Raw genomic sequence first — 144,179 nt, 5'->3', positions numbered from 1 at the left:
CTGAGTTCAGATTCCCAGAAGTCATGCTCAAGCTGTACAGTGTTCTGCTTGGGCTTCATCTGGAGTACTGCACACAGTTCAGATTGATCCAATGTCAGAGAGCTTCTGAAGCCCTCAAGATAGAACAAAGGAGAGGAGGCAGCCTCTGAATGCGATACAGTGGGCAGCGTCTTTGGATAACAGAGCCCAAAGATTGCAACTACATTTGGTCACTCGATCCACGACTGTTTGTAGGACAATTAGTAATTGGCTGCCGCGTTTCATCCACAAAATACACAATTGACTCATTTTACAATATTTTCTGACGCACTGTGATATGTCTCAACGATATGATCAGGTGCTATGTCAAATGCAAGAATTATTATGAGTGAGGCCAAATGGATGCCTTCTTGTGCTGCAAACTTACTATGGTTTCTAGTTTTAAGAAAGATATACTATGAGGATGGAGGATGCTATTGAAAAATTGTGTCGTACTGCTATCATAATAACATATTTAATTAAAGATTTGTAGGAAGACCCATCTGTTGTGGATGCTATGAATTCTATATTAATCAGATTTTTAGCATTGAAAAGAAATATTTCAAAGAGGACCTTAGAAATATATAAGATGATAAAAGGAATAGAAAAAATAAACCACAATAATATTTTCAGATATACTGGGAAAGTAGAAACAAAGGTTACAGGTTCAGGGTTGTGAAGGGCAATTTAATCATAGATACTTTCTTTGTCTAGAGGATATCGACAGCTGGAACAGGATTTTTAAAAAATTCTTGCGTTTGATATAGCGCCAAAAATGTCTCATTAGAATTACACAGAGAGAAACAGGCCATTTCGTTCAACTACTTTAGATTTTACAAAGCTTTCTGTAAAGCGTGTATACATAGGCAGCCACCGTAGGCTTATTTGCACATAATAATGTCCCACAAAAACCCATGAAATGAATGATCAATTTTATCTAGAGGATTGTTAATAATAAAACAAAATTCTCCATGACCATTATTGGTATGGTTTAGTGGTTTCCTGAAAGCCGAGATGATTCAGATGAGCAAACAGATAATGTCATCCAAGTGAAGCAGGCAGATGCAAAGTTCCATATCACCCATGTATTTTAATGTAGAATTATCTGACCAGAAAGCATGTATTGTACTAATTGCACTAAGATGGCTTTTCATCTTGTAAATCTTGCACCATATTCATGTTAAATGAAGTTGCTTCATTTTTGCACATGTGCATATTCTCATCATAAGACATTCAATACTTTCATTTTTCACTTTGGATTGTCGGACATCCATTGCAGTCCATGTATAGTTTCAAGGCCCAACTGTTCTTCATTACCAATGACCTGCTCATCTATGTAGACAACTCCCCCGATATGTTGCAAGGCAGTGTTTGTGAAGGAAGGCAAGAAAAATAGAAACAGATGGTCAGAGTGAATTACAGGAATGTATGGAGTCCCTCATTGACTTTGGGATTGTGTATGTACTGGCCTGAATCCAATTTTGGACCACACACATGCCTATAATTCACCCTGAACATCCATTATTGTAAACAGTAAACATCATTGGAATTATAACTCATCTTAAAACATTCCCAAGACTTTATGTGAACTGATTTGAGAATAGTTTTAAGATTAATAATAATAATCATAAACCTTGCATTTGATATAGCGCCCTATCACATTTCGAGATGTCCCAAAGCACTTCATAGAAGATACAGTAAAGTGAAATGACTGTATATTTTGTGGGCGAAACACGGCAGCCAATTGCGCACAGCAGTGTCCCACAAACAGTCGTGGAATGAATTACCAAATTATTATATATGTTTTAAGGGATTATTACCCCCGGAAAAGCGATCCGTCAATCGACTAACAACTAGAATCATACTTACTGCTAGTTAAACAGAAGCATGGGGAGTAAGGAAACTTGCCTAAGGTTTCACCCGACCTAGGAATTGAACCAAGGTCCTTTCGCTTGCGAGGCGAGTACTGTAACCAATATGCTACAGGACTTCAGAAAAATTACTTATATTGGAAAATAATTTTATTTTTGTTTATTTCCTTTCCTCCATTTTCATTTCTCTTATTATTTTTAGCTTAACTTTTCTTCATTCACTTTATGGGAGGAATTATCTGGACTGGGCAATAGATGGTTCTAATCGGGATGGCTGGAATGTGAAATTCTTTGACACATACCACTGTTAGATAGATGCTTGAAAAGGAGGAATATTAAAGGAAATAATGAGAGAACCAGCAGGAGAGTGGGAGCAGATTAGGTTTCTCACATGAAAAAAAACAGCAGCATAGAATTTTAGGCCAAATGCCTTATTTCTGTGCTGTAACTTTCTATAATCGTATGGTCGCTATGACCTTCAAAGATCTCCACAGCCTTGCACCATCATATCTCTGCAATCTTATTCAACTCTTGTATGCCTGTTCTGGGCTGGATCTTTTTCCTGTCCCTCCCATTCTGCTACACCATCGTGTAGCCTTCAGCCACTTTGACCCCTGCTACTTGAATTTTCAAGCAGAGGTCCACTGCCGCAAAAACTATTAGGCTTTTTTTCTCCTCAAAAGTGAGGGATCTTAAAGCTGAAATTTAAATGCTTTGTATTTTGGGCACCCATTGTCAATATCAAGTATTCCCATGTTGGGTATAACCCAATAGTGTGGTTTAATTGCTACCTCTACTGCCACAGCATGGGATTTTCTATTCATAGAATCATAGAATCATATAATTATACCACACAGAAGGAGGCCATTCAGCCTATCGTGTCTGTGCCAGCTCTTTGAGAAGAGCTATCCAAATCAATCCCACTCTCTCACCATAGCCCTGCAAACTTGTCGTCCCCAAATAATTATCTGCTCTTTTAAAAGTTGTTATTGAATCAGCTTCCACAGCCTTTCAGGCAATGCATTCCAGATCTGAACAACTCGCTGTCTGAAAAAATTGCTCCTCACCTCCCTTCTATTTCTTTTAACAACTATTTTAAATCGGTGTCCTTGGGATACTGACCCACCCCCCAGTGGATTGTGGTGGGTCAATCCACCTGAGGGATCCCACATCCACTGGTGGCTTCCCACACCAAACATCATTGTGGTCTTTCTGAATGCCAGTTTTGTGCTGTGGGACCCACACCCACTGGAGGCTGGGTTAAGATTTCCGAAAGTCATTTTGCAAAGGGTCCTCATTGCCATCAGACAAAGGTGACTTTTTACTGGATTAGATTCAAACCCAGGTTCCAGGGTTATATAGTGAGCTAACGCAGGGCACAATCTACATTGCATTTGCCTAATTATTTATTTTCACCAAGAATATGCATCACATCCAGTTATTTAAACTACCTGATTTTATTCACGCATAATTTCTCTTTAAATTAGCATTAACATTTCGCCCACAAATATACGGTCAATTCACTTTACAGTCTATTCTGTGAAGCGCTTTGAGACCTCTAGAAGACGTGAAAAGCGCTATATCAAATGCAAGAGTTATTATTATTATTATTGTTCCATCTTCCTAAATAAGGACACATATATGCCAGTTGGATGGACCGTTTTCTATTTCACAAGCATTACTCTGTAATTTCAATAGCTATGTTCCCCACTATCCCCCTTGGTGGCATACTGCTGCTGTTACAAGGCACTGAACCAAAGCAACCCTGCCAAGAAGCATTGAGACTAATCATAACTGTGGCATGTACATGTAAGTGTTAGGAAGCTGTGGGAGTCAAACCCATGCCCATCTGGTTATAAAACTCGGACTGTTAATTCTAGGCAGTCAGGATACTCCACAAACCTACTATGTTAGTAGCTAACCTAGGTCTGACTGACTGGTTTAACTGACTGGTCATTAAATAGTTTTGTTCATTGTTCTGATAATTCTTCATTGATCTTAAGAACACATTAATGTTAGTGATCAATAATAATAATCCTTGCATTTGATATAGCGCCTTATCACGTCATTGAGAAATCTCAAAGTGCTTCCTAGAATATATTGTAAAGTGAATTGACTGTGCATTTTGTGGGCGAAACGCAGCTGCCAATTGCGTACAGCAATGTCCCACAAACAGTTGTAGATTGAGTGACTCATTTTTTTGGAGGGATTTTTACCCCCAGAAAGTGATATGCAAATCGACTAACAACCGAGTTTCTACTTACTGCTAGGTAAACAGAGGCATGTGGAATAAAGAAACTTGCCTAAGGTTTTGCCCTGTCTGGGAATTAGTCCCGGGTCCCCTCGCTTGCAGGCAAATGCTCTATTGAACATACTGAAACAAATGGAACATCTTTCTTATTTGAAATCAGAAAAAAATTTTGATACGATTATAAGATTTTAATTCCTAAATGCAATATAAGTAGATTTACAGATAGGTTTTTGTTGGAGTTTAAATACCAAAAGTAGGACTGTTTCAATTTAGTATTTTTTGTTAGCATCCTCAATCTGTAGCAACCATAATGCATAATTGCAGTATATTAGTTTCAAAGCCACAACATTTTTTTTAATATTTCACTGACATAAACTTGTAAGCTGTTGCTACAAACTTCAAACTTTTACTTTTAACATTAAATGTAATTCCTTTTTGTATTACAGCTTTACGTACTGCATTTACAGAAATTATTTCAAATAAAAACTACATTCACGCACACAAGACTTTTCCCAAAATTGATGCTTACTTTCTCTACCATCACCCATGGACAAATAGATTATTTGTATTTTGAAGTGCTCTGGGATGCTACCCTAGGGGCACTATATAAATGCGAGTTGTATTTGAAGTTGTTGTTTGTACATTTCTGTAAAATAGCTAATATTAACTTGTTGTACATTTAGATAGAGGAAGCTAAGAAATAATGGCATAATAAGATAAATAAGTTACTTTTACTCCTTTTTCTTGAGTTGTAGTTCACACAACATGCTGGCGTTTTTCCACCTTTCTGGAGAAATTTGTTAGCAGTGTAGATATTCCTTAACTAAGATTTTAGTGACAATAGAGGCAATATCCCAGTGTCTCATAACTCATACGCTGATTTACAGTTATGCAATAAATAGTAGCCAGGGCAGGTTTAATCCTGGTTTGCAAATTCTGATTATAGGTTCAGCATGACAGTAAATCTTTACAGTTGTGGACTAAATACATCAATTTAGTTCAATTATCTGTGTGCGTAGCTGTAATGCAGACTTAGAGCTCTCATTACATTTAATAGTTGTGCTGGAAATTCTGAGTATTTTAGTGCACTAGGTTATTAGTCACACTTGGATGAAGCCTTCATCTAGCCCTGCAGACCAAAGTCAATATAATGGAGAATTTAACAATATATATTTCTAAATTTGGAGACATCATGCACAATCACATCAGTGTAGCATTGCAGTGCAGACAACCAACTTTTGGTTGCATTACATTATATTAGTACATTTCTCATAATGAATACAAGTGCAACATTCACATGGAGGAAATAACTTTTCAGCAGATATTACCCGCATAAATACATCAACGAACACAAGACACAAACCAAATAGCATTCCATGTGACTGAACATTTCAGGAACTGCCAATGTTGAGAGTGGAGCAGAGTCCTGTACATATTTGTTAAAGCATTCGCCTCACAAGCGTGAAGACCCTGGTTCGATTTCCAGGCAGGGTGAAACATTAGCCAAGATTTCTTACTCCACAAGCCTCTGTTTAACCTAGCAGTAAGTAGGAACTCAGTTGTTAGACAACTGTCGGTCACTTTCCAGGGGTAATAATCCCTTCAAAAAAATAATTAGAATACTTTGGTTACTCAATTCAGGACTGATGTACGCAGGCTGCCGAGTTTAACCCACAAAATATACAGTCAATTCAAATGCATGGATTCTTATTATTATAAAGTTTCAGTAGGAGTGAGAATGGCAATATATTGATGAACCATTTGACATGTGAATTAGATTTGGAAGATAACCTGAAAAACGAAAACATTGGAGATGTAAGTAAGAAAATATATTTTTATTTTGGGAGCATAATATCAATGAGAATGAAATATTAACTTGTATTATGGATCTATACATGTAGAAGTGTAATTGGCTTCCTTACAATCTGATACGTTACCAAGGTGATCAGAAATAAAGGAATATATAATATTTCAAGATATATTAAAAATATGATAGATAAATATGTGCAATTTCTGTAGGGCTAGAGCAACTGTTCATTACCACAACAATATATGCTATAAAAATATTGAAAAAGAAAATAATATCAATGGATGGGGGATTTGGTTTAACTTTATTCGCATGCTGAAATCATGTGACTTCACTTTGTTGACAGATTTACAAAGTACTGATTGCTAAACTTTGGGAGGAATAAGCCCAAGAAGGATGCTCCCCGGAAGCTGGTCCTGTGAATAGGGGCCTAATTCAGCTGTAGGAAAACTGTACTGGCACCTAAATTCCTGCAAAAATACTTTCAGATGCTAACAATAAGGATGATTGCTGGTTTTGCACTAATGCAGCAAGCAAATTGGCTCTCAATCTGCTTTGTTAGTTGATGCCTAACCACCCATTGATGCACATCTGGGTGTTGCCAGTCTACACAAGGACATGGACATTCTCAATAGCCTGGCCACATAAATGCAGACTCCAGAGGGGATGTAGGAGGGTCAGTCTCTTGCGGCTGACATTTCCTGCAATCAGTAGTAAATATTCCACCTTGTTTTGTGTGCCCCCAAAGAAGGCTTTGTGAACGATCTAGCAACTGTTAGCCTAGTGCTTGATAGTGCAAGGTGGGCCTTCGTTCTCTTAGTGGCACATCTTCTGCAGCTATCATAGGTTCTCTTTTACCCAAGGATTTATAATAATCCTTGCAATTGATATAGCGCCTTTTCACGTCTTCGAGACATCTCAAAGCGCTTCAGAGAATATACTGTAAAGTGAATTGACTGTATATTTTGTGGGTAAAATGTGGCAATCAATTGCACACAGCAGTGTCCCACAAACAGTCGCGGTTTGAGTGACCAAATTTTTTTTTATATAATTTATTTTTGTTTTGAAAGGATTATTACCCCCGGAAAAGTGTTCTGCCAATTTAATACTGATAATAATCCCTCAAGAAAAAAACAATAATAATTTGGTCACTTCAATCCACGACTGTCTGTGGGACACTGCCACGCGCAATTGGCTGCCATGTTTCGCCCACAAAAAATGCAGTCAATTCACTTTACAGTCTATTCTGTGAAGCGTTTTGAGTCGTCTAGAAGATGTAAAAAGCGCTACATCAAATTCAAGGATTATTATATTATACTGGGTTCCTACTTACTGCTAGGTAAACAGAGGCATGTGGAGTAAGGAAACTTGCCTATCGTTTCTCTCTGTCCGGAAATCAAACCCAGGTCCTCTCGCTTGCGAGGCGAGTTCCCTAACCACTAAGCTACAGGACTCCTACAGGATTTGATGCTGTTCTGTAGCTGAACACTATCCAATATAGTTATTCAATGGGGTGGATGCTATTTAACTGAATGCAAATAACTCATCTGTGGAGACATGAAGAATATTTTCCATTAGTGGAAATGTAGAAGCAGTTCTGCAGATGTTGTGTGATATGGATGAGATAATTGCAGGTGAAGTGTATTGTAGCAGGACCTCACAGACGTTTTATTAAAAAACATGTTAACTTAGGCAAAGCAATTTCAAGCTATCCTTACTGAACAGAGTGATTGCATTTTAAAAAAAAGCTGTATATTGCATTTAACCAGAGTGTTGAGAACTTTTTGCTTGTGAAGTACTGTATATAGAACTACTCAACAGTCATATGCTCAAACCACATGCTCCGCACCTCATTATTTTGTGTTTATTTTGGTTACTTTTTCCTTTGCTGTATTTTTGAGGTCATTGAATTACTTGCTATAATATTTCGGAATGCATGGGATGACTGTTGATGTGCATCTAGCTTATTGTTGATGCACGTATTTGGTTTTGTGATTGGCAGTATCAATTTCATGCCAAAAAAACTTAATATTTCAGTAGTCATATAGGGGAAATTTTAGCATTCCTGGTAGGGCGGTTTTGTTAAAAGTGACTTAACCCTTGGAATGTTAATATGTTGTAGCTCCCACAAAATATAACGTTAATTCACTTTACGGTATATTCTGTGAAGTGCTTTGAGTCGTCTCTAACAATGTGATAAGACGTTATATCAAATGCAAGGGTTATTATTATTACTGTAATGGCATTTTTCAGCATCATAATGGCATGAGTTTATAACATTCACAACTGGTCCACCCGTAAACACCAGTCTTTCTGGAACAGGTAAGAGTCAAAGGGTTAATGCCCACAGTGAGGGTGTCACCATTTAATTTCAGGTGATATTAACTTTCCAGCTACCATTAACAGCATACGTGCTGGGATTTATTCCAAAAAAAATTGCCCTAGTTCCTTCTAGTCTCTGAGGACAATCACCTACAGCTGTTCTTGTACGTTTGCAGCATCTGGTGTAAATGAGGGATGCAGGGATCTTGTGGATGTGCTGGGAAATATGTGAGTGAGCCATAGTGCTCCCAAAATTGGTTAGATTAGATTACATCAGTTGCACTTGCCGGAAGTATGTGGAATTTGTGCGTGCTGTAATGCCAAACTTTTAATCCATTCTGGTTTCCAATTGTATTGTTCCCAAGGTGGTATGTATGCCTTGTGTTCAGCACTGTTGAAAAGATATTTTCTTATTCATGGCTGTATTCACAATAGAGGTTTCAGAGATGAATTTTAAGAAAGACCAAGGCATATTTATCACAAGTGTAACTGTACTCTACTGGGGTGATACTTGAAGTGGAAACATTTTCTGAACAGTAATTGTAACAGTAACTGCTTTCCTTACACCTGTTATCTGCCATTGTCAACACATTTCAATTGTTTAAATGTAATACTGGGTGGGACTAGATTACAAAATATCAAGATAATTAAAAGTTCACAATTTGCAAAGGTAAAGCATGAACGATGTGTAAAGATGCACAGGCATGGATATGATTTCACAGCTCACAAACATCTAGTTATATGCACAGTCTTACATTTTCACTGGAAACTTAGGGGAACAGGAAGAGGAGCTGCTCATCAAATCTGTTCCATCAGTTTATTAAATCGTAATAATAATCCTTACATTTGATACAGCGTCTTATCACGTCATTGCGACGTCTGAAAGCGCTTTAGAATATATTGTAAAGTGGACTGACTGTGGTATTTATGGGCAAAATAACAAAAAATCTTGGCGGATCTTGTAACCCCAATGCCCTAACCTTTCACCGTGTCACGAGACAGACAGCAATACTCCATATGACTGTTAAACCCATGTGGCTGGCTCAGATTGTCCCTTCTTTAACGAATAATGACCTTTCTATAGTTTCTCTTTCTCCTCCCCCACTTCACACACACACAAACTCAAACATTTGTGCTCCCCCACCCCACCTCCCCGGACTTTCAGGGGAAATCTACAGTAATCGATCAAATCTATCTTACATTATCACCTCTCTTTTTAGCAAACTAATTTCATTTAGATTCAGATTATTCTGGACCAAGCTATGAAGCAATACTCACACCTTCATCATTGCTATCATATGAACTTGCTAGGTGCCAATTAGGCTATTTTTAATAAAACCATTGTGTCTAGAGTTAAGAAGCAAGAAAATGTTGTTCCCCTATTTCTTTACCTTGAGGATACTTATGATCTCCTTCACTCCAGTAATTGCAGATACGTTAGAAGAAGATCTGGGTGAACTTTAAATGTATGCAGCTTGGTACTCATGTCGAAATGAGATCACCATATGTTAAAGATTTTTTTTCCAGTCTCCGTGTCGCACAGATGGAAGCGTTTTGTGGTGACGAATACATATGGGAAAGAGCTAGACTTCCCATGTTGGCCATCAGTGTCCTACTCATTAGAACCAACAAATGGTAGCTTTGTTTATGTTTTTTAAATAAGGAACAGGTCTTTCTAGAAATCAGGGCTACTTCATATGATTTATCTCTTTATCATGTAAATCACCTGCTGAAGGCTTCGTTCCAATCGACATATGAACTTGGATTAAAAGACTGCCATCAAGGGGATGCGATGATTGTTGAAGGCAGAAACGACCAAAATGATCATCAGCTAATAAAATATTACAGGTACATTAACTATTATTACAGTTATAACACCAGCATGCTTATAAGTGCAGTTACTATACCTGAGGTGGTAATTGTAAATAAAACATCTTTTAACAAAACAAAATATGTATGAACTATCATAACAATTCTGCTCACCAATGAAACAATATGTTCAGCGGTAAAATATTGAAGAAAAACAAATACATAATTGTATTGTTGTGAATAGTATTCTGCATTAAGATATTATGACTTTATTCTGTTTACAGATTTACCAAATCCTGGCAGCTGAACTTTGGAAAGAGTCCACACTAAGAGATCCAGATTGTAAGGGTCTTCCATTGTGGAAAGCTGAATATTGTCCCCAAGATGGCTTGTGAGAGCTCTGAATAGCAACATCCTGAATAGCAACATCCTGAAGTAATTGGAGGAGGGTTGCTCATTTCAAATCAATGTGGTGAGCAGGTTCACTCTGTCAATTGTGTCCTTCTCACTTACACAACGCTATTTAATGGCTTTAGGCCAGCGTGTTAACAAACTGCGCACTCACATGGACATAATTACTGCTCGATCAAACACATTCATAGTGTCTTCAGCAGCCTTTGTGAAAGTGAAGAGGAGCTAAAGCACAATCTATTTCTCGTGGCTGACATGACTCCTAGTTTGGATGATGGACCCAGAGATGGTCATTCGGAAAGGTCTCATTGCTCTTTTAGTTATTGATATTGCTTCTCACCAGAGGATTTAACATATGTCTGGTCACTGTTCCAGCCTTGGGGATGGATTCAATGGAACAGGATGCGGATAACCCATCTGTGTAGACATGAAGCTCATTGTTCCGTTAATGACTATGGAGTACAGATTCATTGGAAATATAGTAGTAGCTCAGCAGATACAATCTCCATTTTATTTTTCAAATAATAAAATAACAATAGGAATAACAGTACTTCTGTATTTCCACTATTCCAAGTATTATTTAAAGTTGTCAAAAGCACACACATCCCATTTGATGAAACTGTTCTACATTTTCATCAGTAATATGTAAGTAAACATGGGGTTGAAAATTACATATTACTCTATTAAACTAACCAAAAACTTATTAATACTGTGATTATACTGCAGTGAAGACTTGTTTCAATAGCATAGGAAAATCACAGTATGACATTTGATTATTACCAGAGTTACACATAGAGGAACAGTTATAATGGGCGCTAATTAATTTTGGATCAAAGTTGGCTTTGGCAAAACATATGCTTTATATAGAGAATTGGCTCACAATCTGATTTGTTACAACTTAGAATTTACAATACAGCTATTGAAGAAAGAACTATTTGGCTGATTTAAACAGTTGAAAATTACTATGCAACAAAAAGCCTGGATAGTCATTTGTTGAAATGAGTTATTAAACAAATCATTGCACCTTATTGGACCATGTAAGCTTAATAGTTTTAATAGACAGCATTATTTGAGTACATTGATGTATACCAGGAAGATGCAATCATTGTGAATGGTAACTGTTAAATATGTTTGAGCTTTACATATTCTATTTGAGAAGTAATGTGCTTTAATTAGGATCATAGTATGCTTGAACGTACAGCAGCCGATTATGAAAAAGAATATCTGCCTTACTCAAATCTTGCATAGTCTAACTTTGCTGCATCTTTAAGTATTTAAGTGTATCACATGTGTGGAAATTGTATTTCGACGGGTATAACATTACACAAAGCAATTTCATTTGAGATTCTTGGTCTGAAAAGCTAATTTTATTGAAATAACGTCTTACAATACTTTACAGGGATGTTCTGTGCAGTGCAGTGATTGCAGAATTTAAAAGTGAATGTGGCAGCCAATTTGGGCATAGCAATTTCCCACAGGAGATGAATGACTGATATTATTTTGATGATTGCTCTCTACGAAATTTGGAGAAACTTCTTTTTTCAAAAAGTCTTGTGGTATCTTTAACATCCACTTAACCAGGGAGACTGAGAGATTTATGATTTTAGCATTCATACATCAGCCTTATTCATGAGTTAGAAAATATTGCTGTTATGACATGCCTTATGTGAAGATCTTGTAACTACTACAGTCAAGAATTGTACACATCTGGTGTTCATTTGCTATTGGATTGTGCGTTTTATGAATTATTGGAAGATTATTCTTTTTCCTTCATAATAGTCCTGAACTCTAATTCAACCCCCTTTCATCATACACAGCTTTCTACGTTTTACCGTGATGTTTAGGGTAAATAGTTGATAAAATATGTTGTCTTACATGAAATGTGCTATATAAATGCAAGTTGTTATTATAAGAATGAGCATTTATTTGGGGTCCAAGAAGTAAGTCATAAAGGTACTTTCTCCTCATTGTAATTGGTATAGTTGAATGCATTAAGGATTATTGCTCAAGACAAGACATCTCCAACTAATGGTAATGGTTCTGAATACCTAAAGCTTCTATTTTTTTCATGTTGTAATATACGGTCTTAGTATAAAATATATATTTTCAAAGAATATAACTGAAATTTTTTATGATTCTAGATAACCTGTTATACTTGCTGCAAACCTACATGTACAATGAGCCAAAGTTTTGCAGCAATGGAATATTTTGTGTGACTAGTAACCAGTTATCACCTTAACAATATTTACAATGCAGCACTGAATGTATTATAGAAAATAATACTGATTTTTGCTAAATCTATTCTTTCAAAGCCACAGAATTTGGTGTTGGTGACCTTTCAAACTCTTTAGACATCATTGAGGGGGAGCTAAGTCATCGGGAACGAAAAAGAAGGCATGCAAAGAAAGATGACTACAACATTGAAGTTCTGTTGGCAGTAGATGATTCTGTTGTCCGATTCCATGGAAAAGAGCATGTGCAGAACTATGTTCTGACACTAATGAACATTGTAAGTGGTCATATACTATTTACTATATTTCATCCTTGCTTTACTAACATAATTGAATCTGTCACATACCTGTATTGTGCCTTATATTCTTTAGTTCAGTCATAATTCTAATGATTAATTGTATCCCAACATAAAGGGCTGTGATATATTATGACAGACGATACGTTTGTATTGTAAGTTTTCTTTTCCTGTATTTCGATTCTGACTTTAATTTGTTAAATGCATTTTATAGTATGTAATATTTCCACAGTAAATGTCTATCATGACTTGAGAAAAGTACATATGCTGATTGCTTATATCTCTGTACTTAAAACTTGCTTCGCATATATTCATTGCAGTGTATTCACAAAACTTTTATGATATAGTATTAAGTTAGTCTTTAGAATAATTTTTGAATTGATTATCCTCCATATATCATCGGGATGTCAGATAATCAAATGAAGACATATTAGAGATGAATTATCCCTAGAATAGATTTTCTTTATCTATTGGGTTTCTCATGCCCTTTATAAAGAACATCAGTTGAATTCATATCGGCTCTGGGTAATGGTACTGAGTACTGTGAGGTTTTTTTTTGGTCAGGCAAGTATCTGATATGTGCAGAAATCCATCATCATGCTTAGGAGTATCTAAACTGAGAGTACCACATATGATTACCACCTACAAATTGATATTTGACTGTGGCTGGAATGGAATGCACATTCTTTCTCTGAGCAATACACCTTCCTTACCTAATTCCCGAAAGGATTGGGCCGAGATTGGCAATAACAAAGGATTGGGGATCCCGAGAGTTTATGTTGGGATACAGGCTGGGGTGTAAACAGCAAAAATCACATAGCTTGCCATTGTGAGCATTTTCTGACAAGGTTCCCACTCTTTGTGCAACTAGAACCTATTGGACTTTGGCTTGCAGGGTTGACAGGAACTGAGTGGAAAATCCATGCCTCCAGTCTGCTCCTCCAGGTACTGCTGACAAGCCAGGTAGTCATCAGTTGTGCCTTGGAGAACTATGGACCTGCCTGGCTCAGGAATTGGACTACCTAGATTACCACAGAGGGTTGACTCGATTTTGACATTCCATTGTCAAGCCCGTCACCTTGGAACCAGACCAAACCTGAGGAGATCCCGCTTAACGCCCACAAAATTACTTGTCTACTTACTTATCAATGATTTACTGTTGCATTTTCATTTCTGGGTTTCTCCCTGTTGGTGTAGAAAGGAGAAGATACATTGGGCCATGATAATAAAGGTCTGTTAACATGAGAGGTATCCTTTGTAATGTCTCCTGGTAGATTGTTTGACGTACCCATGATATATGGATTATAACTTAATTTGATATGTCGATAATAATTTAGGAAAACTATATAATGAACATCATATTTTTTCCTTTGAAATATCATTGTATCACTCTGCTTTTTGGAGGGAGGGAAATTATATTTATGACTTTATAAGGCTGATTGGTTACAGTTTTCATGTGGTTAATGGGTCCAATGAAATGACAATTTTGAGAATGTATTTATTTACATGAAACCTGTTACATTACTTATAAGAGTTGGGTTAAACTATAAATTCTCTGTTTATGGCAAATAGTAGAAACTATTTGAAATAATATTTAATAATACTTGAAGAACTGTGGAGTAAAATCTCGACACTAGAGATTTCAATGTTAATAAAAATGCAGGCAGATTGTTTCAATTACCTAAAGATGATTAAATGCTTGAATTCAATGGCCTGGGTTACTTATCATTACTGTTATTTTTTTTCTTGAATTTCTCTTTTTACTTGCGAAGCTCTCTCTGTTTTTTTTAAATTTTACGTGCGTAACTGCTAGGAAGAAAATAATGAGTTTCCAAACCGTGTTCCTAATTTTGCAATTTAAATGCAAATTGCACTTGCATTGCAGGGGATAGGAAATGTTATCACAGTATTTAGAAGTAACCTATGAACCTAGAAATTATAGACTCAATAGTCTAGCATTCTATAGTTGTGAAACTACTTATACATTTTATTGACTTGAATTAGAATATATTTATAGAGCTCACGGTAAATTGTCAATTTGGATTTGTCACTAATACATCGTGTGCTAAAAGTCTTTGCAGAATAATTACACTGATGAAGTTCTACACATGAGGGTTGTGGAATTATTCAAGGTAAAGGTTACAGATTTACTGACAAACTACAGTGGAACCCGGTTTTAATAAGGTAGCTGAGGTTTATAAAATCCCAACCACTGTGAATATTGGTTTGCACACCCACAGTGATTGAGTATGCAGGCAGAGAGCCAGCTTGCTTCAAAACGGTCAACTTTCAGGTCGTCAGGCTGTCACTGATTGAAGTGATGTCAGTGATGATGACCTGATGACCCATAATGTCAGCCTGTTTTTTTAAGAACGTGCAAAGCCGCCAAATGTTTTGAATCAAGCTGGCTGTTTTTCTGCACACATTTTGAATTTTTTTGTACCTAAATGTTTGGTTGCACGCCTCACCCATGCGGTAAATGAACCCACTTTATAATGAAGCCTGGGGCTCTACTCCAGTTAGCTAAATTGAAAAGTCGTCTGTAGGATTCAGAAGGTGATGGTAATGGTATAGGCTCCATTAGGGAGGGGGTGTTGCAGTTATCTGCTTTAAATTATTAATAAGTGATATGGATGAACTTCGTTTGTAATGTTGTGAACTTTACACATGACACGTTTGCAGGGAGAGCGCGGGGGAGTGGGATTGATTTGGGTAGCTCTTTAAAAAGAGCCGTCACAGACATGATGAGCCGAATGGCCTCCTTCTATGCTATATAATTCTATGATTCTACGACACCAGGGTGTGTGACCAGGTGGTCAGTACAGGATAAGCAAGGTTAATAATATTCAAAAGAGTCTAGACCATTGAAGTAGGTGAGCTAAAGAATTTCAGAAATTTTACCTCAGGCGGGGCAAGTTTCCTTATTCCACACACCTCTATTTACCTAGGAGTAAGTAGGAACCTGGTTTTTAGTCAATTGGTGGATCAATTTCCGGGGGTAATAATCCCTAAAAAACACTTTTTTCGCTCAATCCATAACTGTTTGTGGGACACTTCTGTGCGCAATTGACTGCCACTTTTAACCCACAAAATATGCAGTCAATTCACTTTACAGTATAATCTGTGAAGCGCTTTGAGACATCTCATCAATATGATAAGGTGCTGTATCAAATGCAAGGATTATTATTATTATAAGGTTTACTCAGCATGAATAGGATTACAGATGAAATGTCATTTTAATAACTGAAGCTCTTTTGCCAAAGAAAATGTTGTCTCAAGGGGCTAGTTCTTAATAGAATGGAAGTGAAATAATACAGAAAAGGATACTGAAGAAATTGATCTTGGCAAGAATCTAATTTGATCTGAGTTTATCATGAGTGAACATTGTGTGACAAATTATACAAACTAGAAAACAGCGTGATCTGGTGACTTAAGTACAGATTTGCATTACAATACATGCTAATTGTGTAATGGTCTTTTTGTTGCTGGGTGGAACATATGTAGATGTAACAGCAGAAATCCACTGCCAAACAAGCACAATATACTGCAGTATAATAAAATCGTTCAGAGGTATATTTGAATCTTGCAGAAGCTAAACCAAAAATGTTTATGGCCTTCTCAATTCTGCTTTCATTAAGGTCCCACCAGTTCCTGACACCTTAATCAGATTAATGCAGAAATCCTTCAAGTCAGATTTTCTAGCAAACTGGTTTCAATCTGTAACAGTTACGATTTGGCACTAATGGTGGTCTGATTATATTTATACTAGGCTAATTACTACCTTGGCAGGCAAGAACTTCAACAGAGTCCTGATTAAGTCCTGGGAGAATAAAGCGTAGGAGAAATGAAATTTCAATTGGTTTGAAATAGTGCATAAATATTTTGTCATCTGAAAATTCCTATGTACAGTATACAAAGCTTTACTTAAATGTCACATTCTCTGTGCTATTACATAAGGTTAATTGTACTTCACCTTTTGGAAAGCCCACACTAAAGCTTGTGGATTGAGTGACCAAATAATTATTTTCAAATTATTTTTAAAAAAATATATTTTTGAAGGGATTATTACCCCCGGAAATGCAATCCGACAATCGACAAAACAACCGGGTTCCCACTTACTACTAGGTAAACAGAGGCATGTGTAAGGAAACTTGCCTAACACTTCACCCTACCTGGGAATCGAACCCAGGCCCTCTCACTTGCGAGGTGAGTGCTCAAATCAGTATGCTACAGAACTTCATTTGGTACAGAAAACCTTGTGTTTTTATAATGTCTTATTACATCAAAAAGTCACAAACACTTTGCAGGTTGTTAAGTGTGGTAATCATATTGGTAGAAAAATATGACAGATATTTGTCACTCTCAATTACTATATTGGAATGTCAGCGTTGACTATAAAGCTCATGTCCCAACACGGGGTTTGAAATCCACAACCTTCTGATAATGTGGCTGGAGTTCTACCAACTGAGGCAAACTGACATGCCAAGGAAAAACAGTGCAAGTTTTCATGGCTTTATTATTGCATGAAAGTTATATTTTGTGTAACAGTTACTGCAAAAAAAAGCTTTATTTACGCGTCTGAGACTTTATTTGTAATCTAATATGTTGTTGCGACATTGTGTTGCTGAAGGGAACTTACTTTAACCCTTATTCCTCATTGAATAATCTTTTCATGAATTAAAAGTAGGTGGCAGCTTTCTCACCTCTGAGTCAGAAGGTTTTGTGAACTTGGAACCTGAAACTCCAATGCAGTGCTGGGATGAGTTGCATTGTCAGTGATGCCGTCCTTCAGATGAGTCTGAGGTCCAATAATATGCTGTGTGCGTAATTGGCTGCCGCAATCACCCACAAAATATGCAGTCGTACCACCCATTACAGTATATCATAATAGATCATGTTATAAAAAGTCACCATACCAAATGCAAGGAATATTATTAGTATTATTAAATAGAATGTTAGAATGCGAGCAGTGTATTCCTGGATTTATTTAATTGTGAGAAATACTTCACTATATGGACACTCATGGGACTTGAATTAGTGACCTTCACTTATGTGAGTTAAAATTAGTAGTGTCGGCCGCGCTCCGTCCGCTTAGGAGACTGTATTCTATATAAATAAATGTGTTTTTATTAGAAACTAGTTAAGCGGGAGATTTACCACTTATTCTCTTATTTGGAGATTCAGAATTTTTTTTAAAAAAGGTATATTTATAAGGTTTTAGCTGAAATATACATTGGTAGCAACCAGTAGCCAACTTACTTGTAAGAGGTTTCAGGCTTGCATGAATGGTGCAGACTACCAGACAGGAAGTACAGTCTGGGAATATGCTTAGCGCATCACCACAAATATAAACAGCTGAGTGGTGCTGCATGCCAGGGATTGCAATCGTTCCTGCAAGCAGAAACATTTTAATGCCATCAGCATTGTTGACACACCTCCAGACCAGTCTTTACAAAGTGGGAGTCACTGTAGTAAAAAATGAATGTCAGTGCAACACATTTCCCGGAGGAGGCCTTGCTTCAGCATCAAAGCGAAGTTTCACATTGGAATATTTGTCTATTAAGTTGGAAGCTAAGTTAAAACTTTATGGGCTCTAGTTCCAGCTGATGTAACAGATTACTCTGAATTAAGGAACTAGATGAGTATTTGTGGACACCAATATGTCACTTTAGACTGTGTTTTCAACCTGACTAATGGTACAATTGACGTCTATATGTCTAATGTTGAGCCTTTGTGGTTATAGCACAACGATTACAGCTGTTTCCAGTTGCATTCCTGAGATCATTTGGATAGAGGCTTAGTTTGGTGCAGGCTTAGTACAGTGTATTAAGGGTGATTTGTGTTTGTCAGATTTTAAAAATTTATTGTATGAGGAGGCGAAGTTTTTATTTCAAAGTAGTTGCAGGTAAAGTGTAATGTCTTGAGCTGACTGGAGCTTAAACATTAAACGTGTGAGAAAACTTATATTTCCAATTTATTATGAATCCATTTGCAGGAGAGTGCCTTGAGTAGAAAGTGAAGAATTTAATCTGTACCTTGTTGACAAACAAGTTTGCTAATATTGACACAGAAAGATGAAGATGACTGTCTGGGGCATTAGTTGAGCCAGCCCGTGTGAAAAATGCCACAGCAACGCTTTTCAAGTTAAATCAGGCTTTTTGTAGGCATTGCCAACTCTCAAACACTTGTGCAAATAACACTTTATAGTAGCACTAGCAGTGCTAGCACCTGTGCCAAGCGCTGAAAATCAGGCTCCAGGGGGATATAACTAGGTTAGCTCAGGCAGTCCATTGTAGGGCTCTTAACCTTGAAATATTCTTTTCTATCCTTCCCTCCTCCTAATGGAAATTGTATGCATCAAGGGGAGATAAGTACAATTTTGATCTCTGATACCTTATATCCCCCCTCCTTACATCTGAAGTAGGCAACTGCTGTGATCGTTGACGGGCATAATGAGTGTTGACTATTCAAGAGTTATGCTATGTGTAATTACTGCCAGCAGACATTAAAGGAAAATATTTTAAGATTGCTGGAATGAATCTGGCAGTTGTGATACATGATCAGCAGTGTTCTTTCCAGACATGAAATATGTAATTGCTGGACAAGTGAAGTGAAGCAGCATCTTAGATAACGCTTTTGGCAGTCAAACTATGGTATTAATAGGATTATTCTTGTCACAGAAAATGAATCAGCTACTACCAGATAACAGGGATTATAGCAAAACAGTTTGACAAGGATGTAAGATACATTATGGAAGCTGATGTGGTTTATTATGCTGGCCTGTGAAAAATGAATAAGTACAAAGACATAAAGTAAGACATAGTTACGACCTTTGTTTTCATGATAATTCTAATTTTTTGGTAATGCCATTGTGATTTTTTTTAAAAATGGCACAAAATGTTATGTTCTTCACAACGTGGAATGGAGTTTGGTGCTCATTGTGAACAATGAGTGGTCCCAATACAATGGTCTATCCAAATATGCATGAGCCATTTCCCGGTAAACATCTCTACTTCACTGGTGTGATCTTATTTTTATTTTCACGCTAGCTATCCCTGAGTCAGATTGTCAGATTGTGCCAAGTTGTGCAATCTGCATTCTAAATCTGGTTTTAAAGTCCCCAAATTTATTTCAGCCTCGCAGGTTGATGTAAGGGCATGCTTCCCCCAATTTCTCTGGGCTGGATTAACCCTCCAATTGTAGAAATGCAAGGGTGATGGGATGCTCGTTTGCACCAAGTATTAGTGGCTGCAATCAATTTTAATGGCGCGTGATATTACATTACAAATCATATCAACCCCCCAAATCGTATTAACAATATTGTTAATCCTTTAACAATGTGTGGAGTCTTGTAGCGAATTGGTTAGAGCACTCGTCTCGCAAGCGAGAGGACCTGGGTTCAATTCCCAGGTAGAACGAAATCTTAGGCACAACATGGAATACCTTAGACAAGTTCCCTTACTCCTCACTCCTCTGTTTATCTTGCAGTAAGTAGGAACCCAGTTTTAGTCGATTGGCGGATTGCTTTCCTCCAAACGTAATAACTCCTTCAAAAAAAATTTGGTCTAAATAATAATCCCTTCTGTTATTTCCACATTTTAGGTTTCATGTTTCTTCCGCTGTTGCCAACATGTTTTGCTGCTCTAAGTTATATATTGTAGGCTAATTGGTTTAATACGTCATGTGTAGGATAATGAAAATCTAAAATACTCATTGTATATGGCATATTTGTGTTATAGAGTTCTGTTCAAGATTGTAGCATGTTAAAATCTGGATTGAATGGGATTTAATATAAGGTATTTTTCCCACTCAAATTTATTTTTTTCTCCTTATATGTTCATTTCGCCCCCAAAATATACAGCCAATTGACTCTACAGTATATTCTGTGAAGCACTTTGAGATGTCTCAAAGATATGATAAGGCACTACATCAAACGCAAGGATTATTATTATTATTTGTAATGCTGACTTGAATAAAATCATCTCTTATTTTGAATGTTCACAAAGCTACAGCAATGTAAAGCTTTTTCCATTTGTTTTCACCATCAAAGTTATCAGTCAACCATGACAGTGACCACAGGGTGCTATCAGGCTGGAGCCTTCGTCTTAATCACACTGGCACGGTTGAGCAGCTGCTTTGAATGTAAACAAATGCTGCAAGTTTAAATTACACTAATCTCATAATGGAATCGAACTGCAAGCTTTTTCTTAAGTTAAAGATATGTTGTGGGATGCTTTAGAATTAAATAATGATTTATAAGACCTATCCTGCTTAATTCAGTCCTAAATGTACCTTTTGTTTCTTATAATAATAATAATCAAATTGCATTTGATGTAGTGCATTATCACGTCATTGAGAAAATACTGTAAAGTGAATTGACTGTGTATTTTGTGAGTGAAATGGGGGAACCAATTGCACACAGCAGTATCCCACAATCAGTTGTAGATTGAGTATCCAAATTATTATTTTTTGTGGGAGGGATTATTACCCCCGAAAAGCGAACTGCCAATCAACTAACAACCGGGTTCCTGCTTATTGCTAGGTAAACAGAGGCATGCGGTGTAAGGAAACTTGCCTAAGGTTTTCCTCTTCCGGGGGTAATAATCCCTTAAAAAAATAATTTGGTGACTCAAACCACAACTGTTTTTGTGGGGACACTGCTGTGCGCAATTGGCTGCCACGTTTCGCCCACAAAATATACAGTCAATTCACTTTAAAGTATATTCTGTGAAGCACTTTGAGATATCTCAACGAGATGCTATATCAAATTATTATTATTATGATCCTTGGAGACACAACTTTAGGGGAAAGAATAAATTCAATAAAATGAATTAGGGCAGGATTGAGGGAAGCTCAAAACCAGGGCTTGTATCTGGGAACGAGGAAAAAATGTGAAAATGTAAAGGAATAATTAAGTTGTTCTGTTGATGAGATTTTATCACCTCTGGCTGCTGAAAATTATATCAGTAGTGCTTGCAGGTTATGGCTGTTCATCTTATTCTTGAGGGTCAGACAGATAAGAAACTACTGTTGAGTCTTAGAGAAGGGAGAGCCAGACAGGGGCAAGGACGGTAGATTTTAACTGAACCACTGCCTTTCTTGCAAGTTAGGGCCTTTGTGTGAAGTCATTGTCACTCATTGCTCACAACAGCTCAGAAAAATAGCCAACATGATAATGTCATGTATGTTGAGTTTGCCTGCTTATTAAGAACGCTTAGTTTAATGGGGGTACAGTAAAACTCATATTAAGTTGTATCAGTCGGGGCTTAATTTCTCACGATTCAATGCTGCCAGTAAGTGTGGTAGCGCAGTATGAGTTAGGAGCTGATTTGCTTTAGAAAATACAACCAGGGCAAAGAAGTTTCGAGTAGGAAGCTGAATGGTGTTCGGGTGCATGTACGACTTGGACGATTTATAAGGATAAGAGTTATGGGAGTTTTACTGTGTTTTGTTTCCACCTCACTGACACAGATTTTTATGGCCAGAGCTTGATTCTTGAATCCTTTAGCAATGTGTTTCTTCCATTCTGTAGTGGGCATTTATCCATTGAACTATTGGGAATGTTAAAGAGATAATTTTAGTTTGGAGTTATAAAAATAAATCGAGAACAACACATCCAAGCCAAGAATAACTGATCAAAGTGTTCATTTCCAATGTGTTTTTCTATTTCATTCCTATTCTGTAAATGTTTTAGTCCAAGCACAATGTTAATTAATTAATGCAATTGGCTGCCGCATTTCGCCCACAAAATACATAGTTATTTCACTTCATAATATATTCTGTGAAGGGCTTAGAGATGTCTTAACGACATGATGAGGTGCTATATCAGATGCAAGGATTCTTATAATAATAATTATTGTTATAATTTTCTCCTTCATGCTCTGGCACCTTCCTACCTCTTCAACCTGCTTACACCACACTCCACCACCCATTGATTCAACGCAATCATTAATAATAATGTTTCTGGACAAATTATTTGTAGATTTATTCAGACTTTATAATACTTAGAAAAAGAAATTAACTCAGTTCTTTACAAAACTTTGTGACATGGATGCCAGCCTTCTTAAACAGCACTGAATGTGCCACTATTTGAATGTATTAAGGACTACAAAAATCGTACAAACATTATTCATATTTGTCTTCAATTTTACATAATAATAATTATAATAATCCTAGTATTTGATATAGCGCCTTATTACATAGTTAAGATATATATATACAGTATATTATATACATTTATCTTCAATAAAAAAATGAAAACTACAATTAACCAAGTATTTCATGTGTGTATTAAATAACTAGTTTAAATAAAATGTTATTGTGAACTCATTGCCATATAGAAGACTGGCTATACTTTCCCTTTTCCAGGAGCAAACCCTGATCCCCTAAAGGGCCTCAGATTGGACCAGCGACTGTAGTGATGGCAAGCTTGCCTGCTGCCTGCCAAACACATTTCTCAGCACTGTGCTTTTCTACATTTCAAGTGGTGCAAATTTAGATTTTTCATTTCGTTATTACATTATGATTATGACCACAGAATGGCCATCATTCAAATCAGCCACCCTGAGAAAACTCACCAATCACATAGTAGAAATTCTTCAACGTCGATAACCTTGAAATGGAAAACAAAGTTATCTTTTCTCTCAGTGTATATATAATACAATTAAATAGGATACATTGCTGGAGATTCCTCAGCACTAGGAGATTGGTCCACAGCTGAGTACAGGACTGTGTGTGAATGGCATTTCTGAATGTTACCTTTGTTCTCTGCTGATGTCAGAGGCAGTATATTTATTTTTTCACAACCAGTCAGTTTATTGTTTTACATCAGCAGCCTCTCACATCTTTCTTCGGCTATTGAATCCTTTCCAGTGTCAACACATTCATTCTGTATGAAGCTGTTAAAGCACAAGAGGTGTTTTCACAGATTAAGGCAATATTTCTTTTGATTAAACAAGGTTATGCAGAACCTTGGTTGTGCATAGCTAAGGGAGATGGATTTCACCATTCAGTGTTTGAGGAAAGCAGGATTTGCCTTTTTAATCTACGACTGCTCAAAATGTTTGTTCAGCAATGGGCCAAAAGAAACTGCTTATATTTAAGCTTTGCCCTATGAGTTCTGTTGTTTGTAATTCAAGCCATTATAAAGCTCTCTTGTATACATTTATATTTAGAGAAGATAGAAGCAGCAAGCCTACATATATGGAGATTCGCCCATAAAATCTACAGTAAATTCACTTTATGGTAGATTCTATGAGATGTCTCGATGACATCATAAGGTGCTAAATGAAATGCAAGGATTATTATTATTACATACAGGTGCTTTGTTTTGTATCTTTTGAGAAAAGCTATGCTGGAGTGGTATTGTCTGATTTTGACTATTTAGGGAGTAACCACCCCTGGTAATTATATATCTTTACTTCAACAATTAGAGTAACATGTTGTGCTTTTCATGGTATTCTTTTGCCAATAGTAACTTAAGAATTCAAACAAAATTTTAACGAGTGCAAAATTGTCGACTTTATAAGTTACCATGTGCTAATACTAACATCATAATATTACAGAAGTTGCATCATTACTTAAGGGATCCAGGAAGCCAAGATTTACACAGGAGAAAGTCAACGCAATAATGAGGGGAGGGATTACTACCATCTTTGTGGTGACTGTGAATGCACCAAACCTTGGGGCATATAGATCAGCCTGAGAAGAAGGTCCTGAACATTTAATTGTGATCTCTTGCAACAAAAGAACCTGTAAGGACATCAAAATAGGTTCAGTAGTATGAAGAAGACTGCCAAGCAGATCATGTTTAACCATTAGGTTTACGGAGGCACTGGAGGAGGATTGCAGACCCTCATACTTCCGATGGCTGAAACGAAGCAGGTGCTGGGACCATTTTGCCTTGAAGTCTGAAGAGAATCGGTGCCTATGAGATTAGTAGCAGCAGCACTAATTCTGGTGAGTGTATGTATGAAATACGAACAAGTAATATTACTCAATGCATAGAGCATGTTCACAGATTGTTGTCATACGTAATGAATATGTGTTAAAAGGTATGTGTCACAGTTACAACTTTTATTTAAAGCTCATTCTAACATTTTCAAAAACTTAATCTCTTTGTAGATCAGCCAGGACGAGCAAAGATTTCAAGAGTAGCAACTTTAGCTGATGTCCCCTGAGGAATCACCAGTATCGACTACCACCATTGTCAATAGTATTGGAATTAAGAAAGGGAATATGCACCATCTTCCACCTCAAGAAAACCACTTGTCAGTATCTTCAGGAGAAAATTAGTACAGTAGTAAAATTCAAAAGGGATCTGCTCATAACTACAATATCTCAGGAGCATTACAACATACAATTTTGTTTCTGGGCACATGCTGTAGGGAAAGGTCCACTCAAGCACTTCCATGTTGAATTGAGGACAGAAGACTACCTCTGAGGTGATAGATCAGTCTTTCAGTGGCAGTATTGCTGTGTGTTTTGTTTTCTCCGTCAGTCATCCAACTAGTCTTTCCATCGGCCCATCCCTTCAAGTAAGTCAATTGGCGGATCATTTTCCGGAATTAACAATCCCTTCTCCCCACCCCCCAAAAAATATGTGGTCACTAAATCAAAAAATCAAAAATATGTGGTCACACAACCAAGCAAATGTGTACCCTCTGAGAATTACCAGAACCAAATGGCACTAAAGTACCAAATGTGATGGATTGCTTACAGCAGTATTTGTTGCATTGATTGACTTTTCAAACTAATTTAAAGATTATTTTCCCACATCAGATAAGGTTCCTAGTACAGACACTAATACTTCCATGATGTGTCTGTTAATTTCTTTGTATTGTGTTTAAGGGGACAAACCTTTTGAGGGTTTCTGATTATTTCTGTTACCACAACCAAGAGTAAGACACAACAATTGCGGAGGTCCAACTTTTATTACCAAGGCACTTCAGTTAAACACCAGTAAACAGATCAAATGCTCAATATTTTGCAGCGTCCTTTGGAAAATTACCTGAGACAACACTCTAGCAGTCCATACAATCAAACTTTCAGTAGCCTCGTGCCTTTATCACATATACCTTTTGCAGTGTTTTGGCATCGGGGAAGAAGAATTTTAGAGTGTATGAACTTGTAATCTCTTTCAAATAATCTATGCAGATCTGATTGATACAAAATGGAGTCATGTATTTTAGCCATTTTTTTCAATGTATTATAACTGGTTAAATTGTTATATTAATGCAGTCGTGTGGTAATTTATGCAATGGTTAGGTTAGGGTTCCTGCAAAAATAACCATTTTGTTATACATACATTTACAGTAAATTACTTTAATATCATTCTGTCTGTTATATTTAAAAGCAAACTAAGAAATGTTAGTTTTGAAAAGCTGGATTTACACAACATGTACAACGTATCTCTGTAGTTTCACACAATATTATGGATGTTTTTTATTCACCCAGTGATTGTACCTATGGGTGTGCTGGCTTCTGTAGCACCCACACACTCTCGGTTACAGTGGAGTCTTGGTCCCACTCTTTCATTATCATAATTATAATCTCTTTGTCCCTCGCACCTCCCTACTTCTCCGACCTGCTTAATCCCCACTCCACCACCGGCTGCCACAGCTCAGCTGGCTCCGGTCTCCTGTTTGTCCTTCATGCTCTTCCCTCCCCCATCGGTAGCCATGCCTTCAGCCACTACGCCCCAAAACTCTGGAACCCTCTTCCTCGATCCCTCCGCCTTGCCCCCTCCCTCCCCACCATCAAATCTTGCCTAAAGACCTTCCTTTTTTATTGTGCTCAAAGTCACCTCCCCACTCCCTCTCCCCTTGACTCAATCTCAGACTCCGCCACTGTGAAGCGCTCCGAGACGCTACACTGCATGAAGGACATTATATAAATGCAAGTTGTTGTTGTGCCTTCTGTCTGCTAAATGTAGCATTATTATTCAGTGATATGTATTACACTTATTACATTTGTTATTACACTTGTTATGCATCAACACAATTGGGTTTTCCTTTGGGAATCAGCAGTGAATGCTTTGAATATTGATTTATAAATGAACAGGATTGAAGCTTTTCCCCACTTTCCTTCTTAACGTTTGAGGGCAGATTTCTGATTTTCATTTGAACTTTAGTTTTTACAAATTAAAATTTGCGACGAACCTCAAGTCAAAAAATGCAAAAATATATTTTTGTTCCATTGGCAATTTCAGATCACTGACACTTAGATTTTCCCAGTAGTTACTCTGGATAAAACGGAAGTATTGGGCAAAGCTGAGACCTTCATTAGAAGAAATTAAACAAAAGTCTCAACAACGTAATAAGGCACTTTATCAAATCCAAGGATCATATTATTATTATAGAAAAGTTATGGTTCTGTAGTTGAAACCAGTCTGAATTTTAGTTGCTTTTCCTGACAGGAACATATCTACTTTGGTACACAGTACCTGTTCAATTTTAGTGTGAAACCAAATGTTTTTGTGATTGCAGGTTGATGAAATCTACCACGATGAATCATTAGGTACCCATATCAACATAGTATTGGTCAGGATGATCATGGTAGGCTACAGACAGGTAAGTACATGTTAATTTTGTTCTTTATAAAATAAGGTAATGCATAATGCTCACCAGAATTTTTACCCAAACTTGTGAACAAGTTTAATCTGGAACCTTGGAATCTGCATGTGAATGGGTTGATACAAAATTAGGATTTGCTTGAAAAAGAGATTAAATCAGATTTTCCTATTGCCAGTGGATTTGCTTGTATAACAGAAACATTTCTCTCAGCAAACAGTAAATGCTGAACAAAGTCTGCTGCCTGCTGTTTGTTGGTAACCACTACATTCAAATATTCAAATAACTTCTTGGCAGTAACATTGAAACGGGAATAGACCATTTAACCTATCACACCTGTTCAGCAATGATGTTGTGGTTTATCTTTTCTCCACTGTAAAAGCACACAGACATCCTAATTACCTAATTTGACCTCTTCATCAAATATGTGTTACCCCAAAAGTATTAAACCAGTGTGGAAAGTGTATCACTTGATAGTCATACCATTGAAATAATCTAAAATTGGTCAACATCCTTATAACTGGCAGGAATACCTAAGGCTGTAACTTTTAAAGGATCCAAAGTGTGAGCTGAGCAGATCTTTGTGTTATGGTTTGTGAAATTGAGAGACATGCAACACATTCACTGTGGATGTATTTTCTATGCTGAAATACTTTTTCCTGCATTGTAGAGTAATGTGAATATTCCATATATGGAGTACTGTAGCGTTTCGGAGTTCTATAGTCTAGTGATTAGCTCATTCGCCTCACAAGCAAGAGGAACCGGGTTCAATTCCTGGACAGGGCGAAACCTTAGGCACGTTTCCTAACTCCACATGCCTGTTTACCTAGCAGTAAGTAGGAACCCGGTTGTTAGTCGATTGGTGGATCGCTTTCTGGGGGGTAACAATTAAATAAAATAATAAATAATGTAAATAAAACAAAATATTAATAAAAATTTGGTCACTCAATCCACTACTGTTTGTGGGACACTGCTGTGCGCAATAGGCTGCCGTATATCACTGACAAACATGCAGTCAATTCATTTTACAGTGTATTCTGTGAAGCGCTTTGAGACATCTGAATGACGTGATAAGGCACTATATCAAATGCAAGGATTATTATTATATATCAACTGTTCCTTGCATGATTTTACTTATCCTAGTTAATGCAGATAAAGTGTTTGCAGGAATGGCTGCCAACACTTTAATACATACAGACGCAATTTAGGAAACGTACATCTGCGATTACCCTTCTGAGAGCCAACTTCTATCAGTCTGCTTCACAACACCATAAAGTAGACCTTTATAAACAGCGTAGCACCCAGTGAAGATGTGGTGAATTGACATTAAAGTAAAGTTAACTTATTCATTACATTTCAAGGTAAGCACAGACAAAATACCCTTAGGGTGTTCCTGTGAATGCTCTCAAAAGTCTCAAGTAACTGAAATTCTGCCAGACAGGAGCCGTTGGCTGTTCATTTTTATTGGCAAACATCAAAGTTAGCACAACAAATGTGTACTTCCCTCCAGTAACCGACACTTCTCTGACATTTATAGTTAATATCATTCTTTTATCCTCTGATATAAGACAAGACGGTGTGTTTTGTGATTCAAATTACTACCTAAATGTCAGATAAATTGATGTTAGTGTCTAAAGAATTAAAAAGTTATCATTTTATATAAAAAATGAAAGATAAGCAGGAGGGAATTCTTTAAAACGATGTTCACAGTATTCTGAAATCAGCAACAGTTTGGTGCCAAACAGAGGTCAGATTTTGTACTTTTACCCACATCATCAGCTGCTCACTGTTATTTTCCATGGAGTGATTAACCTCGAACAGTTCTTTAGACACAACTGAGAGTTACAGATCTGTACATTTGAGTCCTGGCTGTGGATCTGAAAGAGTTTTAGTACCAATTACCTTTGCTGTGAGAAAACATTTCTGCCGAGAGGAAATCATAAATTAGCAATTAGTAATAACAGTTAATAAAAGATTCAAAGCCACTGCCTGATTTATTAGTTAATTATCAATGATTCAGGCAAATCGATGAAGAGTGTGGTCTTGGAATATGACTTGTCACTGAATTCCATTATGCAGTATCATGAATTATATCACAAAAGCAGACCAAATGTAAATGGTTGCATTCAGCGGTGAACTATTTCACTTTAAAAGTCACAACATAGAGCATCACATTCCCAATGCCACCCGTTCCGACTGCCCTCTCAATGGAACCTTTACGATTTTGGTCACCAGACACTTCATGACTCAAAGCACGTTTCCTTAACTCAACATGTACAGATTTAATGAGAATTAACTGCTGACATAAGAGATGTCTAAGAGTTTCGGTCATAAATCCTATTTCCATTGATTACTCTAGTGATGAATGATTCCTAGGAAAACAGAGTATTCATCTCCAAGGATTTTAACAGAGGTTATACTCAGCCAACTATAAAATGGATGTCACGGAAACCTACTCAATCGCTTAGTGATTAGTGCTAAAACTCTTTCAGATCAGCACTCAAATGTACAGATCTATAACTCGCCAATAGCATTTCACTTTGTTAGAAAATAATACCGCTGTGTATATTTCTTGTGTATATCCCCGAGAATTCTGTAGAAGGTTGAAGGAGAGAAAAAGCATTAATCCTGAATGCTGACTGTTGGCTCAGGAAGACTAGTTATTGGAAGTGCAAGAAATAATAGTCCCTGCATTTGATACAGCGCTTTGTCATTGAGACGTCTCAAAAGCGCTTCACTGAATATATTGAAGTAAATTGACTGTATACTTTGTGGACGAAACAGGACAGTCAATTGCGCACAGCAGTGTCCCACGAACAGTCAAAATATATATAATATATAAAATGTATAATAAAATGTATAATATATATAAAATATATATGTATATTTTTATATACAAAATATAATATAATATATTATAATATAATGTAATATATAATAATTATAATCCTTGCATTTGATATAGCACCTTATCATGTCTTCCAGATATCTCAAAGTGCTTCACAGAATAAACTGTAAAATGAATTGATTGTATATTTGTGAGCAGTGTCCCACAAACAGTCAAGGAATTATTATCCCTGGAAAAGCGATCCACCAATTGACTAACAACTGGATTCCTACTTACTGCTAGGTAAACAGAGGAGTGTGGAAGGAAACTTGCCCAAGATTTTGCACTCTTAGGAATTGAACCCAGGTCCCCCTTGCGAGGCGAGTGCTCTAACCACCGAACTACTGGACAAGACTCCACATATGTGTATATACATATATATATACACATATATATCTTATATAATAATAATATCAATTAACCTCTAGTTCATCATCACATGCTGGATCTGCCACCTCATTAATTATTAATTATTAGCTTTAATCCTAACTCTAATTCTTTCCAGAGCTTCTGATAGTTTGTATTTTGAATGGAAAAGGCTGCCAGGTGAGGATTCCTCCCTCTCCGAGAGTAATTACTCTCTTAGAATCAAGGTTTCCTTACATTCCAATGCAGATTGGTGCTTTTGTACAGTAAGGTTGTGGTCGCTTAACAGTTGTGTTTCATTTTCAATCTTTTATCAACAATAACTTGCACTTATATAGCGTTTGACAGTGGGGGAGCATGACTCCGAGCTGGAGGGAGAGGGGAGGTGACCTTGGCACGGTTGAAGAGGATGGTCTTCAGGCACGATCCGAAGATGAGGAAGGAAGGAGGAAGAGTGTTCCCGGTTTCAGGGCACAGTGGCTGAAAGTGCGGCCGCTCATTGTGGAACATGGGGCATTAGGGATGTGCAGGAGGCTAGAGCCAGTGAAGTGGAGGTAGCCGGTAGTGGGTTGGGGAGTAAGCAGGTTGGAGAGCTAGGGAGGTGCCAGGGCATGAAGGGATTTGAAAACGAGTGTGAGGATCAGAACCTTGAACCAAGCCTATCAAAGGTTATTGTACTGGTAATTTCAGCTCACCATCTCTTTATAGAAGAGCCTTCAGTTGAGGTTGATGAGCGGGTCAGGGTTTGTGTCAGACTCTCAACATGGCATTTTCAGTTGTTCTTCATGCATTTATGCATATATAATGGTTCTATGTCATTATGTACCCTACAATATTCCCTATCTGAAAGAAGTGAATTACCTTGGCTCGGGATTTTGCATGCTGAGTCAGTGAGCTTCAAGCAGATTAATTGTATTGTTTTTGGCCGTCAGATACAGCCATCTGTAGGATCCATTCAGATTTTTGTCTAGAAATGTTTAGGCATTATCTCTACTAAGAGATTATGTTACAGAAGTGTAACTTGCTGACGTGTCACTTATTCGAGTGCAGTTTCACAATGTCCATATTTTTAGCATTCCTGTGTACACCACAAATAAGGTTAAAACTCTGTGTAACTGGAGAATTGTTTATATAAGTTGGTAATAAAACTTTAGGTAAACCATCTATAGAAACATAATGCTGGATGCAATGTGAAATGTTTATCTTTGTAATAAATTAGCAAGTGGGAGCCATCAGCCAGCAAATTTAAAAGCTTGTTCGATTTGAACTTAGGTCAGCAAAAAGGTAGCTTTACAGCGTATAAAGCAGCCACAGAGATTTATTCTTACACCTTCATTACAGTTTATTGCTTCCATTTACATTAGTCCTTTAGGCAAACCTTAGGATTAAGTCATAAACACCCCGACAACATTTTTGCTTCTATCTTGTCATTATTTCTGAATGTGGTTTTCCTCCAAATGCATAGTTCCTGAATTTTGAAAAGATATCCAATATCTCTCTTCTGCCTATTGATGATTGGCTAAGACTTGCCTCCATTGAAAAGGCTTAAAGGCTGGTCTGAACCTATAGAAAAGGAAGACGTAATTAAAGAAAAGTAATCTAACTTTGTTCATCATTTGGGCACAATCTGGGCGTAAAGCAAAATGAGCAATCAAGAAAATCAGGGAACTGCCTTTTCCCTTTTGAGTTTTAATTCAGCAACCACGAAACCTTAGGCAAGTTTCCTTACTACACAAGCCTCTGTTTACCTAGCATTAAGTAGGAACCCGTTTGTTAGTCAATTATCGGGTTACTTTCCAGGAATAATATTCCCTCCCCCCCAAAAAGCGGTCACTTAATCCACGTCTGTTTGTGGGACACTACTGTGTGCAATTGGCTGCCGTGTTTCACCCACAAAATACACAGTCAATCCACTTTACAATATATTCTATGAAACGCTTTGAGAAATTCAGACTCAAAATCTACTTATGCATTAAAAATCAATGAGTGGGGCACGTTCCTTCAAAAAAATTGAATAGGTTATCAACAAACTAACCTTTTTACACATTCAGAAAAATCTCTGAATTAGAATGGCTCAACCCTGAAACATTCATGTAAAATGATCTTGTACTATAGCACTTTTGTTTTCTGTCCCTGATTGGAATCTTAATTGTTTGGCCTCACATTTCTTTTTATTCCTCTGACTGGGAGCAAAGGCAGTGTTGTCTCCCAGAATTGGACATGGATGAGGTAATCTATCCAGCCTTGTTCAGCAATTAAGAGGTCAGTTGTACAATGACTGGACAACTAGGAACACTGCTCAGATACAACTATTGAAGTCTATAAAAGAGGCATGCGTGCCAACATTCAAGACTGGTTGATAATGTTGATGGTCATTGAGAAACAATCCGGAACTAGTGAATTAGCTAACCCAACGCAGCAGTAACCATTTATAAAAGTATCTTTGCTTGCTGTTCAATAGCTACAATCTACAAATAATCGCTTGTTCAATTATGAATGCTGCAAGTATCTTGAAGATGATTTTCTTCAGTGAGGTTCTAGACCCCTTATATATTGCTTGATTTGTAATTATATTGCAGCTGCTTATTGAGTGCAATACAGTGACGAGATGGAAATCAGTAATTGAGGAATAGTAGCAGTAGTATATTTATTTTATTCACTATGCATTTTGAGTTTTTCTTGTGCTTTATAGCTTTATAGCACAAGAAACACTCAAATGTTAACACCAGAAATAACTCCAAATAAGTTAACACCAGAAACACTCAAATGTCCTGTTTAATCTTCCACCGTAGCTCTTTGTGAAAGTTTAACTAACATAAGTCGCAGCATTTCAGGATATTTTTGTAAACATTACTTTCTTGGAACAAATAAGGCATGACATAATTTATTACCCCATAAAGATATTCTCGGAACATTTTTCATTGGTTTCTTTCCTGAGGTTTATAATTGAGTCATCCATTCATTGCCCTTGATGAAAATCACAATGATATCTTTGAAATGAATGAAAACAGAAAAAGAGGATTATTAAAAATGTTTTAACATGTTTGGCACTCTCATCTTTCAAACTATATAATACCATGTAGGTTGAGCAGTTTTAGTTTCCCATAGCTCCTACGTCTACTGTTGAGTGTTTCTTTTCAAGTTAGCTAGGTTCGAAAAAAATGTACTTGTCTGACTGCAGTATTTGATCATTGTGAAATGCTGGACAAGTGATTTCTTTTCCAACCCAGGTTTTAGCACATGGGGATTAGTTTTTCCACTTGACTTCAAAATTGCTGAATGCCAAAATGAATAGTGACAGCCATGCCAAAGTGCATTGTAACATACATTACCTCATTCATATTTACTTAGGAAATCCTCTGCCAGTCTCATACAGGAGCTGCTGAAAAATTACAGCCCCGTCCACAAGTATTCTGAAAAAATCAGAATGTTCAGCTTTGTACATTGTAAGGCAAATAACTTGAGTGCTGTGTGCTTTTTGAATGGCACGTCCTCCCAATGTAAAAGGCACAATATCAATGGATTTTGTTCTAGTTTTTGCTCCATCACAAACTTGCAGGTTAGTTTGTGCCACTGTAGCCCACAAAATAGTGCTTAATAGTGGAGTCCTGTAGCTCAGTGGTTAGAGCACTCGCCTTGCAAGCGAGAGACCTGAGTTCAATTCCAGGCAGGGCGAAACCTTGGGCAAGTTTCCTTACTCCACACGCCTCATAATAATCCCTCCAAAACAAAAAACAATAATAAATTGGTCACTTCAATCCACGACTGTTTGTGGGGCAAAATACACAGTCAATTCACTTTACAATGTATTCTGTGAAGCACTTTGAGACGTCTTGAAGACATGACAAGTGCCCTATATCAAATACAAGGATTATTATTCTTATTCATGAACTGGGTTTGGGCAATCATAACCCACTTCCTAGAGGGTATGGATCCATAGCACAAAAATGGCAATAATGTAACACAAATTTTAAATCTCATAAGGACGGATGGTGTTAGACATAGCAAAACATCACACTTGGGCAGGAAGATTGCCCTACAATATTGGGCTGGAAATAAAAGAATCTGTACTCTGAATCTGGGAGTGTTGATGCTTACAGTGGGCGACCAATGATGGAAAAAAATGTTCCATTTCCCAGCACCAAGTTCCCTCACCTTGATGAGCACAAAATTCACTTTATTTTTCTCACCAGCTCCATTTGTATAAAATGAATGATCTAGACACGGATATAGAAGTGTGAGGTCTGCTTTGTGCTTATGTTTATCCTGGTAGGTCCAGACAGGCAATGTCATCCATCCTTCCTCAAAGGAAAATGGAAATCCATTACAGCTATGTCTAGTAGCTTTGTGACTCAAGTCCTGTAGCTCAGTGGTTAGAGCACTCGCCTCACAAGCGAGAAACCTGGGTTCGATTCCCGGCAGGGCAAAACCTTGGGCAAGTTTCCTTACTCCACATGCCTGATAATAATCCCTCAAGAATAAACCCAATAATAATTTGGTCACTTCAATCCACGACTGTTTGTGGGACACTGCTGTGCGCAATTGGCTGCCGCATTTGGCCACAAATATGCAGTCAATTCACTTTCCAGCATATTCTGTGAAGCGCTTTGAGACGTCTAGAAGGTGTGAAATATGCTATATCAAATGCAAGGATTATTATTATTATTATTGAAGTCAGTGATGAACCCAAGTGCTTCATAACGAAGATAGTTACTTTCAAATATACATTTTTCTTACCCTTTTCCGTGACAGGTCTTCATTATTTGAATCCTAATCTATGCTAAATTTGTGGATCTGAGCCAAGACTTCAATTAATATTAATAATAATAATCCTTGAATTTGATATAGTGCTTCACAAGATATACAGTAAAGTGAATTGACTATATTTTGGGGGCAAAACCCTCAGCCAATTTCGCACAGCAGTGTCCTAAAAACAGCTGCGGATTGAGTGATTTTTTTTTAAGGATTTATTAACCCCAGAAAAGCGCTCCTCTAATTGACTAAGAACTGGGTTTCTACATACTGCTAGGTAAACAGAGGCTTGTGGAGTAAGGAAACTAATGTTTTGCCCCTCCTGGGAATCGAACCCAAGTCCTCTCACTTGCGAGGCGAGTGCTCTAAAACAATACCCACAGGACTCCAATTAACAATTGGGAAGCTACAATTGGCCTCTGCGCCCACTGAGCTAGTGAGCAAACAAGATTTGTGCTGGTGTGTTAAGGTCTGGGTGAGGGCAGGATCAGGTCTGGGGTCCCTCCTGATATTCACAATACAATGGGAAAGTAGGCAAAATATCTTTCTAAACCAATGTACAGGAGCTGTACAATGTAGCTGCAAACCATTTAGAACAATTTTGTGAGTTAATAGGAACATAGCAAATGCTAAAAGAAAAAAGACAAAGGTCCATCGAGTCCCGCTTCCACCATCCTGGCAGTCGCTTTCCCGTGTCATGTCCTGAACTACTCATATACTGTAACCCCAAATATTATTTCCAAAAAGAGTATCTCATTTGCATTTGAAAGAATCAACACTTTCTGTCCCCCACTCCCTCCCAGCGAGCCTGTTGCATAGATTTACCACTATTGAAGTAAATGTGTCTTTTTAAGATATTTTAGTTTGGCTTCTGTATATCTGTTAAATACAGTGGACTCCTGTAGCTCAGTGGTTAGAGCACTCACCTTGGGAGCGAGAGATCTGGGTTTGATTCCCGGCAGGGTGAAATGCTGGGCAAGTTTCCTTACTCCACAAGCCTCTGTTTACCGAGCAGTAAGAAGGAACCCGGTTGTTAGTCAATTGGCGGATCGCTTTTCCGGGCACAATAATTCCTTCAAAAATAATAATAAATTGGTCACTTCAATCCACAGCTGTTTTATGGGACTTTGCTGTGATGCAATTGGCTGCTGCGTTTCACCCACAAAATGTGCAGTCAATTAATTCACTTTACAGTACATTCTATGAAGACTCGAGACATCTCGAAGACGTGATAAAGCACTGTATCAAATGCAAGGATATTATTATTATTATAAATATATTTTTCCCCAATACTTGTTTCTCTTGCAGTCGATCAGCTTGATAGAGCGTGGGAATCCTTCTCGTAGTTTGGAGCAAGTTTGCCGCTGGGCTCATTCACAACAGCGCTCTGATCCAGAACACGCCGAGTATCATGATCACGCCATATTCCTTACCAGGCAAGATTTTGGCCCCGCAGGTATGCAAGGTACTGTATTGTTCTCGATCAGGTATGTGCAGTACTGCAGATTGTACAGTCTGAATTCTGCACCTGCAAAAGGTAACTTTTTTCCAAAAATACAACCATAGAATCAATTCTAAAGTTTTGGCATGTGGCGACAATAAACTTTATTTTGTGTTATTAACCCCTATACCACTGTAATATCATTCTTAACCATGTTTGCCAGTTTTGAAAATGTTCTTGTTATGAAGCTTACAGGTTTTTTTTCCCCCCCAGGCTTCATTCAGTTATACGGCATGACTTTAGAAGCACTTTTTCTTCCTCTCAATCCAGTGTTTTACCTTGCCTTTTATTACTTCAAATTTCCAAGCGGTATTTTTCCCGAATTGGTTGCAGCTGTGAGAAACGCCAAGGCTTCGCTTGTCTTCAGCTACTTATTGCCTGCGCTTTATCTTGTTTTGTGTCAGTACAGTCCAGGAGCTTGCCAACTTCCGGTTCTGACTTTTGGTTGTGCCATTTACCTTGTCAGATCTTAATGAATGTGATAATTCCCTCTTAGTATTTCAATCAGGCAAGGGAGCGTTTACACAATATCTCACCGATTCACTAACATATCATGAAGAACCATTATATTCATTAATATAATCTCTGCATAGCAAGACTGTATTGCCAGTTAATTAGTGATGTAAGGGACAAGACGTTTTGCAACATTTTGTTTTAATCTAACAACATTAAATATAATGTGCATTTAGAGCATTTAGTGATTGTTAAACGTCGATGTGGTGAGACATCTTGATTGACTGCCTGTGAAGAAAATGTGTTCAAAATGTCCCATTTGCAAAATTCTAGATAATGCTACCTGACCATACTTTTCTTTAAATTAGTTTAATCTGGGTGTGCTGATACCTTAAAAAGGGCTTCAATGTTGAAAAAAGCAAATAGGTTATAGAGGTAGTAATATATCATGAATTTTAAAATAGTATAGGAACCTTAAATTCAAGGGGGAATCAAAGGAAGGGAATTGATAGATGATCATTCATGAGCTGTGGTGGAAATGTAATTCATTGGCCAAATAGTCTTTTTTCAATCCTGGTTTCTCATGCTCTTAATAAGGATTACTACGTTCATTAAAAACTGACACAAATATGCTTTCTTTTAAACAATTGCTTCATGCATTTAAATCTTCACTAACAGTGTTTCCTGCATGCCAAATCTAATTTAAGATCAGAAATGCATGCACTACACACCATTGAAACAAATTGATTAAAGAGACAAATTTCTTGCCCTTGCTGTGCTGTGCATAGCTGGATAACTGCACCGTACTTGATCGAGGAAAATCTGTAATATGTATTTCTATTTACGTAGTTTGTAACTTTTACTATTTCGTGTTAGAATTCTGTGCTATTCTGCTAAATGTTTAAATTATACGTCTCCTTATCACTGCAAGCATAGTTATGCCTTTTGCTGAGTGCTTATTATCTCTGGCAGAGAATATGTTTGCAGTGGGGGCCTCAGTATGATGTACTGATGAATAGTTTGCCTTCCACGAGCAAAGGGTCTGGCGCTAAGTGGATCAGTGTGACAGCAGTGACACTGGAGAAGCTGCCAGAGCAAAGTGATCAATGACAACTTTCACACCATGAAATCAGCCATTTATAGTGTACACATGTTATGCAATGTCGGTTGAGATAGAAATTGCTGAAACGTTGGAAGCCTCTGGAGCCGGTCTTGTGACCACTTTGAGATTGTTAAGCAAAATTATTGAGAAACATTTCAAGTTTTACTGAAAGGAACCTTTATTTAAAAAAAATCAAACAAATTCCATTTATCAGGGATTAACTGACCCGTGGCACGTTCATTTGCAGTGTCAAAGAAACTCCTTGTCTGACCTGTGAGCAACTGTGCTTACCTGGCTTGTAAGCGAGGAATCTCAGTCCTATGTCAGAACTTTGAGCTCATAGTCTAGGCTAACACTCCAGCGTAGTGCTGGAGGAGCACTGAATTGACGGAGGTACGGTACTTTGGATGAGACAGTAAAACAAGACCCCATTTGTCTGCTCAACCGGACCTCAAATACCAAGGCACTATTCAAAAAGAAAAGGGAATTTTTCCTGACACACGGACCAACAATCCTTCAGATGAATCGGCTATTCACTTAATGTCAGTTTGTAGAACATTGCTGAACACAAATTGGCTGTCACTTCTTCCTACAATGCCCAGTCACTACACAACAACAACAAATTACATTTGTATAGCTCCTTTCACGGTCAGGAGGATGTCCCAAGGCACTGGTACACTTGACGACAATTCATCTTTGTGGGCATAGATATAAATGTCTTGTAATTCAACTCATAAATGACATTGCATTATGCCGGTAAAGTGTAATTACATCTATAATATAATTACATGATAGTAATTTCTAAGCACCGAAAGACAAATTTGTGAAAGTTGCCAACAAAAGACAGCAACACTTAACTTCAATGGCAAATACACTACTGGGAGAGTATAAGGCACAATAACCCCACTCTCTGCTTATAGTTTCCTCTGAACAGGTTTAGAGAAGTGTTCGCTTGTGCGATTTAAGAATTGGACAGAAAAACAGAAAAAGCCCAAGAAAGAATGACCCCAAGTAAAAAATTGTACATTCATAATGTTGAATATGTAACCTGCCTTTTCCTCTACACTTAATGTGTTCCATGCAGTCTCTGCGTACCATGTGTTTGCACAGAAGAAACCACAAAGAATACCAAACCCTAATCATTCATATTCCAGTTACATGAGACTTAGTTTCTTGGAACCCTGTGAGGTTTGGGATTTTGAGTGGCCTTTGGTAATGTGTAATTAAAATGTTTTATGTCAATTTCAATCTTGGTACATTTTCCTCTACCGCCCCCTCCAATCCAGTTAAACAGTCTTTAAAATGTGCAAGATGTATGTTTAGAGAAAGCAAAAATGGTGGCAAACAAAACATTGTTTGAGTGATACTTCAGCTTTCAGTTCGAGTCTTCCACAAGATTTACACAGCTGTGAAGTTTATGAGCTGACGCGCCATGACTCTTGAGTGTGCGTGAAATGGATTTGCTCTGTTTCAGCTTTCTCATGAACTCTTTGCTCTGTGTTGTGCTCAGGTTATGCTCCAGTGACAGGCATGTGCCATCCACTTCGAAGCTGTACACTCAACCATGAAGATGGATTCTCCTCTGCATTTGTGGTCGCCCATGAAACTGGACATGTGTAAGTGTATACTGAAGGAATACTTAAAACTAGACTCCAGAGAAACTTAATTCCTTTTCTGATGTACTGTAATGGTGATCCAGGGCACAAACAATGCTAAATTGTTAGCCGGTCTCAAAACCTTTCTCTTTGACCGTGCCTTCAGCTCCCCTCTCGACTCTCTTCCTCCTCCTCGCTCCCTCCCTTCCCTCCCCTCACCCTGACCATTTCCCCCTCCTCTCTCCCTCCCCTCCCCTCACCCTGACCATTTCCCCCCTGCTCGGGTCATGACCCAACTGTGCAGCGCCTTGGGACGTCCTCCTGACGTGAAAGGCGCTCTATAAATGGAATCTTGTTGTTGTTGTTGTTGTAAATTGTGGAGGAGGAAAAAAAAAGCAGGGAGAAATAAGATCTGATAAATTATAAACCTTGCTCGTTAAATTTTTCAAGTATAGTTGCATTAAAGAGTACACAGATATCAACAACAACAACTTGCATTTATATAGCGCCCCTCGCGGAAAGCAGTGCCCCAAAGTACTTGTCATGATGTTTGAATTCAAGTGCCACATTTCACAGGATTTTTAAATAGTTCAATTTAAATAAAAATCTCCTGGAGGTTAAATGTGTGTATTTTGACGAATAAATAAAATCCGGTCCAAATTCCAAAACACAGTCATACGGATGTCTTTTATTCCACAAATAGCAGAGAGCGATCAAGTAACTGAAAGAGATACGTTTTTGTCCAGGACGGCACGTCTCACTTATCTCAACTGAAGAAGATTTGTCAGGTTGATAAAAGGAACATCATTCTGCTGCTAGGCATACCATCAGGAGGTAGAGGGAGACCATTGATATACTAAAGCGTGCCCAATGAATTGATGCCCCCTATGGATCATAGAACAGCATGAGCAATACGCTGGCTATTTTCTGGAACTCTCACTAAGATTTCATTGAACAGTAAGCAGTAACTGGAGAATAAATTGAGTATTAATTTAGAAATACTTTAAAAAAGAGTTGAGACATTATATTTTTTCTAACTACTGTACCTCCTGCAGAGGACAGATGAATATTAGGGTGGAAACAGTCTTGCTGGACATCGATGTGTTTTAACGACAGTCAAAGTTAAACTTACTTACCCACTAGCACTGATCAAAAGAGATGGAAAACTGAGTCAGTATTACCAATGATTCATTTCTTTGTCAAAAAGTTTTGGAAAATTGGCCAGCAGAAAATCAAGTTTCTTGGGCAACAAACACCACCCTTAGTTACCATCGTGAGAAAATGTAGCCTCAGGACATTTAAGCCTCATCATCGGACCTTTTGCTTGCTTTCCACTCTGTGGATTTTTTTTTGCTGTATGAATCGGCTCCTTTTTCATAAAGATTTCCCACAACACTTTGATTTCCCTCTGCAAAGTTTCATGTCAGCGCAGTCATTTCTCACCGGCATTTGATATAGGGTTCCAGTTTCTCACAAAGGTTTGTCAGTGTATTCTGATTTCTCGCAGGGATTTGTTGCAATGCAATTGATGTCCCAGAATAATTCACCAAATCGCTCTCATTTCTTGCACTGGTTTGCTATTGTGGTCTTTATTCTCACAATGGTTCATCAGTGACATTTATCTTTCTCAGAACAATGCTATTTCATAGAAATTCTCAGGGTACTAGTCTCCTGCTTACAATAATAATAATAAATAATAATAATAATCCTTGCATTTGATATAGCGCTTTTCACGTCTTCTAGATATCTCAAAGTGCTTCACAGATTATAATGTAAAGTGAATTGACTGTATATTTGTGGGCAAAATGCGGACTCTATTCCTCATTTAGTCACCTCCAGATACAATATTGGATATTACCTGGCCATTAAACTGACCATGGGAATATTATACAGTAGTTATATAAACATATTTAATTTTTTTGCAATGTTTTACCATGATAGTTCATACCTTACAACTCACTATAACACTGCTTTCTGACAGTGATTTACTGCACAGAATTTTTCTCATTTCATATATACCATCACAGAGCACTCATATCACTCGTGTGAGGGCCCATTGTCTCATCATTTCTTTCCATTATGTCTCAGTCCAATTTTTTTTCAAACATTTTTCAATGAAAATTCCTAAGAATGCTGTGGTTTCTCAGATGTATTTGCTTTAATGTTTGCGACATTTTAATACCAAGTTCGCAAATTATCTTGTTTGCAGCAATTGATTGCACGACTCCTATTAGTTGCATTGCGATCATTTGTCTGAGCACGTTCTGACAACTCTTCAGATCAGGTTTGTGCTTTGTGAAGCTACATTGTGTTCACTTGGATTAATTTGCCTCCCCCACTTTCTGTCCCCCTTCTCTCCCATTCAGGGTTTGACCCCAGTCGTTGAAGAGCTCCAAGAAGTTACCCTACATGAATAATAATAATAATAATCCTTGCATTTGATATAGCGCCTTATCACATCTTTGAGGCGTCTCAAAGCGCTTCACAGAATATACCGTAGAGTGAATTGACTGTAAATTTTGTGGGGGAAACGCCGCAGCCAATTACACAAAGCAGTGTCTCACAAACAGTCGTGGATTGAGTGACCAAATTACCCCCGGAAAGCGATCCACTAATCGACTAAGTAGGGTTCCTATTTACTGATAGGTAAACAGAGGCCTGCAGAGTAAGGAAACTTGCCTGAGGTTTCGCCCTGCCCAGAGTCGAACCCAGGTCCTCTCGCTTGCGAGACAAGGGATCTAACTAATATGCTACAGGACTCCACTTATCCTACATGAAGGGCAGGACACAAATGCAAGTTGTTCTAATCTCGCTCCAAATTTGCCATTTGGTGATTATACGTTCTTTTCATGCAGACATTTGCTGTTTTCTCTATCATGAAGCAATTGAGGTGCTGTTTTTAAAAGTAAATTCTCCCAGGGTTTTCTGCAATACTTTTACACCAGTTTGCTATGATACTGGCTTCTCACAATGACACCGCATCAAATACCCCCTTGTTTCTCCCAATTTGCCATAGCAATTTTATTTCACATCACTCATAGTGATTTACTGCAACATTCTCTTGTTCTTTGCAGGGTCTCCTCAGTCTTTGCAGAGGCTGATTGAAAACCTCTTCTGCCTAGCATGGGTTTATCACTGTTCTCTTGTCTTTTGGAGGGACTGGTTTCTTGTCTCTTGCACAGCTGATCACTGCCCTCTTGTTCCTTGTAAATATTGATTACCAGTTCATATTTCCTACAATAGCTCAGTTCAATATTTATTTTCTCATCCTGATAGTCTAGTAATTAGTACTGATTTCTCACAATGTTCCCACCACTTTTGGTACTCCCATTAATTCACCACAACTCTTATTCCTTGCTAGGATTAAGGCTCAAACTTCACTTTAATGATTTGCTGCTACTCTCTCTGTGGTCGCTTATTTCTCATGGATCCTCTTTTTTTCCTGCCGAGACTTGGTATCACACTCATATTTCTTCCAGGGACTTGGCTTGACTGTTGTTTCTAAAAGGCAGTCATTCTATTTTTGACTATCCCATCTGAGCCCGATGTTAATCTGACTTTTTTCACAGGAGTGAAGGCACCTAACAAATGTATTTCTGTTTGCATCTCATGATGTACCCTATTTAGAAAATGTAACACGTTGTCGCTCTTTGCCGCCTCTTGGTAGGAATTTTGCACACTGACCCTAAACTATAAACATTGAAATGCAATGTAATGGAAAACCGCATTGAACATAAAACGATTCTGCTAATCATTGCGCATGAGCACCACCTACAGGGCCCAAGTGAAAAGACTTGAAAGCTCTTCAATCTTTCCAACTGTAGGTCCAACTGAGCAGTTTGACTTCATTTGAAAGAAAGAAATTTAGCAGAGGTGCCAGCCTTGTTTCCTGAAACAGTTTAGTTTACAATTTAACTAAATGGGTCACAGATGTTGCAGAGTATAGCATTTGGTTTTTCGGATGAATAGTTGTTTCAAACAATTTGATCAGTGTTCCCTCCCAGTGCTTACTGTTCATAGATACTGAGTGGAGAAAGCTCAAACACAATTTATACCTTGGTCTTTTGAATTCTCTGGGGGATGCTTGTGGAAGAGGAAAAGGGCAACTTTCCTTTGTTGCTTGAAATGATGCAAAGCTTCAGGTTTGTTTTGAATTTACTCCCCCTTACTCGCAGTAGACTGAAATATTTGGTATTATCCTACCACTGTCACTATTTTGATTGCAATTGTAAGTTGATCTCCAAAGTGGTTTCTTTTGTATGTTAACAGGCTTGGAATGGAGCACGATGGTCAAGGCAATCGTTGTGCTGATGAGACGAGTATGGGCAGTATCATGGCACCTTTGGTACAGGCTGCTTTCCATCGCTACCACTGGTCTCGCTGCAGCAAACAAGAACTTAGCCGATATATACAGTAGGTATTTTTAGTTGTGTCTTAAACTTTTGAAAGCCTTTCAAATGTTTTCAATATTTCATTGAGAGTTATTTATGTATTTTGCTCTCTTAGATTGAGTAATGATGCATGATGGGGACGAATAAACTATTTTTAAAATAATGTTACATTAATATGGTTAAATATTATCTTCATCTGAACCTTTCTTGCGATCTCTTGTAAAACATATGCTTCCAATTTATTTGTTAATGTCCACTCTATTAGCTCTTATGATTGCCTTCTGGATGACCCATTTGAACACAAGTGGCCAAAGCTACCAGAACTTCCTGGAATCAACTACTCCATGGATGAGCAGTGTCGTTTCGATTTTGGAGTGGGTTATAAAATGTGCACAGCGGTAAGCAAGCCTTCTTCAGAGAGCTAATGGAGATTATTTTTTACATTTTATTTACATTTGTGTAGTTGGGATGCATGGAATTCTCAGTTTGGTTTGGATACTCTTAAGCACGGTGATGGGTTTCTGTACGTGTCAGACACCCGGCTGACCAAAAGAAAAAAAAAGTTATTTACAATTTACGCTATATTACGTGTAATGCTGATGTACACTTATTTCTGGTTATTGCTTTATTCATTCAAATTGATCCCAGTTTCAAAGTTTGCGCCTTACTATTGTTGTTGTGGGTGGATATCTGGTGAATGTTCCATTTGCGGTACTTGCATTTATTAGAATTTGACATTCAGGTGTTTGTTCATATTGCAGTTCCGAACCTTTGATCCCTGCAAACAATTATGGTGCAGTCATCCTGATAACCCCTACTTCTGCAAAACCAAAAAGGGTCCTCCGTTAGATGGCACAGAATGCTCCCCAGGAAAGGTAACCAGCATTCTACAGTCACCACCTGATTAATTTTGATCCAGCGCTGATAAACCTGCTCTCTATGTTATTCAGTGGCATTTCCTACAGGGTGTCAAGCTTTCAGTCTGTGAAATTTTGTGGACAAGACGTGGCAGCCAATTGTGCACAGCAATGTCCCACAAACAATCATGGATTGAGTGACCAAATTATTTTTCAATAGTTGAAATATTGCTTTAGTTTCTGGATACGCAAAATCATAGTTAATCTCCAAATTGTACAGTTATACAATACTGGAATGAATACAAAGGAGTGCAATACACATAGTGAGTCATATAGATTGGCTAACTGTGCGTCTGCTTTCCAGTGGTGCTTTAAGGGTCACTGTATTTGGAAAACTTCAGATCAGCCCTATAGTCAAGATGGAAGCTGGGGCTCCTGGACAAAGTTTGGGACCTGTTCAAGAACCTGTGGTGGTGGAGTGCGTTTCCGCAGCAGACAGTGCAGTAATCCCCAGTAAGTTTCACATTAGTTGGCTGAATGTCCTCCCGATGTGAAAGGATCTATACAAATGTAATTTTGTTGTCATTGAATGCTGCATGTTAAAAATTGACAGTCAAGAGGTTAGTTAATATGCCAGTTAAAATACACTTTTTGGTTATTTTATTAAATAATACATTATTAGATATTTTCCAGGATGCTTTGTTTTAATGTATGCTGGAGGCCATCCCGAGATACTGAATTTAAAATAAATATAATAATAATCATTGCATTTGATTTAGCGCCTTTTCACGGCATTGAGACGTCTCAAAGCGCTTCACAGAATATATTGTAAAGTGGATTGACTGAGTATTTTGTGGTAGCAACGTGGCAGCCAATTAGGCAACTGGGACTATGCTATCAATTAGGACACTAGTTTTGTATCTTGTACACAGAATTTCTAGCTCTTAGCACAAGACCAGGAAAACAGTGTCCTTAGTGAAGTCAGCATACGTTAAGCAAAAAGAACAGATTTCAGCATGACGCAAGTGTACATCTGTTTCCTTCCCCGCTGACTTTCACACTTCTCTGCAGGCCAGCCTATGGTGGACGAGATTGTCCTGGTCTTAATCATGAGTACCAAGTCTGCAATTCGGACGATTGCCCTGGGCGTTTTGAAGATTTTCGGGCTCAGCAGTGTCAACAGCGAAATTCCTATTATCTTTATGAGAATATCAAGCATACCTGGCTCCCTTACGAGCATGATGATCGTGAGTTTGTCCTTGAACCAGATTTAAGTTCATCGCTTTCGTTTCTAACAAGCTTTTAAATAGCATACTAATATTAATGTATTGCAGCTTTTATGTATTGCATATGTTCGTTACAGATTTTATGCATCATTTAGCGTCCACGAAGAAATTATTTCCCCCGTCTCCCAAACCCCACCCAAATCATTCTGACTGGCTTTGACAGAGTGACGCACAGTCTTATTTTCTTCTTCTACCAGCAAGTTGAGCACATTATCTCTAATGTTAATAATAACAACAATTTGATATAGTGCGTAATCACGTCACTAAGACTTTTCAAAGCACTTCACAGAGTATACTGTAAAGTGGATTGACTGTATTGTGTAGGCAAAACACGGTAGCCAATTGAGCACAACAGTGTCCAACAAACAGTCGTGGATTGAGTGATTAATTTTTTTTGAGGGATTGTTACTCCCGGAAAGCAATTCACCAATCAACTAACAACCGGGTTCCTACTTACTGCTAGGTAAACAGAGCCGTGTGGAGTAATTAAACTTGCCTAAGGTTTCGCCCTGCCTGGGAATCTGGGTCCTCTTGATAGTGAAAGTGCGCTAAACACTACGCTAAGAGATTCCACAATCACTTGTTTTGTTGTATTGTTTCCCAAATACATTGTCTGAACTCAGTTCCTCTTTATATGGAAAAAGTTGCTCATCTGAACCTTGATCATACTTCTTTATGGTGCACCATTATATGGCTCCTTTAACAATACATACTCAATTAGGTCTTCAAAAGCCAAGATACATGATTAAAGTGAGTAGATTGTAAAGTTTAAGACCAGATCTTAGGGTTCATAATTCACTTAGTGTTCATAATTCACTTAGTGTTCATAATTCACTTAGTGTTCATAATTCACTTAGTGTTCATAATTCACTCAAACGTTGTTGTCAAGTTTTATGAAATCATCTGCTGTTTTTAATGGGATTACTGCCACGTGTGTTTGACCTCTTCTTTCCCAATGTCCGAATTATAGCTGCTCAAAAATGTGAACTGATTTGCCAATCCAAGGAAACCGGAGATGTGGTGTTTATGAATCAGGTCGTACATGATGGTACACGTTGTAGTTACAGCGATCCCTACAGTCTATGTGCTCGAGGGGAATGTGTGGTAAGCATTCGGTGCTACAGGATTCATCGTAGAACTGTCCTTTATAAGGTTTAGAGGAACTCTGACACACTTACATAGCCAATAAACCATTGCTTGGCACCTTCTTTCACTGATTTGTTTGAAAAGTTTAGTATTAGCTTTTATTTCCCAGCTGTGTTTTCGGGAGGTGAAAATCAGTTAAGAACATAAGAAATGCTAGACGAAAGAAGCCCAAAGTCCATCCAGTTCACTTTCCACCATCGTGGCAGTCCATACACATGTCATGTCCCAAACTATAAACCGTGTTCCAAGATATTATCTCCTAAAAGAAATCTATCTAATTTGCTTTTGAAAGAATCAACACTTTCTGCTTCCACCGTCTCCCAAGGAAGTCTGTTCCATACATTTACCACTCGCTCATTTAAATAGTTTTTCTGCAGATTTGTCTTGAATTTCCCCCTTCAATCGCAGACCATTTTGATTCGTTTTCATTTATCAAATAATTTTCCTTTGCAGCACGTGGGTTGTGATAAAGAGGTTGGTTCTTTTAAACAAGATGATAAATGTGGTGTTTGTGGCGGTGACAACGCACATTGTCGAACAGTAAAAGGAACCTTTGCTAAGACTCCCAAACGAACGGGTGAGTTCCAGCTTTCACATAAAAACCATGTAGCATGCATTAGCTGACAGGATGGCAAGTCTTTTCAGAGTGTTAACTCACACTGACCTCTATCCATGCGTAATAATAATAATCCTTGCATTTGATATAGCACTTTATCATGTCTTCGAGACGTCTCAAAGCGCTTCACAGAATATACTGTAAAGTGGCCAGCTTCTTTTTTTTAAGGAATTATTACCCCCGGAAAAGTGATCCACCAATCAACTAACAACCGGGTTCCTACTTACTGCTAGGTAAACAGAGGTGTGTGGAGTAAGGAAACTTGCCCAACATTTCGCCCTGCCAGGAACCGAACCCAGGTCTCTCGCTTGCAAGGCGAGTGCTCTAACCACTGAGCTACAGGACTCCACATTATGTTCAATTATGAAATTACTTCCCTCAGTCTTTGATAGGAGTTTTGCTGAAAAGCATTTATGGCTCCTCTTGTTTTCAAAACATTTTCAAAACACGACTGTTTGTGGGACGCTGTTGTGCGCAATTGACTGCCGCCTTTCACCTATAAAATATAGTCAATTCACTTTACAGCATATTAAGCGAAGCTCTTTGAAACGTCTCAACGACATGATAAGGCGCTATATCAAATGTAAGGATTATTATGATTATTATTTCTAAATGATCAGAAAGAAAGAACGTTGACCAAAACCAATGAGAATCCACTGCAATATCTTATATGTTACAGGCATGTTCAAGATATTTGAAATACCAGTAGGAGCAAGACAGCTTCAGATTGAAGAAACCGAGCCATCGAAGAATATTCTTTGTAAGCATTTCATCTCAACAGCTCTACTCTTTTCATCTATGTACGTGCCTCAGAAAACAGTGAGGTTTGGAGTTAGCCCATATTTCATTGAGGCATCACTGTGGAAGAATTCATAATTAACATTTTTACAAAATGTAGCATGCTTGTTATATAACAAACCCATAACCTGAGGCATTTTATTTGTCCAGTATTTAGGAAAGCTAATGTGTATTTTATTTGCCATATTTTTCACAGCTGTGAAGAATCAAGCAACTGGAAATTTCATCCTGAATGCCAAGGGTGAGGATTCAAAACCCAAATCATTTATAAACATGGGTTTGGAGTGGGAGTACACCATTGAAGATGATAAGGAAATTCTTAAATCCAATGGTCCTTTACATGATAATATTGTCGTCTTTGTAAGTAACTCAAATATTAATTCCTTTACATTTCCATACAGACAGCAATGTTGAGAGTTATCAGCTGATTTCTTACTTTGCTTTTATTCTCATGAAATAGCTGATGTTTCATAATGCACATGGTTTCAATTCTAACTTTTATTTTTTTAAAAGAGAGCAATGAATGCAAATTTAACCACACATGTTGTCCTTATGACTGGGTTGGTGCCATGGAAACCTTTTCATGGAGGAATTTTAGAAAAGTCAATTTAGGCAACATTCCTTAGAGAATTAATGCTTGCTGTAAAAAATGCATTGGTCCAGATGACATCTACTTACCCAAAAAATCCAAAATGCAGGCAGGAAATGTCGACCAGTTTTTCGAAAGCTAAAAATTGCATGACTTCCATGGCATCAGGTCACTGTAGAGCACGAAAAGGAACATCGTTGATGGCCCAGAAGTCAGCTATTTTGTAGTGTAGCAAGTTGCCCTAGCTTTCTGCGAGCACGCGCTGTGAAAGCAGAAGCACTGACTGGCAATCACCAGTTATAATGCTCTGTTATAATGCTCACTGGGCCTTCGAACTGCCCAATGGGTTACAATGGGTTTTACTATAGTTACAATGGGCTTCACTATACCAGACTACTTATAATAAATGGTACAATATGCCAACTATACATAGAAACAGCAATCAAATTTTGTTGGCTTACATGTTGGGAACAATGTTTGATTTTTGGAAGCAAGCTAAGTTGGGATTAATTCAGTTGAAAATGCTTTGAATATAAAATGCTTTGAGTATGTTTTTTGAGACTGTCTCCATAGATATTACAACTATTCTATACTTAACTAGTTTAATTATACATTTAAAAACAAGTCTATACTGACCGTACTGTTATAAATCAGCTTTCCACTTACTAATAATGAATAACATTATTTGGAAATGGCAGGAAAAATGTGCTTTTATGGTTGTTTCTGTTGTGGCATTAAGCCATATTGAAGCAAATTTTAGAAATCGGCAATTTTGCTGCGGTTTTGATAATCTAAACTGTTTATCTATACTATACTTTTGATTTTGATAATCCTTGCAAAAAAGAGGATATTTTTCTAATAAATATCTAGTGAGTGATACGTTTGTCCATTAGCAGCCAAGCATCTGATTCAGTCAGATTAGTAAATTTACCGATGTTGGTGGTATGGACTTTCAATGAACCTTGATTAAGGAGCATAAGATAGAATTTTTCGTAAGTTTAAACTCTGAGACTAGTCAGATAGACTGTAACAGACCTTCTCTGGTTGTGTTCATTCCTATAAAGCTCAGACTTAATAATAATAATACTCCTTGCATTTGATATAGCGCTTTTCACGTCTTCTAGACGTTTCAAAGCGCTTCATAGAATATACTGTAAAGTGAATTGACTGTATATTTGTGGGCGAAACATGGCAGCCAATTGCGCACAGCAGAGTCCCACAAACAGTCATGGATTGAAGTGACCAATTTATTATTGGTTTTTTTCTTGAGGGATTATTATTAGGTGTGTGGAGTGTGGAAACAACTAAAATCAGATTTTTATTTATAAATGGTTTCAGATCTTGAAAATTTCTGCAGTAAATTTAAAGGAAATATACCAGTGATATTACCTTATGTGCAGGGTTTCTGATCTCTGTAAGCTGAGGGAAAGTGAGTAGGTAAATCAAAACTACCAAATTAATTCCAATGTATTACAAACTTAACCAGGAATAACTTAATTTCAGACTTAATTTCAGACTTCCACGTTTGGCAAATGTAACAGCATTTTGTTATACATTAGAGCAGGTTTAACAAAACTGAGAATTTCTCTTATTTCAGATTCTTCCTCAACGTGATGACACTAAATCAAGCTTGATGTATAAGTACATTATTCACGAAGACCTGCTTCCTGTGATTGGCAATAATAATGTGCTCCTGGAAGAGACTGATACTTATGAATGGGCTTTGAAGAGTTGGTCGCAGTGTTCAAAGCCTTGTGGAGGAGGTTCGTGGTCAATATCATCAAAACATGACTGTGCTGCTTGTAAACCCCGTCACACACCCCATTGCACCACTCTGGGAACCTTGGCTCTTGCCAACCTGCTCCCCCACCCACCCACCCCCTTGCCCTCCACCCCTCTTGGTTTGGAGAGCGTTAAGCATGGTGATGAGTTTCCAAATGTGTCAGATACCCAGCCGACCAAAAATAGTCACTGTTTGTCAGATTAACTCACTACGAGTAGTGCTTTGAGATGTTTTAACCTGATAAGGCTTTGTATTAAATTGCAAATATTTATTAATTTTCAGGGATACAGTACACAAAGTACGGTTGCAGAAGAAAAAGTGACAACAAGATGGTACACAGGAACTTTTGTGATAACAACAAGAAGCCAAAACCTATAAGGAGACGCTGCAACCTTCACGAATGCACACAGCCATCGTAAGTTGTAATATTGCTTGTACTTCAAAACCATGCAGAGAATTGCAAGTTAAGTTCCAAATGCATTTTGTAGGTGAAAAGACAGTAGTGTTGAATGTTTCTTTCTTCTGTGGTGAAAAATGAATTTATAACTTGGAATAAAGTCACCAGTTAACTGATGCTGCAGACGTTCAGGTAGAATTCCTGGTTATGATTTTTGGTATCCTAAAACTACCCATGAGTTTCCTTATTACACACTCTGTTCACCTAGCAAGGGGGTAGGAATGCCAGTTGTTAGTCTATTGGCGGATTATTGGGGTAATAATCCCATCAAAAAATAATAATAATAATTTGGTCACTCAATCCATGCCTGTTTGTGAGACTCTGCTGTGCGCAATTGGCTGCCGCGTTTCGCCCACAAATTATATAGTCAATTTACTTTACAGTATATTCTGTGAAGTGCTTTGAGACATCTTAACAACATGATAAGGCGCTATATCAAATGCAAGGATTATTATTATTATATTTGGATTTTTTCTTGTAGAACTATGAATTCTTTCATTGAAATAAACTTTGAAAGTTTTTCCCCCCACATCCAATTGGAACAAAAGCATGAAAAATTAGTGATTCAAGAGCAAAACTTATCAAAGTATCACTTGAAGCTCCACACTTATTGATAAGGCGTTTTGGCTATATTGGATTTAGTGACGAATGGTGCCTTTGTTTTCAATTCTGTTCCTTTGCAGGTGGATCACAGAGGAATGGGGATCTTGCAGTAAAACATGTGGGAAAGTGGGATACCAGACAAGAGTTGTACAGTGTGTTCAACCTCTCCATGGTGGCACTAATCGAACAGTCCACACCAAGTACTGTAATGGAGAACGTCCAGATGGTCGAAGACCTTGCAACCGTGCACCATGTCCAGCACAATGGCGTACAGGCGCCTGGTCTAAGGTACACAGATTTTACAGATCTAGTTTCTCTGTGCATCATTTAAAATATTACATGAAATATTAAAAGTATTCTAAACTGGCCACTAATAAATATACCGAAACAGTTCTATGAAAAAAAATGAAGTGGATATTTTTGGTCAGCCACATGCATAAACCCATCGCCACGCTTAAAGTATCCAAACCAGACTGAGAGTTCCACAAATGCATGGAAATTTCCCTATGTGTGGAATAAAGTGTGCACTCTCTCCTCGGACTTACTTAATGCCAGAAAGCATTAAGCACCGATTGGTCAGAGCCAAAGCTTAGGGACCCCAAATGTATACTGAGCTCCTGTTAGAGTTAAACTCACATAGCTTGTCATTGTGAGCTGCGTAAGCTTCCCACTGCTTATCCAGTTGGGACCATCCAACCCATTAGGGCTTTGCAAGATTAAAAGGAGCTGAATGGGAAAATGCCTGGTTTTCTTGTCTGCCCCTCCAATGCCAATGACCCAGGATGGCTAGTCTGTCATAAGCAGTGCCTTGGACGAGATCAGACCTGCCTGGCTCAGCAAATCAGAAAGTTGACTCAATTCCGACATTCGATTTTGAAAAATCCAGCAGTGAGAGAGAGAAATAAAATGAACATCACTGTTATCTGTTGAAAATTTAAATATGTATTAATCAAAAAACAGCAATTCCACTAGTATCTATACTATACTATATACTATACTATATAGTACCTGTTGCTATGTTCCTCTATCGGTGTAATCATTCGCAATGTAATGTAATGTGGGCAGTTTGCTGGTTGAATGTATAACTTCCTTTTTTCTGTGTATGTTGTGTAAGCAGGGCAAAACCTTGGGCAAGTTTCCTTACTCTACACACCTAATAATAATCCCTCCAAAACAATAACCAATAATAAATTGGTCATTTTCAATCCACAACTGTTTGTGGGACGCTGCTGTGCACAATTGGCTGCTGCGTTTCGCCCACAAATATACAGTCAATTCACTTTACAGTTCTGTTCTGTGAAGCGCTTTGAGACGTCTAGAAGATGTGAAAAGCGCAATATCAAATGCAAGGATTATTATTGTTATAGTATTGCTTTGTCTCACTGCAGTGCTCTGTGACTTGTGGAGAGGGTATTCAGCAGAGACAAGTGGTATGCCGAGCCAACGATAATAGCATTGGTCATTGCGAAGGCAAAAAACCTGAGACTGTACAAGTTTGTAAAATGGTACTGTGTGCAGGTATGGCAATAACTTGACCTAACCACATTGCATTGACTTCCTCACTGACTATTACCAATCTTCATGCTTCATATTCATGTTAAGCATTTAATTATTACATGGAATGCATGCAAACATATTTTATACGGTTTTAAGTTATTATAATAGTTATAATACATCGCTTTATTTACGTGAGATTAGCCTTTTTCATAACCGGGTCATAATGCATTATAAGATGATATTTAATACACCATATTAACTTTCTCATAAACTCTCAGCTCACTCAGGAAAATCCTCCGTTTTTACTCCAAGCAGAGAGAGCAGTGATCAGGTGACTCCACGTGTACACTGGGTATCGCAGGTTGTTCCAGAAAACCCCGTTCATAAAATTTCTACAAGTAATTATTTTTTTCAATTTTTTTCATCCCAGTTATGCATGAATAGTATCATGAGTTGTGTTCATTGTGTTGCATTTGATGAAATGTTGATAGCTTCACTGTCAAAGTGTGTTGAGTAGTTTCACATACAGAATGTCATACTGGGTTCAATTTATTCAGGTCGATAATAAAGAGATTATTCTTGAATGTAATTATTTTATGATATTGATGTTTGTGTACATTAATCTAGTATTTATACATTTCGCTAAATACTGCAACATTTGTACCCCAACAACAGCCATCTGTGATGATGGTTTAGACTATTTGTAAAGCTAATTGCAATTCTTTCAATTTTACATAAAGAATGATAGTTAACCATTTAGGAAGATTGAATTTCATAAGTACTCAGATTAAGATTGATCTTTAATAAAGGATTTTGAAAAGAATATTGATACCTATCTATTGCCAAAGATAACAGGCTGTCCTCTAATAGGATTTCCAATTATAAATGGATAATGAAAAAATTGCTAATGCTAGCAACTGACAATTTGATGAGCAATTTGATAAAAACCATTCTGGATCCCTCTTCACATTTACTGATGTTAATACTTTTATATAATTGAATGTAGGAAGGCTTTGGCTTTTATATCCTGGGCTTGTGAATGTTTTATGAATGGCACTGAAATGCATTGCTCTTAAGGCAGCCCAATCCAGACTTATAAATGTTCAAAGATCCTTGTTGCATACTTGGGTATCATAATTAGGATTAGCTAATTAACACTGGTAACAATGTTTTAATTGCATGAAAACATTTCAGAATAAAATTAGGAGAGAGAGGAACAGCTAATATTCTAAAGCTCTTTTTCAAAATCATTGTTTACCTCTGTTTACCTAATAGTAAGTAGGAATCTGAATGTTAGTCGATTGGCAGATCGCTTTCTGGGGATAATAAGCCCTCAAAAAAAAGAAACTGAATCCATGCCTGTTTGTGGGACACTGTTGTGCGCAATTGGCTGCCATATTTCATTCAATCCACTTTACAATATATCGGGTAAAGTGCTTTGAGACGTTTCAATGACGTGATAAGGCACTATATCAAATGCAAGCATTATTATTGTTTAGTCCAGTGCTCTACCTTGAGCACTCACATTTTAAATTAATACATTCCAATTGATTAAAGATTTTAGTTCCCATTTCATATCAAAAAGTTTCCTGAACTAATGAGGGGAGCTGCACCATGTCATTTTTACTGCATATAAATAATTTTTTGATAAGTAAATATTTTGAATTTCACTTACAGAGGAACCTTGCCTTGGAGATAAATCCATTTTCTGTCAAATGGAAGTTCTGGCGAGATACTGCTCCATCCCTGGCTATAATAAGCTGTGCTGTGAATCCTGCAATAAGAGGGGCCCCACCTTGTCAACTCCAATTCCTCAGGCTGTCTCAGAGACCACAGGTACTAGAGGAACCATCCATCCCAGCAATGTCCCAGAATTGGTGGCAAGCCCAACTACCCATAACCAGTACCAGACATCTAGAGCCACCACCACAAGAAAGGGCGAAGGAGCCCTTATTTCAGATGCCAGTACTCAAGTTACCGATCACTCTTCATCCAAGCGTTTTGCCACAAGATCTCTGGGAACCACTAACAGGTTTGCTACAGAAAACACCCATGGCTTAGCAAGCACATTCAGGTTGCCACCTGCTCAACAGACAATACGGCACAGTAGTGTGGGCTCGATAGATTCCACTGCTGTTCATCGGCTGTTTACAAATGGGGACAAGACATTGCCTCGTACAACCAGTAACAGAAACACATGGAGCTCAGCGCCTGCAACTGCGCAGAAAAGGGACGACTCTGAATCACAAGCAGACATGACTCACAGTATTTCACCGATAGCTACATGAATTGTCACCAATACAACAGCACTGCTTTCCTTTGAACTGAATAGCTGTGCTGTGTGTTACTCTCAGTGGAAATGTACAAGCCTGAAAACCTCTTGGTGTTATTGTTTGCCTGGATGACAGGTAAAGGCATGTTGTGCTAGCAGACTAAGGACAGCACTGGTTTCATATCACATCCAAGTGAGATGATGATATATGTGCAAGCACTGTAAAAGTAACTGCAAGCTCCACCATTGTTAAAGTAAGCGCATTCTGATGAAAATGGTGCTTTTTTTTAATACTAATGAACTGCGCTGAACTATATAAATATTCGAAAAAATTTCACAAATAGTTCACTCATAAAATACTTTGTGATTCTCCGACTTCTAAAGAAAAGTTAACTGAATGATTTCAAAATTATGGATTGGACTGCACTCCAACAAAATAATGTAACAGTGATGCACATAGCTCCTCAATATTTCAAGTATCCTGGTGCCATAATATGTGCTAGGTTTGAGCAATTTTAATTATTGTCTTGGAAACACATGGTCAGTACTGTTGTGGTCATTAAATGATATATTTACAGTTCGAATGTATATAATGTAAATGCCAGCATTCTACAAAGTAACAGCTTTATGTAGGGTTAAATGAATAATTGCTATCGTATGTACATGTAGTTGTCTTGTGCCTGTACAAATCCGCCTTAGATTGCTGCTTAGCACATCATTCATTCCCGAGTACATATATTAACATAATTTTGTTGCAGTTTGTATAGTTCTTGTATATAAATGAATGAGAGCTTTTAATTTTAATATTTATTGAATTGAGTAAATTTTCATTTTTTTGCATTATTGAAACAATTTATTAGAACCCGCCTCCACATCTAATCATTTTTGTTGTCACTTTTGTGTTGAATAAACATAGAAGCAGAATAAGGTAATTTATAGAACACCATTGGACATTGCCAGTACAGAATTTATGTGCTCATTACACTCAATACGGTTTTATTGGAGGAACTAGATTTTTTTTAAAAAAATAGCATTTCTAAGCTATTATTTTTCATTATTTTTGGGGGAAAAAATAGCCTATGTAAAAAGATTAAAACTCGTGAGAAAATCTAAGGTCTTGTGCACTGTTGTGATAAATCTAAAGACTTAGCCTGAAACAGTGCAATGGCTGAGTATTAACTGTGAAAGCAATACAGTCCGTCATGAGCTTGAGAAACACATTTGTGTTTTTCAGATATTTAGTGACCTCATGTTAAAAACAGTGTTTTGGATCTGCTTTGAATGTATCTGAGACCTGTACTAGGTGCTGTGCGTGACTTACAAGCCGCCATTTAATTGTTTAATGTATATATGCAGCTTGTTAGTTTTTTTTAACCTTTATTTGCTGCTGAGATGTACAGTATTTTCATAAGGAAATAGTTGAGTACAGTTGAAAGAATATGGTACTCACAGCACTTAAAACAGAAATGATTAATTGATCTACTTAGTCCAAATATTTAAGTGCATCAGCATGTTGATTGTATTGATAAACAATGTATTTGGCTAGGAACTAACCCTCTAATATGCAGAAACAATAGATTCCAAGGATACTGCTCGATTGTGCTAAAGGTGGTAATAAATGCTATTTCAGTTTCTTATTTTGTCAGTTTGTTGTAAAACTGCCTTCAGTAGCTTCACTTGTATTGCAGTGAATGAAATAGTTATTCCAAGTACATTGCACTATTCTTCAATAGAAATAGTGCTAAATGTATTTATCTTTCCAAGCGGTATGATGTTCAAAATGGCAGTCAAAATCTCACTGGAAACGTATTTAACATGTATACTTTCATCAGCAACTACCAAGCCCATCTCTTGTAACTCACAGAGTCGCTGTTCTGTCAATTAAAGTAAGTGAATGGGGTCAAAAATAATGTGAGAATGAAGAGCCAGGCAAGGAATCAAGGAGGTGTCAATTTCAATTGTGAGTATTGCTCCTTAGAATATAGTAATAAATAATTCTTGCATTTGATAAAGAATGGAACGAGAAAGAGATATTCACCCTTCAATCCCACTCATAGAATCATAGAATCTTACGGAACAGAAGGAGGCTATCAGGCTCTTTGAAAGAGCTACCCAGTTAGTCCCACTTCCCCGCTCTTTCCCCCACAGCCTTGTACATTTGTCTTTTTCAGGTATCTATCCAATTCCCCTTTGAAAGGTATTATTGAAGCTGCTTCCACCACCCTTTCAGGCAGTGCATTCCAGATCAAAATGACTTGCTGGGTAAAAAAAACATCTCTGGTTCTCTTCCTCAGGTGACACAAACAGTACCTGATTATGGATTTTACTTCAACCACTTCATCTGTGGGAAAATGTTCTGGTCACCAACAGTAGTCAAGCAAATCTTCAAAATATTCATTTATCTCCAGTAGATAAACCTGCAGCTCTTTTCATTTTAAGGATCTGGATCACATCACCTTTCAATCTTCTTCCATTGAACACTTCCATCCCATCTATGCTGCTACAATTCTTGTGAGAAACCTTCAGGTGAAAGAGGTAGCATGAGTCGCATTCCACTGGTCAGTTGGGCACCTTGTTCCTCGTTGGGCATTCCTACTGAGAAGAAACAACACAACACCAAAAAATGTATATTTATATGGTACCCTTCACATTGAGAAGATGTCCCGAAATCGGATGTCTTCCTCAGAGCAAGTTTTCCCTCCGTTTACTTGTCCTACAAGTGCTCGTACCATATTCAAATCAGGATAGAGAAGTTTCCATGACAAAGATTTAAGTTAAGAACCCTTCACAAAGTTTAAGTACAAAATTCTTTAGGGTGTAATATATCTCAAGAATTCCTAATGCAGCATGGATAATACATGGGTCAAATTGTGATGGCCATTTGGTTAGCCTGATTGTGAAGCAGTGCCCCTGAGGTCACCGTGATGCAAAAAAACATTTTACAGAAGGGGGCAAATGCTGTTTGATCAGCAGCAACCATTTAGATATCTATGCCCCATACCAAGCCATCTCCCTCAAGCAGGAGGAAGTCTGTTAAGTGCAACCATGAGAAGGTAACAGTAAAAACAAGTTGATGTAGACATGAAGAATTAGATTTGAGTTTCTAAAATGTTTTTGAACTAACAATCTGATTAAACTTAGTTTTTGAAACCAAGGTAGCATTGAAATGAATATCTGAACCAAAACCGCTTTTCCATTTCAATCTATATCATTATTATATAGTTTATCCTAAAATACTGTAGTTTGCCCACAAAAAACAATCATTATACTTGACAACTACTATAAAGCCTTTGAGATGTTTTGAATGCTGTATATTTGAAAGTTCTTTATAGTGACACATGTTAGCCTGCTCTGATATCCAATACTGAAAAGGAATGTAGTTTGATTTAACTTACAAATCACAATTTGTTACAATTGAGAACTATAACAAAATGACAAATTTAATGGCAGTTAAATGGCAGTTTAATGGCAAATTTTAATACCATTAAACTGAATAAAATACAAATGCATTAACATTGCCCTGTAAAACAAGGTTATTAATGATTTAATTGTCTATGGAAATAAATGGCCAAACAACTAATATTTCATTACGTAAAAAGCTTTTCATTCTATTTACATAAATTAACTGTGCAACTGGTTATAACATATAGAAATAGCTTGGTTTCATTCTATTTTCAAACTCCTCTAATGGTTATTCTTAACCCAGAGAAAAGAACCATAGATTTGTGTTGATCAAGGATCTAATCAACTCGTGTCGGCATGGACGATATTTTTCTTACCAGAGGATGATTAAATCCCTTTTCTACCCCACCCCAGTAACCTGCCTTGACATAATTGCAGGTCCCAGTACAATTATATCATCAAGTTGCGTGTAAAGTTACCCTTGATATGCTAAATGCTGTGTGGATACACCTCACTGGGAGCACTCACAGCTCAAGATAATAATGTAATGAAAGTGTAGCGTTGTTTCAGTGGGACAGATATAACGATTGATTCATGAACACACTGATCTCAGGAGAAATGTTACAAGCTGAATTCAGATGTTTGAGATGTTTGGCATGGCAACCAAATGACGTGTGGAATGGAATTTTCCACAGTTGTTCCAAAATCACTATCCTCGATTAACTTCTTTGCTGATAACGTGGATTGATAGACGTAGAACACCCCTGCGCATAGAATTTTAACTTTTGAATGACTCAATGGACTCTCGGGCACTTGTTTGACAAGCAGGACTGTACTGCCAAGGAAGAATGCATTACGCATGCTTACAAAATTAGGCTTTGCATTTGACAGTATCTAAAGCACATTGAGATGTTTTGGTACGACACAGTTCTATAAAAATAACCCAATGTCACTGTGGGGTGGGGGTGCGGTTGGAAGCAGTGCAGCGCGACAAGCCTGCGAGAGGACAATACTGACAACTAGACACCCTCACACAAGCTGGGAGCTGGTGACGCAGCCCTGAGAGGAACAACCCCCAACGGGTAGAAGCAACTGCTGCATCTCAACGCCACCACTGTGGGCGAAGAAGGGAATGGGCTTCGCTCCACTCAGGGGCCCCGCTGTTGAGATTGTCTGTGTCTCTGTCTCCTCTGTGTGTTTGTCTCTATGTGAGTGTGTGGGTCTCCTCTGTACGTGTGTATGTTTGTGAGTGTCTGCGTGAATGTGTATGTGTGTGTCTCTCTGTCTGCCTGTGTATATGTTTCTGTGTGTCTGAGTGTGTGTGTGTGTGTCTCTCTGTGTCTGTGAGTGTATGTGCGTCTCTCTGTGTCTTTGACCCTCAGACAAGGGCCTGAGAGGTAGGAGGTGGTGAGCTCCTGTAGCCGCGCAGTCAGGATACTGGTCCTGAGTGTCAGTTTATTGGCAGATCTCCTGCACTGGTGTCTCTCCTCCCACCCCCTCAAATGGATCACCCAGTTTTTGTTAAAGAAGAAATTAATAAAAATGTTTTGCAACAATGTGTTATTTCCTCATGTTTAGTTTTTATCAATAAAGTGAAAAAATGCAGTAAAATGTACTTCGATAACACCAATCAAGCCCCCGGCAATGTTCTGCAAATTTCAAAGGAGATCAGACCGAGGGAAGATCAAACCTGTAATCATCCTATTGATATCACCAAGCATTGACACTCTTTCCTGAACCAATTCTGCCATTCTTGTTACTGAATATATTTCATTTCGCAGGGAAATCCCACAAGTAGCAAATAATAAAAGGGAGTAAAATTTGCCATAAGGCATTTTAATTACTGGTAGGATTAAAACTTGTCACCTTAAATTTTTTTACCTGCAGTGACATTTCTGAATAACATCTGGTTAATGTTGTGTAATAATCCTAGCCTTTTAATGTATTGAAACAACAAACAAACACAATGGTGCAGCATTAACAATAGTTTACTGGCACATCATTCAAGTTACCAAAGATAAATAACAATATTATTCACAAAAATAGCAGTAATTCATGTATCATTGATTTGTAACTACAGATGCTGGAAATCAGTATTCGGATTGTGTACTTCAGAAAGTGCTTATAAATTATGAAATATTAATATAATTCTTGAAATATAGTGCACTGATATCCATTGGAATCATGACTGTAATATCTAGCAGTAGTACAAAACAAATATATCTGTGCAACTTCCACAATTTGTACAAAGGTATTCTTTCCACACAGTGGTTGGGCAATGTGCAATTTAAACACTGGATATGTAAATAGTTTATCTCAAATGTCGAATGAAACAGCCAACCTAGAGACAAGCTTTGGTCCAATGCAACAGAGAACTGTTTGGTATCCGGCATATCAGTCCCATAAATTATATGATGCTTTCTTGCGGTTGCCTTCACATTTGATTGTGCTTCTTCCTGCCAATGGATTCACTGCAGCACAGATGATGAACTGATGGTGAGCTGATCCCGTAAATGATGTGCAAAATCCACTTGTGCCTGTGAGAGTGCTTGATTAATGAGGGACTTTGGCAACCATCCCTGAAAGAAATAATAGTCGCATTAAAAATTGGAAATGTAGGAAAACATTCAAGCTATATCAAGATTGTTACAGTCCAGAGAGCTTGCTCCTGCACCAGAGTTTCATACCCTTATCCAAATTCCCATCAATTTTTCCCTAAATCTTTTTATATTTGTTCTCCTCAGATAATTATCTAATTCCACTTGAAATGTTACAGCCCTAACTTGAGTAGTCACTTGTGGCAAAGCATTCTATTACTGATTAAGCGTGGTGTGGTTGAGAGCTGCAGAAAACACGGGAGGCGATTTGGCTCACACATGAAGAATGGCCACTCAGAAGAAGTGCTCAACAAGTGGCAACACCCAGTTGAACTATTATCCAGTCCGCGTTACTCCCTTTAGGATTATTGTGGTAACATTTCTGTTCAGGGTTATGCACAAGACCTTTTACAATATAATAGAAAATCTCAATAATGGCCAAACAACCCATATGTCTTAACAATTCAATGCATATGTTATTCAATAGATGTAAGATGTTGAATGATAGAATAACAAACCTACCTTAAGATCCATGCTGAGAAGCCAAGTAAACTGTGTTTTATTATTGTTAGTTTCTGCAGGATGCAGGACAATGCAGGAGGGTCGAATTTCAGCTCTGTTGGAAGGAAGAAAAGTTTTAAATTTCCTGTTTTAAGTATCAAATAGTTTCCATTAGAAGTGACTTTAAGGTAGTTGGTCGAATGATATGCAAATGTGCTGTACCTTACACAGCCTTTCTGCGGTGGCATGAACTTGGATTCTGTGGCTGTACCAACCAAGTAGCAGAAGGATCCTTCTCTCCAGCAGTGCCTCACGCTGACAAAGTCTCTTGTTCCAATAATGTTTCCTGCCGTCTCTCCCATGATTTCATGAGTAACTATGGTTTCCTTGCCAATCTTCTGGAGAATCTGAAAAACAATGGTATGAAAACGTCAAACTATTTTTCTGAGCAAAGCATTTTTTTTATAACAATATAATAATCCTAGCGTTTGATTTTGTGCCTTATCACGTTGTTGAGCTGTCTTAAAGCCCTTCAGAGTATATTGTATAGTGGATTGACTGTATTTTGTGGGGAAAACACGGCGGTCAATTGTGCACAGCAGTGTCCCACAAACAATCGTAGGCTGAGTGGTCAATTTGTTTTGAGCGATTATTACCCTTGGAAAGCAATCCGCGAATCAACTGACAATTGGGTTCCTGCTTACTGCTAGGTAATCAGAGGCGTGTGGAGTAAGGAAACTTGCCTAAGGTTTTGACCTGCTGTGGAATCAAACCTGGGACCTCTTGTTTGCGAGGTGAATGCGCTTACCACTATGCTACGGGACTCCTGAACTACCCAACATTTGCTGAACACTCTAAAAGAAGCCATAAGTTTGCTCACCTTCACTTGCTTAATGCTTGGATTCCATGTGTTCATTTCTTCCAGTTTTTCATAGAGCTCTTTATACACCTGTTCCATAGATGCATCCAGAACCAGCTCCAATTTGAAGACCTTCCCGCTTCCAGGTACAACTTTGCTCATTACATTGTCGCCATTCACCTGAAAGGAAAGAAATGTGCATTTGTTATCCTTTGCTACAAATGAAAACTATTCATCTCCATATCTCAGGCATCAAACCTATCAGCTCTCTGAGCAGCATTGGAGTAGGGTGAGTAGGGTAATAGATGAGGATATTTTCTCCCACCCAGAGTCCATCAACATACATATTAAACAATGCTTCTTCCTCATGTGGGTATTTGATCTCCTGTTGCTCATATTCTACATTTCAGCACCTTGGGACGTCGTCCCGATGTGAAAGGCGCTCTATAAATGTAATTTTGTTGTTGTTGTTGCACATCTGTCCCTGAACCACAGTCTTGGGCATAGCTTGATTTCCTATTTATATCCATACGTGTGTAAAACGCTTAGTAGGCTTGCTAGCAGGCACTGTGATTAATAAGTTGTTTCAGGATGGTTTCTTTAGGAAACAACAATAATGTCCTAAATCATTATAACAAGTTTGGAGATTCTTTATCTCTTGACTTCTATTCTACATGCTTTCCAGGCAACTACAAGGAGAATGCAAATTACCTCTTTGATTTCTGCTATCCATCCATCTTTCTGCTTTAAAATGCTCAGTGCTTCCTGTAACGTTTCTTTGCCTTGCTTAATGTAGGACAGCTCTTCTGTGTTTAGTGCTGGGTTTATTTCTGGTCTTTGATTTTCCACCCTGATGGCTAAGATAAATAGAAGTGTTATAACATAATTGTAATCAACATAATTGCTGTTACTTGCCTCTTTCTAACCGAAGGTCGCTAAAATCATAATATAGTCAGTTCACTTTACAGTATATTCCTGTGAAGCGCTTTGAGATGTCTCAACGACGTAATAAGGCACTATACCAAATGCAAGGACTATTATATATAGCAATTGCATCTCCTGTTTGCCCAACCCTGGTGAGATCAGGTGCCTCAGGCTCAGACATTTACACTTTATTTTTTAAAGATTCCTGGCATATTATTACAATGATTAATACTGTATACAGAAACACACACACATGCAACGTATTTGTACATAGAAACACATGTTGAGAGGCTCTGAGTGCAGGCTCTGCATTGTTTCAAATTAAAGGAAGGTTTAAATGCTCACCAGCAAGGGAATCATTCCTCTGAGTAAGTCCACCCCAAGTGCTTGAATGAAGCTCCTCTTTAATTTTCATTCTTGTCATCTCGTGCCCAAGAGCAGCTACAGCAGTTTGTTTCAATCCTGTATTAATAATAATAATAATGATAATAATCTTTGCATTTAATATAGCGCTTTTCACGTCTTCTAGACGTTTCAAAGCGCTTCACAGAATAGACTGTAAAGTCAATTGACTGTATATTTGTGGGTGAAATGCAGCAGCCAATTGCGTACAGCAGTGTCCCACAAACAGTCGTGGATTTAAATGACCAATTTATTATTGTTTTGTTTTCTTGAGGGATTATTATCAGGCGTGTGGAGAAAGGAAACTTGCCCAAGGTTTCACCCTACCAGGAATTGAACCCAGGTCTCTCACTTGCAAAGCGAGTGCTCTAACCACTGAGCTACAGGACTCTACGTTACCAGCAACGTTTAAATTAAGAAAAGGATTAAAAATTAGGAAAAGAATTAAAAAGTTCAAGTAAATCTATATTCCCGAATCATTTCACTGATCCATACTTTATAATCACACACATACTTATACGCATTTTTCAAAATAGTTGGATATTCCAGCAAACATATGCATGCTCTAGTTTGAAGACAATCTAAACTTAGATTTTCATTGCAAGACTTCCCCAGAAGCTGACACTACATTGCTCCAACTCTTTACCTGTCATGTTCCTGAAATGTTGGTGTGAGATTCCACAGCACAATTTAAACATTGCTGGTAACATGGTTTTCAGAGGATGTGTTGCTTTGTTTCTGAGCTCCAGTGCCATTGAGCTCTGCCTTTATACTCTCCACATGAAGGCCAGCATCTGAGATAAGAAGCCTGCTGATAGATACCCACTAGATGAATACAGCAGTCAAGGACAGAAACCAAGTGCGAGTGAGTGACCCATGAAATACAATCACTTGGGAATAAGTAATAGTTTCTGAGTAGTGTACAGTAATGTATAATAAAGAGTGACTCACTAGAGGTAATACGATGTTATCTTATTAGCATTAAGCAACCAGCCCCAAATTTGAGTCATTTTTGTGTAAGAATTGCTACGTACATTGTGGAAAATATTGTATATTGTTATAAATGGGTAATTTCTATTTGCATCTATGATGCTGCTAGTTTGAATTATCAGGACGTCTACATTGCACGCAATAAATTAGAAAATGGGATCTTTAATAAGTTTGAATTTTGAGTTACGACGAAATGAAACACCATTGGAATAAATACCTCTATTTTTCTAAATTAGGTTAATTCACACATTTTCTAACTTCTAACGAATTGTGCACTTGCCATAAATGTACCGAGCATTACGGTGGGAGTTTAGGACACAACAATGTTCATATATGTTTATATACATATAAACCAGTGATTAAAGAATGGCCCCAGACCATTCTCAATTGCTTCTAGTTTAATTCAGGTGGTAGTGTATGGAAATATATATTGCCTAGAAAACACACTGTCATTACACTTCACATTAAAATCATATGAAGCTCTTTATAATAAACCTTGCTTTTGAGGTATCCTTCAAATGTGAGAGGTGCTATAACAAATGCAGGGATTATTACCAATATATATGGTTAACTGCAATGCAATTATGCCACAATGCTAAGAGTGATTGGTTCTATAAGTTCCTGAAAGAAAGCAGTGAGGTTTTTTTGTAGAAGCATTTCTGCATTCATTCCTCCTTACATTTTCAGGCATCAAAGAAACAGACCGGGAAGTTCAACACAATTTGGAATAATATTATCTCTATATTTGCTACAAGACCAAATGATGAACTTAAATTCTGGATAATTCATTAATTTGCCCTCCGGGCCAAATTGAACCAATTTAAGAATCCAAATAGAGGAGAGAAGATGTGAGATGAGGGGGAGCAATTTATCATCCGCAGTGTAATATTCCTTCCCCCTTCTTCCCCCCTCTCCCCTCCCCCTGTCCCGGCACCAAATGAAGAAGGCAAATAATGTGGGACAACATCCGGAAAATTTTAGGACCATTTTATATTTCCTAAGGATCGATGGCTTTAAATGTCTCCAATTACTATTATTTAGCAACAAGATTTATGAGAACTTTTCACAAGTCGCCTCTGCAACATTTTGTGTTGGTATCTCCTGCTTGGGCCACTGGGTGGTGCTATTACATTCTAAGCTGCCGCTGTTAGTTGAGATGTCCCAGTCCAACTTGCCCAGCACTTTAGATGGTAGTACAAGGAGCGAAAGGTAGACTGAGCTGTAGAACGAGCAGTGGACTAGAAATTACTGTGACATTTCATCTATGTTTCCAGTGCATCTTGCCCATTTGTTTCACAAGATCAGTTTGGATGAAGAAGGTTTTTCAGGCCAATTTGATCTCAGCCATCCAGAACACCTACCCTATCCGCCTCCTTTCAATTCATTAAGCCGTTTTCTAATTTAGAGCAGTTACTGGGAGCCGAGGTTCTTCCCACTCTACCTTGTTAATTCACCAAACTAAAGAGCCCTGACTGGACTATCAGCAGAAAGCTTGCCAGACAGTGCTCACAATGGTACTCAGTGTCAGCTTGTTAAACTCAAAACAGTACCCCCCAAGAGTTTCTAAGCCTTAGTTGTTGCCAACCTGAGCCAAGTATTTTCTGGAATTAGTTAAGCAGGGTATATCTCTCTAGATTGACAAAAAAAAATGTTCTGTTGCTCTGGCATATCTGAAATCAGTTAAAAATCATGAAGTCACAATTAACAATTATAATATAATTAAGACCCCCAATTTCACTACCTCACTACCTGGCAATACACATGTGTGGGGGGAAAAATATCATAAGATAATTCATGTTTGGCGATGTCAGCCACAAATGGAATTTCCCAATAGTCACACATTACTAATTTACTTTTGATGGTGTTAATTATGAATCATGGATTTTTGACGCTTGTGATGTGAAATACATTGATCTTCTTTTCCAGCAAGCTAACAAACCCAAGTTTTTTTTTAAAACCAAAATTTCTCAAAGAGCTACTCCAATAAAACAGAATGGATTTTCACATCAATTGCAGCTCCACATCCCGTTCTGGTGTTGAAGATATTATTTAGCGTGATTGATTGTGGTTGTTCCCTTTTAATTTTCCAGTCATTACAATATTTCTCTTTATCATTTTGTTTCTCCCTGTACCAGTCGCCATTCTCTACCCCAAGGTAGCAGATTCCAAGCGAGCAAGTTTCTACCAGGCATCTGACACTAAATGGCTGCTTGGAACACACAGAAGGGTTGCACTTGCCTCTGAGTTTACTAACTACTTGTGCTTGTGTCGCAAGACCACAAGACTGGTTTAGGATGAAGAAAGTTTCCAGCCCATCTAATCTCAGCATTGCAGAAGATCAGTCCTATCGTCCCCCATCACAACAACAATAACAAAATTACATTTCTAGAGCGCCTTCAGCTTTTTCAATGAGTCCAGTGTCCTTCCTGGCAACCTGCTCCAGTCATGGATTACCCTCATCTCTGCTGAGTACTCAAGTCTTTCCCCCCAGACCAACCCCCCTTCACCCCCACCTCCCCTTCATTTGGAATCAAATCAATGTGAATAGCATCAGATAAGATTACAAGAGCGGTATGGGTTGGAAAACTAGGCAAGGTTGGTATTTTAACCGGGGTATTCTGACCAGAGGAATACCACCGTGTTGAAATTTGACTATTTATTGGTATCAATCATTAGGTTTAACAAAAAAAATGCTGTATTGAGAGTTCAAAGAGGACGTAGCTTTTTGCTGTGTTTGGCCTTCATTTTATTATCTAAATAAATGATAGCTCAGACCTGTTTTATTTTAAATTCCAGGTCCTTTACATTATAACAGTGCATTTTAAATCAGAAACGATACAATAGTACGGTTAGGGAGCCAACTGCAGCCAAAATTAATATTTAAAACTGTTGCACGGAATATGTAGCCTCAACAATAGATAATATTTCGGAAATGTGTCTTTGTATCAAAGAAAGTTAAAATTAGTAAAGATGCTGCCAGGGTGCTTAAGAAACGACAGCCTCCCATATTGATAACATAAGCAGTTCATAAAGAGTAAATCTGAATGTACACAAACATTGTGGGTTGACTGATTTAGAAAATATAGGAATATTTGTATATTTATTCCAAATCGAATAGGATTCCAGATAACAGAAGAGGCAGAGAATACCATGAACAACAGTCAGATAAGAGGAATGCATTGAGTTTGTGTGGGTTACTGTGTAAATAGTTTACAACACATTACGTATAGGGTCCCTGACATGAGTATTCTCTCTTTTAAAAAACACTCTAACAACAACAAAATACATTTATAGAGCGTCTTTCATGTTAGGAGGATGTCCCAAACTGCTGGACAGTCAGGGTTCGGGACCCAAGCATGGGGGAGTGGTGGGCTAGGGTTTGAGGGAAGGGAGAGAGGTGGGAGGGTGACCGAAGGCATGATCGAAGGGTCTTGAGATCGGCCTTCAAGAAAGCAAGGGAGGAAGTGAGGCGAAGGGACTGTGGGATGGATTTCTAGAGTGTGGGGCAGAGAGGCTGAAAGCCCTGCCACCGATGGTAGAGCAAGTCAGGCGGGAGACATGGAGCAGACCAGAGCTCGCTGAACAGAAGGAGCGGGCAGATTGATTGGCAGGTCAGAGAGGTAGGAGGGGACAAGGCCATGGATGGCCTTGAAAGTGGGGATGAGGCTCTTAATACAGCATCAAGGAGTCCTGTAGCTCAGTGGTTAGAACACTTGCCTTGCAAGTGAGACACCTGGGTTCAATTCCAGGCAGGGCGAAACCTTGGGCAAGTTTCCTTACTCCACACACCTAATAATAATCCCTCCAAAACAAAACAATAATAAATTGTTCATTTTCAATCCACGACTGTTTGTGGGACACTGCTGTGCGCAATTGGCTGCCACATTTCGCCCACAAATATACAGTTAATTCACTTTACAGTCTATTCGGTGAAGCGCTTTGAAAAGTCTAGAAGATGTGAAAAGCGCTATATCAAATGCAAGGATTATTATTATATTATTATTAAACTCAATCCCTAGGGGATGAGGAGCTAGTGGAGTTGAGCAAGGGTGGAAGTGATGGGGTCGTGGAACCTGGTGCGTGAAATACACGAGCTGCAAAATTTTGGATGATCTGCAGCTTGTGAATGGAAGAGTTGGGAAGGCCGATGAGGAGTGAGTTTCCGTAATCGAGCCTTGATGTGGCGAATGCATGGGTGAAGGTTTCGGCAGCCTAAGGGGTGGCAGAGTCTGGCAATGTTGCGGAGGTGGTGGTAGGCAGTGCCGGTCATGGCGCGGATGTGGGGGAGAAAGGACAGTTCAGGGTCAAGCAAGGCTTCTAGGTTCCTGACTGGCTTAGTGAGGTTGAGTGTGCAGCCGTGGATGCTGATGCTGCCAGCGGCCGAGGTGCGGAGGAACTGGCGTGAGCCAACCAGGAGGGCCTCGGTCTTGCTGACGTTGAGTTGGAGAAAGTCATCCCTCGTCCAGGACTTGAGGACGGACAGGCAGACTCTAGATATAAGAATCATGTTACTTGTCTTTTGCAGTTCAGTAATGAATGAGCTTTCAATACACATAATCTCTGATTCATAATGCAAACACTCTTCATAATGCAAAGACTCTAGGAGATTGTGTACAGCTAATGACCGATAAAACATTACAATAATACCCTATGGAACGTAACATAGGAACGGGAGTTCCCACAATCAGCCCTTCGAGCCTGTTCCACCATTCTATTAGTTTCTGGCTGATCTGTACCTCAACTCCATTTACCCACCTTTGCTCCATATCCCTTGATACCCTTACCTAACAAAAATCTATCCATCTCAGTCTTGAAATTTTCAAATGATCCAGTTGATCTGTGAAAATACTCCTTTCACTTGTGCCACTACCTCTGAATGACTCATTTCCCAGTTCACAATTTCAACTGGTGCAGAATGCCTGAAATGGGTGTGTGTGTGTGTGAATGAGGGAGGGGGAGTCAAAGAGTTAATCCGATATAAAACAGCATTACCTCACAAGTTCCTGTCTTCCCTTCCAAGCTTGGGTTTTCAAAGTACTGTAATGTTAACCACATATGTGACGTAGAATGTGTTTTGGTAGATAAATATGTTCTGCAGTTCAGAGAGCACAAAATGATAAGAAAGAAGTGACGTTTAGGCTGACCAGTAATGAATCATAAGAAAAATCATGTTACTTGTCTTTTGTAGTTCAGCAATGATTGAGCATTCAATACACACAATCTCTGATTCATAATGTAAACACTGTTGGAAAAAAGAAAGGAGTTTTTCCATTACCCTGTCCAACTATCCTTCCGATAAAATTGGTCATTCCCTTCATAGTTGGTTGTGTGACAATGCTTGGCACAAATTGGCCAACAATTGGTTAGCAATTGCCTGCCGAGTTCCAGCCACAAATACGCAGTCTACCCATTTTACAATATTTTCTGTGAAGTGCGTTAAGACATCTCAACAATGTAATAAGGTGCTATATCAAATGCAAGGAGTTGATGAATTCATTATCATTCCAAAGCACTTGAGCTTGTACTTCTATCTAGTACAGCATGGAATACTGGATTCTCAATAGATAGGCCGGTCTTATTTGCCTTCTTGCCTTCTACACTATTAAACTCATGCTAGTCCTGTGTTAGCCTTGTATCTGTCCTGCCCTATACCCCAAACCTCTGATTCTAAATCACACCACTGGGATATATTGCTATGCGACCATGCAAGAAGGATTTCAATTAAATATTCATTATCTCTCTTGCTCTTTTCAACCTTGGTGGTGTCCTGCCTCGTGGGCCTTGGCACTTCACCTAGGTTTCTCAACAAGCAGGCAAGTGAGTTATGATTATCATCAAAAAAACACTGAAAAATTTGATATTTGATCAAATACTGTTGAGATGTGACATTATATTGAATAATCATGAAATGTATTGTAAATATGTTACAAATGATTGGCTTCACAATGCTTGTAGAATAGACCATCAGGTTAGTTTCTCAATTGTATGAGATCATTGTTAAGGCGGCTATCAATATAGATAGGGATATATGCTTAAAGTAGACATGGTAGTACAGGGTTAAAAAGTATCTAACATAGTGGAGATTACATGCAGAGATAAGCAGACATGATATGTGACTACAGTAACAGAGGAGTCAAGAAATAATGAGTAAAGGTCATCATTTAGCTGAGAAGAGAGTTAAGGAAACATCAAACCAAAACAGGAACCATTGATAAGGGGATGTCAGGAGAGGCTTAAGTAGTTTGGGTATGAATAAACAAGGGTAAAAGGTTACGTCTGCACGAAAACATACATATAACCTTTGTAGTTGTGAGTTGGAAAACCTAGATTGCAAATAAAAAAAGGACTGTTTCAGTGAAGAAAGTGTTCTGTTGGGACCAAAGGAATAGGACAGAGTCTCATTTATAATAATCCTTGCTTTTGATATAGCGCCTTCTCATGTCATTGAGACATCTCAAAGTGCTTCACAGAATATATTGTAAAGTGGCGTGATTGTGCATTTTGTGGGTGAAACATTTAATAAACACAGCTGCACTTTGCAATGTGATGGATATTTAGGAAGGGTGGGATGGAGTGAAATGCCTTTTTCATCCAATTCTCTCTTGTAAAATTGAAGAAAACTGGAATCAGTGACTCAAAATTCCAAAGAGCTGATAAGTTGCAAAACTGGGAAGAACGCAGCTACACTTTTTGTTTGCTTCAAGATTTTATTCCAATTATTTTTCAAATCCATCGAACGCTAGTCTTTGTGCATTTTTAAAAATACATTCTGTGCAAGTTTCACCTCAAATTGCAGCCTTGATCCAGGAGATGAATTTCACCTTATTCCTGAATCTCACAAGGTTATGAGATTCTTTCGCAAGGAGAAGTTACTGAAAATGAAACATCTGTCCTGTGCTGTGTGTTGTGCTGGTAATGGGAGTGTGAAGTAAAACCTCAGACGGTAACTATTTAAAAAGAAAACAGCTGGGTAATGTAGGTGGTACCATTGAAGAGGCTTCTGATACGCACAGTATAGATACCATTTATTTGCAACTTAATTGAAGATATCTAGAGTTGAATCACTCAAGTTGGCTACTCATTTTATTTGTTCTTTGGTGCAAATTAGCACTTGCTTTTGCAACAATAACAACTTGTGTTTATGTAGTGCCCTTCACACAAGATAGCGTCTCAAAGCGCTGCACAATGGGCAATGCCCACGTACTATTCACTAAGTTGTTATTTTGTGAACAGCTTCACTTCAAGACATTCTTCTAAGCACTCTGAAACATTGCCCCACGAGAAAGGGGCTATATAAATAGAGGTTGATGTTCTTTCATGTGAATGCCAGTCGTTGATTCCAGTGTTTAGTGATTCTGGGGGTTTAGAACATAAACTCCCAGTTTATCTGGTGTAAAGTATGTCCATTCAGGCCACCAGACATCCCAGGTTTAGAGTCAAGCCTCTCTCTTGTCAGCGATGCTTCTCAGTTGGCTATCTCTGCTTGCTCACATCAAAAAATACAATGGTACAGATTTTTTTACCCAAGACATTATTTTAGTTAAAACAAACTATCGTACCACACCAGCAGATAAATTAAACTATCAATACAATTAGGCCAGAGGAGTAGCAACCACCTGCTTTCCTCCTCTACTAAAAAGTTATGAACACAATACAGTGGGCGGGAAAGTGAGCGAAACAGCCTTTTCGTATCTGATAGGGCAGTGAGATCTTAATTGACCACCCTGAACAGGCAGATGGGACGTCAGTTTAATGTCTCATCTGAATGACATAACCTCGAGCAATTCAGTGAACCGCAAGCAAATGCACTGGAGTGTCAGCCTAGACAAGGCAAGTTCAAAGTCCCAATACGGGGCTTGAACCCACAGCCATCTGACTCAGAGGTGAGAGCGCTACCAAGTTGACATCTTATATGCCTCATAGCCAGACCCCTCCGTTCCAGTTCTGAATAGGTGCCGTGCCCAAATCATTAACCTGCTACGTGTTTCTTGTGTTTGCATTGCACAGATAACTGAAAACAAACTGGATATTGCATTTCCTGAGATGGATCGCTGGAACTGCGGTAGAATCCTTCTCCAACCATTATGGTCCTGAGAAAACTTATTCACGTTCATTCCCAGTTCAGTGATAAATGGACCTAAAATTGGATTTGATTTCATGCCAAATTTTAAACTCAGTTTCACTGAGTGCAAGAGTTTTGTTATGTACTGCAGCTCACGACATTACAATTCGATCCATTTCAAGCACTTTTCTACAGATTACATGGAGGGAGCAATCCTCCGCTGGCACCCTTAACTTCAAGTCAATGTATTGACTGGTAAAACCTAGACAGTTTAAGAAAATAACATGATTATTTGAAGGACATCAGGGCTGCTTGTACAACTTAGACTCGGCCATGAGTTAGCTTGCATTGATCGACATCCAAAAACTGGTCACTGTGTGACCTGAAATGTTGTTGGTTGCAATGAGCAGAGTTTGATGGTTGATATCTCCCTGGATTTGCTTGCTCTTGTGTTTAGACTGCCACCCCTCTCTCAACAAGTGCTGTCATTATGCTCTGAGGACGCTTAAACTGGTCTGCAGTATTCCAGGGCACTGCTGATGACAGCACAGCCAGCCTGGCTCATCAGCAGGACCTAGAAGGGCAGACCAGGCACTGGGGGCAGGGAGTCATCCCACTCAGCTCCTATTAACCCTGCAAGCCAAAGCCCTAATGGGTAAGGTGGTCCTAGCTAGACAAACAGAGGGAAAGCTTCCCACATAACTATATCAATGGTAAGCTATGCGGTTTCAGCTGGTTAGATTCCATCTATACCCCCAATGCACACTCTCGGGTCCTTATGCCTTAGCTCTTGCCAACCTGAGCCTACTACTTTTCGGAATTAGGTAAGCAGGATGTGTCCCTTCAGGGAGAAAGTGGGCATTCCATTCCACTAATCTATCTCTGGAAATTCCATGTGTAGGTGGGATGCATGGTTTGGTTTGGATACTTTTGGTAAACATACAAACTTTAACAGTGAGTGTCTGTAACATCACAACCTGAGCCCAATCCTGTCCACCCAGACATCAACGTTCTCAAACCTTTCACTAGGGATCTCCGTATAGATAGATATATATATATTATAATATATATATATATATATAGAATAGATCCCTAAATAGACCTCCGAATATATAATCACTAGAATTTGATACAGCATCCATAATGTCAAAACATCTTACAATGCTTCACAGGTCAAGTGCAGTGCAATGCAATAGAATAGGTGCACCACAGCCATGAACTGAATGGTTAATTTATCTGGAGAATTGTTGGCCATAAAATGGGAGAAACACACTTCAATCTTGAAGAGAACTAAAGCTTCAATCTCCCTTCAGGCTCACATGCACAATGCATTTCACTTGGGATGTATTTCAATCAGAAATAGTGAGTCTCAGTCTGCAGCCCTGGCTGTACTGAGCCGCAATAAAAACATTCATCAATTCAGGGCATTATTTAACAGATCCTCTGAGAGTAGAAAACTGTGGATTGTGAAACAGCTCTACTTAAAGGAAATTAACAAAGGTATGTACACAAACCTATGGCATTATAAACTGCAGTGTCTGACATTTGATAAGAGAGAGAACTCCCCGAAGATTGATCAGCACTATTACCTTACTGGCTCAATGTTTTAGTGAAATCTACATGAGCTGCCAGAAAATATTCCTTGCAACCTTGTCACAAAATGACTTGATTTGGTGTAGAACAAGTTCATTTATCCTAAGTGAAGTACGGTTCACAGCCGTTGGAAGGCTGCCAGGTAAAGCCTTGCTGCTATTGATAATTTTTCTTTAACCTTAACACTGGGTGCACTTTGCTTAGATAATTTCTTGTATGTCAGTTAACTTTGCAACTTCACCTTTCTTGTATGTTGCGGTTACAGTTTAACTTTTTGTCAGTGTCCCACATGGTGAGCCCAATTTCACACTTGCCATCCATAGATCACTCAGGGCATGTCTACAGTAATCTAAGGCAAAACCAAATGAAGACATAGGTGTAGCTTAGCTAGTATCAATCTTGCCTCTGAATCAATGTTAATGGGTTCAAGGCAGAAAATAATAACAATGTGGTCACTCAGTCCACGTCTGTTTGTGGTACACTGCTATGTACAATTGGCTGCCGCAATTGGCCCACAAAATATACAGTCAATTCACTTATAGTATATTCTGTAAAGCACATACACTGTAAAGCGAATTGACTGTATATTTTGACATGTCTCGAAGACATGATAAGGAGCTATATCAAATGCAAGGATTATTATTATCTCAGCGTGTGAGCCCATGAACCAGGTTAACATTCAAGTGCAGTACTGACGGAGGTGCTGCCTTTTGGATGGCACATGACACTGAGGTCCCATCTGCCTGTTGTTTAGGTGGATGTTACCAAGATGGCTTGGTGTGAAAAGAGAAAGGAGTTTCTCCTGGAGTCCTGCCTTACAATCCTACAATGAATTGGTCATTCAGCTCACGTCTCTTGTGTGCAAAAATGCCTGTTACGTTTGCTTACAAATTCAGACACTACTCTTGAGAGTAAGTCCCGGTGAACTTCTTTGAAATGTTTCAATGTGATAAGGTGCTACAAAAAAGTCAGTTCATATTTTCCTTCTTTCTTATTAATACCGTGAGCAAAATGAATGGTCCTCAATCCAAATAGCCTGGTTGCCAATACGCAGAGACAGAGGTTACCTAACTAGGCCACCCGCGATAGACAGTTTCCCGAAACGGAGAGGGTTGGTTTATTCTGACCAAACAAAATTTGTTGGTTCATCACAAACAAGTGAATCACCCGATGTCCCTTTTTCCCTTGTGGATTGAGGTGTCAGTTCACATGTCAATGAGCTACTTAAACAATTCACCTTGGAATTGCCCATTCTTAACCTGCTACCGCACGCACGGTACAGATTTACAGTCCATTTCACCTGACCTTGCAACACGAAGGCTGTGCAGGAATAAGCAAGAACTGATAAAGAAGAAGGAAAGAAAAAAAAGAGTGGGTAAAAGGTAAAATCTTTTTCTAAAAAAAAAGTCCCAACGTCATTTGGAAACGTAGAGGCAAAATTCAATAAGCGCCAATAAGTTCCAATGGTGCAGAGGTTCACAGTAGAGTTTGCTTTGGTTTCCACAGTGTTGAACATTGCAAGCTATTTCCTGGAGGAGAGGAGAGGGTGTGGGCTGCATCTTTACTTTGTTCCACAATAGTCAAGAATGGCCGCTATAACATATCGGAACAGCCCTTGTAACAAATTAAAAAACCTTCATTGGAAATTGTGAGTCAAGTTGGCAATTCTTACACTTGAGGCCTGTTGAAGTCAAGTGTCTCCTCTGGTTGTGGCGACATCCTCAACACTTCAGTCTGATGTCTCTTGCTGCTCTGGAAGCAGCTCCTTACACATGTCGGAGTTAGCTCGATGCAGTGGAACCTCTGTGCCCTGAATGGTCACCGTCCGGCCCTTTCTGAAGTGAAAATCTCGTCCCTTTTTTAAAGACTCGTAGACTGTGACGGTCTCTCTGAAAACAGGGCAAAAAAGAAAATACAATTTCAAAACAATCCTAATAATAATCCTTGCATTTGACATAGCACCTTGTCAAGTTGTTGATCCGTCTCAAAGTGCTTCAAAGGATATTCTGGAAAGTGAAGTAACTATATATTTTCTAGGCAAAACATGGCAGCCAATTGCGCACAGCAGTGTCGCACAAACAGCCTGAGGTTTAGTGTAGATTTTGTGAAAAAAAATCAGTAACGTTTTACGATTTCTAATGTAATTTAAAGGTGAGAGAGTGAATGTAACTTTTAGCAATGGGAAAACAAAATACTTTTAGAACTGTGCATATTTGATCGAGACCTTTAAAATTATACATTATGCAATTGGTAAGATGGGAGGCCATTGAGGGAATTAAAAAATTTTTTACTTTGGGTGAGGTCAGGAGAAGTTTATTCGAGATTGTGGCTTTGTGGCTGGAATGGTAAAGTGATCCACTCTATGGCACTAACATCATCACACAAAAAAATAATTTGGTCACTCAATCCGCAACTGTTTGTGGGACACTGCTGCCCGCAATTGTCTGCTGTGTTTCGCCCACAAAATATACAGTCAATTCACTTTACAATCTATTCTGTGAAGCATTTTGTGAGTCTCAACAAAATGATGGGACGCTACATCAAATGCAAGGATTGTTATTATTAACTTACTTCGACACAAATGTTTAAAACACAGCACTGAGGTGGCAGCACAGGTTCAGTTGTTGGGATTAACCTATTTTACCTGTATTCAAATGGCTCTTTTTTCAGCTGGAGGCAAATCAAAATGGGGCTGTTTAAAAACTTGACGGTGGTGACAAAATCCAAAGCTGCTTCTGCCTCCGAAATGGTGCTGATTCCGGCTTGAATGAAGGATGTATCCATTTGGATGACAGAATTCACTACCAGTGAACCTCTGTAATAAAATGTGGAATATATTTAGATATATAATTTACAAGTCTCACAAACGTTCGGTGTGAATCGGCAAACATTCGGCTACTCATCCTCCCACAACTGATCTGAAAGGCTATTTGCCTGGACACCAGGAGAAACTTGTTTCTCTTTTTCACCTCATATAATTTGGTCACTCAATCCATGACTGTTCCTGGGACACTGCTGTATGCAACTGGCCCACAAATTGGCCATACAGTCAATTCACTTCACAGTATATTCTGTGAAGCGCTTTGAGATGCCCCGAAGATGTGATAAGGCGCTACATCAAATGCAAGGAATATTATTATTATCACGTGATGTTGACGTCCACCTGAATAGGCAGGTGAAAGTTGACACTTCCACCAATGCAGCACTCTCCACAGCGTTGGAACAGGACAACAGAGAAGAGAGAAGAATCATGACTCGCTAATACAGTTCATATCAAATGCAAGGATTATATTAAGTAAAAACCCCACTGTAATGCACATGATCAAAGTCTGACCGTGTGAAATACCATCTCCAATGTTCAGCACCCTTAGTGTGTTTGATGCCATGTCATTATTTCTGCAGCAAAGATTAATGGAAAGTGAAATGGTGTGCTACATTTCCTGGCTAGTTTAGGATCGAGGTTAATAAGTTTAGCACAGTACAGATCAAAGCTTAATCATATTCGTAAAGTTTTTGTTTTTAAAATTGTGTTTCTACATCCAGAGATTGCAGTAAGAAATTCGTCAACAGCAGCCCAAAGCATTAGGCTTTGTGTGAAAATATGACTGTGACAAAGCACCAGCTTTGAAGGCTATCTCAGACAAGCAGAGCTCAATGTGCCTGAAAATTTGTTTGATCTTACCACATATTCAAATTAGCCAAAGTCAACTTCAAAGACTTTTTGCTTGTTCTCCACTCACTCGCCATTACCAATAATGGAACTGGTAAATTAGAGGCATCAACATTTATAATAAATAATAATCCTTGCATTTGATATATCACATCGTTGAGATGTCTCAAAGCGTTTCACAAAATATTTTGTAGACTATATTTTGCAGGAGAAACTTGGTGGCCAATTACGCACAGCAGTGTCCCACAAACAGTTGTGGATTGAGCGAGCAAATTTTTGGGGTAAGATTTATTACCCCCAGAAAGTGATCCGCCAATCGACTAACAACTGGGTTCCTACTTAATACTAGGTAAACAGAGGCATGTGGAGTAAGGAAACTTGCCTAAGGTGTGGCTCCACCCAGGAATCAACCCTAGGTCCTCTCGCTTACGAGGCAAGTGGGCTAACCACTAAGCTATAGGACTTCAATTAGAAGCATCAACATTTACTGAGTGCCTGGTACTTATTGCACAATCTCCACACTTTATACAATGCTTTCTGTTGTTGTGCAACAAATCAAAGAATTACAATCTCAAAGAGCTTCACACAATACATTGTAAAATGAATTGACTGTGTATTTTGTGGGTGGACATCTATTGGCGCAGTTTTGACTTGCCTCATGGGCATGGACTGTACTTACGGACCTATTTCTGATGCGGGTTTTGGATTCTTGGCTCCAAAAACTGAGCTCGATGTTGCCCGAAATGTCAATTCCGAGCCCCCCCTGGAATTCAGCACTTGCTTGAAGCCCAGATTGAAGGAGAATCGCCTGCAGAAATATAATAACAATCATCATAATAATCTTTGCGTTTCATATAGCGCCTTATCATGTCTTTCAGATGTCTCAAAGCGCTTCACAGAATATACTATAAAGTGAATTGATTGTTCATTTTGTGGGCATAATGCTGGAGGTAACTGCACATGGCAGTGGATCACAAACAATTGTGTAGTGAGTGCCCAAATTATTATTATTTTATTTATTTCTTGAAGGGATTATTACCCCTGGAAAGTGATCCACCAATTGACTAACAACCGGGTTCCTACTTACTGCTAGGTAAACAGAGGATGTGGATTAAGGAAACTTGCTCAACGTTTCACCCTGCCAGGGAATTGAGCCCAGGTCCTCTCGCTTGCATATCATATGCAATGATTATTATTGTTAATTTGAATTTCTTTACTGATGTAGGACTAGTGAAAATGTGACTTATAATATGAGGTTTGTAACAAGCGAGCTTGTTATGATGACTTTCTGTGTTGGTTTTCAGTACCTGAAGATGATCAATGAGTAAAATGGATCCGCTTATCACATTAGTAGGTTCCTCAGTCACTGCCCACACTTTCTCCATAAGGTCATCGTATCCTTGGAAGAACACCACTGGACGGAGCTGGACATCGAAGAGAATCACGGACATCTCAGCCATAGGTACCACATCATCTTTTGCTTCCTTCGAGCTTTCTTCCAAAAATGAGTCTAGACCTTGAGCTTCGATTGAGACCTGGTGTTACAACAACAACAACAACTTGCATTTATACAGCGCCTTTCATGTCAGGAGGATGTCCCACAGCATTGGACAGTCAAGGGTTTGCATCTGAGCTACAGGTTAATTCGGGAGAGCTGGGGCCAAGGGTGGTAGGGGTGACAAGATGGCCCAAGGAACGTTTTTAGACAGATCTTGAAGGAGGTGAATGAAGAGGCGAGGCGAAGTGACTCCGGGATGGAATTCCAGAAAGTGGGAGCAGAAAGGCTGAAGGCCCAACTACTGATGGTGGGGCAGACCAGAGGTTTTAGAAGATCACAGAGGTAAAGTGAGGCAAGACCGTGGAGTTGAAACATGTGATGAACAACATTGAAATACATCAGCAATAGGAATTGCTGCCCATGTTAAGTTGCTGCGCTCATCCCTCCCCAGCACACAGTAATAGATATACTGGAATCTGAGTCTTAAGGTGAACATGTTAACAAAACCTGGGTGGCCACAATATCAGAAATAGCATTGATTGATCACATAAGCAGTCATAGCTGGTACAGCGCATAAACCAAGGATTGCGAGAATGCCATACCAATCATAACAATAATGACTGAGTATAATTAATAATCCTTGTATTTGATGTAGCACCTTATCACATCGTCGAAACATCCCAAAGCGCCCCACAGAATACACTGCAAAGCAAACCAACCATAATTTGTGGGCGAAATGTGGCAGCTAACTGCGCACCGAGTGACCAATTTTTTTTGAAAGGATTACCAGAAAATAATCTGCCAATCAACCAACAACCAGGTTAAACATTAAACTAACACACTGACAACATATATACCAGGGTAACATGGAACTAACACACTGGGAACAGACATACCTGGGTAGCGTGAAGGTGACTTCCTTGGCTAAATATGAAGAAATCAGAGTTACTCTTCCTTAAGACGCCAGTTTCTCCAAAGAGTAAATCCATGCTGTAGGAGGATATCATATCCCTGGTAACTGACACGTAAAGACATTTAATGGCAGCAATTTCCTTTAACCAGTAAACATCTCAATATCAATTAATTATATTTAATGCCTTAATATTTACAAAAAAAACAATAATAATGTGGTGGTTCAGGGTGTTTTTTTACCTGCTAAATATCCTGAACAGGAAGATGAACGTCCAGTTCTTGACAGTCGGTGGTAATTATAGACAACCTGGTCTCTCAGAGCTTCGCTGATTATTTTCCTAGAAAGAGACAGCGTAAAAGACACCTTTCACGTGTTAGAGGAATGGAGGCTTCTTCTGCATATCGAAGAGCAAGATAAGGCACTTAGGGACAACATTAAGGTTAACCCTCTGATTCCATAATGCCCTGTCCTCTCAGTGGACTCTGGCCTGCTCCATGTCCCCACCCTGCCTGTCCCACCATCAGTGGCCAGGCCTTCAGCTTCTCTGCCCCTACCCTTTCAAACTCCACCCCACAGTCCTTTTGTCTGGCCCCCTCTTTTGCGTCCTGCAAGGCCTTCATCAAGACCCTCCTCTTCAACCATATCTTGGGGTACCCTCAAACCTCCATGGCCCCTACCCTCCACCCATCCTGATCCCAAACCTTAGCTCAGGTGCAAATTCAAACGAATTGCCTATATTTTGTGAGGGAAAAGCGGCAGCCAATTATGCACAGCAGTGTCCTGTATTGCTGGAATAAAAACAATTCCCTAGGGAAGGAAGTGGTGAGAAACACAGTCCTAATAGCTCATTACAATCCACTGTTGAAAGTGCCTGCGGAGAAGAAATGAATGCAAACCATATCTCAGTCTCACTGGAATTACACTCTCACCTCACCGGACGGTCAGACCGCAGGATATTCTGCAGTTTTGCCAGAAGGTACTTAGACAGTTCTGGCTCCACTTCTCCGGTAGACAGCAATAGATTCTTCACTTCCATGACCGAAGGCGCGCTGTTCAGGATGACGTCAGCTGCAGCCGCTCGCACGGCAATGTCATAGACATTCCTGTTCTGGTGGAAAATCCGGTTCATGTGTTGCTTCACCTGGCAACCAATTGACAGTAAAAGATTATTCCCACTGGTTGGTGTCTCGACAATAAAGGGGGCAGCAATTCAGGAAAATCAAGGGCAGGATGGTCGTGATGCCACATTTGGAGCTTAGGAAGAACAGAGGTCTTAAATTTCACATAGTCTTAGGCCCTAAATCTAAGAGCAGGGACAGGAGCAGAGCCACATTGGGAAGAAGGCTGCAGGATTTGGGTAATCAATACTAAACTGACTTGACAATGTGACACTTCTACAGGGATACAGCATACCTTTACTGTGTACTCTTGGTGTGAAACTTACAAGTTACCAGAATGATACAATCAATTTAAATTCAGTGAAACAGATCCGTCGATTGTACTGGGGGATGGGGGTGTTGGTGGTGGGAATGGGGGAAACACTAATCATTTTAAAAGTCCTTTACCTCGGGGGTGATATAGACACTTGGGAACCTCTGCAGCGCAGCCACGGCAATCGCTGTCACGGACCCAGAGAGCTGGTCAGCATATCGTAATAGAAGAGGAATGGTTTCTGGAAGAAGAGCGTTCTTCAGGGCTAGGAGGTACATCTTAGTGTCTGCTTCCTGCTGAGTCAATTTCAAAGCGTCCACAAGCGTGTGCTTTGCAGCCTTGACAACCTGCGAAACAATTGTAAACACATAGTCAGTCAGGGTGGCCTGTCACTGTCTCAACTTGCTCCCTCAGGGTTGTCTGACACTTTCCACTGCCAGCCTGCATTGTAACGTGCCTTAGCAGCGCTCCACTGATTCACTGCACTCTCGTACTTGTGATAGTGGAGTATTCCACCTTGGCTGATTAAAGAAGTAAACTAGAGGATTGCCCTATGTCAGTGAGACACAATTCACTGGTAGTGAATCATGCTGGGTAATGTAACACACAACAGTACAGTACAGTACATCCTTCCCCTCCTTCAAACTTCTTTCTAATTGGCTCACAGTTCCACCAGGCACATTTCTAACCAGAGGGATATACAATGGACATTTGAGATTTATTTCTACTCTTTGAAACTCCGCCCCACAGACCCTTTGCCTTGCTCCCTCCCTTGCCTCTTTCAAGGCTCTTCTCAAGATCCTCTTCTTTGACCGAACCTTCCTCCCTCCATTCTCCCTGCTCTGCACCCCTCCTGATTCCAACCCCCAGCTTGAGTCCTGCGCTTTGGGACATCCTCCCGATGTCAAAGGCACTACACAAATGTAATTTGTTGTTGTTATTGTTGTTGAGGGAAATAGAGAAGGGACGGGGATAGGATAGGAAAGAGAGAGAGAAATTAAATATGGATGTCAAGTTGCTGATATAAACTAAGTCTATTGTGATTAGCACTTTCGTCCCAATTTTTTAGATCTAACACAAAGACTTTGGTGAATAGACCTCTCAGTTTATGTTAGATCTTTGATACCTTATCTCCTCCTTCACCTATCTCTCGGTCCCTCAATAGAGACACGTGGGGTGAAAAATGTGATAGTTGCAGTACGTGATGTGTTAATATCCCTGGAGTCCCGACGTGGGGATTGAATCTACAATCCTCTGACTCAGAGGCAAGCAAGCTACCAGCTTCACCTTGAATTACTGGCCTATACATCAGGTACGTTGAGGCAGCTACTGACCTGTAGTTTGCAGAGTCCCACCCGACACATCTTGCCGATCACAGCTCCAATTGCTAAAGCTGTGGTTTCCCGGATTTCTCTGTTTGCAATTTTGCCGTTAAACTTGTCCTTTAGAGAAACACAGGCTTCGGATTAAAGTGCTTTCAGCGCAGGTCAAAGGCACCAGAGCAAAGGTGTTCTTCTAGGTTAATCAAGTTGAAGGAATAGTCGAAGGCATGAGCAAAGGCCATCCAGTCTATCAAGCACATTCCTTCCACAGACTAGATCCTAGGATGGACTCTAGCCCACCATCTCACATTTCTTCCACTGAAATGATGTATGTCTCTTATTAAGGGCGATAAGGAGTAATAATATATGGTAATAATCCTTGCATTTGATATTCCGCAATTTGCTGCCAACAAATTTGTTTCTCACAACAAAATACACAGTCCATACAGTATATTGTGTAAAGTGCTTTGAGACGTCTCAATGACCTGATAAGGCGCTATAACAAATGCAAGGGTTATCATCAGTATAGTTTTATTCACATTTAAATATTAAACTTTAATTCGATCTGAAATATCAAATCAGTTATAAAACATCAATATCATGTGCAAATTATACATACCAGCAAAGTGCGTAACAGCTCCTCCGATGGGCGTGAAGAGAGAGCTGAGGCGTATAAAAATTTCTCCAGCATTGAAGTCTGGGTCTTCTTGGTGAAGTCTAGATATTCGGAGAGTGCAGCGAGGCAAGCTTTGGTCTGAGCTGCTGTTAATGAGTCTATGAGGAAAGGACTAGAAAAAAGGACACAATGATCAGAACTCTTCATCCTCTTCTCTACCTCCCTGATCCCTTTGATCAGATTCTCTCAGGAAACTTCAAATGTGTCTGCTTCTAACACAACAACAACAAAATTACATTTGTATGGCGTCCTTCATGTCAGGAGGACGTCCCAAGGCGCTGGACAGACAGAGTTATGGACCTGAGCTGGAGTTTGGGGTGGGGGAGAGGGGAGGGCAGGGGTGGGAAGCAGGAAGATCGAAAGCACAGTCGAAGAGGAGGGTCTTGAGGTGGGTCTTGAAGGTGGCGAGGGAGGGGGCGAGACGGAGGGACTGCAGGATGGAGTTCCAGAGGGTGGGTGCAGAGTGGCGGAAGGCCCGCCCACCAATAGTAGGCCGAGCAAGGCGGGGGATGTGAAGCAGGCCAGAGCCCGCTGAGCGGAGGGAGCCAACAAGGTGGTAGAGGGGTTAGGAGGTTGGAATGGTAGCCGGGAGCAAGACCGGGAGGGGTTTGAAGGTGAGGACCAGGATCTTGAACTGTATCCTCTGTGTGATGAGAAGCCAGTGGAGTTGGGAAAGGATGGGGGGGTGATAGGGTCGCGGAGCCTAGTGCGGGAGAGGACATGGGTTGCAGAGTTCTGGGTGATCTGCAGCCTGTGGAGGGAGGAGTTGGGGAGGCCATCAAGCAATGAGTTCGCATAGTCAAGCCTTGATGTAATGAAGGCATGTATGAGGGTTTTAGCGGCCTGCGGTGTGAGACAGTGTCGGAGCCGGGTGACGTTGCGGAGGTGGGGGAAGGCAGAGCAGATGTGGCGTAGAAAGGATAGTTGAGGGTCAAACAAGACCCCAAGGTTCAGGACTGGCTTAGCAAGGTGGCACGTGCAACCCCATGGATGGTGATGCTGTCAGTGCCTGAGGTGAAGAGGTGCTGATGGGAACCAATTAGGTGAACCTCGGACTTGTGGGCTAGAGGAGTAGCTGTTTGAGGAGATGAAGTGCAGGCGGTGTGAGAGGTACAATCTGAACCAGTCAAGGACAGCGCCATGGAGGTTGAGGTGAGAGGAGAGGCGGTGGATGAGGATAGAGTGGTCAACGGTGTCAAAAGCAGCAGAGAGGAGGACGAGGAGGCAGAGGGAGCCCTGATCGCAGATGGACAGAATGTCATTTGCAAGGTCGCAAATGTTGACCAGTGAAGTGCTAAGACTTGATGAGAAATGTTTTGTTGACTCTCATGCGGGGCAAAACTTTGGGAAAGTTTCCTTACTCCACACGGCTCTGTTTACCCAGCAGTAAGCAGGAACCTGGATGAGAGCTAACTTTCTTCAGTTGAACGTCAACAAGACCGAGGCTCTCCTGTTTGGCTCCCGTCAGCGCCTCCTCACCTCAGGCGCTGACAGCATCACCATCCATGGTTGCACACTCCACCTTGCTAATTAAACACAAATTAAAACATAATTTCTTGAAGCACTATCCCCAAATATTGAAAGTGCCTGGCATTCAGCACGTTACCACCGTACGTAATGACACCCTGATCTTACAACAACAGCAACACAATTACATTTGTATAGCGCCTTTCACATTAGGAGGACTTCCCAAGGCGCTGATCGTGTGAAGGAACGATTAAAAGCAGACCACCAGTATTGTTTAATCAACAGAGCAATTTTTACTGAGTCCCCTTAATACATGAGGTCCACATTAACCCACTTTTACACTTCTTTGCGTCTTCACACGTCTTCAAGTTCATTTTAATATAGAGATTTTTGTATTAAGCCCTTTTTAAACAAAAAATTTTTTTCAGATCGATCACAGACTATGTGCTAAATTCTGTAGAAATTGCCATCAATTTGTATTGTGTCTACTCACATCTCCTTGACCACTGCCTTCTTCAGCAGATCCAAGACCTCGATCTTCTCAGATTTTCTCAGTAATTGGACGAGTCTCACAAAGCTCCTGGTGGTGGATACGTTCGAAAGATCCTGGAGGTCAACTGTTTTCCTGAAACTTCTGAAATAATCTCCTGCCTAAAAGAATATGGGAAAACAATCACCTTCTGATCTGTCTGAGACATCAATTCTTTACAAAATATTCACAGAATATACTGTGAAGTGAATTCACTGTATTTTGTGGGTGAAACGCGGCTGCCAATTGCGCACAGCGACGTCCTACAAACAGTCGTGATTGAGTGATTGGAGGGAAAGAGATCTGCCATTCGATTAACAATCGATTACTGCGAGGTAAACAGAGGCATGTGGAGTAAGGAAACTTGTTTAAGTTTTTGCCCCATGTGGGAATCAACAAAACATTTCTCATCAGGTCTTAGCACTTCACTGGTCAAACCTAATTTGGTTCATACAACAGAATACAAGAGAATACTTGTGTTGTTTCTACACAGCAGAGCTCAAAGTGCCTTCACTGTAACAGATTTTTCATGACAGATAATGATCCATCACCATGTTCTGTGCAAAATGTTCCATAACGTGGATGGAGTGACGAGGCGAAATGCATCTCCGACAGTTTGTTTCAGTCCCTCCATAATCTCAGATCGCTGTTTTGTAACAGTTGGGTAAGGGGACATGATGAATGTCTTGTACCTTCTTTGTCTGTGGTCTAATTGAGCTCCTTATGTAACTGTAGGCATTGTACGTTGTTATTCATTTCAGACTGTTGTACATTGTGAACAATTATGATGATAAAACATAGATAATGGGAATCTAGAGAACATTTATGGCTTTTTTGTATGAAATAATCATCTTTCAAAAATGGGAAGTCCTATAGCCCGGGGGTAATAAAACGGCCAAGAGGTCAACCACAGATAAGGTAATGCTCACTGAAAAAAACAAATAAGAAACTAGACGAGAAACAAGCTGCTGGCTCATAGCGCTTCACAGCATATACAGTGAAGTGGATTAACTGTATATTTTGTGAGTGAAACATGGCAGCCAATTGCACACAGCAATGTCCCTCCCACAAACAGCCATGGAGTGAGTAACCAGTTTTATTTGGGGGATTAACCAAGAAACAGCCTAACTAAAAAACTCATAACTAAGAAACGCCTAACTAGAAACGCCGAACTAAGAAACTAGACTTCACTTTCAGTGTAATGCAAACACTCAACATAAAGCCACAACAAAAGCTAAATTGAAACACATCCCATAGCCTTAAACTGTTCACTAACGCCAGGAGACCTTGAAATCGCGCTCCCACATGCCAAATCTCAAAGGTATTCACTGAACTTAGCTTTTCATGGTGCAGATAAAATATTAGAGTAAATGTGCTTAGTCTTTCTTCGTGAATAATCTCTCATTCCGCCAAGCATCATGTGAGTGATCTCTCCTCTACCCAAACAGACGATGGGTCTCTCAGGACCTTGCGAATCTCTTTGTTACGTCATTCAACAAGGAGGTTTAAGTCTTTTGCCATGGCAGGATTAAAAGGGACACTATCTTTGTTAAACGGATTTTTGGATAAAATCTCTTTTTACTTGAGAAGTACTTTATATTGAACTTGATTTTACAAAAGCAACGCATTGGAAACTACTTACCTCTGCCAACATAATCTAACTCGGTTAACAATCTTGCTTAGATCCTGCGGCACTAATAAAAAAGAAAAGAGAGTTTCTCTCTCCTGATGTCCTGGCCAACAAATCCCTCATGGGGGTTGGGGGGGGAAGTGGGGGTGGGGGTGGGGGGTCACGGTCGCAGCGAGATTGGCATATCCGTGAGCCTGCTTCCTGCCAATTTAAAGATCTTAATCCATGTACTCTTCATGCATATCTGTCGAACCTCATCAAGCCAGCGTCTTGCTACTTGTATTTAAAAGCTGACCCACGTGCTTGCTCCTGTCAATCTGCGCCTGTCACAATGATAGGGAACGTAACCCCTCTAACACGACCATTGCTCTACGGCCTCACATTCCTTCTAGATAAGAAAAGTTGCTCGCAGTTGTAAATTCACTTCGGATTCAGCTCTGTGTGAGGGAGACCTTGAAGGTTGAGGTTGAACGCAGCGATTAATACAGAAAAAAATCAGGAAAGAATTTTTAAAAATTCGTTTTGCCAATTTTTCTTCTCCCCTCTCAAAGGTGCTTGACCCTATTTTTTGGTTGCTATCTGCTGCGGTAAGATTAAGATTCCATGAGCATCCAATATCTTCAACACTTCATCCAATTGGCCATTGATAATGTGTGAGCCTTGACAGGGTTTGTCAGCAGACACTTTGGCCACAAGGCGGCAGCACTGTCAAAACTTTCCGCTGACATCCCTTCCCCCCACCCACAGGCCCTTTGGCCAAAGTTTGGGCTGATGTTTTTTCTGCAAACGAGAAATCTAAATATAATCAATCTCCTACCCGGTCCCCTACAACCTTTAATACTGGGAGGTGTGAACCTGATTCACTTGGTATTTTAGAGTCATATAGTCTAAGCTGACACTCCAATGCCGTGCTGGGGGAGCAACTGCATTATCGGAGGTGCCATCCTTCGGATGAGAAGTCCCGAGGTCCCGTCTGCTTGCTTGGGTGGACGTTAAAGACCCTCTGGTGCTATTCAAAAAGAGAAGGGAGTTTGTCCTGGTGTTCTTGCCAACAATTCCCCAGATAAAATTGGTCATTCACTTTATGGCTGTTTTGTGTGACATTGCTGCGCTCAAATTAGTCACCAAATTCCCTACAAAATAAAGTCACAACACTGCACTTCACAGTGAAATCCTGTGAAGCCCTTTGTGACACCTCGATAACGTGATATCAAATGCAAGGATTATTGTTATTGTTATGAGAAAAATACAATTTTTAAAGACAGTATTCCACTTTAGGAGTATTTGTGCTTAATTCTTAGATTGTCCTTAACTTTTATCCAGTTAAACAGCTCTAACAATTAGAAGGATTATTATTCATTGATTCCGTTTGAAGAGGATTAATGGCCTCTGTGTCAACAATAATAATAATCCTTGCATTTGATATAATGCTTATCAAGTCTTCGAAACATCTCAAAGCACTTCACAGAATATACTGTAAAGTGAATTGACTGTATATTTCGCGGGTGAAAAGCGGCAGCCAATTGCACACAGCAGCGTCCCACAAACAGTCATGGATTGAAGTGACCAATTATTTTTTTTTGAAGGAATTTTTACCCCCGGAAAAGCGATCCGCCAATCGACTAACAACCGGGATCCTACTTACTGCTAGGTAAACAGAGGTGCGTGAAGTAAGGAAACTTGCCTAACATTTTGCCCTGCCTAGGAATCAAACCGAGGTCTCTCGCTTGTGAGGCAAGTGCTCTATCCGCTGACCTACAGGACTCCACAATGGTTTGTAGGGCACAATTTCACATTCCAACCAACCTCCACGTGAAGCAACATTGCATTCAGCTTCAACTGTAGCTAGTAATCAGGAAAAGAGACCCTGTGTGCTTAACTTTGTCCAGGCTTATGGGGGAAGTGACAGTATGGAGAATAAAGCAGGAAAATGGGAATAAAGATCTAATAAAAGCTGGAATGGCCTCCTCAACTTTGCAGTGGTCTTATCTGAACAGACCTGGAATGTTACTGCCCCACGAGACAGATCATTGGCAAGTATTAGTGGTGTAGGTTTATAAGGATGAGGGACATCACCTCACACAGAATGAGATTCATTGTGCTACGCAATTGCTCCAAGACCAACAACATAAGAATGGACACAGCAAAGGTTGGTATGTTGAACGGGCACTTACAGAAGGACACTCGTTACAAGCTGTCTCTTCGGGATCACTGCTTACAGAGAAGGAGATGTAGTTTCCAAGATCCTGCAATGCCTCTTGAAGGCTCCTTTTGGAAAATTCCTCCGATCTCGGTTCTGAGGTCAAATAGTGAAGTTGTTGTCTGTTGTGGTGACAGATGTTACCAGTCAGTGTTTTTTATTAAACTGAATCCCGGAGCTACGTATTCCATTCACTTCACACTTAGCACATAAGGTACATAAAAGGTGTGCACCAGTACCACTTCAATAATACCAGGGATAATATAATAATCCCTTCAAAAATTTTTAAATATTTATAATTTGGTTACTCAATCCAAGACGATTTGTGGGACACTGCCGGTTGCTGCATTTTGCCCACAAAATATACAATACATTCTGTGAAGCACTTTGATACGTCTCAATGACTTGATAAGGCGTTATATCAAATGCAAGGATCATTATTATTACGCTTTCAGTGACGATTCCAGTTTGAATTTTGGTCCCAAAACTACCGCTAGGAGGTAAACCCAGAGATAATATTCCATTCCTCCAGCTCTGGTAAAAATAAACTCCAGTTTCAGTATCTAATAATAATAATAATTATTCTTGCATTTGATGTAGTGCTTTATCACATCTTCGAGACGTCGCAAAGAACTTCACAGGATATACTGTAAAACTAATTGACTGTATTTTGTGGGCAAAACATGGCAACCAGTTTACACACAGCAATGTGCCACAAAGAGCCATGGCGCAAGTGACCAATTTTATTTGGAGGATCGTTGGCCAGGACACTGGGAGAAACTCGCTTTTCTTTTCGAATAGTGTCGTGGGATCTGTAACTTCCACTTGAACAGGCAAATGGGATCTCAGTTTACAACAACAATATAGCGCCCTTCACGCCGGACGGCATCTCGGAATGCTTACAACAACAAAATTACATTTATAGAGCACCTTTCACATTGGGAGGATGTCTCAAAGCGCTTAATTTCTTCTCTTCTCTTTGACCGTGCCTTCAGCTCCCCTCTCGACTCTCTTCCCCCTTCTCGCTCCCTCCCATCCCTCCCCTCACCCTGACCATTTCCCCCCTCCTCGCTCCCTCCCCTCCCCTCACCCTGACCATTTCCCCCCTGCTCGGGTCATGACCCAACTGTGCAGCGCCTTGGGACGTCCTCCTGACGTGAAAGGCGCTTTATAAATGGAATCTTGTTGTTGTTGTTGTTGTTAATGTCTCATCTGCAATTTTAACTGGGAGATTTGTCGGCCAGGACAGAGATACCCTTCTCTCTTTGAGTAGCGCCACGGGATCTTTAACGTCCACCCGAAATACTTCAAACGCTCCTTATTTTACTCGTTATTTCATTTGGGGCGAACAATGCAATGGGCGCGGGTGGGGGGGGTGGGAGGGGGGAATTAAAAAAAGAATAAGAAGTGGAAACGTGTTCTTCGAGTGGCAGTTTTTGAAGAATGGCCAGTGAAATTTGGCTAACCTTGAACTGATCTTGGCACCAATTGTTGATTGAAGATTGAGGCTGACCACATGATTTTCCTCTGTGACTGCTGACTTGATAATCCCATCCTCCACAGAGTAATGAGTTGCACAGGTGGGTTGCCAGTGAACTCTCAGAACCTTGAAGAAAAGGTCAACAATGATAAGTGAGCATCTGTTTCAACAACTGAAGGACTTTTTACACCAGAAAAAAAGAGGCCAGAACTGTGATGCGTTCTACGATGAAAGGAAACTGTTATGTTTTAGCTTGGAGAGCTTCAGGGAGTCTTACCCGGTTAAGATCAACTGGTGTTAAACAATTTAAGAGCAGAATTATGGAAAACAAAGTCTTAAATTCAATCTTACGTTGGAAGCCGTTTTCTTTTTAGGGTTAGGGTTAGAATTAGTGCTCCGAGACACTATCCTGCATGAGATACTCTATATAAATATTGTTGTAATAATTCTCCAGTTTTTAACTTTTAATAATATTATCAAATGTTAAGATACATAAAAATAAAAATGTATAATATAAAAATAATTCTGCACAATCTCATGATTTAAAATGAAATAACAATATTAATAGTAATAATCCTTACATTTGGTATTACAGCTCAAAGACAAGGTGAAATTTCAATGCTTTGGATGTGATATACAGTATTGCCTCCATTTGAAGGGGTAAATACCAGACAACTTTGCCCCCACATCCTGGGGTAACAGTCTGAGATGTCGCTGAGTGTAAACTAAAGCAAGTATTGAAAGCAACAAGGGCCGCAAGACAGAACCCGCAGGATCCCTGCTCATTACTTTACTTTCAGCCTGGATGTCATATCTGTTTCTAGGATTTCAGCCAATTCTCTATCCAGCCTACACACCCATGCTGTGACCCTAACCTCAACTGCAAATGTAGATGTGAAAACTTCTGAAAGCTTTCTGCCAACCCAAGTATGTCGAATGCCCTTGTCCGTCTTATCGGTGATAGCTTAGATTCAAATATCATTCAAATGTCCTTCCCTTTCCCCAATCCAAGTCCTTTAGCAAGTGTTTTATTCACCTTTTTTGCCCCTCCAGATCTCTTAAAGTAGTTTCTGTACAAAACAACTTGTTAAACATAAGATTACAAGAGAGGTTCAAATGAAGAAGTTTTTTCAGTCCACTTAATCTCATTCAAGACTGATGTGGATAGATTTTTGTTAGGTAAAGCTATCAAGGGATATGGAGTACAGATCAACTATGATCTAATAGAACGGCAGAACAGGCTCAAGGGGCTGAATGGTCTACTACTGTTCCTATGTTCCCGTTCCCAGCAATTCTATTGGGATTTCAAGTCTCGGTCTCTGTCACCCTTTGCAGTCAACCACGTTCTGTTTATGTTAGCTCCTCGGAGCAAGCAAGACCAAAAGGAGCTAAATAGAGCAGGAGCACAATTCAGTTGCCCCCACCCACTAATGTGGTAATGAGAAGAAGAGATCTATCTCAGGACATCTACCCCCACTCAACCAATAACCTTCCTATCCGCCAATAACCCACTCTGATGGAATGCACGATTTCAGTGCTGCTACAGCCGGTTGCACACAGAATATCAGGGCACATTGTGCACCGCTGCAGTCTAATTTGCGACATTTCTTAACGTGTAATACGATTCTATTGAGCTGCTCGCACATTGAGAACGTTGGTCAGTGTGACAGGTTAGAGGAGAGAGAGCGCATTTGTGTGACTGTAAAAGTAACAATAAGCTCCAGGAATACAATAAAAATTTACGTTTATATAGCGCCCTTCACGTCGGGAAGAAATCCGAAGGCACTGGCAGATCACGATGGTGATTTTTTTTTAAACAGAGTTCTGCAGGTAATGAGATAGCATCGGGTTCAACCAGACAGCAAACTCTGATCGCTTAACCAGAAGGTTTCTTTGTTTAAAGAGAAGGAAGTTTCTCCAGGTGTCCTGGCCAACAATCCCTGAGATAAAATTGGTCACTCATTTCGCGGCTGTTTGTGGGACATTTGCTGATTGCAGACCGACTGCCTGGTTTACCTTCAAAACACACAGTCACTACACTTTACAGTAAAATCCAGTGAAGATCTGTGAGATCCTGTGAATCTCAACAACGTTCTAAGGCACCATATCAAATGAAAGAATTATTATTATTTGACCGAAATATGTAGATGTAGTGGTGCAATGCCTATGTTCAACCATTAGAGGGAAGTTTAACTACTTCTATTATTCGCTTTGCAATTATAGTGACATCAAAAAAAATGAAGTTATCATCCTGACCTAATGGCAAGAGCAGATAATCCCTAGCCAGCAGTACATGCATTACACACAACCTCAGCACATCCTGGTCAAGGAAAGGGGGAAGAGAGAGAAAAAATCAGCCACGGTTCCCTCTATTACTGATCATTATTCAGTGACCTCCCTTCTTCCCTGTTCTCCCAACAGCTGGTTTCGATTCACCTCATGGCTATGTGTGGGAAGACCTTGCTGGTGCAAATGGCTGTCAAGTTTTGTTGCAGGAACTGTCGCTGTACTTGGCAGTAATTATCTGTGAAGTGCTTTCGATCATTTTGTCATGCGAAAGCTGGTGTAAGTTCGATAGATTTAATATTGAACAGAATTTAATGCCAGGGCTCACATTACTTATTATTAATAATAATCGCTGCATTTGACCTAGCGGCTTTCACATCAGAAGGACATCTCAAAGTCCTTTGCAGGATTTACTGTAAAGTATTTATGGTGTCTTTAAGTGCGATGAATTGCACACTCTCAGGTACAGTATTTTCCAGGGTAGGTACTATAAATTACCTACAAATATAACAATGACCTGTAAGGTGCTTCGAGTCATTTTGATGCTATGTAGGCAATACATTAAAATGCAAGGATTGTTAAGAGTCCTGTAGCTCAGTGGTTAGAGCACTCGCCTCGCAAGCAAGAGACCTGGATTTGATTCCCGGCAGGGTGAAACATTGGGTAAATTTCCTTACTCCAGACGCCCGATAATAATCCCTCGAGAAAACAAACAATAATAAATTGGTCACTTCAATCACGACTGTTTGTGGGACACTGCAGTGTGCAACTGGCTGCCGTGTTTCGCCCACAAATATACAGTCAATTCACTTTATAGTATGTTCTGTGACGCGTTTTGAGACATCTAGAAGACGTGAAAAGCACTATATCAAATGCAAGAATTGTTATTATTATTATAGAAAAATAGTACGCCACCTACTGCTTATGATGAGATACTACAATTAATTCCTGGCAAAGAAGATAGAATAGCTGAATACATTAACTGGCTCCTTGCCGGGAATCTGCCTCACTGCTGATCACTGATTGTTGGGCTCAAGGTATGTGTTATATTTGCTGAAATATTTGTATAAGGTAATCTTACTCCTACATTCTTTTAAAGGGGTATTAGCTCGATGCTTGAAGAGGCAGAATATTAAAAGGTGTGGAACGTCACTCCTCTGCAGCAACCTCTATAGTCCAGTTCCTGAGCCTGACTGTCTATAGTTCTTCAAGGCACCGCTTATGATAGAGCAGCCAGCCTGGATTTTTAGCAGTACCTGGAGGATATCATGTTAAACTGGCAAGTGAAGAATTAAAGGGCAAGGTGGTTCTAACTGGGCAAGTAGAGGGAAGTCAGACAGCTGTCACCATGGTAAGCAGTGAGGCTTTAGCTGGTTGTACGACGACAACAACTTGCATTTAGATAAAACCCTTTCACGTGAGGTAGCATTTCAGGGTATTGTAAACAGTATGACAGTGTGCACACCTACCCATGGAAATTCCAGAGATAGATTGTTGGAATGGAATGCGCACTCACTCCCTGGAGGGACGCATCCTGCTTACCTTATTCCAGAGAGTATTAGGCATAGGTTAGCCAGAGCCTAGGCTTGGGGATGCCCAGAATATTCGTTGGGGTAACTGCTGGAGTCTAACCAGTTAAACCCGCATAGCTTGCTATTGGTATTGCTGCCTGGCAAGCTTTCCCATTGCTTGTCCAGCTAGGACCACCCTACCCGTTAGGGGTTTGGCTTGCAGGGTTAACAGGAGCTGGGATGCCTTACTGCCCCCAGTGACTGGTCTGCCCTTCCAAGTCCTGCTGATGAGCCAGGCTGGGCTGGTCTATCATCAGCAGTGCCCTGCCAGCTTGTATCTTTATGGTCCCACACACAATGCATGATATCAAGGCTGTCCTTAGCAAAGCGAAGGGAGTACCTTTTTAATCAAACGTATGGCTGTAATCTTTAAATAATATTGAACTAATTTGAAGGGAAAATAACTTAAGCAAACTCAACAGCAGGTTTATCCACTGTTGGCGGGTTGCCATACTGTATGCCAGCCAAGCTCACTCTAGCTCTCCTTAATTGTAGTTGGCCTCCTTTATCTGAGGAACTGACAGATTTCTCCGATGCTATCACACCTCGTAATGTCAGCAAGTATCTACGACCTAAACAGGGGTCTTTAAAAGGATTGAAACCTAGCGTTAATCTCTCCTGGCTCATTGACAGCCTCTCCTAAGGGTTTAGCTGTGCCAACATTGACCATGGCCACTTCTGCTCTCTTCCTTTAAAACCTTGTTTCCATTTTTATCTCCTGCGTCACAACACCGTATGCTACGCTTTGAAGGCAAAGGTTAACTGGCTCAGTCAAATATTGAACTGATATTTGAGTTTATTCTAGGACTGTTATGTCTTCTTTCCTTTATTGCAACTACTGAGGTCCATGGTGGAAAGATTTTACTTCACGGTTCTTATTATTTACTTTTTTGAACCACAGTAATAATACCTCTTCTTACCACTAACTGCAGCACCTCCTAGAGGCAATGGAATGAAAGGATCATTGCCATGCAATTGACAACCAGAGGCACAGGAGTTCCACCCCAGTCTTAGCCTGGGAGACGATTTTGTCTAAAAAATGCAAGACTGTGTAGAATTGAGGAAAATCCCTAAATTCAGTAGTAATTTGGAAGCCAATTTTCTGCCATTCATAATTTTTCTTTCTCCCCAAATCAGAACTCAGACGTTCCACAATTCTACGCAATCTTCAATTATGAGACAACATGGTCTTACAGGCTAAGAGCACAAGGAATTTCAGGCCTCTCACCTTTAACCACCAAGAAGTAACCATACATTATGGAGGCCTGCAGAGTAGTGGTTAGAGCACTCGCCTCGCAAGTGAGAGGATCCAGATTTGATTCCCGGGTGGGGTGAAATCTTAAGCAAGTTTTCTTACTCCACGCCTCTCTGTTTACCTAGCAGTAAACCCAGTTGTTAGTCGATTGTGTATTTTGTGAGCTCACTGTGTGGTGACTATTTTGTAGGGAGAAGTATGCCTTGCTACAAAAAATTGACCATACACACCCCCCACCCCCGTGACTGGCTGACTCTCTCTCTGTTCTGATTACTTACCAACCAATGGACTGGAACTCACCTTATTGGATGCCGCAAACCCAAATGCTTGCCTCTCACAGCTCTGAAGCTGTTTGATCTTAATCACCTGCCCGTTATCCATTTTATAAGCAACTTTACAGGTCCCCGACACATCGGTCTGAGAAAGAACAGGCAGTAGTATGTTTTAGATGGTTTGCTTCATTGAATGCCCTATGCACCACATCTGAAACACTCCTAACTTTCACAGAATTAAAGACACCAGAGGTGGAGAGACAGTTAGACAACATTTGAAGAGTTCAAGAAAAAGGAAAAGAAAAATGAGTTTAAGAATAACTTTGGCCCATCTTTTTGGGGTCAGCCGGGTGTCTGACACATGCGGAAATACATCCGATGCTTAAGAGTATCCAAACCAAGCTGAGATTTCCATTCCAGATAGATTGTTGGAATGGAATATGTACTCTCTCCCTGGAGGGATACATCCTGCTTTTAAATGGTCCAATTCTCCTTTTTGATCGTGCTTACGGTCACCTCAAACCTTCCACTCCCCCTGGCTCAGAGTCAGACTCTGCCACTGTTAAGCGCTCCGGGATGCTATCTGGCGTGAAGGGTGCTATATAAATGCAAGTTGCTGTTGTTGCTGCTTACCTAGTTCTGAAAATTATTAGGCACAGGTTGGTAAGAACCAAGGTTTGGGGAACCCCATCGTGTGCATTGGGGTGACTGCTAGGGTCTAACCAATTAATCCTGCATAGCTTGCCATTGATATTTCTGTCTGGCAAGCTTTCTCGCTGCTTGTCCAGCTTGGACCACCCTAACCAATAAGGGTTTGGCTTGCAGGATTAACAGGAGCTGAGTGGGATGACTCCCTGCCCCCATTGACTGGTCTGCCCTTCCAGGTCCTGCCAATGAGCCAGGCTGTCATCAGCAGCGCCCTAGAATACTGCGGACTCGCCGGGCTTAGAAACCAGACTACCAAGACCACCACAGAGGGCTGACTCGATTCCGACAACCCATTACCAGGCATGTCACCTTGGAGCCAGTTCAGCTGCAGTGGTTAAAAATGCAGTGGGACCTCACAGTGTTTAAAACTGGTGCCATGTTTTCCTACAGAGAACAGTCACTACATTTGACAGTACTTACCACAAGACACTGAATTATTGATGTAATCATTTTTTTCTCGGTTTAATGCCATTAGAAGCACAAACGAATAAGTTCTTTCTATAACCACGAGGTGGCGGGCTTCCGTTTATTTTGACACTGGAAACAATGGAGTGGTGGGTGGGGGGGGTCTTCCTGGTCCAATGAGCTGGTCTCTGAACCAACTACTCTACTTGATGTCAATCCTTTCAGATGTATCGGCAGTGATTCAAGGCGAGAAGCAGCAGAGAAAATAAAGGAAGAATCTAAAATAAGTTTTTTTTAAAAACAAAATGGTGGATCATTTACCTCTGTGACGCTTCCAGAAATCGACTGTAGCTGAAAAAGACTAACTAGACCTCGCTTTAGGTTTAGGATTGATCTCTGACCTTCATCCGATCCATACAGAGCCTCGATCTGAAAGACAATGTGCGAGTCAGTGCATAGTCCTGTAGAGTACTGGTTAGACCACTCGAAGTTTCCTTACTTCACACGCCTCTGTTTATCTGGCAGTAAATAGGAACTGAGCTCACATCTGCCGGTTCAGGCATTGAAGGTCCGAAGGTACGATTCGAAAAGAGTAGGAAGTTTCTCTCTCCCGGTGTCCTGGCCAACAATCCCCCAAATAAAAATGGGTCATTCACGTCATGGCTGTTTGCAGGACATTATCGTACACAGATTAGCTGCTAAATTCACCTACAAAATACACAGGTTGCTACACTTTATGGTGAATCCCGTGAAGCACTCTGAGACAGCCTCCTGATGTGAAAGCTGCTACCAAATTCAAGGATTATTATTATGTATAAAGTGCCAGTCTATTCACAACTGGGGAGCTTGTCAGCATCCTTCCCATACAGGATACAGGTGATCCATCGATCCCCTCTAGCCTCCAACTTCTTTTTCTCTCTGTACCAGACTCTTTTTTGTTATTCTCTGGTTTATTAATGCTACCACGATTACTGTCCTCCCAAACATGTCCTACATCCTCTCCCACCTCCCTATGTAATGAGCTGGGCCAACAGTAAAGTGCGGGAGCAATTTTTCCACAGAATCCGCGAAAAAAAGCACCCTCCTCTATAAATCTGTAAAAATGAAGTTTTCTCAGCACCGGGGGTCTCGTGCTGTTTACTCAACGCTACTGTAGGGGGGTGATCGGCTGCAGATGCGCGATGCAGCGTGAGTGGGAAATGGGTTTTCATTCCATTCTGAGGCCCTCTGTTGAGATTGTCTGTGTGTCTCGCTCTCCGTATGTGTGTTTATGAGTGTGTGTGTGTCTCTGTATGTGAGTCTCTGTCTGAGTGTGTGTCTCTCTCTCTCTGGATCTCTGTGGCCGTGTGTGGTGGCAAGCTTTGAGAGGCAGGTGACCTCCTGTTGCCCCGCAGTCAGGACACTGGCAAGCTTGGCGAGCAATGCTATGTTTTTTTGCAGATCTCCGGCCTTCGGGCCTGTGTTGGTGTATACTTTGTGAGCGAAAAATGTTAAGGGGGTTATTGTGGTAAAGTTTATGAATGAGATTACCTTTCCTGAATTCCAGTGAAAGATTACAGGCCTCTTTAGGGCTGCTGCATTTGTAGGTCCCAACAAAGCCTCCACCTGAGTCTGCCTGAAGATGTTCTGACTCTCCTGGCGTTCTGACACATTCAACAGTTGCACTGCTTCCACCTGAAGGAAGGAAGAACAGGAGGTTAGAAATTCATCGATGGCACAGGGTCTAACTTGTAGTACGTCGCAACAAGGAATCAAGAGTAACTTGCAAACTGAGCGGTCCTTTGAAAACAATGTTATAATAATCATAATAATCCTTGCATTTGATACAGCGTCTTATCGCATCATTAAGACGTCCCAAAGTGCTTCAGAGAATATGTTGTAAAGTATATTGACTGTATATTTTGTGGGTGAAACGCGGCAGCCAATTGCGTCCAGTGTCCCACAAACAGTAGTGGATTGACTGACCAAATTATTATTATGTTAAGACATTGTGAGAACGCCTCAAAGCATTTCACATCTAACTAAGAACCCGAGCTAAGCAGGATAGCTGGACAAGGGAGAAGGAAACTGAGGTCAAAAAGGTGAGTCTTAAGAGAAGCTTTAAAATGGAAAGGCAGGGGTTGAGGTGAATGGAGTTCCAGGGTGTGTATAGCAATGCCTTACAATCGTCCTCATCTGGCACATTGTTGCCCAGGTCATGGGAGAAACTCTCTTCTCTTTTGGAATAGTGGAATCTTTAACATCCATTTGAATAGGCAACCAGGACTTTGGTTTAATGACTCACCCGAAGGACAGCACCTCTAACAACGCAATGCTCCCCCATCACTGAAACTGAGACTTTTGAGTTCAGAGTTCTGATGTGGGGCTTGAACCCACAACCTTCTGACCCAGAGGCTGTCAGACTGACACTTAGTTCCTTTAGTCACAATGTAATTACAAGGTTTGACATATCCATGTCAGTGATGCACTTACTTGTAGTTGAATGAGCTGGTCTTGCTCATTGCTACTATTTTTCCAAACGACATGAAGCTGAACGATAGCATCAATCCTGAACCCTGATCCAGGCTGCGTTCCTGGATTGGATGCAGTCTCGAATAACAAATCCACAGTGTATTTATACTTAAACAGAGCACCGGCTTTGAATGCAGGAGACACATCTTGTGCTAAAAAGAAAAATAATAATAATACTTGCATTTGATATAGCGTCTCATCATGTCGATCAAATGTCTCAAAGCTCTTCACAGGATATACTGTAAAGTGAATTCACTGTGTATTTTGTGGGCAAAATGCAGCAGACAGTTTGCACACAGCAGTGTCCCACAAACAGCCATGACGTGAGTGACCAATTTTATTTTGGGGGATTATTGTTCAGAAGATCGGGAGAGAAACTCTCTTCTCTTTTTGAATAGTTTCTTTGGATCTTTAAAGTCCACCTGAACAGGCAGATGGGACCTTGGTGTCACATTTCATCTGAAGGACAAATGAAAGTGTTTTACTGCACACTGTATCCAAATATTTCACATAAATCTGATTTGGGATTATTTTCTTGGAATCTTTGGAACAAGAAGCATTTATAAATGTATCTAATGCAAGTTAAACAAAAGTACAGAATAATGTAATGTCCAGCATCTTCATGTCACCTTCATCCACTCACTGCTTTTTCATGCTGTGATAATGCCACAAGTATTCTTCTCTTGTGAATTACAGGCAACCACATTGTTCAGTGTCTCAATAGAGTGCAGGTTCACTTTGGGCACAGCTACCCTCTGGGCACGCGGTTACTGGGAGCACAGTACACCTCCACCATCCAGTCAGGACTAACAATAAATTACCGTTGTACACTGCCTTTTAATGTCAAAAGGACGTCCCAAGGTGTTGGACAGTTAAGGGTTTTACATCTCAGCTGGGGGTTGGGATCAGGAGGGTTGGAGGATAGGGATGCTGGAGGTGGGAATGTGATCAAAGGCACGGTCAAAGAGGAAGGTCTTCAGACTGGGCTTGGAGGAGGCAAGGGAGGGAGTGAGGCGGAGGGATTCAGAGATGGAGTTCCAGAGGTGGTGGCAGAAAAGCTGAAGGCCCATCCACCAATGGTGGGGCAGGCAGGGTGGAGGACATGGAGCAGACCAGAGGGAGCGAACAGGGTCTTACACAGCAGGAGGTCAGCTCAAAGCGCTTCACAGGATTTACTATGAAGAGTGGTTATTTTGTAAAAAAAAACAAGCCTGCCAATTTGCACACAGCAATGTCCTACAAACCAAGCCATAAAGTAAATGACCAATTTTATCTGTGGGATTGTTGGCCAGGACACCGGGAGAAAGTTCCCTTCTCCTTTGGAACAGTGCCGTGCGATCTTTTTTCATCCACCTGAATAGACAAGACAGGACGTCAGTTAAACGTCTCATCCAAAAGACTGCGACTCTGACAACTGTGCGCCGTTGGCTACCACAGCAAAATGCACAGTCAATCCACCTTACCATGTATACGGAGCAGTGCTTTCAGGCGTGATAAGGCTCTATATCAAATGCAAGGGATATTCTTACTAACATTATTATCGTTATTAATGCAGCGTTCCCCCACCAAGTTCTAACATGGGGCTTGAACCCACAACCTTCTGTCCCAGAAGCCAGAATGCTACAATAACCAACTGAGTCAGGCGGACTATTACATGCGAATCTCTTAAACTGCTCTCTGTTCCTTGTGTGGAAACAGCATCCCCCCCCCCCCCAAACCCCCCCCAAAAAAAAACACATTTATTTCCCAGCCTTATTTGTTCCCGTGTCTCTCTTAAACAACGTCTCGGCTTCTGGTTAAGTACTCCAGACAAGTTTAACTAAACTGCAGGCCAGAAAGGGGAAGAAGGAAGTCAAAGAGAGTTTCACTATTCTTCAAAGAAGCTGTCAAACTCCACACTGGGGCAATGGGAGAGAGTGGACAGACAGACAGACAGACAGACAGACAGGGTGCAGCTGGCAAATAGCAATGGCAAATGGCAATGGCAAAGCACAAAAGGAAAGTGAACACACAAAAGAAAACGAGTCAAAGATGCTCAGCAGTTTGCACAGGACCTTCTCGCGTGTGAACTGAGCGGCTCTGCAATCCAAGTCGCATCTATCTCACTGCGCAAAATAAGCCAAAGCGAAACTCTTTACCTCCAGCAAAGCAGCACAAGGGGATCAGCATCTCAACCAGGATCACATTCCTGATCACTTTCGAGTCGCCCATGATCTTTTCTCTGGAAAATCCTCTGCTTTACGTGGTGGGGAGAGGGGTGGGAGGCGCTGGAAGGAAACTGAACCAGACCACAAGCTGCAGCTGGAGGGAGTTCCAACCAAAGCAGAGAAAGGAAGAAACGAATGTGACCAAAACTTCCTGTTTAAAAAAAAAGTGCTTTTTTTTTGTGGAAATAACGTCGCAGAGAAGGGGAAGGCGTGTTGTTGTTGTGCAGTCTTTTTTTTTCTCTTTTTTCTCTCTCTCTCACGTTGTCTGCAGTGAGAGAGGATTTGCCTGTTAAGTGTGTGTGTGTGTGTGTGTGTGCAATGTATGTGGGTCAGGGTCTGTGAACCCTCAAGAGATCAAACATGGCACAGTACTTTCAACCCATTGCAAAATAACAGCCAGCATAGCAGCTGACTGCTGACTGGCCCTCCTAACTCTCTGCAAACAACAAAAAAAGAGAGTTTTAAGTGCCTTCAAGTCGAACCTCTAACCGGACCAGAGTGACCGTTAAAAAAAAAACGATAATGCTCCTTGGCGTTTGATATAGCGTCTTATCACGTCGTGGAGACGTCTCAAGCGGTTTCACGGAATATGCCGTGAAGCGAATTGACTGCATATTTTGTCTGCGGGAACGTGGCAGCCAATTGCGTGCAGCAGTGTTCCGCAAACAGTGGTGGGTTTGAATGACCCACAGGGATAATAATCCCCGGAAAAAAATATGGTCACTCAATCCATGATTGTTTGTGGGACAATGTCGCCACGTTTCGCTCACAAAATGCACAGTAAATCTATTCAATGGTGTGATCAGGTTCTATATCGAAATCAAGGATTATTACTATTATTACATAGAGTACCAACTTACTTAGAATTGTACTGGTACAAGCCTGTACTCACCCTTACACATACGTGCACACTATCCATAGGAGAGTAATATGTTTTGCAATAGTTACTATATATACTGTATAACACAAATAATTTCCCTTTGAACACCCACAAATAAGTTTATACAAGCCTAGCAGGAAATGAGGGACTATTGTCTCTTTACCAATAAGCGACATGGGGTTTCAGATATGCAACTGGGGTTAAAAGCATTAAGTGATGGAAAGCAAGTTTCATTGGTGCTATGTCAGAAAGAAAGAACTTGCATTTTTATGATACTTAAAGATGTTGAAATACCACATGCTGTTTGCAGTTCAATGTGTAAACAAACAATGTTGTTTACCAGCGTTCATCAGAAGTATTCTGACCCAGCATTGCAATGTCAAATCAACCCTGCAAAGCACTTAGTGTCTCAGAGATAGTTTGGGAACTTATCATAACAATCCTTGCATTTGATACAGTGCCTTATCATGTCAAGGAGATATCTCAAAGTGCTTCACAGAATAAACTGTAAAGTGGATCGACTGCATATTTTGTGGGCATTTGTCATAGATTGAGTGACCAAATTTTGTTTCTCTTTTGATGGGATTATTACCTCGGAAAGCGATACAGCAAACGACCAACAACCGGGTTCCTACTTACTGCTAGGTAAACAGAGGCATGTGAGTAAGGAAACTTGCATAAGGTTCTGCCCTGCCCAGGAATCAAACCCAGGTCCTCACGCTTGTAAGGTGAGCGCTCTAACTACAATGCTACAGGAAGTATTTAAGTTACTAAATGGAATTGAAAAGTGAGCTCAGAACAATACTTATAGATATACAGCAGCAAGAGAAGAGGGCTGCTCCATGTTGACAGGTTTAAGACAGATATCAGCAAGTATTCCTTTGCACAGAGGGTGGTGAACGCTGGAATGGGTTATCAGTAAGGTTGATAGAGGACAAGACACTGGGCTAATTTGACAACAGACCAACCCTGCAATGGTGGGCATTCTCAAAGGATATTATTAATAATAATTACATTTGATACAACTCCTTTCATGTCTAGAGCACGTCTCAATGTGCATCACAGGATTTAATGTGAAGTGGAGTGACTGTGTATTTGTAGACAAACATTTGTAGGCACACAGAAAAGTTCCACAAACAGCCAGGAAATGAATGAACAATTTTATTTACGGAGTTGTAGACCAGAACATCAGGAGAAACCCCTTTCTCTTTTCGAGCAGTGCAATGCAATGTTTAATGTTCACCTGGACAGGCAGACAGGACCAGATGAGATCAAATGGACTGAAGGGCTTTCTTCTGAACCTCTCTTGAATTGTCCCTGTCACTAGGAAAAAAATAGCAAAAGTAGTCTTGCGACTTCAGAATAAAGGCCTCCTGCAATGACTTTCTGAAGGTTCTAACTTTGGTGGTATACCTGACAAATACTGAATTGAATGAGTGAATTTAAGATCCGATATCACGAGGCACATTGCCAAGGGTCATCTTAACCAGAAAATCTACAATTCTGTCAAACAGGTTAGGCGATTCCAAAAGTTACAGATAACTTGTGCAAACATAATTTTCTAGCTACGTAAGCACAAGCTGCTTGCCGTTTCATATTAATGTGCCATCCTGAAAAAGTAAAATTACAAAGCAGAATTAGCACTGTACCAGTTTGTTGATAATAATATAATAATCCTTGCATTTGATATAGCGCTTTTCACGTCTTCTAGATGTCCACCATAGGAACAAGTAGGGTGCAGTCACCCACTTCAAGCTTGTTCAGCGATTTTATTAGACCCTTTAATCTCATTTAGAATCATAGAGCACAGAAGGAGGCCATTCAGACCTTTGTGCATGTGGCGGCTCTTTAAAAGAGCTATCCAACTCAACCCCTCCCCTGCTCTTACCCCATTTCCCCACAGTATTTACTGCAAAGTGTCATGACTATGGCAGCTAACGTAGCAGCTTAATTTGTGTACAATGATGTTCCACACACTGCCATTGAGTGAATTACTTTTTTTTTTAAATGGAGGATTGTTGGCAAAGACACCGAGAGAAACTCCCTTTTCTTTTTTGAATAATGTCATAGAGTCTTTAACACCCACGTGAACAAGCAGACACAAACTCGGTTTAATATCTCTTTTGAAGGACGGAACCTCCAGTAATGAGGCACTGTTCCACGGCACTTAATACATCAAAGTGTTGTGGAACAATTCACACAGTGAGTTCTTGGAAGTGTACTAAGAAGCTAACCAGTATCACAAATAGTGAGACGAATACTCGAATGGACCTTTATTTTTGTTGGTGGTGAATGGTTGGACAAAGGAGAGTTATTGGCTTGATAGAATTGGGAGCTTTTCTTGCTCTTCTGTGTAAGGTAGGTGCTTACAATAATCCTTATACTTGATATCACACCTTATCAGGTCAAAATGTCATATTAAACTGTGACTTCAAAGTCCCGACATGGGGCTTGAACCCATAAGCTTCTGACTCAGAGGTGAGAGTGTTACCAATTGAGCAAGGCATACAATAGTTACCCAGTATAACAGTAGCTAGTCCGGCATAAAATTAAATGACAACCAAAAGCATTTGATTTCCTTCATTGGGAAATCAAGTTTGTTAGTTTGTAGGAATTAGGTAAAATCCTTCCTTCACTTACACCTCAAGTATTGCAAATGAAACTCTACTGCCGTTTGATGCATTGTTGTATTTAATATTATTTTGCTTAGGTTTTTTTNAACGGTTGAGTTGGATCTCACGCTCATAAGGATCATAAGAGATTGGGATGAAGAAGGCTCATTTGCTCTCCTCTCCTTCCAGAATACCACCCTACCATCTCCATCAAACAGTTTCTTAAATGACTCACACCCTGGCTCCAACCAACCTTCCCGGTAACCCAATGGAGCAGTTCGATTTATCCTCTGTGTTGTGGCAAACATTACCGATGAACAATATAGGAACATAGAAATAGGAGTCGACATTCCACTTTCGAGCCTGTTCTGTCATTCTCCAAAATCATGGCTGCTCTGTAGCTCATACCCCTGATACCCTTACATAACAAATATCTATGCAGCTTAGTTTTGAAAATTTATTACATTTCTGCATGGGAAACACAAAAATATTGCTTATGTGGCCCGCGGACAGACAATGTCAACAACAATGACAAAAACAAATTTTATTTGCATAGCGCCTTTCACATCAGGAGGACTTCCCAAGGTGCTGGACAGTCGGAGATTTGGGCCCGAGCAGGGTGTTGGGATCAGGAGGGGTGGAGTACAGGAAGGGTAGAGTTAAGATGGTAAACGAAGGCGTGGTTGAAGAGGAGGGTCTTGAGACATGCCTTGAAGGAGGCAAGGAAGGGAGCAAGGCAAAGGGACTGTTGGATGGAGTTCCAAAGGGTGGAGGCAGAGAGGTTGAAGGCCCGACCACCGAGGGTGGGGTGGGATGGGCCGGACAGGAACACGGAGCACGCCGGAGCCCTTTAAGCAGAAGGAGCGGACAAGTTGATATGGAGTTAGCAGGTCACAGAAGTAGGAAGGAGCAAGCCATGAAGAGCTTTGAAGGCAAGGATTTTGAACTTTATCCGCTGGGAGATGGGGAACCAGGCAAGGATGGGGGTGATAGGGACTTGTAGCTTGGTGCGGGCCAATTTTATCTGGTCAGTCTAGATAAGGGCGGTTCAATTAGTCTGGTTTATAGGCCTAATCCGGCCCCTGGACAGATAACAACAACAACAAAAAAGCACTATCCAGTTGCTTTGGGTAGAAATTCCACTTGGATCTAGATTTGCTCTGTTAACATAGCATTCCAGAGTGCACAGAATTTGGCTAATTGTTGAAGTCAGTTTTAACTCTTATGTCAATTTCTGTAGTTTGTCAAAAGAAATTTACAGAAAACAGCTTCAAAACTAAAGTCCGCATTAAAGAATTTGGCAAATTCCTGATGTTATTAAATGATTATGTTAAAAGAGTAAATCGATACCCAAGTGAAATGCTTATCCAATTGTATTTGACATCATAAATGTTATCAATACAAATTCAACATTGCCTTAAACGTTTTTTTTTAAAATCAGCCATTAGTCACACAAGTGAACTGGATGGTTTTACTCGTCTCTGAAACATCCTAGTTATTGCCGGTGGTTTGGTTGGATTCGGTGATGTTCTGTGGTTCATTATTAAGGCGAGGAGACTCATTTCTATGGATCTGAAGAACTTCGGCAGTTCCTATGTGATCTAGAATGAAGCGTAAACTAATTCAGACAGAAAATAAGAGAATCCGTGTACATGTATGTATGTATGTAATAATAATAATCCGTTCAGTATATTGTAAAGTGAATTGACTGCATTTTGTGGGTGAAACGCAGGTGGGTGTGATGGTGGGTAGAGTGGAATTCCAAAGATTAGGGAACATAGTAGCTGAATGTGGGTATGCGTAGGTCTGTCTCCCTTTTAAATACCAATTTATTCTGCCTCTGAAGACTTTTAGAACAGATTAGGCTTAAAGCACAAAAAAAATATCAACCACTAGCCTCATCACATTTATGAAGGAGAATCACAGTATAACACTACTCATTTTGCAGGAGTAGTTTAAACTGTATAACGAGTTCCAAATACAGTATGGAACAAGTAGCATAATCAATTAAGGAATTTAGCTAATTATAGTTACTCAGAACTACAAGTGTCTGCAACAACATTTTTGTAGGAATGCTTCACAGTTGTGGGATTTGATATTGAGCAAGAAATGGGTTTGAGAGGTGACTGAAGTGTGATTGAAGAGATAGGTTTCAAGGTGGCATTTATTTTAAGATAAATACTGAGGGAGTGAGCCCTATAAACGAGACTAAGATGTATTGTTAGACTGAAGGCAGGTTTAACATATCTGATTGAATGTGTAGGAAACAACAGTAAAAAAATAAATAATCTGATATTAAACAGAAAAGAACAATTCTCACCCGGTTCCTCCTCTTCAATTCTTTCTGGCTTCTTTTTGAGGTAATAACTGGAAGATGTTATGCAAAACAGTAACTGGTAGGTTAACACTGTGGGCTTCAACACCCCAAGCGCTGCATTCAATACATGGATTATATTCATTGTATTCAGAGAAATATTGATAGATTCCCTGGACAAAACTGCATTGCTGCTCTGGATTTTAAGGTCTATGGAAGAACGGCTTCCAAATTAAACGGGCTGAAGTTTGAAAGAATTTTTCAAAATTCTGCACATTATTAAACCTTAAGACAATGTTGAATTGTCGGCCAGGGCACCAGGAGAAACTCCCTTCTCTTTCAAATAGTGCTGCGGGATCTTTATCGTCCACCTGAACAGGTGGTTGAACATCTCACCCGAGGGACGGCACCTCTGACAACACAGCTCTCCTCCCCAGCTCTGCACTGGAGCGTCAGTCTGTGCAATACTGAAATGGGGCTTGATCTCAAAACCTTCTGACTCAGAGGTGAGTGTGTTACCAATTGAGCCAGGCTCGCATCACACACAACCCATCCCCACCCTTGCATTCTACAAGGTAGGATCGCATTAACATATTGCGTCATTTCATGAAATCATACCCATCGTGTTTATTCCGATTGATGTTGCACGTTTTATGCTCTGGGGCCAAAGGGTTGCAATTCATCTGGGAATTGAGCCTCACTTCTGCTCTGTCTGTGATGTGCTGGTAGTCATGGAGACTGTTTGCCAGAGTAGATTGCACCATCCCTAATACAAAATCTTTCTCTGTAAGTAAATGGTGCACATACATCACTGCTTGTAGTCTAAATCTATCTGAATGTATAAATGTTCATATCACGAGTGAATATACAAAACATGATCAGTGTTGAAAGGGTCTGTTTCTGCCCAGACTCCCAGTGATTCCAAATCAGGTGCAGTGACTATATTTTTGTAGGTGAATATAATAATCCTTGCATTTAATATTTTCTAGGTGAAAATGACCTGTTATATTTGCCTACAAAATACAGACAGTTCACTTTACAGTATACCCTGCGAAGTAAAAGGCACTATATCAAATAAGGAAATATTAAGGATTATTATTTATAGTGCCTCCACCCCTTTCTTCAAAGGATTTACGTTAGAGTGCAGCGATTGTGTACTTTACAGGTGAACTGCAAGCCATGCAGACTGACCCCGAGTCAGCAACAACAAATTACATTTGTATAGTGCAATTTCAGGTCAGGAGGACGTCCCAAACTGCTGGACAGTCAAGGATTTGGACTCAAGTTGGGGGTTGAGATCGGGTGGAGAGAGTCTGTGCAAGGCAGAGTTGGCAACACGGCAACTAGGCTTGACATCTTTTGGCTGCAGTGGAAAGGGGGAAAACATAGGAACAGGAGTAGGCCCTTAAGCCTGTTCCTCCATTCTGTTAGATTATGGCTGATCTGTATCTCAACTCCAATTACTAATCCAGTAATTGGGGAAAAAACTAATCCAGCTGGTTGCCTGCTACTGATAACATGAGGACAGGACCGGGCTTGCCTGTGATACATCAATAAAAACTCAAAGCCTCGCCTCGGGCAGCCCTGACACCAAGCCAGTTTCCTATTGTCTATTCCTCGTCTCTGGATGTTAAGCATTCATCAGCACCACAGACAGGACACAAAGGTCTTTCTTGTTTGCCATCCCACAGTAACCATGGAACGCAAAATTCACTTGCCTAAAATCAGAGCATTTGGTTTTGGTCAGCCGGATGTCTGATTTATGCAGAAACCCATCACCGTGCTTCAGAGTATCCAAACCAGACAAAATTGCACATATGTATTCCACCTACACATGGAAATTTCCCTGGACCCACCTCTTTGAGCTGAGGAGAGCAGCCACTGTTGAACAGCAGAGAGCGAGTCCGTCTGCAGAAGTTGGCAGAGTAGATCCAGCACCTATAAAACGATAACACATCAGAAACATCAAGATTTCAGGATACCTGCACCATATCCACACACGTTATGATTACAACCAGCTGCTGGAAAACAGACGTTGTCTACTACACACGTGGCTCAAGTGAGCAGCCAAACATCACGTGGTAATGCAGGTTTGTTAATAATAATAATAATCCTTGTATTTGATATACTGAACATAAGCTATCACAAATGCAAGGATTATTATTATTACTTTGTTGAGATGTCTCAAAGCGCTTCACAGAATATATTGTGTTCATCTTGAGGGTGAACCCCAGCAGCCATTTGCGCACAGCAATGTCCCACGAGCATTCATGCATTGAGCGACCACATTTTTTTTGTGGGAATATTACCATCAGGATGCGATCTACCAATCGACTACCTGCCAAGTAATCAGAGGCATGCGGAATAAGGAAACGTGTCTAAGGTTTCACCCCACCTAAAAAACAAACCCGGGTCCTCTCGCTTGGAAGGCGAGCTCGCTAACCACTACGCTATGGGAATCCTTTTCATTTGTGCATTTGAGTTGCGGAAACAAATGAAACTTTGTTTTGATCTTTTACAAATAAACTTTTCACCAGCAGCTCCTGATCCTGGAAGGGGCTGGTGTATTTATTCTTGTTCCCAGCATGGTGTTTGGAAGCTCGGCAGCAGGCCTGGCCGGTACCAGTACGAGAGGAGGGTGGGATGAGCCTCCCAGTCTGTGCGGAGTATTGTGTGGATCTTCTGACCTCTGGCTGTCAAAATACAAAAACAATTCCTACTTTTGCAGCAGATAGGAACATAGGAAGAAACCATTCAGCCCCTTGAGCATATTCCAGCATTCAATAGATAATAATAATACTTTATAACAACATTGAGATGTCTCAAAATGCATCACAGAATATACTGAAGCTGTGTAATTTGCGGGTGAAACATGGCAGCCAATGGCACACAGCAATATCCCACATAGAATTGTGAATTGAGTGACCAAATTATTTTTTATTTTATTTTTTGAAGGGATTATTTAAACTATTAAACACCAAGAGTTGGATTTCAAAGTCCCAAGTGGGCTTGAGCCAATAACCTTGGAATATAATATTCACAAAGTTAGAATTCTCCTAACTGAAGGCTTTACTGACCTCCTTTATCTCCTCTGTCTCTTTCGGTATAAGGAGACAAGCCTTAGAGGCAAAGTCCCGTAGCTCCTCTCTCCAGGCTTCTGACAGCAGAGTTTACAAAACAAAACATTTTGATTAAAAAGATGATGAAACTACTCACATTTAATAGAGACACAAGGTACTTAATTTCATCAAGACACTTCAGAAGATTTACTTCAAAGCGTGGCGACTGTATTTTTTTGGCAGACTTTTTGTACAAACTTGGCAGACAATTTGCACGCAGCAATGTCCCACAAATAACCATGAAGTGAACCTCTAATTTTATCTGGGGGATTGTTGGCCAGGATACCTGGAGAATTCCCTTTAAACGCCCACCTGAACAGGGATATGGGACCCAAGTTCAACATCTCACCCGAAGGACGACACCTCCACCTCCAAAAATTCCCCAGCTTAAGTGCCAGCTTAGACTGAGCATGTCCCAATGTGAGGCTTGAACCCACAACGTTCTGACTCAGAGACAAGAGTGCTACTGACTGAACCAGGGTGCAACCTTCTCAATCTAAATAGAAGCGCATACCAAGATCACATTTAACTGCATTGTAACAAAAAGGTACAGACCCGTAGCAAACATAGGGGCTCTGCCGTCACTCATGCCGTTACGCTGGAAAATGCTGATGGGGAGTCGGGTACCAGGCATGCCCAAGACAGTGGTGGTGAGCTGCCTCTTTATCAACGGGTGAGGAGAGAGTGGAGCATTGACATACCAGTCATCATTCACCGTGCAAACGGGCATCCCATTTAACCCTGGGAGAGGGGAAGAGAACAAACATTGCTGGAGTCTTATAATAATAATCATCATCACTGCATTTGATATCATGTCTTATCATGTCATTGAGATGTCTCAAACGCTTCACAGAATATATTGTAAAGTGAATTGACTGTATATTTTTGGGATGAAACGCAGCAGCCAATTGCATATAGCTGTGTCCCACAAACAGTTATGGATTGAGTGACCAAATTATTGCTATTGTTATTTGTTTTTTTAAGGGATTATTACTCCCAGTAAGTGATCTGCCAATCAACTAACAACTGGATTCCTACTTACTGCTAAGTAAAGAGAGGCGGGAGGAGTATGGAAACTTGCCTAAGGTTTCGAGCTGCCCGGGAATCAATCTGCGTCCTCTTGTTTGAAAGGCAAGTGCTCTAACCGATACATTAGAGGACTCCACTTATTCATATCAAAACAAACACCCCTCTGATTTTATATCCAGATATAAATATATAAAGTTCTGTGCTCATCCCAATGAGGGATATCAGGTTTAGGCAGTATTGGATTAACAATGGACTGGCTAGATGGGAAATGGGAACATATCCCGAGGCCCCCCTTAATCGGCAGGTAAGACCTCACATTGTAAAATAAATTTAGGTAAAGCATCTTAATACACTTTATTATACTGCCTCAGTTTGGAAATAAAATAGCTTCGCCCAGCACTATATCATACATTACATGTGGTCCTGACCACAGTACATTTAAGCAGAAGTTTCTTTGTGCTATGAAGTCATGTACCATTGCTTTGTTGAGTGATTCCATGAATTACAATAACTGAAAATCAACTTTAATCTGATAAGCTGATACAATATTGGATTGTGTTCAACTCTTTAATGGATGTGAATACAACCACCTGGCAGTCACTGGCGCTAAAATAATGCGCTTGAGTTAATTTGACATCTTCAGGCTCAATTTATTTGAGTGTGAAAGATTATCTGATATCCTCCTTCTCTCAGTTCATCAAACTTTAACAGAAGGAAGCATTGAGTGAGTTTTTGTCTCTGTACATTTATGATACTGTACCCATATGGTTAGTATTGTAATTGTGATCATTTAACACACATTTGGTTGCCATTTGAGCAAAATGTTTGACAAATACAACACAGGCATGAAAGGTAAAAGTCCATACGCGGGAGAGGAGCAAAATGAAGACAAGAGCAGAGATGCACTGTTTAGTTAATGTAAAGCTACCAAATTTGGATTTCAAAAGCTTGCAGAGCATAAGAGTCAGGTAAAATTGAAGGAGTTAGTTTCAAAATCACAATTTGAAATAATACTGAAGCCTCATTCTTAGCCAGTAATGAACAGAAGGATATTTGATTTATAGAATAATAATCCTATTTCTTATAGTGCTTTTCACATTGGGACAACATATCAAAGCGTTTCACAGGATATACTGTAAAGTGGAGTAACTGTATTTTGCAGGCAAATCAAGTAGCTAATTTGCACACAGACAGCCATGGAATTACCAATTTTATTTGGTAACGTGGCGAGATTTTTAACATCCACTCAAACAGGCAGATGGTTAACATCTCATCCAAAGACTGCACCTCCAACAATGTAGTGCTCCACCAGCACTATATTGGACTAGGAGTTCCAAGTCCCAAAGGGGGAGCTTCAACCAGCAATCTTCTGACTTAGAGGCAAGAGTGCTACCAGCTGACACCATTTAGCAGTGGAGTGAAAGAGCGATCATTTTTAGAAAGCAGCTTCAGCACCATTGCAACCAAATAAAGAATTGCCACTGAATGATATGCCAATTGGATTCACAAAGGAAATCACCCACTCCCTTCCTGTTAATCCTGCAAGCGAAAGCCCTAAGGTAGGTAGGGTGGTCCTAGCTGGACAAGCAGTGGGAAAGCTTATCAGCCAGCGATATCAATGCCAAGCTACAAGGTTTTAGCTGATTCGACACCAGCAATTACCCCATGCACACTTCGGGGTCTCCAAGCCTTGGCTCTTGCCACCCTGTGCCTAATACTTTCCAGAATTAGATAAGCAGGATGCGTCCCTCCAGGGATTACGCATTCCAGTCCAACAATCTCTCTGTCTCCAGTGGGATGCATGGAACTCTCAGTTTGGTTTGGATACTCTTAAGCATGGTGATGGGTTTCCACACGTGTCAAACAACCAGCTGACCCAAAAAAAAAAAATTGGGGCTCACCATTGATGTGCGTCACTCTCTGAGGATGAGGGTTGTGTCTGGAGAAGAATGAATGGTGGCTTAGCACTCCAAACCGGGAAGTGCTCTTAGACTGTGGTCTCTCAGCTTCGGCACTGGAGCGGAGTGGTGAGTTCAGAGTCACAGTGCCAGGTTTCCTGGTGGGCCTGAACTTGAATGGGTAAGTGACTGGCCGCCCCAACCTTTCCATGGTTTCCTTCACTGAGGTCCTCTCAGCACTGCACTTTCAGAGGGACACAGAGGATCAACAGCAACTAGTTTGACAAGGGCAGAGAGACAACTTCTGACAAGGAAGGTATTAACTCTCCACATTGAAAGTTTAAAGATTTGATTGGAAACATTAACCGTTCAGAATTTATTATGAATAAATGATAATTTCATTTGATATAGCACCTTATCGCATTGCTAAGACGTCTCAAAGCACTTCACAGAAGATACTGTAAAGTGAATTGTCTGTATATTTTGTGGGTGAAACGCGGCAGCCAATTGCGCACAGCAGCGTCCCACAAACTTTCATGGATTGAGTAAACAAATTATTGTTATTTTATGGAAGGGATTATTATCCGGATAGCAAATTGCCAATCAATTAACAACCGGCTTCCTACTTCATGCTAGGAAATTAGAAGCGTGTAGAGTTAGGAAATAAGTCTAAGGTTTAAACGTTCACCTGAACAGGCAGACAGGACCTCAATTTAACGTCTCATTCAAAGGACGGCACTGCCAACAATGCAGTGTTCCCTCAGCACCGTACTAGACATCAGCCCAGACTAGCAGCTGACAAACAATGTTGGACAAAGAGAACAACATTTCAATATTAAACCTATTCAATGAAACCACAACCATGCAAACATTACTCTTCCAGCTGCCATTGATTTCATAAGCCTGTTTCCACAAATCATCTCGTTCTTGTTGGGGAAAATTAACTATTAAACTAAAATAACGTAAAGTTCTGTACTTATTTCAATAGGTTAGCACATCACTCTTTCTGGAGACTTTCAGGAGCTTAGTAAGACTCATTTGACATTTTGGATTGGATGAAGAATAGTCAAGTATGGAGTTGCCATTTCATCTGGATTTGTTCTAATATTTAATTGGCTCTTTGGGCTTTCTGAATCCTAGTTCCAATCAATAGACTTGCAACTCTTGGTGATGTATCTGTTAATACTACGAACCCAGCCAACAGCCAGTCTGCAGTCAGGGAAAAAGAAGATAGAACATTCATGTTGTGCAATGAAAGATAATACCAGGCCACTGAACGCAATTCCCTGGAACAAAATTACATGCATGGCAGAACATAGTGCACAATATGCGGTCTGGGAGTAAACAGCTTGCAAGCAAAGATGTTTCCATTTCAAACAACTCTAAGGGTGGTTTCCTATGAACATAGTTCATGATAATCAGACTTCGAAAAATGTATTAAACCACCTTAATTTAGAAGTTAATGGCATGAGTGTTGTGTTATTTTCTTAATACAACAATAACTTGCATTTATATAGCACCCTTTACACAGGTAGCATCTTGCAGCACTTGACAACAGTGTAGCTTGATGCCGAGCAAGAAAGGAAACTGGGGGTGACCAAAGGCACGGTAGAAAAGGCAAGTCTTCAGGTGTCATTTGAAGTCTGGCAAAGGGGGCCAGATGGAGGGATTGAGGCAAAGAGTTCCAGAGATTCGGGGCATGGAGGCTGAAAGCACAGCCACGAATTGTGGAGCGAAGGGAATGAGGAGATGGCGGAGGAGTAGGGTATAATTATTTAATTAATTAATTAATTAAGATATTTGATAGATGATGATGCAGACTCAGAAACTCTGCTGCACCTTGATCAACTTTCAGAGTGGAATTCCCTTTATTTGTAAAACTAAATTAATATCAGTTCAGACCACATAGCAGTCAACCAGCAAATTGCCTTATTTCCTGACAATTTTGGAAATTATCTCACTTTACTTCAAATAGCTATTAATTTCCATTTGATGCTCTCCAAGCAATATTAGAAAGCAGCCCCATCAGGGAATCAGGGAAGATTTGTCATACAGACACATATTAAAAGCATCTAACATTCTTCTATGTTCATTAAATATCAATTAAGTTTTTTAAAAAAAACTATTGCTTCCCTTTTATTGTATATATCTAGAGTACGTTTCATTCCAGTCCAAGTGCAATAAGTAAAACATAAAAATAATTATAATTTAGCAAGCCCTGCAGTATCCTCTTTGCAAGTTGTTTAAAGACCTCAGAGAGTATCTGCTATTGATGCTGATACTTTATTTAAGAAAGAACCCACTAGGTCAGAATTACGTTTCATTTCTAACATGGAACATGAAGCATAAAAGCAGTTTGCTGCTTTGAAAAAGGAAATCAAAGCACTCTTATTGGTAAATGTCAAATCTCAGTAACTCACCATTTCCATCCGCAACTTGAAGACTATTTCAGACAGAATTGATCTTACTCTCAGGCCGTTTGTTTGCTTTGAGGCAGATTCTAGTTGCGGTTGCTAGGAAACACTAATCTGAAAGCATAATGAGCAGTCACCTTACAGGACACAAATACTAAACAGTCTTAAGGCCACCACTTGTCAGATTCTTATTTCATGCCCCATTTGGAAGCCAATCTTTTTCAATTGAAACGTCCTCTACAATGCTTTCAAATCTCTCTGGTGAATGAAATCTTTTGTTGAGCAAAACAAGTAGTGAGCTAGCATTGGGCTGCACATCCGTGTCTATCTATAAAACATGCCATAGGACTATCTTTTGGAGGGATGAACTGTTGCTTTCTGTCTACACTCCAGTGCTTCTTGTGTGCAAACTCAAGACAAAGGTCTCAGCCTGGCTCAGTTGGTAGCCCTCTCACCTCCAAGTCAGAAAGTTGTGGTCTCAAGCCTCACGTTGGGACATTCATCTCATAGTCTTGGCTGATACTCCAAGGTTTTGCTGGAAGAAGCACTGCAGTGTCAATGGTGTACGAGTGTTTAAACTGAGATTCCCATATACTCGTTCAAATTAACACATCAATGCATTTAACAGGAGACTGGATAGATACATGAGAGATGATTATTATTATTAGATGAAAATAGAGGCTAAGGAGGGTGGCTCGTGGGGGGTATAAATAGCAGCATACACTAATTTGGATAAATGGCTCGTTTCAGCACTGTAGATTTTATGCAGTTGTGGTAAACATGGTTTGGAATGGATGTTGCCAAAACTTCACCAAAATGCAGCTATAGTAATGATTCAGAACTCAAAATCCCCATGTAAATGTACCCAGTTAGAATCTCAAAGCCTTTTCTGCTTTTTGGCAATGAAAAACCATGCAGTGGGCATTATGATTTTTTTTACACTCCTGTTAATATTCCTTCGTACTGTTAATTTAATTATTTCTTTATTATTTGGTTAGTTACCGTCAGCAGCTTTAATATTTAATGCTGGTGTAAGCTTATATCCCTAATATATGCATCATAAAAGTAGTGTCATTATAGAGAACATATGCAGACCTTTAAGAAGTTAATTTTGGTTTCTACTTTGAAATTCCAGAACCTAACCTCAAATAAAAATGAACTCACCCATTCCCTTGTGGAGCACAGTGTGCAGCCATCATCAATCTTGGCCTTCTCAGTTGAGAGATTTGTTTCATTAACAATTGAACACATCTAATGTCTTTCCCTCCATTACCTCAGTTGGTAGGTTGGACACATTTATAATGGAACAAACGCAGAAGTGAAGCTCGAGTGGTGTTCAAAGAGGACTGGCTTCAGCTTTGGTCCTTTCTGTATTTACCAAGTCACCAAACTCAGTTTTTACACCACTACAACAACAACAAGATTCCATTTATAAAGCGCCTTTCACGTCAGGAGGACGTCCCAAGGCGCTGAAAGCAATCAGCTTGTACAGCCCAGGCTTCAAAAATCAATCAATTGCCATGTGGTCCCAGAATTGATGGTTTACATATTTAGAAGCATCAATATTGGTGAATCAGATTGGGTTACAGGAAGATACAAAATACTTATTACTTCAATCTGTCCTGATTAGGAGTTTCATTTCAACAAATTGGGTACATGAAAATCATAGTTTTAGCACACAAAAATCAGACTGCACATCAGGAGTAGTGTACATACACACATGTCACTGAATAAACAAACCTCATCTAGGTCATGTTCTACTTTATGGAAGTTAAACATTGATAGTTGGAACAGAAGAGTATTGTGATTCTTTCTGAAAAAGGATTAACTCTATTTTTAGGGACAGGAGTTAAAGATATTACTTAACACGTTCATCTTTATCAGCACAAGGGACACTGCATCTTATCCTGCTATTTCTACAGCTACTATTTATTGAGGTGAGGGGGTGGTGGTGAATCCGTTCTTTCCACATGCAAATTTGACAAGTGGCAGTGGTATAAAGCATTGATAGTAGTCAATTCAATACTGTGTTTAATCTAGTTCCATAAACAGCCCTTGTATAAAAAGTCTTTAAAAAGTTGATCATATACATTGATATTCCAGACAGTACATTTCAGCATCATTCTAAACACATTCCACAAAATAAACTAATCTGTACTCTCAGTAACCTTTAAGTTAGCAAAAAGTTTAGAAGTGAGATCTATCCCTTATACTGGATGGTTAAGTACATAATAAGAGAAGCAATAACTACTCTAGTAATGCATTGCTATCAGAGATTGATAGCCCTTCTATTGATGGCACCCTTCCAAGAATTAGTACATCCATCAACCATTTGTTCAGCATCTGAAATCAGAGTGTGTGCACTAGATGTCTAAATTAGATCTATGGCCAAATGACTCATAGGACTGTTGGTGCACAGAATAAGCAAAGTTTGGATAAAAGATCATATTAGTTGCCGGAGTAAAATTCCTTGAACGATGCATTAAATTGCTTAGCTTTGCATGTACCTTCAAGACATGTTTCAGTATAACAGGCTAGGGAGTACGATGCTCGGTTTGAGTGAGGATTCCAGAAGTGAAAGCATTTGCACAAATTACACAATTATTGACCATGCAAAATGTGTTTGTTCTCCATTCCCATCAGTTAGTGATTCCAAAAGAGACCCTAGACATCTAAATTGTTCAATACATTTTCCCTACATACACACACACAAAGAGAAGAATCAATCAAGTAATAAAACATTAATCTCAGGGCAAAGCTTGGACAGTCAAGTGATAACCTTTGCTACTAAGCTTGTGATGAATCTTTGGATATACTACACCAATAAAAGGTAGTGAAGAAAAAGCAGAGCGACAAAGAAAAAGCAGTGGTGCTAATAAAAAGGTCTGATCAATTCAGCACAAGATACGCTAGTCAAATGCAATTACACTAAATAGACTATGAATTCAGCCAGGAACAAGTGGAAGTGGTGACAATTTCAAAGAACAAGAAGAATTCAGCATTAGGCAGTAAAGTTTTGCTAGCCACTTCAAGTGTCATTGGCCACTTGTGTCATAATGCAGGGCAATTGGCTAACAACATAGAATTAATGAACACTAATCTTAATGCTCAACTCGTTTAGTTTTCACCACTGCTCAAGCTCTGAAATGATTGAAATTTAACACAGCGCAAACAATTGGACTGCTGCAGGCATGAAGCACAATAAAGCAGGATTCATACAATTTTGAGCGTCATACTTCAAGAATAGTTAAGTCAATCTTCGAGCTTGAATTCAAATGTCAGTCAATGCATGCAAGAACTGGTCAGAGTCTTCATTAAGCTTAAAGATCACTGGAGTGACTAGTCTTTTTGAAGCATTAAAACTTGATTGAAATAATTCCAAATCTGCAAATAGAAAAAAGTCACTATAACCAAGTTACTGTTTAACAGAAACCAAGCTATTATGATTGTAGAGATTAGAGCTAATGCATTAATGTCTAAGTAATAGGTTAAGAATAATGTGGTTACTTCTACCATCCAAACTTTAAGTCAGTGATAAACTACAGAATCAGTGTTGAACTATGTGAATGCATAGAGTCTTCAAGAGTGGTCGTCACTGAAGGTGAAAGGGGAAACGGCAAGTTGTTTTTTTTAATTCAAAGAATGCAACAGCTACACACAAGGATACAAATAGTGCTGTGTAGGGAGGAGTTATATATATGTAATTTTGTTGTTGTTGCCTGATAATTGATGAAAGTTTACTTACTATATATTCATACCAGAGCAACAGCAGTCTGTCATTTTAGGACTCCACTTTTTACATTTACAGAGGCTGCAACAACAAAAAAAGTTTTCTTAAAAGCACCTAGCATTTTAATCCTAAAAGAGTGTACATCTTTCAATGAAAGTAATTGAAACAAATGTCACACACACACACGTTGCAGGCTAATGAAAAAAGGGTATTTAGTAATCAGCAGAATGAAAATTTTTAGGTCTCAACTGGATTCAAAACCACTTTTTCCAGCTGCCAACTCACTTTATAATAATTGGATTGGATATACACCTTATGTTGTTGCTATGTCTCAAAGCTCTTCACAGAATATAATGTAAAGTGGATTGACTGAATTTTGTGGGAGAAACACGGCAGCCAATTGCACAAAACATGTCCCACAAACAGTCATGGATTGAGTGACCAATTTATAGGATTTATTTAATACTGGGGGAGATTAATAGTCTTGGAAAGTGATCTGGCAATCGACTAACAACTGGGTTCCTATTTACTGTTAAGTAAACAGAGGAGTGTGGAATAAGGAAACCTGTCTAAGGTTTTGCCCTGCCTGGGAGTTGAACCCGGGTCCTCTTGCTTGAGAAGTGAGCGGGTGAACCACTATGCTATGGGATTCCACATTTATCCATATATAAATGTTGGCTGATCGGACCTGCATGGCTTTTAGTAGTGCCTAGAAGGAGGCCCTCTGGAGCACATTATTTGGAAAAAACCTTCACAAACAACCTCACAAATTTTAAAGTTTAAATAGCTTCAAAGCAAGTTGACCACATAATCAAATTTGCAAAGCAATTCAAGCTCAAGGAAGATTGAATACTGTTCCATGATTCACTGCCGAAATCTATTGAGTTGAGCGATTAAAATTGCTGCACCAATACACTTGAGAACTTACTTTAGACAGAAGCAGACTGTAGCAGCCACACTGATAACCAAGACAGGAATCATAGCAAAGACTACGATTTTCTGTGTGTTTGGATCCTCAGACACTACAGCTAGGAGGTCAAAATACTGACACCTGCTGCCAACAAAGCCTCTTGAACATCTGCAATTGGAGAAATCAGAACATTTTGATGCAGAAACAATACTCAACATCTTAACCCACTTAAGTGAGGCAGTGTTATATAGTCAAAATGGGGACAAGTCACACTGTAATCATGAGTGAAGCCAGACCATAGCTAGTCCATCTGTACCCTGAACGCTATGCTGACTGTTCTTTATACATACAGCAGTAGGTAAGTCTGCTTACAAGTAGTATTTCTATATATGGTGTCAAATAGATCAACAACACTGACAAAATTCATCTACCAAACACACCTATGATCATCTCTCCCTTGCTCAACGCTCCAAAACGCGTTTTATGTGAACATCATAATATAAAATACAGGTTTTTGAAGCATCACACTGAGCTGGTAGAGATAATACTTACGTGCAAGATGCCAGGTGTTCAGAAATCAGAAGTTTACAGGAGCCATGTAAACAAAAGTCTGTGTAGAATTCCAGACAGTCCCCAAATGTCTCCTGAGCACTTGTGGCTACAGCTGGACAGACAAAAATAAAAAGATTCTCAACACAAAGTTTTGTTACAGTCAAAAATCCCTAGTCAGAAGTTTGTGTGTGTGGCCGGGTGTAGGTGGGTGGGTGGGTAAAGGAAAGTATGAATGTCAGAAATCAGTCAATCTGTGGCAGTCTTGGTAGTTTGGTTCCTGAACAAAGTCCTACAAACACCCATGAAGTGAATGACTTTAACTAATTGAAATTCTACAGAGCACAGAAAGTTCATTACTTTACTGGCCCCAAAATTCCACCCACCATCTTTGCCCACAAGACCACTGGATCTTAAGGTGACACAGAAGAGAGCTTTTTTTTAATAAAAAAACTTTTTAAAAAAGTGTCCACAGTTTGTTAAAAACACCAGCTTCAAATCTAAGTTTCCCACAATCTGCAATCTCAACACTTGGGAGACAAAATTTGAAGGTTGAGACTAAAGGTGGGGCTGAGGGTCTCAGGGAGGTTTGAAGTGACAAGTCTCTCTTACCTGAGAGAACTAGCAGCATTCCTAATATGTTCCTTGACCTGTAGCTAAGGCTAACATCCATCCTCACTGCTCAACAATGCTCTGGATCCTGCCAGCGAGAGAGAGAGAAAATAAAGTCCAAGTTTGAAGGCAAATTGGACAATGCTTGGACCCATGAGAAAGCACTTCACAAGTAGATAAATCTATCTAAATGAAGTCTAATTAGCCAACATTGAGATCCTACTGGATTTTAGCAACACACCAGCTCAGTGGAGCTGGGCTCCGCATTGTGAGGAAGACATGTCAAATTTCTTAGGCTCCAGATTACTGCAATCTAATATAATGTACATAGATGGCAAAAAAAATGGTATTTGATGCATACAATAGAAGAGCAACTCCACTGATTAAAGTATTGACTTGACTGATCATATATTTCTTCTGTTACCTCTACAAACGCACCAACAACTTCCACAGCTGAGAGCACTTTGATCTGGATTTTATATCGGAAATGACCACCCACTAGTTGAGGTGAGCACCTGTTGTTGCTCAGTTTCCCCCTAAATCCATTTGGATCAGTGATACCAGAAACCAGTTGAACATGCATAGGGTAGTGCCTTCTGTGTATTAAGTTCAGCTGGCTTTGTCGGATATTTAATGTGGCCTCACAATTCTTGTTTAATCTCAATTGTGTTCTTGCTTCATTCTTAACAGCATCTGTAAAAATGCATAAAAAAAGAACCTGCAGATTAAACTTGATTTTTTCTTTAATGTCCTTGTTGGTGAGCGTTACCTCCAAATGACTAGTTTCCTGAAACAAGGACTTGTACTAAAGTTTAGGAATTCACCGAAGGTACACAATGGTCATCAATTCATTGTGTGTAAAAAAAAACAAGGGTGGGTAACAGCATTTTGTGATCACTCTGTACATTTCTTCATGCAAACATTTCAGCTAATCTCATCCCAACATTGTCCAAATCTCCAGGAATTTCTATCCATTCCAATGGAGTACAGTTGTCAAAAGGAAAAATACTGTATTCTGCAAGTTTCTTTGCGCATTGTGGGGAGAAACCTAATGTTGTTATCCTGTTGGAATTATTTCTTTAAAACCTTTCCATTTTACAAACTGAGTTTCAACGGTTTGAACAACAAAAGGTCATTATAATTCCAATTTAATGTCCCATTGCAGAATTATGTTTCCTATTATATCCTAGCTGGACAAGCAGTGGGGGTGACTGATTTGATCCTAGGTTAAGACTATGCTGTACATAAAGCAGTTACTGTGTGACGCTTCATGTACAGTAGCAGATTGGGAAGCACTAGGCACCTCCTCCCTCCACCCAATTCGGCGTTAAGCATTCCAAGACACTGCCCCACATGAAGGGCGCTGTACAAATGCAAGTTGCTGTTATTTCTCTAAAGTTCTCACAAGCAGTGAAAGCGCCACTTAGCTTATTCATAAAGGTCAAGAGACAGGTGCATTTTGCGGAGTGACAATTTACTATCATTTAATGCAAAAAAAAAAGGCAAACTGTCTGAATTTCCAGGGATTAGCTTTTTGTAAAAAAAATGCCCCGCTAGCAAACTGGGATGTGATAGTGTAGCTCATCTTTATTCAACAATTTAGTCAAAGCTACAGCAAAGGACAGATGATTGTAACTGAAGGCCATACACTTGCCCAGGCTTGTAGCTTTGCTGGCAGATTAGACTTAATAAGTGTCACAAATTGTTTGTATAAGCCTGAGGATCATCTTTTGACTTGACCTGGCTGCAGGAGCAAGCAATCCACTGATTCCTTCAGCAGTCGTTTCCATTTCAGCCTTAATCAGATTTACCTTCTACAAGCTGCATCCTACTACTACTCTTTATAATCTGATAGGGCACCTATTCCAACTAAGTTTGTCAAAGTGCTTTGCAGGGAATTGCTCTCAAGTTGTAGCGGTTGTTCCTGTCGGCAAAACGACAGCCATTTTACACACAGCAACGTCTCACAAACAACTATGAGCGAAATGACCAATTATCCTTATTCAAATAGGTGCCATTGGATTTTAATGTCCACCTGAAACAGGCAGACAGCACCTCCCAACAATGCAGTGCTGTCCCAATGCTGTTCTGGAATGTTATCCAGTCTGCGTGTTTGGATTTTGGGGTCAGAACATATACCTTTTTGTTTGACCCAGAGATGAGAATGAGCCAAGATGACATCTGTTCCACCATTGTTCGGTGTCAGCGAGATCAGTGCATTTTGCAGTTGTGTTGTAATTTGCCCTTCTTGCAACAAACCTTGCAAACGCCATTTGCGGCACAGCCATAAAACAGTGGCTGGATCCTTAGAAAGTAGCAAATTTGCACACAGAATAATGCCCCACAAAGAGCCATGATTTGAATAACCAGTTTTTATGGGGGGATGATCTCCTCTGTCATCTCTGCCAATGCATTGGAATGTCAGCCAAGATGGGGACTGAATCCACAGCCTCGTCTCAGACACGTTCTAACACGGAGTCACTTAATAATAATAATCCTTGTATTTGACATAGCGCCTTATCACTTCACAGAAAATATTGTACATTTGGATTGAATCAAACCCAGCTCCTCTTGCTTGGGAGGTGAGTGCTCTAACCAATATGCTACCTTCAGTGCTTAGGACATAGCATTTGCAAGAGACAGGCTGCCTTATAAGCATACATTTTAGATCAATGGCATACCAATAATGTTATTTGAATACTACTGCAGTGTACGTGTAGACTCACTGTACATTCCAAGGAGCAAGAGTTATTGTGCTCTATAAGGCATAAACCCACACCTTGGGTGTCAGCAATATTTAATTGACTCATTGGTGCAACAATCTTAAAGAAAACACATGCAGACACATTCACAGTTGAATTAATTCCTTTTTAATTCAAGTGGCTGGAAAAAGTCTCCATTCATTTAATTCAGGTTTAGTTTTATGGAGTCAAGAGTCCGGTGGTTAGTCCAAAGTCAGTGTTTACATGAACCGCAAAGGTTTGGCAGGTTTAACAATTTGATGCTATTTGATTAGAGCTGATATAAGCACTCAAATATTTAATATCTACATATGGTTACACAACAGAGATGCAAGTTTCTAAATATTGCATTTTAAATTGGAATGCAGCAAACAACAGCAAATGTTACTTAAGTTGCAAGACAGATACACAAGACACACTGAAATCAGACGTTGAAGCTACCGGGTTGCTACGGTTCATCCTCTGGTCTGCGGGAAGTCTTCAATCTTCTCCCCCACAAAGGTTTACTAAAGCCTTTTGACAATCGCCACCAGTGTCTCCCTGTGAAGACATTTAAAGATGATTAAAAACTCGGGATTATAATAATAATAATAATAATAATCCTTGCATTTGATATAGCGCTTTTCACGTCGGGAGGACGTCCCAAAGCGCTTCACAGAACATACTGCAAAGTGAATTGACTGTATATTTGTGGGCGAACGCGGCAGCCAATTGCGCACAGCAATGTCCCACAAACAGTCGTAGATTGAAAATGACCAATTTATTATTGTTTTGGGTTTTTGGAGGGATTATTATTAGGCGTGTGGAGTAAGGAAACTTGCCCAAGGTTTCGCCCTCTGCCTGGAATTGAACTCAGGTCTCTCACTTGCAAAGCGAGTGCTCTAACCACTGAGCTACAGGACTCCCATTTAATATGTAGATATTAAATTGCCCATTTCTTCCATTCATCTCAAAGAACATTTTGTAACATCTGTTGGATTAGGTAGTCTAAACTTCTCCAGTGTCATCTACCCTCAGTTCAACATTTACAGACATCACAGGACAGAATAACTTTCAATGGAGTTAGTTTTCCACAGCGATGCATCAAGGCACCAGCCTCCTGAATGCAACACCTAAGATGATAGATATGAATCTGCTCATAAGAAACATTCACATCAATGTGTTGTATCCAGTTACAAACAATGCATTTCTGAGCTCCAATATTCAGCTATCCATTCACTGCATTAAGGAGCTACAAGAGGAAAATGAACGCTACATTGCACCGGTTGTACAGCAGCCATTTCAATTGGATTTGTCTTCACAGTGAGTACAATTACCAAGGCTCCCCACACAAGAACCTGGATAAAGCAGCTGGTGCAGAGTAAGCCTGGCACACACAGCACTGGACTTGGCCCTCACGAAGATCAAGGTGGTTGGCACGTCACAAGCTGTGCTGTAAAGGTCCTCCCCCACACTGTTTGAGAGTCAAGTTCATCCCAAAGGTGGGGTAGGGGGTGGGGGAGACTCCTGTGTTGGGGATGTTAATTTCTATAATTTTAATTACTTTTGAAAAGAAAAAAAACAAAAAACTTTCACCTAACCTCTAGTCAGGTTAATTTAAATAACTGGACCAATGCTTCAGATTCATCAGGACTCTGTGCACTGAACTTTGCCAAAGAGTTTACTTTGAATGTATTCACTGGAACAGTTGGAAGTAACTGCTGTTCTCTCCATTGATGCCATTTACCTGACCTAAGGTATCATTTTCACCTTAGCCTTTGTCCAAGTGTACACAAGAAGTAAATTGTCACAGATTTTAGCATCAAATAGATCAAGTCAGTTACTTACTATGATTGTCGATTGGAGGGTCTCTTCATACGTCTCCAGGAAGTGATCCTTAATATTCATCATGTCTTTCTCACTCCTGGATACCACAATCCTTATCAAAGTCTTCTCATCAGTTCCAGCTCCCTGGTAAAGAACAAACAAGTCTTAATTAGGTACCCTCTGATAGAGGAATAATAGATAACACCTTATCACATCGTTGAAAAATATCAAAGTGGTTCACATAATATTTTGTAAAGAATGGACTGTATATTTTATGGGTGAAAAAAAAATACAAAAATATAATGTGCTCTGTAGAATTTCAATTAGTTAAAGTCATTCACTTCATGGCTTACAGCTAGGTAAACAGAGTGTGGAGCAAGGAAACTTGGTTAAGGCTTCACCCTGCCCAGGAATCAAACCTGGATCCGCTCACTTTCGAGATGAGTACACTAACCAATATGTTACAGGAGTTCTATTTGAGTCCCATTCAGCTGATCTTACTCCACAACCTTGCAGTTTACCAATAAAATCAGGCAGCTGATTTGAAAGCATCTAGACACTTACACATAAGGATATAATAGCTTAGATTGACTGCCTGGCCATTAGTATGATCTTATTGCATTGTATTTTCATCCTACAGTGTGTGAAACATCTGTGCAACCTTTAAATAGATTTGTATATGCTTTTCCGATGCAGTGCCAAAGACATACCTTCATGGAATTGTACAGCTTCTCAGCAAAATACGCTGGAGTATTCTTCACACATTTGACTAGAGAAATTCAGAAACCAAACTATGAATATCACAATTACATAAAATTGATAATTTAAACAAGGATATTTGTCAATGAAAACAATAGTTTGAATTAAGTTCAAACTGATAAGCCTCTAGGTTTCATATAGCGCATAATAATCAAAATGAGCAACAAAAAATGCTCTGATACAGTGCACCATGACTCCTACAGTCAACTGGTGTTTTCCTTAGAATTCGACCATTGAACAGCACAACGATCTTACCAATTGCCACGAGGGAGGTTTGCAGTGAGCCAGAGCATTCACTCTGGATGCTATCTTCCAGGTCCTTGTCAGTCAGCCTCTTATATTCATCAAATACTGTGCACAGAAAGAAAAAAGTTAACTGTCTAAAATAACAAAAGCTGGACAAAACTAGACAATTAGATGAGATTTTACACCAATATATTGTTTTATTTTAAGACTCAAATTTAAGTGGCAAGTCAATTACAGGAATATATCCAAATTATCTGGTGTTTTGAATGCAATTGGGATCTAATAATACTTGCATTTGATAAAGTGCTTTAACGAATATATTGTGAAGTGGATTGCCCGTGTATTTAGTGGGTGAAAGGCAGCAGCCAACTGCACACAGCAATGTCCCACAAACAATCGTGGATTGAGTGACCAATTTGGGCGGGGGGGGGCAGTGGGAAAGATGCATTCAGCCACCAGAAGTTATGACCGACTTTCCAGACCAGTATTTATTCTCAGCAGACCTAACCCCAGGCAAAACACCACATGGCCTAAAATAGGAAATGAGCAACATTTGGTTGCATTAATTCTGCTACAAACGACAATGTCCGGCTGATGGTTAGATTTTTTATGATGGCATTATCCTTACAGCTGAGTGTGTCTGTTCCCTTAATTGCAAGGTGTATGCGTAGAGAAGTTCAGTGCTTTATTATCCAACGAGTCTTGAAAATGTGAGTCTTATACAATAGACACTCGAGTGCAGCAATCTGCTAGGTGGGCGAGGGTCTCCAGAATAATGCCTTTATCCCCCTCTCCCAATATACTAATTAGTATATAACTGAGGGTTAGTTGGTTAGACAGTTGCCATCAAAATCAGTGTTTCACCATATACATGCAAATACAGTAAAAATGTGGGATCATCTGTTCATTAACTGACTACCTTTTTGCAAATGAGGAATGCTCCTGGAACAAAGGATGATAATAAACTTCTCTTCATCTGTACCCCAGGCATTCTCACCAGCTCAAAGAGATCCTGATATCGGAAAGTAGAAAAAAAATCAGCATTTTAATAGCAAGTGACAAAATGGGAGTCCAAAATGTGGCGATTTCAGTATTGGCAATGCTTATTTCTCACAGTAACAATAATAGGATTTGATGTAGCAGCTTATCACATCTCAAAGACATTTGAAAGCACTTCACAGAATACATTGTACATTTGAATTGACTGAGGTATGTGGAGTAAGGAAACCTCCCTAAGGTTTCGCCCCACCACTGGGAATTGAACCTGGGTCCTCTTGCCTCCGAGGCGAGCGCACTAATCACTCCATGTCAACCCTGTGTGCCTTGGGTTAGATTAAATTTAGAAGGAACTGTTGGTAGGCGTTCAGTTTTATTTGTGTGGATGGACCATGGTGTTCCCACATCATACAACTTCTAGAAGGAGGAAGCAGTTTTCTTTGTGATCCAGGTCGGCTCTTCCATTCATAACAAGTTTACTACACTGTGTGCCCAGTATGACTACAGTTTTACAAGTGTCTTTATTCAGTAAATCCTGAAGAAATTACCAGTGCAACTCAAGGATCAATAAAGAAAACAAACCAGTCAGTTAATTGATCAAAACTGTATCACAACTCAAATATTCACAGCATTGCAAACTAGCCAAAAATAATCAAAGAGATTAGCAAGCATCTAAAGCCGAATGCCTAGAATATAAAGATGGTAGTTATTAAAAATCATAAATCAGAGCGTGGGACTCAAGCCAGTCACTCAGCTCGGTTTTATATCAAATCATTGTCTAAGATAATGCTCCAATCCAGTGCTGGGGCACGATGCATTGTCAGAGGTGCTCTCCTTCAGATGAGACGTTAAACTAAAGTGACGTCTGCCTATTCAGGTGGATGTTAAAGATGCCACAGTGCTATTCAAAGAGAAGGGAGTTTCTCCTGGTGTCCTGGCCAATATTCCCCAAGTAAAATTGGTCACTCATTTCTTGGTGGTTTGAGAAACATTGCAGTGCGCAAACTGTATTTTGTGGGTGAAACGTGGCAGCCAGTCAAACCACTTTGCAGTATATCCTATGAAGCACTTTAAGACAGACAACTTGATAAGGCACAATATCAAATGCAAGGATTATTATATTACAAACACGACTTACAGGAGAACCTTTAACATAGTGTGTGTTGGGCAGAGTAAAGGCATCAAAGCATGTTGTACAGGATCCCCATGTCCTTTTAAAGCTGTGATCTCAGCAGAGATTCACTCCAAATCCAATATTCACAGAGCTCACCTTTGCATCTTGCGTTGCTTGATTGGAATCAGCACCTCCCTCATCCCGGTTACCCTAATTAAAAAAAAATCAATCTTCAATAAAAATAGCCATGGCTATTAATTGCTCACTTTGTTACTCATCTTTTGGGTTGGAATGAGGGCAGACAACATTGAACTTAAGCATTTCCTCGGTTAAGAGGTTACTGGAACCAACTTCCAAATGGTTTATTAAAATGTTATAAATATTAAATACCTGAAGTAGAGAAACTAGGACTCTTTCAAAGTAGCCTGATGTGTCGCCCAGAATATCATCCTCTAACTTCGAATCAAAGTCTACATTAAAAGGAAAAAAGGAAAAAAGGAATTGAAATTCAACTTGCAACAAAAACAGCTGGCCCCAATATTAAACAACTTATTGGTAGACATGAATCAGAGCACTGCCTCAGTGTTGCATAGTAATAATAATAATCCTTGCATTTGATATAGCACCTTATCATGTCTTCAAGACGTCTCAAAGCGCTTCACAGAATATACTGTAAACTGAATTGACTATCTTATTGTGGGCGAAACGCAGCAGCCAATTGCGCACAGCAGTCTCCCACACAAACAGTCATAGATTGAAGTGAATTTATTATATTACAATAAAGCAGTCGGAAGCAGTTCTCTACATCTCCCATGGTCCAGTCAGCGACATGACAAGCTCAGACAGAATGTAGAATCTTAATCCAAAGCCATCTCCATGCCCACAAAGAATACAGATTCAGTTCTCCCTTCCCCAAAGACCCTGCCCAAAGTTGCTGCCCACTAGCTAGATCCAGACTGCAAAATTGCTACCATCATCCATACCGGTGAACACTACAGTGGCCTCAATATTGAGGCACAAAAATAAATCTGAAGCTGATGTTCTTGATTTGGACAGTTCCTAACACATTGTTATACAGGGTTGCAAGAACCCTGAAACAAACATCCAAGTAATTAGAGAAAAGTGGCCAGAAAAGGATTGAGAGATCTTCAAAAATGAATTGAATACAATTCGAAGAGTAATCAGCCTGCGGCAAGATTGGAAATATTCCAAACACGCAAAATACACTGAATTAGTAGAAAGCTCATCATAGGATTCCACGTTAGGGGAAAGGGTTTATAGATTAGATGCTGGATGGAAAATTGGCTTGAAATCAATAGGCTGGAAAGCAATGAAGGTCACTCCAGGATCAGAGATGGGAATACTTTATTCAAGCAATTAGCCTGGAGGAGTTCAGCAAACCAATCTCAGATCTAGGACTTTCCTTGTTCAGTAATGCCTCAGTATTACATGACCCGAATATTTTTCTACTAAGATTTTATAAAGACACGCTGTGCCTTCACATTTCAATGTCATAAGAAGTTCAGCAATAGCATTTGCATGGCCAGCAATGACCACAAACCTTCTTTGTACAATTCCACAATCCTCTGAATCTCCGCATTGCTTCGTGATGCTAATATTTCAATTAGGACATCTTCTGATGTCCCAGAACCCTGTTGAGAGAGCACAGGAGAGTTTACAAGATAGTTATCGGAGCCAAACCAGTTAGAAGCGAAAGACATGTATACAGTTTGAGAATATTTAGATAGGTTCCCTATTTTTTGGTCTTTGTTCAACCTTTTCCATTTCTGGCTGATAACAAGCATTAATAATCTACCACATCTCTCCCCTTCTAAATCAAGTTTAAATAAACAATTGTATTGATTATACAGACAGAAACATCTAATGCTACTTGTTTAATATGCATATTCCTTCAAGCAAGATTTGTGGTCCCGTTACTAAAAGTTATGTTCTTGAACATTGTTAACCAATAGTTTCAGCTGTCAAGAAAGTGTTTGAAATGCATTGCCACAATTGATTGCGAGTTGTTTTTATTTTTATAAATAAAGTTCAGCCGGGCGTCAGACACACGCAGACCATGCTTACGAGTACCCAAACGGAGAACTCCATGCATCATGTGACAGCGATTACCTGTTGAATGCTTTGAAGACTTGAATATTAAGTATTTGAAGACAGGATATTTGTGTGCAAAGCAGGTTTGTGCATTCATTGAACATGTATATCACCTAGTGGATTAATATGGTATTTCAGTACAAGACCAGAGTAACAGTACAGATTTACTGCTGTTATTGAATTCGCTCTACAGAAAAGTGAAATCTTTTCACTTGAGGAGGGGGAATTAAAGGAGTTTGTGTTGCCTAGATTTAAAGCGTTACTATGATTGTATCCCGGTGTGTATGTGCATACATTTCTCCAGGAGATTAAAATAGTGCCTGATCACCTCGTCGAGATGTCTCAAAGCACTTCACAGAATATATCTAAAGTGGGTGGACTGTATTTTATGGGTGAAATGCAGCAATTAATTACGAAAAGCAGTGTCTCACAAATAAACATGGATTGAGTGATCAATTTTTTGTGTGTGTGGGTGATTACCACCTCTGGAAAGCGATTCGCCAATCGACTAACAACCAGCTTCCTACTGGGTAAACAGAGGTGCGTGGAATAAGGAAACTTGACTAAGATTTCACCTTGCCCGGGAATCAAACCTGGGTCCTCTCACCTGAGAGGCAAGAGCACTATGCTATGGACCTCCAAATATAGAATATATTGTAAAGTGGAGCCCCATAGCATACACTTGGTGTTGGAAAAAGATGGTTAGCAATGTCTTTATTTTTACAGTGAACAGCCTGGGACAGAAACGAGAAATAAAAAGTGTACATTACTGTGAAAGTTATTGAAAACTGTGCACTGAGTAGCAGTAAAGAGAAGTTTCTTGGAGATTGGTAGAAGTTAGGGAGGGTGCAAGGAAGCCTCATCAAATGGAAATAGTAAAGCATCTACAAGTTAACAGCAGCATTGAGGAGAAAACTGTAAGCAGCAGATATTTGAAGGGAAACAACTGGAGAGAAACGGGATTGATTACAGTGCAGTAAAATCCTTTTACCTTCAGAGCATCGTGCAACTCCTTTGCGTCGTATCTGTCTGCAGGCAGCATAAGGGCAACTATCAACGATTCAAAGTAGCCTGACAAGTCCGATTTCAGATCGTCAGTCAGGTCCTGCAGCAGCAAATTGAATAGGTTTAAGCATAGGTCCAGTCTAGTTCAAGCACAGATCCAGTCTAGTTCAAACACAGGTCCAGTCTAGTTCAAGCACTAGCTGTAACACCAACAATGACCCACAGAATATTACCTTCACCTGAGCTTTTGTAGAAACAATTTCCAACAACAGATTACATTAGTACAGCGCCTTTCATGTTGAGAGGACATCCCAAGGCGCTGCAAAGTCAGGGATTTGGACTCGAGTAGGGGGTTGGAATCAGGAGGGGTTGAGGGCAGGGATAGGAGCCTTGAAGGAGGCAAGGGAAAGGGCGAGTCTGATTAAAGATGACTTGCTTATCCAACTTACCTAGTCAACTCAAGTTTCAATTGACCAGCCCTAAAGGTTTGGTAAAGTCAGCAACAGATCCATTGTTCTGGATAATAACAATCCTTTTATTTGGTTATAGCACCTTAACACGTTGGAAGGACATCTCAAAGCACTTCAGAGCATTTACCATGAAATGGAGTGACTGTGTATTTGTCGGCTAATGCGGCAGTTCAACTGCACACAGCAGTGTCCCACAAACAGCCATGAAACAAAAGACCAGCTATTTTAAGCCCAGGCATTACAAGGGGGGAAATCAATAGAATAAGGGTTTAACCACAGCCGGTGGGGTTGGAAAGGGAGTTTGTATGCCTCTCACCAATATCCAAGTTTTGGCATCAATTAAGGGCAAAGTGGAGTGCAGCTCATATGCATACATATGTAGGACAGACAACACGGCCCAGAAAATAGCAATTACAATAGCCCTTACCTTTCCAAGCATGGTTTTATAGGCGAGGTTAATCTCCTGACGCTGTGCATTGCTTCGCTTTGTTAGTATTTCTAATATGCTTGCTTCATCGGTGCCTGCAAATCACAATTATCCCATTATATTCTGAACTGAAATCACTATTATCTGAAAGCATCTGGGCTGACACGAAGCATTGGTGCTGCACGAGACAGGATACAATTAGCCATGAAGGAAGTTGAAGCCTAGGGGTGCAAGCACAGGTCCAGTCTAGTTCAAGCACTAGCTGTAACACCAACAATGACCTGCAGAATATTACCTTCACCTGAGCTTTTGTAGAAACAATTTAAAACCATGTGAGGAAGCAAACAAGACATTGGACTATGTTGCCTAGTCACTGATAACATTTGATATCACACTTTGTCAAATGGTTAACATCTCAATAGCAGTCAATTAAGATGCACTAGTCGATGTTCGTTCCCAGGCCTGAACGGATGAGCCACTTCTGCAACTCTGCACAGAGGGAAACTAAGGAGGTTCACAAGATATTTTTAGACACACCAACGACAAGAGGATACAAGTTCAGGATCGCAAAGCGCAATTTTAGAACAGATACCAGGAAGCTTTTTTTAAAAATTTATAAACAGAGTACAGTTCAGACATCCCATCATAATCTAGAACAATTCAGAAGTTCTTCATATTACAAATGACATGCTAAGCTTGGCAGCATATTCGAAGAGACTGCAAAACTAGGCCTTATTCTTTAAGAGATTGAATAGTTATGTCTTTTGGTCAGCCGGGTGTCTTGACACATGCAGAAGCCCATCCTCGTGTTTAGGAGCTTCAAAACCATACAGAACTCCATGAATGCAATCTACACATGGTAAGTCCTGAGGTCTTAAATAATAATAATAATTATTATTATAATAAAGCTTACCCGCTCCTTGCATGGCCTGATGAAGATTCTCAGCATCTTCTTTGCTATTAAAGTCTTGAAAGTCTACGACTGTTCCTCTGCATTGTCCTGCCTAAGTAGAGAAAATAAATTTGAACCAAGATGTACACATCAAGAAAGAGCACTTCCAACAACATTATATTTGTATAGTGCCTTTCACGTTGGGAGGACGTTCCAAGGCGCTGGACAGTGTACAGCATTTCAGACCTGAGCTGGGGTCAGGTGGGGATAAGGGAGGTGGCCGATGGCATGATCGAAGAGGAGGGTTTTGAGGCGGGACTTGAAGGAGGCTAAGGAGGAGGCGAGGCGGAGTGATTGGGGGATGGAGTTCCAGAGGTTGGGGGCAGAGTGGCTGAAGGCTCTCCCACCAATGATGGGACGGTTGGGTTGGGGGACATTTAGCAGACCGGAGCCGGCTGAGCAGAGAGAGCGGGCGGGTTGGTAGGGGGTTAGGAGGTCGCAGAGGTAGGGTGGGGCGAGGCCATGGAGAGCTTTGTAGGGGAGGGCCAGGATCTTAAACTGGATGTGGAGCCAATGGAGTCGGGTGAGAGTTGGGGAGATGGAGTCATGGAGTTTGGTGTGGGAGAGCACATGGGCTGCAGAGTTCTGGATTATCTGCAACCTGTAGAGGGAGGAGTTGGGAAAGCTGACAAGCACGGCGTTTGCATAGTTGAGCCTGGAGGTGATGAAGGCATGAACAAGAGTTTCAGCGGCCTGATTAACTTCCACTGATTAACATAGGATCAGTTAGCAGAGAGAAGAAGTTTAATATAGCACCCATTAACCTTGAGAATGTCTACAATTTGAAAGTGTAGCCACTATATGCAGGCAAATGTTTTTGGAATTTACCTATAGAAATTCAGCAACTTTATTCCCCAGCTGTTCAAGAAATGGACTCATTTTGTGTATGGCTCAGACACTGGCAGCTCTTCAATCCCTCAACCAAGAGTTCAAATGGGTAAAGCTCAGGGCTTTCAAGTAACTACACCCACACACCGTTTCTTTTGCTGATGTGAGTAAGCACATGCTTACCACAGAGCAGCAGCACTAAAGTCTTAGTAATGCATTTAATACAGACTCATGAGCATGGGACTATCAGGATGTTACTGGAAACTGGACTTGCAGACACTCTTATCAACTCCACTCATTTCAATATTGCTCCAAATATTATATATGGGGTGTTCCACAGTCCTGGAATGAATACAAAACTCTTCCTCCTCACCTCCCACCCCTGTCAATCACATCATTAATATTTAAAACAAAATATTTATAATCGCTCCACTAAATTTAGTCAAGGCTTCATATTGTAATTTATTTTCTTTAAGTGCCTTAACCAATACACTACAGGTCTCCATAGCAGTAAAACAAGCAGAATTAAATTGCTACACCTGAAAGGACTCCAGTCTCCTAACCTCGACTTCCCAATATTCCAGCTTTTCTGCTACTCTTTGTGTTCTTGGTGATGCCCTCTGCTTTGTCTGGTCAGCCAAGTGGTAAATGTGGAAACCCATCACCATGCTCAAGTATCCAAACCAGACAGTGCCACATAGTAAGACACCGATGGATGGGAATGGGTATCTCCTGGAGTGATATAGAACACTTTCTCAGTTCTGGAGTATTGGGACAGTCAGTTTGGTGCAAGTCAGGGTTTAAGGATCCCAAAAGTACAACAGCAAGCTGAAATCTCAGGTTGTCATTAAGAGCACAGTCTGGCAAGATTTGAGCTGCTTGTCTAGGTAGGACCACCCTATTAGTTAAACTGAGTGGAAATAATCCTTTTTCCTTGTGACTGGTCTAACCCTTCCAAGTCTCACATTATTTGAAAAGAGAAAGGAGTTTATTTTCCTGGTGTCCTGGCCAACAATCCGGGTAAACTCACTCATAGTTTGTCAAACATCACTATGTACAAATTGGGCTGCTGCATATTTGCCTACAATAGCTAAAATGAAAAGCACTAAGATGTTGATAAAACTATAAAACAAATGCAATGATTAAGAGTAACCACAATCCTCCCCCCCCCACCCCTCCATCTCAAACAAATGCTAAATATGGGATCTTAGTCATTAGCTTGGCTCGGAGTCAGAAGGTTGTGGGTTCAAGTCTCAGTTGAGCTGACACTTCAATTGGGAGTGTTGGTGGATCACTGCAGAGGTATACTGCCAAAGAGATGTTAACCCGAGGTTCTGACTGCCTGTTCAGACAGACGTTAGATCCCATAAAAAGACAAGGAAGTTTCTATCTCCATCCCCAAATAATAATTAGTCCATCACTTCATGCCCATTTCATACCCAAATAGTTTGAGAACTTTAAGTCAGACGAGTCCTGTTACAGTCATCTAAAAACACATGATGCCACATGACTGTTCACTCACAAAAGAGTCATATGATGCGGTGCCAAGGATACAAGTCCTGCACTCACTACACTTTCTCAATTTGATGCTGCAACACTAGCTCTTTGTCTCAAGTTTATGCACTGGGAGGTGGGGGTGGGGAGGAAACAGATCAGAAGAAAAAAAATGAAAGAAGATATGAAAAAAGCATTTGCTGTACAGCCAGAGCTTCAGAGCAAAGGTTCATTTCCCAATTTTAAGTAGTGGACAACACTTTGGATGAAGAAGGCTCTTTGGCCAATCTGAAGCCAGTGCTCTTACAGTTATACTGGTGTACTGACTATCGGTTACTACCATACGTGCAGTATTGACAGGCCTCCCACACAATGCTCGTTCTGACCCTGGACACATTGTAGAGCAATATGAAGCTGCAAAGCTTTTTTTAAAAAAAACAATGAAGATACTTCAAGCAGCTAAGCAGGAATGGAACTGGTGTAATAATAATCCTTGAATTTGATATAGCGTCTTATCATATCGTTGAGACGGCTCAAAGCACCTCACAGAATATAGTGTAAAATGAATTGACTGGAATTTTTTCGTGGCGAAAAGCAGCAGCACACAGCAGTGTCACTCAAACAACTGTGGACCACATTTTTTGGGGAAGATTATTACCCCCGGAAAGCAATCTGCCAAGTAGCTAAAAACCTGGTTCCCGCTTACCGCTCGGTAAACTGAGGTGTGCGGAGTAAGGAAATTTGCCTAAGGTTTCGCCCCACCCGGGAATCAATAAACAGGTACTCTCGCTTGCAAGGCGAGTGCTCTAACCGCAATGCTACAGGGCTCCATATGTGAAGCATAGGAATGGTCTAGCGAGAAACCAGATCGTTCTACATTAGCGAAGCTGGCTCCGCAAGAACATGGAATCTAAATCAATAACAGTATAAAGCTTTGTGTATATTCTACAAACAGGAAGGGAGTTAAGGTAACAACCTTTTCAGTCAGCGCGCTTTATGTAAATAACACATTTGTGACTGGTACCTCCAGTTTACCAGCTAATCCGAACATATGGGAGGGAGCAAAGTATCATTAGGTGTTAAATGCCCTGCAGATGCAAATACGATCCTTCTGACCCCGAATCAGAAGGGTCCATTTCACATGCTGGTTAACAAGCCTCTTTTCATAGTTTACAGTTTGGGTTAACTGTGTGCAAAGAGAGAACTGCTTTCAGTTAGTAAATAGAAAGTCAAAGGCTCATTAACCTTGGTTAACAAAAGGTACCTTATTCGTTTGCATATCGTAAACCCAATCCACAAGCTTTCATTCTAAAGCTTAACATACTTCTCTTTATTTTTGAAATAAAAGTTTATTCCACATTCACCAATCGGTGAATATACCAAGAGAATATACAATGTTCACCTTCCCTCTCCTGTGCCCCTTTAGTGCCAAGCATAATCGAATGACAATCATTTCACGTTGAACCACCTGCAAGAAAATTGCTGCCTTCTCTAACAGAACGGATCACTAGCCAGTTCGTTTAGTGATGCATTGCGCATGCAACATAGGATACAAGGCTCTGGAGTCAGCCATCAATTTGGTTAAAAGCATCAAATGCCCTTGCAACTGAAGGTCATGAAATACACGACTGGTGCTTCCTGTATCATGGAGTAATCTCCAATGGACGTATCCTTAATCTTACTAACATCCCTCTTCATTGCATTGCCAGAGGCACTTTTCTCAGATTGTATGTTAAAGCAGAGAGGTCAGGTCCCATGTGAAGTCCTGTAGTGCATTTAGTGCTTTCACCGCGCAAGCGAGAGGATCTGGGTTTGATTTCCAGGAGGGCCGAAACTTAGGTAGGTTCCTTATTCCACATGCCTCTGTTTACCTAGCAATAAGCACGAACTCAGTTGTAGGTCAATTGGTGAATCGCTTTCTATGGTAATGATCACCTCAAACAAATATGGGTCACGCAGTTCACGACTGTTTGTGGGACACTGCTGTTCATAACTGGCTGCCACGTTTCAGTCAATCCACTTTATAATAATAATAGCATTTGATATAGCGCCTGACCAAGTCGTCGAGCGCTTTACAATACATTTTTTTACAATTATATTCTGTGAAGCACTTTGAAACGTCTCAATGTCGTGATAAAGCACTGTATCAAATTAAATTATTATATTAGCTAGTGTACAGCATTAAATATCCTCTGACATTGGAAGAGGGAGTTTTCCTGGTGACTGGGCTAACAATCCTCTGGATTTTTAGAACTAAATCAGGGAGTGAATTACCCCCTGGTGATGTATAAACATCTGCCACACTTGCCTAGTAAAAAAAAGTTGATAGTAATTACTGTCAAATACTTGGGAGACATTGATTAAAATATGTTATATTCTCTTTTCCTATAATATAATCAAATGCATCTAATATAACCTATCTGTAGCCCAAGGTCAGCTCCATGGTTTGCCGAAAGCAATAATTCGATCCCAAAATACAGACAGGATAACTGTACACCATGGGGAAAAACCACAAACTAGCAGTTTACGTGGAGATCATCATCCACATCCCCCTCCCAACCCACATTAGATGCATTAAAAGATGAGTCAGATAGGACGACACAAAGTCACCATATTACAGTCCTTGTAAAGCCAGCAACACTTTCCCCGGTTTATACATAAATTCTTTTTCTGCTCGTCAACAGGGTTGCTAAGCACAGCAGGAAATACCATGAGCCAGGCAGAGTGCCTGGAAGCAAGGAATGTTACTGACTTTCCACAAGTCCAAGCCAAAAACATCCTACTTTTCCCCATTGAAATATGGGGCAGTTTCATTCAGATTTAAAGTTCACCAGTAAATCTTCCCCCCCCCCCACTCCTCCCCCACAGTTTTGTCACATTTGGGGTTCATCTTCAGTTTCAGTATTAACCCTCTCAGCTCCAGATAATATAGTTCTCCCCGATGATGATAAAGTGTAAAGGCACCACTCTATATACTCCAAGGTCGCACAGATAAAGTTGCAGATTTAAAACCTGTGCTGGGTTGAGGTGAAAGATCCTATTTTTGATCGTTCAGTGACTTGGGGAGGGGGGGGGGAAACAAAAGACATAGTAAAGAGAGGAAAACAATCGCCTCCTGGCAGTGTTGTGTACTTTGGTTAAGTTCTGGAGGACACATAACATCTATGGAACTGTACCTCATGGAACGTAAAGGGAAAAAAGTCAATATCTTTAGAGCTATCCTGCATGATCAAATCTCAACACCAAATGGCTCGATATCACACTCATGCATCTTTCAACGTGCAAACAATAGCACAAGGAAGCCTCGTGGTTATGGTTTCAGCGTTAACTGTAGCTAATGACATCAATACCTGTTCAAGCACTTGGGTGAAGGCAGTGCTGGTCAGTGCATTGTTTGTGGCATGTCTATTCTGTGGGGTACCAAAGCAAGCACGAAAGTGGAAATTCTGGCCTAGTCGGAAGCTAAATGGAGCTATAGCATAACAGGAGCTACAGGTGTGCACTTGTTACAAGCTGACAATTCACAAGATAAAGCTGAGTCTAGTTTAGCATTTGCAGTAGTACTGGAGTATTTCACGAGAAAACATTGCATAAAAATCTTAGCTCAGTGCCTTAATCAGAGGGCGTAGTCCTTATGAAAAGCCATTTGTAGCAATACCAACTGGTCAGTCTGACATTCCACCCAGTTCAGAAACATCATACATTTAGATCAACAACTTGCTTTAAAGAAAGTGAATTTTGTTTTCATTTGTACAATTCTGCTTTTGAAAAAAAAACTTGAATTTTGATTGCTCATTTAAAAAAAATTAACAAAGTCTTCCCTTCCTCAAACATCTGTCTTACAATCATAGCCCACCCCCTCTTCGCATCAGACTGCTAGCCACATTCTGTGAAGCACTTTGAGACATCTTCCCAACTTGAAAGGCGTTGTATAAAAGTGTACGATTGTTGGCATAACAGTACTGTTTGTGTGTGCACTTATGTTTCAACAATAAACATATTTCCATCACTTTCTCCCATCTCTTTGCACCCTACCTCCCCACTCGCCCCTCCACACAACACGTAAACACACAGTCACACAAAAGATATTTTTTTCCATTAAGACAGTGCCTCCTGAGGAAACAGTTATAATTTGCAGACAATTTTTTCCACTTGAAAACTAGGCGTGCCACTCCTTGCCAGATCCCCTGGTAATGATTTGTACAGTTAACAAAGCGCAGAAACACACATTATAACTGCTCTCTCTGATGGTAACAGTCACTGCAAATTTTGTTGCTTCAGACTGTTGTTATACAGGACACTGGCTGATATTCAGCAATCACTTACCCCACCCTTGAACGACATTCTTCACTGGATGCCCTATTTAACAAAAAAACACATACACTGCATTAGCCTCAAAGGGTATTTTAAAAGTCAACGGACAGCACTTTCTTGCAGAACGAAAGTGTAAAAGAAACGTTTCGGAAAGCAATAAAGAGCAGAAAACATTCAATCACTTGTGCAAACCTGCTGCTGCTTGTGGTTTGAAAGGGAATGGAGTCACTATTAACTCAGTTCGTAGTGTACTCTCCAGGACAAGTCTCTACATTTGGGAGACCTCTAGTGGAGCCTACACATACATTGGCAGAGAGACTGGGCTCTTATTTAAATGCCTTAGTCATACACTGCAAGTCAGCCAATGAAAATTCACTACTCTTGAAATCTCTGTGGGTGTGAATCCAAACCAGCTCTGAAACAGCCTCTGACTTGGACGTGGATCAAGTTACTCATTTAAAATAGTTCCCATAGCAATGGTGCAGTTGGCACAGGATCCACACCGATAACCATCATTATTTCTGCTTAAAATGTGCATGTTGTACTGTGTGTTCGGGCAGTGCAGGAAAGGAGATAGAAACTTGGAGTGCAGAAGAAAGCCGTTTGACTGCGCTGATTCACAGAGCAATGAGGTCATTTCAATTCCAACGCCCAGCCTTATTAATAATAATAATCCTTGCATTTTATATTGCACCTTATCACATGGTTAAGATGCCTCAAACTGCTTCACAGAAATTGATTGTAAAGTGGATTGACTGTGTATTTTGTGGGCGAAACACAACAGCCAAATGTTCACAGTCATGGATTGAGTGACCAAATTTATTTTTTAAGGGGTTATTACTCCTGGAAAGTGATCTGCCAATCAACTAACAACCGGGTTCCTAGGTAAACAAAGTTGTGTGGAGTAAGTACACTTACCGAAGGTTTTGCCTTGCCCAGGAATCAAACCC

General features: G+C 39.8%; 5 protein-coding genes and 1 non-coding gene across 9 annotated transcripts in view; 2 read left to right on the top strand and 4 right to left on the bottom strand.

The window, feature by feature from the left end:
- Positions 1-58,170, top strand: part of LOC103185871 (A disintegrin and metalloproteinase with thrombospondin motifs 14) — a 73,773-nt gene extending 15,603 nt beyond the window's left edge. The window contains exons 4-22 of one of the 2 annotated variants that reach the window (XM_042336890.1): positions 12,802-12,998; positions 27,503-27,586; positions 36,900-37,047; positions 40,158-40,263; positions 44,512-44,655; positions 44,899-45,031; positions 45,395-45,508; positions 45,855-46,003; positions 46,562-46,737; positions 47,747-47,880; positions 48,376-48,499; positions 49,218-49,298; positions 49,533-49,696; positions 51,523-51,688; positions 51,991-52,123; positions 52,849-53,056; positions 54,157-54,286; positions 54,544-54,663; positions 55,943-58,170. In XM_042336890.1, the coding sequence (XP_042192824.1) occupies positions 12,802-12,998; positions 27,503-27,586; positions 36,900-37,047; positions 40,158-40,263; positions 44,512-44,655; positions 44,899-45,031; positions 45,395-45,508; positions 45,855-46,003; positions 46,562-46,737; positions 47,747-47,880; positions 48,376-48,499; positions 49,218-49,298; positions 49,533-49,696; positions 51,523-51,688; positions 51,991-52,123; positions 52,849-53,056; positions 54,157-54,286; positions 54,544-54,663; positions 55,943-56,553 (3,122 nt within the window). In that variant the 3' untranslated portion in view covers positions 56,554-58,170. Of the gene's footprint in view, positions 1-12,801; positions 12,999-27,502; positions 27,587-36,899; positions 37,057-40,157; positions 40,264-44,511; positions 44,656-44,898; positions 45,032-45,394; positions 45,509-45,854; positions 46,004-46,561; positions 46,738-47,746; positions 47,881-48,375; positions 48,500-49,217; positions 49,299-49,532; positions 49,697-51,522; positions 51,689-51,990; positions 52,124-52,848; positions 53,057-54,156; positions 54,287-54,543; positions 54,664-55,942 lie in introns of both variants that reach the window. The other variant, XM_042336889.1, reaches the window with a different exon arrangement.
- Positions 35,195-35,266, top strand: trnav-cac. Its single transcript has one exon. It is a non-coding gene; the product is annotated as a tRNA-Val (tRNA).
- Positions 58,171-61,874: 3,704 nt separating the features above from the next.
- Positions 61,875-66,013, bottom strand: LOC103185870 (steroidogenic acute regulatory protein, mitochondrial). Its single transcript, XM_007904614.2, has 7 exons — positions 65,869-66,013; positions 65,166-65,282; positions 64,608-64,753; positions 63,918-64,076; positions 63,260-63,444; positions 63,059-63,152; positions 61,875-62,518 (listed from the first exon to the last, which is right to left on the bottom strand). The coding sequence occupies exons 1-7, from the start codon at positions 65,975-65,977 to the stop codon at positions 62,408-62,410; spliced, it is 921 nt and encodes a 306-aa protein (XP_007902805.1). The 5' UTR covers positions 65,978-66,013; the 3' UTR covers positions 61,875-62,407.
- Positions 66,014-76,861: 10,848 nt separating this feature from the next.
- On the bottom strand, positions 76,862-103,897 carry LOC103185869 (microsomal triglyceride transfer protein-like). The gene is made up of 18 exons (XM_007904613.2): positions 103,830-103,897; positions 101,653-101,843; positions 100,711-100,854; positions 99,502-99,609; positions 98,096-98,212; positions 92,670-92,809; positions 91,178-91,325; positions 87,338-87,495; positions 85,321-85,489; positions 84,714-84,821; positions 83,514-83,726; positions 82,878-83,089; positions 82,188-82,285; positions 81,932-82,053; positions 80,845-81,072; positions 80,221-80,345; positions 78,512-78,682; positions 76,862-77,756 (listed from the first exon to the last, which is right to left on the bottom strand). The coding sequence occupies exons 1-18, from the start codon at positions 103,858-103,860 to the stop codon at positions 77,597-77,599; spliced, it is 2,643 nt and encodes an 880-aa protein (XP_007902804.2). The 5' UTR covers positions 103,861-103,897; the 3' UTR covers positions 76,862-77,596.
- A 4,473-nt stretch (positions 103,898-108,370) lies between these two features.
- tbata (thymus, brain and testes associated) lies at positions 108,371-118,239 on the bottom strand. 3 transcript variants are annotated; one of them, XM_007904609.2, is made up of 9 exons: positions 118,171-118,239; positions 115,754-116,025; positions 113,379-113,564; positions 112,782-112,861; positions 112,239-112,397; positions 111,561-111,642; positions 110,323-110,488; positions 109,711-109,757; positions 108,371-108,991 (listed from the first exon to the last, which is right to left on the bottom strand). In XM_007904609.2, exons 2-9 carry the CDS (start codon positions 115,959-115,961, stop codon positions 108,882-108,884), a joined length of 1,038 nt encoding a protein of 345 aa, XP_007902800.1. In that variant the 5' UTR covers positions 115,962-116,025; positions 118,171-118,239; the 3' UTR covers positions 108,371-108,881. The 3 variants fall into 3 exon arrangements, with proteins under 3 accessions (XP_007902800.1, XP_007902803.1, XP_007902801.1); XM_007904612.2 differs by having other exon boundaries at positions 112,782-112,858; XM_007904610.2 differs by having other exon boundaries at positions 115,754-115,989.
- Positions 118,240-126,816: 8,577 nt separating this feature from the next.
- LOC103185866 (annexin A5-like) lies at positions 126,817-143,462 on the bottom strand. The gene is given in 14 exon segments (NM_001292849.1): positions 126,817-127,246; positions 128,534-128,656; positions 129,223-129,281; positions 129,527-129,622; positions 130,437-130,517; positions 130,520-130,529; positions 131,784-131,837; positions 132,018-132,097; positions 133,189-133,279; positions 134,731-134,844; positions 135,642-135,736; positions 136,555-136,645; positions 143,242-143,274; positions 143,422-143,462. Coding segments are annotated over 13 exon segments (972 nt in total). The 5' UTR covers positions 143,260-143,274; positions 143,422-143,462; the 3' UTR covers positions 126,817-127,186.
- Positions 143,463-144,179: the final 717 nt, after the last annotated feature.

Source organism: Callorhinchus milii, unplaced genomic scaffold, assembly GCF_018977255.1.
Source record: "Callorhinchus milii isolate IMCB2004 unplaced genomic scaffold, IMCB_Cmil_1.0 Scaffold7, whole genome shotgun sequence".
Taxonomy (NCBI): Eukaryota; Metazoa; Chordata; class Chondrichthyes; order Chimaeriformes; family Callorhinchidae; genus Callorhinchus; species Callorhinchus milii.
Note: the sequence above shows the minus strand (reverse complement) of the source record. Positions and strands in the feature narration are given on the sequence as shown.

Coding starts and splice junctions, on each gene's coding strand:
- tbata (XM_007904609.2), bottom strand. CDS start 115,961: ATGGAAAGGTTGGGGCGGCCAGTCACTTACCCATTCAAGTTCAGGCCC. Junction 112,398..112,781: donor AGACAGAGGAGATAAAGGAG/GTCAGTAAAGCC, acceptor GTATTTTGACAG/CCAGAGGTCAGAAGATCCAC. Junction 110,489..111,560: donor GCTCTCCTCAGCTCAAAGAG/GTGGGTCCAGGG, acceptor ATTTACTTACAG/AGAAAGATTTTGTATTAGGG.
- LOC103185869 (XM_007904613.2), bottom strand. CDS start 103,860: ATGCTGATCCCCTTGTGCTGCTTTGCTGGAG. Junction 98,213..99,501: donor TTTCTGGAAGCGTCACAGAG/GTAAATGATCCA, acceptor GTTCTTTCTCAG/ACCGATGTGTCGGGGACCTG. Junction 82,054..82,187: donor CTGTTCAGGATATTTAGCAG/GTAAAAAAACAC, acceptor TTTACGTGTCAG/TTACCAGGGATATGATATCC.
- LOC103185870 (XM_007904614.2), bottom strand. CDS start 65,977: ATGGCACTGGAGCTCAGAAACAAAGCAACACATCCTCTGAAAACCATG. Junction 64,077..64,607: donor GGATAGCAGAAATCAAAGAG/GTAATTTGCATT, acceptor CTTTCCTTTCAG/GTGAATGGCGACAATGTAAT. Junction 63,153..63,259: donor CCGCAGAAAGGCTGTGTAAG/GTACAGCACATT, acceptor TCCTTCCAACAG/AGCTGAAATTCGACCCTCCT.